Source organism: Leucopleurus acutus (genome assembly GCF_964270905.1).
Source record: "Leucopleurus acutus genome assembly, chromosome: 6".
NCBI lineage: Eukaryota > Metazoa > Chordata > Mammalia > Artiodactyla > Delphinidae > Leucopleurus > Leucopleurus acutus.
Genome location: NC_139149.1, coordinates 90,374,017 through 90,518,195, shown reverse-complemented (window position 1 = coordinate 90,518,195; position 144,179 = coordinate 90,374,017). Strand labels below are relative to the sequence as shown.

General features: G+C 42.1%; 2 protein-coding genes and 3 pseudogenes across 7 annotated transcripts; 3 read left to right on the top strand and 2 right to left on the bottom strand.

The window, feature by feature from the left end:
• Positions 1 to 38,458: 38,458 nt before the first annotated feature.
• On the top strand, positions 38,459 to 51,924 carry FZD5 (frizzled class receptor 5). Of its 2 annotated transcripts, XM_082841914.1 has the most exons (3): positions 38,459 to 38,537; positions 38,780 to 39,107; positions 39,393 to 51,924. In XM_082841914.1, the coding sequence occupies exon 3, from the start codon at positions 39,646 to 39,648 to the stop codon at positions 41,410 to 41,412; it is 1,767 nt and encodes a 588-aa protein (XP_082698040.1). In that variant the 5' UTR covers positions 38,459 to 38,537; positions 38,780 to 39,107; positions 39,393 to 39,645; the 3' UTR covers positions 41,413 to 51,924. The 2 variants fall into 2 exon arrangements, with proteins under 2 accessions (XP_082698040.1, XP_082698039.1); XM_082841913.1 differs by having other exon boundaries at positions 38,466 to 39,107.
• A 577-nt stretch (positions 51,925 to 52,501) lies between these two features.
• Positions 52,502 to 87,640, bottom strand: CCNYL1 (cyclin Y like 1). Of its 2 annotated transcripts, XM_082841915.1 has the most exons (10): positions 87,394 to 87,640; positions 77,774 to 77,848; positions 75,868 to 75,902; positions 70,357 to 70,457; positions 66,577 to 66,612; positions 64,338 to 64,389; positions 63,259 to 63,378; positions 58,864 to 59,030; positions 55,437 to 55,599; positions 52,502 to 53,870 (listed from the first exon to the last, which is right to left on the bottom strand). In XM_082841915.1, the coding sequence occupies exons 1-10, from the start codon at positions 87,617 to 87,619 to the stop codon at positions 53,754 to 53,756; spliced, it is 1,092 nt and encodes a 363-aa protein (XP_082698041.1). In that variant the 5' UTR covers positions 87,620 to 87,640; the 3' UTR covers positions 52,502 to 53,753. The 2 variants fall into 2 exon arrangements, with proteins under 2 accessions (XP_082698041.1, XP_082698042.1); XM_082841916.1 differs by lacking the exons at positions 64,338 to 64,389; positions 70,357 to 70,457.
• A 2,802-nt stretch (positions 87,641 to 90,442) lies between these two features.
• LOC309963301 (thioredoxin, mitochondrial-like) lies at positions 90,443 to 91,169 on the top strand (annotated as a pseudogene). The gene is made up of 2 exons: positions 90,443 to 90,857; positions 91,089 to 91,169. The product of its transcript is annotated as a thioredoxin, mitochondrial-like (transcript).
• Positions 91,170 to 111,208: 20,039 nt separating this feature from the next.
• LOC309962724 (centromere protein N-like) lies at positions 111,209 to 112,221 on the bottom strand (annotated as a pseudogene). Its single transcript has one exon. The product of its transcript is annotated as a centromere protein N-like (transcript).
• A 30,748-nt stretch (positions 112,222 to 142,969) lies between these two features.
• LOC309962748 (ATP synthase F(0) complex subunit B1, mitochondrial-like) lies at positions 142,970 to 143,761 on the top strand (annotated as a pseudogene). The gene has a single exon. The product of its transcript is annotated as an ATP synthase F(0) complex subunit B1, mitochondrial-like (transcript).
• Positions 143,762 to 144,179: the final 418 nt, after the last annotated feature.

Sequence of the window (144,179 nt, the reverse complement as noted above, 5' to 3'; positions counted from 1 at the left end):
GCTCCCCAGGTTTTCACTCTTCTCCTCCACACTGATCCCCCCCAAATCGATGTGTTTCCGGCTTGTTAGAACTCCAGGTACAAGGGATGCTCTCTGAGCCCAGAAGCCACCCTGAAGTTAGGCTGGTCTCTCTCTCCTCCCCCCTGCCTCTCCACACCCTCCAATTTCTAGAAAGTGCCAAGACTCACCATGTCAGACTTGCCACTGAACAAGGATATTCCTGTGTTGTTGTTTCTAAAATTTTTCTTGGAAACACCCAGCCAAATGCAGCCAGTTCATAACTTGTGCCAACTTCATGCTGCTACTTGGGGTTTATATTTCCCTTCAAATGCATTAAATATGCCTCCCTCTTCCCTCTCTCTGAGTCAGACCAGACTCCCAGTTTTTGGTTGTTTGCTTTTTTACAAATAAGCTAATTAACGGAGACATCCATTCCATGCAAGGTTTACATAAAATCACCCTCACCTTAGAAACAATTTACCCAGGCTCTACCCAGGACCGGCTCAGTGTTGTGCCTCCTCTGTTTTGTTTTTCCACCTGTCAACTAGAAGCAAAGAAAACTGGGGGCTGTTCCCAGGTGTTCGCTGAGACGGGAGGGATGGGGGTGGGCATCCGGCAGTGTGAAGACCGCAGTTCTAATCCACATCCTGCCAATGACCACTGGGTGTTCGTGTGCAAAAGCGGGGCCCCTGTGCTCACCTTCAGGCATTGTCATGAGGATGAGAAGAGACAGCCTATGAAAAGGGAGGAGCCCTGGCACACACCGCCTGGCACTGAATACACACCGGCTTCCTTCCATGTTGTCTGCGGTCAGGAGGCCGCTGAAGGGGTTCATTTTTCATTCCCTCCGTGCTGTGCTGTGGGACTGTGCCCGCTCTTGGTGGATGCCTTGTTACACACTGGCTCTCTCCGCCCCACCTCCAACCCCCAGAAAAGAACGTGTCCTGATTCTATCAGGAAATAAAGAGTGAAACCCTCTGATAATGGCCCCTGGAATGTCACAAACACCCAAGTCAGGAAATGCAAATCCAAGGGAGGCGGTATTGAAACAATGCTGATTGAGTTTCTGCTAAAGGCTGGGTCTCTGGGACTGGAGTAGAGAGGCAGGATGGATTTGGTTCTCCCCAGATTTGGGTTAAGGCAACGTCTGCCTCATGTGGCAAACAGGGAAGTGTCCTGAAAGCGTTCTTGGTGAGGGACTTGGGGGGCAACATTGGTACCTCCCACTCTCCTCCACCCTCAGCCTTTTGCTCTGGGAGGGGTCATGGGAACCCAAAGACCTGCAGAACCTGCAAAGAAGGCGGCACCCGAGATCGTAGTGGAGGACAGCCCAGCCGTGGCCACAGCAAACGAGACTTCAAGCCTGACGTCCTGCCATCAAGTTCACCGCCCACACATCTTTCAGAGCCCTGTCTCCTCTCTGTCCCACTGTCGCTTCCTCTGTCCGCTGTCACTTCTCCCATCTCCTCCTCTCTCTCCAGGCCATTTCAATCGCTTCTTAACCAGCCTTCCCTCCAAGCCCTTCAGTGCTGCCCCCCACATGGTCTTTGTCAAACGCAAGCCTGATCTTGCCTCAGCCCCACTTAAAAATCTCCTAAGGCTCTCAGTTGCCTTCAGGACACAGTCCAAACACCAAACCAACCCAGAAGCCCTTGATGGTATGGTCCTGCCCTTCCCTTTAACCCCATCTCCTGCCATCAGATGGCCTTGTAGGCTCGTTAGCTGTGCTTTTGCATGGGCCTATTACGGATTTAATGCTCGGCTGTTGCTGTCTTGAAATTCTGAAGAATTTTTTAAGGAGGACCTTGCATTTTCATTTTGCAGCAGGCCCCAAAATTGTGGCAACTGGTCGTACTTCTCTCCTTCATCCCCCTTCACATTCCCCTGCCAGCAAACTTCTTACAGTTCTCCAGTTTTGTGCAGTTCCTTCTATTTGGAACGTTCTCCTTGTCTATTTGCCAAGCTTTTCGTCACCCATCAAACTGTGCTGCGTGTCCCCTTCTCTGAGAATTTTCCCGAATTCCGCTGTCCAAAGAAAATAATGCCTCTTTGCACTTGTCCACTTTTCAGTTTATCGCAGCTTATTCTTATTTATTTCCTGCTTCACCTTATAGGTTAGGAACACCAAGATGACAGAAATGGTGTCTTGCACAAGTACCAGGATTTCTAATGCTCCTTTGAGTGACATTGAATCAAGTGTTATATTTAAGAAATGTTTATTGAAAGAATCATTAAGCTTTCACTCCAATGACCGTACCTGTGCTCTGCGTGCACATTTACTGCGACTCTATATCCTCACTTAGCCTCACTTGGGTCCCTCAGGGCCACAGTGCAGGTCACCACTGTCTGGGACCAGTAAAGTGGCCTCTGTTAAGTGGTGAGCCTTAGAGTGTTGCTGTCCAATAGAACTTTCTACAGTGACGGAAATGTCCAGTACAGAAGCCACTGAGCATGTGTAACCTCATAGCTAATGCAACTGACAGCCTGAATGTTGAATTTTATTTCCCTTTAACTCATTTAAATGTTCATAGCCACAATGAAGCTCCCACATTGGACAGCGCAACCCTCCATGATGTTACTGGTCCTTGCCACAGACCGGGGAGCAAGTCTGCTCACAAACCTTGCTGTTTCAGAAACACATCTGTGCAAATCACAAGCCTTGGAGCACCTCCAGACGAGAAAGGTTTTCCAGGACACGGAAACCAGTCTTTTCTGCTTCCTTGATTGAAACCAGCAACCCCTGTCCACACACATTCTGCTGACGACCACAGTTTGGGGCTCCCTGGTGTAGACACACCTGGTTTTACCTGGGAAATGAGAACAAAGAGCCTTCCACACGTGGGAGGGAAGTACCTGTTGGAGTCAAGGGTTTCTACTTTGGATGCCAAGGGCAAGAAGACTAGTCTACATTCCTTTTCTCCGAAGCCGTCCAAGATTCCTATTCACACTAATTATGGCTCTTCACGGGGTCTTCAGGTTCTGGATGCTGGGTTGTAAAAGACTCTGAGTGAAGCAAAGAGAGAGGGAGAGGATTCCATTTTCGAGGTGCATTGCTTCTTTCAGCGAGAACTTCTGTAACCAATACAGGTAACGGTAGACCACCTGGGGCCAATTTCAAAGATGAGAGCAGCCGGGTGAGTAGTAGAACTCACAACAGATCCAGATGGCCGAGATTCAGGACGGCACAGGCAAATCACAGAAGAGTGAGCCCCTTGGCTTCTTTGTATTTAAAAATGATCCATAGAGGTTCCCTGGCGGCGCAGTGGCTAAAAACCTGCCTGCTAGTACAGGGGACACAGGTTCGAGCCCTGGTCCGGGAAGATCCCACATGCCGCAGAGCAACAAAGTCTGTGCACCACAACTACTGAGCCTGTGCTCTAGAGCCCGTGCTCGGCAACAAGAAGCAACCGCAATGAGAAGCCCTTGCACAGCAACAAAGACCCAACACAGCCAAAAATAAATAAATAAGTAAAAATTTATAAAAAAAAAAATTGATCCACAAACTTGCAGAAAAGAGGAAGCCCCTATAGGATTTGGGTCATAATTTCAAATGCTATTTTAGATTATTATCATCAAGGGGTCCAGTGGGATGGGCAAAATAGGTGAAGGGGATTAAGAGGTACAAACTACTAGTTACAAAATAAATGTCACAGGAATATGATGTACAGCATAGGAAGTACACTCAATAATATTATAATAACTTTGTAATGTATAAAGATATTGAATCACTATGTTGTATACCTGAAACGAATATAATACTATAAATCAACTATACTTCAATTAAAAAAAAAATATCATCAAAAGGACAGATTAACGTTCAGGCCCCCAAGTAAAATATGGATCCTTCCCCTCAACTTTACTGCCACCACCTCCACCACCACGGCCTCTGGGTTCCCTAGGGGCACTCCCTATTTTCACAGGCCCTAGAGTAGACGTTTCTAGAAAATTAGCTACACCTAAGAGTGGGAAGTTAGGATGAGAATGGGGAAAATGATAGCTGATACTGTGGGACCTTTCCTCTTAAAGTTCTGCTGATTGCACTTAAAAACAGATATAGCGTGTTCTTCCCAGAAATATAAAATTCAGTTTGAAGAGTTCGTCCACATCTTTCTTCTCCTGAGGACAGTTGTTCATACTAATTATTCTCAGCCGACTCTAAGGTTATAGAGGCTCTGAAATGATCCACTAAAAATATACTTTATCGTCCATATTTGGCTCTACAGCTCTATTTAAAGGGAGTTGTGTACAAAACAACGTAACCCAGGCCTCTGACCCCCACTATTTGTCTGGTATGACAAGGAACAAAGTTTAGAGAGCAATACAGGAATATAAGTCTGTATTAAGTTATGAGCTGCAAACTCCCAGTGTAGTGAGAAAAGGCAGAGATTTCTGTGGGCCACAGTCAAGAGGCAGCATCCCAGGAGGAGATAAGCAGAGTCATTCCCAAGAGATGACAAATTGGAGCCACCACCTGGCCTTAGGAACCTCCTCCAGCCCCAGGACCTGGCAGCACCTCAGGGAAGCAGTCCCAGGAGGAGGAGGGGCTCGGCCAGTGAAGCTGTAAACACCTGAGGTTCAAGGACAATCAGTCAATCCAACCTGCCTCCCCACACCCTGGGACACAGCCCTGGGACTCCGAACAAAACCATGATTCCTTCCTGCTCCCCTTCTACACACATGCACAGGCAAAGCCACCCACTCCTGGCCACGGTTCCTGTTAGTAACCCTGATCCGGTGTTGGGGAACCGTGAACACAGAGTAGGATAACAGTCAAAAAAGATTTCAGTGCCTGCCACAGAAGGGATAGGGATGAATTCCCAACTCTGCTCTTTACCATGAGCTGTGAGACCTCCAGCAAGTGACTTAGTCATCCTCAGCCCTCCCCATCTGTCAAATGGGATGATAAAGGTTCCCTTGCAGGATTATGATGAAGACTAAGTAAGATTAAATAACAGATATACAAATTATTGCATAACATTAAACCTATAATTACTAAAAAGAAAGAAAGAAAGAAAGGAAGAAGGAAAGAAAAAGAAATAAAAAAGAAAGAAAGAAAGAAAAAGGAAGGAAGGAAGGAAGGGAGAGAGAGAGAGAGAGAAAGAAAGAAAGAAAGAAAGAAGGAAAGAAAAAGAAAGAAAAAAGAAAGAAAGAAAGAAAAAGGAAGGAAGGAAGGAAGGGAGAGAGAGAGAGAGAAAGAAAGAAAGAAAGAGGAAGAAAGGAAGAAAAAAGAAAGAAAAAAGAAAGAAAGAAAGAAAGAAAGAAAAAGAAAGGAAGGAAGGAAGGGATAGAGACAGAGAGAGATAAAGAAAGAAAGAAAGAAAGAAAGAGAAAGAAAGAAAAAAGAAAGAAAGGAAGGAAGGAAGGGAGAGAGACAGAGAAAGAAAGAAAGAAAAAGAAAAAGAAAGGAAGGAAGGAAGGGAGAGAGACAGAAAGAAAGAGGAAGAAAGAAAAAGAAAGAAAGAAAGAAAAAGAAAGAAAAAGAAAGGAAGGAAGGAAGGGAGAGAGACAAAGAAAGAAAGAAAAGAAAGGAAGGAAGCAAGGAAGGAAGGAAGGAAGAAAGAAAAAGAAAGAAAGGAAGGAAGGAAGGAAGGAAGGAAGGGAGAGAGACCAAGAAAGAAAGAAAGAAAGAAAATAAGCCTATAATTACTATTGACATTATCTTTCCTGGAGAAGAGGTAGGAAGACTGAATTAAGAACCACTGTACCTTTTCTACTGTTTTTTCTAGTCTATGAGTTATTTGATCACTAACTATTCTCATTTTGACAAAACCCGTTGCAGTACAGTTTCCCTGGAGTGCTATTCAAATAGCAGAAACTTGAATTATCTACTATTTTCAGAGCAATTTGACTTAATTTTTTTTTTTTCTGAGACTGGTCAACCAGGTTAAACTTAGGGAAAACTGTGCTGTGAGGTATCAGGAAGAATTTAGTTCAGTTTCTGGACTTGCCTGATCATAGTCGGTTCTAAAAAGGAAACACTAATGAAACCATGGGCTGTCAAAGGTAATTCAGTCATTCAGTAAATATTTATGGAGTACCTACTACGAGGCAGGCCCTGTGCTGCACACAGATGGCTGCCTGTCTGTGCGCTGTTATTTTTATAATAATAAAAACTCACCAATAATTGTTCCTTAAATAATCAAAGAGATAAGGACAAGGTCTTGGATCTGGAATGATGTAGAAACTTATTTTTCAATGTGTATGACTTGCCATATATACAACAGATAAAAGAAAGATTATCCAGATTATATAAGTATTGTCTAAAGTCCCACTAAAATCATACCAGAGAACGGGCAATTTACAGAAAAGAGAACCTAAATTGCCGGTAAACACATGAAATATACAGTGGAAGATTATGTAGTATTTAAAATGAATGAGTTAACATAAAAATCATCATATGATCCAGCAATTCCACTTCCGGGTATTTACCCCAGAGAATTTAAAACAAGGACTCAAACAAATCCGCACACCCGTGTTCATGGCAGCATTGTTACCAACAGCCAAAAGGCACAAACACCCCAAGCATCTATCAGCAGATGAACAGGTAAACAAAATACACAAACATACGACGGGCTCTACATTCAGCCTTTAAAAAGAAGGAAATTCTATCACACGCTACAACTTGGATGAAGCTTGAAGACGCGATGCTAAGTGCAATAAGCCAGGCACGAGAGGGCATCTATTGTATGATTCCACTTATGTGAGGCACTAGAGTAGTCAGATTCACAGAGACAGAAAGTAGAATAGTGGTTGCCAGGGGCTGAAGAGGAAGGAGTGGGGAGATGGTGTTTCCTGGGTGCAGAGTTCAGTGGAAAATGAAAAAGTTCTGGAGATGGATGGTGGTAATGATTGTGCAATGATTGTTCAGGACTTAATGTCACTGAACTGTACACCAAAAAATGGTTAAAATGGTCAGTGTTATGTTATAGATATTTAAACACAGTTTTAAAAGCATTTCTAAACTTGGATTCCAAAATAACTATTTTTTTAAATTTTTAATTAGGCTTATAGGATATTCTTGCTTCCCCTCCCATCATTGAACTTCCTCAATGAGCCTTTACTATTAAAAATGCAAGAGGAAAAGAAATGAACAAGGTCGACCAAGAAAGAGGTCTAAGGTAAATCATTATGTGAAAAAGGATGATTGCAAGTTTGATATATACAATATTTTCCAGGTATACTAAGGAAAAGAAACACATCTTATGTGTAAAAGGATAGAGAAATGTCTCCAAGGAAATACCCCATACTGGTCACAAAAGTTACTTCTCAGGAAGAGAATGGGAGATAAATGAGAACTCCTGGTTTATCTTTATTGTTGAATAATTTAAAATAGATCCATAATTTCCCAGTAATGGGGAGGAAGGCTGGGGTCTCCTGCCCAGTGGGCTTGGCAAGTGAGGCCTCGGACTGCCACATCTGACTTTGATAACATCCTACAAAGTGAAAAACAGGCTACTGCATGCCAGGGGTATAAGGAGACCATTCTGATTGCAAATATCATGAACCATTGTCTATAAAAACAGAAGCATATCTGTGAAGTCCCCAGTTTCAGTTTTCAGTGTGGAAAATATTCTCACCACGGTCCTACTTGGGTGGTAACAGCTCAGCTTTGAGCCAGAAATATAGGAATCTAAATACACATTTTATTGGTGTGAAGTAGGCAAACTTAACCTCTCCAAGCATCGGTGTCCTCATCTGTAAAATGGGTATAACAAAAATACAGATTTGGGGAGGGGGTGAAGATTATAAAGCATCTAGCATACACCAAGCACCCAGTAAGTACAACTAATATAAAATAATGAAGTCTCATTTCTTTAAAAGGGTACTTCAAGTTAAGGCCTCTCAAAAACCAAAGCCAAAGCTATTTCTCTCCCTTGCGCAGTAGCTGGCATTTAGAAGGCAATCAATAAATAGAACCCAGGGCCTTACCCACTGGATCCTTGGTTCTCAGACCTCAGTGGGCATACAAATGATCTGAGGAGCTGGTCAAAGATATAGATTCCCAGGGGAATTCCCTGGCGGTCTAGTGGTTAGGACTCCATGTTTTCACTGCCAAGGCATGAGTTCAATCCCTGGTTCGGGGAACTAAGATCCCACAAGCCGTGTGACCAAAATAAATACAGATTTCCAGAGTCCATACTCAGAAACTGTGATCCAGTTGGGTTGGAGCATGACCCCAGAATCTGCATTTTACCTTCGGTGATGTATAAAGCGAAGTTAAGAAACCCTGCTCCAGGAGTAATATTTGAAAAAGGTGAGGCAGAGTTCCCCACCAAAATGTTCTTTTCTCTACTCTGTCTCCCCCTCCTTCCCTACAAGAAAATGATTACTCCTTTTCTTCTCCCTTCTCCAGAGTTTTGGGAAGTACAGTTTCCAGAAAGGATGGCCTTGCTATTTCTTGACAAAGTCTTAACAGGACAGTTTTTTGTTTGTTTTTTTTTTTTGCCGTACGCGGGCCTCTTACTGCTGTGGCCTCTCCCGTCGCGGAGCACAGGCTCCGGACGCGCAGGCCCAGCAGCCATGGCTCACGGGCCCAGCCGCTCCACGGCATGTGGGATCTTCCCGGACCGGGGCACGAACCCGTGTCGCCTGCATCGGCAGGCGGACTCTCAACCACTGCGCCACCAGGGAAGCCCATCAACAGGACAGTTTTTAAAAGAAAAGGGAGGGGAGGTAAGAGAAGTGGAGAAGGAAGGAAGGAAAAAGAGACAGCTTCTTGGAGATGGCGTGGAGGAGGTAGCAGAGAACTTCCAAGCTTTTGATAATTAAACCGAAAAGACTAAAAATCCTTCAATGTCCCATCTGATGGGCAGACAGACCTTTTCCGTCCTCCTGGACAAAATCCAGAGTTCTCCAGTTGGGAGAAATAGCGGAAGTGAGAGAGAAAAAACAAAAACAGGCTGGAGGAAGGAGGTGCTGATGGGGAGGGAGGGAAACTGACGTCCTGCGGTCGGTGGTAGCAACATAACTATGAGTTCAGGCCAAGGCAAAGGGTCTCCTTTTCAGTACCTTTTAAACAAAAATAAATAAATAAAAATAAAAACTCACCTAATGCTTTTTTTTTCTGGTCTCCCGCCGCTCTGCAAACACCAAGTAATGAATTCATCTGCCCAGGACAGCCCCTCCAGAGGGAGGTAAACAGTTACAGGCCCTTAGGCCCCATCGGCTAAGTAAACCAGAACTACAATGGGCTAGAAGTTAAGCAGCTTGTGTGAAGAGAGGCTGCGTAAAGTTAATTAATCGTGTCACGGCTGTCGCTGATAAGGCAGGTCTAGTGGGTGGTTATATTTCACAGTCACGCAGCTTTAGGTGAAAGTTGAAAATTAAAACAGCTGCTTCTCCAGTAGATTGGAGGTTCCAGAGTCAAACCCTATTAACACTGGGGCTTCAAATGAAGGGGCGGGTTGATTAGAGAAGCACGAGGACTAGAGGTGGGGGCTTGGCGAGAAGAGGGCTTGTTAAAGTCAGTCACTAAGGCAGCCATTAACCTGGAGTTTTAATTCAGAAGACAAGAAAGACACGTGAAGCAGTGCAAGGCCTGTGAACAACATCCAGAAGAATCCATTTGTCTCATTCTACGTCCAGAAGCCGTGCAGCTCTGACCCCTCCCCCGCCATACCTACCCTCCCTCCATCCGATATGCTTAACCTTTTTTTTTTTTTTTTCTGTACGCGGGCCTCTCACTGTTGTGGCCTCTCCCGTTGCAGAGCACAGGCTCCGGACCGCAGGCCCAGCGGCCATGGCTCACGGGCCCAGCCGCTCCGCGGCACGTGGGATCTTCCCGGACCGGGGCACGAACCCGTGTCCCCTGCATTGGCAGGCGGACTCCCAACCACTGCACCACCAGGGAAGATCCTGCTTCATCATTTTTAAAACCTTTTTATTACAGGAGACTTCAAGCGTACGTATGACCCCCAGGCTCCACTTCAACCTCAACAATTACGAACTCGGGGTGAATCTTGTTTCATGGAAACCAGTGGTTCTCAGACTTGAGCGGGCATCAGAATCACCTGGGGGGCTTGTTAAACCACAGATTGCTGGGCCCTCCCAGTAATCTAATTCAGTAGGTCTTGGGTGGGACCTGAGAATTTGCATTATCAAGTTCCCAGGTGTTGCCAATGCTGCTTGTCAGGAAGCACACCTGGAGAACCACTGATCTCTGTACCCAATCACTTTCTCCTTCAGTATTATTATGAAGGCCAGTCCTAGGACAGCATATCATTTCATCTGAAATATTCAGTGCTCTAAAAGATAATGCCATTCTCTCACACCTAAAAAATGATGGTAACTCATTAATATCATTAAATATCTAGTAAGAGCTCAAATCTCCAAATACCCCATAAATATCCTAGTTTTTTTTTTTACAATTTGTTTACTTTAATCAGAGTCCAAATAAGGTGTACATATTGTGACTGTATGATAGGTCTTTAAGTCTCTTTTAATCTTTAACCATTAACATTCCTTGAACTCTTTTATTCCGTGCAATTAACTTGTTGAGGGACCTCTATTATTTTTTAAGAGGTAGGACGTGGTGGTAACCTCTCTGGAGTCTTGGCTGCATCACAAGCCTTGTGACCTTGGCCAAGTTAGTCAACCTCCGTCAGCACAGAGGTACTGGTAAATGTTTAACAACCAGTCTGGGGTGGGGCGGGGGAAGGGTACAAGCCCTCATTTGTACATTTGCCAATTTCTGTGGTGTAAATGCCCCCACCATGGCCTGTTCAAGCCACCGATGTGATGTCACAAAATGGAGAGCTGGGAAGAGAAGTGTGCAGTAGCACATTGTTACACAAGATTTCCACCATGCAGGTAAAACATCTCCAGAGCACAGATGCTATTGAAAAGTAACAAAATAGTTAGGAAGTGATGAATGTTGAGTATTTATTACCTTTGTTTTTAATGTAATTTATTTAATTATATGCTTATGTATCTAATTTTCAATAACAGTTGTGTTTAACCACTAGCTTGCCGAATTCCTGAAAGTTTACCAATCAGCAATGGCTCCTGCACACAGCTGCCTCTAAGTCTCGTCTTTCTTACCTGGGAAATGGGTGATGTAATAGCAATAACGCTTAGCGGTGAGGATGGAAGGAGACGGTGCCCTTGAGCACACAGTAGAGATTCAGTGCCTGTACCTGGTCGGGTGGATATCAGATAGAGAGTTACTTGCTCCCCCTGGCTGGGCAGGGAAAGCAGCGATGTGGGGCTTGTATCAGATCACTAGATACAGGGGAACCGTTTTCAGAATTCCAGGGGAAGCAGCAGCCAGAAAGGTGGGAGCTCGGTCACCTAGGCCCAGGAAGTGGCCCTTGGCCCTGCCTTGATCACCACACAAATTCCAACTGCCCAGAAGAAATGCACTTGCAGTGAGGTGATTCAGGCCCGCTCCACCCCTCCACTTTACACAGAGGCCACTTAAACTGTTTGCTAAAATCAAGACCCTTCTTTTGAGGTAGATCAGGTTACCCAGCAAGGTGATTATTGCTTCTAATGGTCTGCAAACAGGTTCTCAACGGTTAACCCCTCCATCCTCTGGGGACACTGGGCCAAGCCGGCCTGGGCAGAAGCAAACACAAGCGCCAGGGGCTCAGGGGTTGCAAGATGCTAAAAGAATAAGGCTGGATATAGGAGGGCCCATTGCTAGCTCAACTCCAAGATGAGTGCTTAGTGCCTCCAGAGTTCCCCAGACAGCCTGTGGCCCACTCCTGGAGGTCTCAGAGCCCTAGGAGGCCCTAAGTTTAAGCCAGGGGCTGGAGAATTCATAGGCAGACCAATCACTGTCCACAGAATAAGTAAATAAAAGAGGCAGGAGGGAGTGGCACTAACTCTTTCACGCCTGTCAGACTTGGAGTTTTCAGGCCACTACTTCCCTTCAGTGTGAGCTTGGACAAGTTATTGAACCTCTCTGAGCCTCCATTTCCTCATCTGTACAATGGGGATAACAACGGTTTCCACTCTGTAGAGTTGTGGGGTGAATGAAAGATAACATGCGTAGAGCACTTAGCCAAATACCCAGCACATAATAAGTACACAAGAAATAGTAGCTGCTAGGGACTTCCCTGGTGGTCCAGCGGTTAAGACTCCATGCTTCCACTGCAGGGGGCACGAGTTCAATCCCTGGTTGGGATCTCACATGCCGCAAGGTGTGGCCAAAATAAAAATAGTAGCTGCTATTATTATTCTAACGCTTGTAGATTCTGTCATAGTTAATAAGATGCAAATCAATTTAAAGACATTACATTTAATTTGGAACTTCCCTGGTGGTGCAGTGGTTAAGAATCTGCCTGCCAATGCAGGGGACACAGGTTCGATCCCTGGTCCGGGAAGATCCCACATGCCGCGGAGCAACTAAGCCCGTGCACCCCAACTATTGAGCTTGCGCTCCAGAACCCGTAAGCCACAACTACTGAAGCCCATGCACCTAGATCCCGTGCTCCGCAACGAGAAGCCACCGCAATGAGAAGCCTGCGCACCTCAACGAAGAGTAGCCCCCGCTCGCCGCAACTAGAGAAAAAGCCTGCGTGCGGCAATGAAGACCCAACACAGCCATAAATAAATAAATAAATAAAAGACATTACATTTAATTAAAAGTAGCTTTCCCTTTCCATGTACTTTCTCATTCAATAGATATTAAATGTGTCATAGGGAATGTCTTTGGGGTGTTTAGACTTGGTCCTCATTCCTGGGGAACCACTGATCTAGCCTCTGGGAGAGCAGCGCTTTCTCCATGCACCTCAAGAGGTCTCAAGCCCATAAAAGGTGACAGTGTTTTACACAGCTGAAATGGAAAAAAAAAATGCAATAGGGATCAAACAGCATGACCTTAGATGTGGAGAAGAGAGAGTCTGGGATGAGGTGGAATGGGAAGATCTACCTCCCTTAAGAGAAAAACTAACTACAGTGTGTATTTAGAAAAATATGATGTCATCAGAGCATCCTTTTACCCCTTAGTGGTGTCCACGAACTCTTTCTAAGCACTCTAACATGGAAAAACAATTAATACTTAACATGAAAACAGGAAATTGTTGACTCAGAAATGGCCATCTCTATCTGGGTGTTTAAGGCACAAAAAGCCTTCCTTTGGCTCTGCATTGTCGTGAAGCAGGGTGCAACCCCGTGGATAGGGTGAACCCGTTTATGTGGAAGTGTATGCCTAGAAAGAGTATCTGGCAAGTTACTGCATGAAATAGCTCACAGCAGTTGGCTCAGAGGTGCAAAATTTGAATGTAAGAAAATAATAATTTTTGCTTACTTCATTACTTCAGTATAAAGTTTTGCAACAATCATGGACAACATTTTTTTTCTATTTTTTTAAATTTAGATATAATATTAACATGCACAGATATACAGACTGATCAGTTTTTAAAAATGCATATATCCACATAATCTACACCCCCATCAAGATAGAGAACATTTTCATCACCCCAGAAAGTTCCGTCATGTCCCATCCCAGTTAATCCTCTTCTCCTCTATACCCCTTATATCCCCCCATTCTTCCAGCCCCTCCAAGCAAACACTGTTTGCACTTCACATAAGCAGAACCATACAGTATGTACTCTTGTGTCTGGCTTCTTTCTTTTTATTTTAGAAGAAAAGTATTTTTTTAAATTAATTTATTTTTTGGCTGTGTTGGGTCTTCGTTGCTGCGCACGGGCTTTCTCTAGTTGTGGAGAGTGGGAGCCACTCTTCGTTGTGGTGTGTTGGCTTCTCATTGTGGTGGCTTCGCCTGTTGTGCAGCACGGGCTCTAGACATGCGGGCTTCAGTAGCTGTGGCATGGGGGCTCAGGAGTTGTGGCTCGCGGGCTCTAGAGCACAGGCTCAGTAGTTGTGGCACACAGGGTTAGTCGCTCCGCAGGATGTGGGATCTTCCCGGACCAGGGCTTGAACCCGTGTCGCCTGCATTGGCAGGCGGATTCTTAACCGCTGCACCACCAGGGAAGTCCACGTGTTTGGCTTCTTTCACTCATCATAATGTCTGAGAGATTCATCTGTGTGGTCACATTTATCAGTAATTTATTCCTTTTTAATTGGTGAGTAATATTCCATGGCATAAACCACACTTTATGTAGCCATCTGTCAATGGACACCTGGGTCGTTGTTTTCAGTTTTTGATTATTATGAATAAAGGCACAAAAAAAATTCACATCCAAGCCTTTTTGAGGGCATGTTTTCTGTCTCTTAGGCAAATACCTAGGAGTGGAATTGCTGGATTAAAGTTGACTGCTTTATGCATTCCTCCTCAGGCACTCATAGGCCACTGCCAGGATGAAATGGAGGCAAAGAGAGCTGGGGGGAAAATGTAAATCTGAAACGAGGAGGATGTGGCATTTTAAGGCAGAAGATACCATAGATGGTGATTTGGGAGACCTCAGCCTCAAACTGGCTCTTTGTCTTTGGGCAAATCAATTACTCAGGGAGAATGCCCTGGCGGTCCAGTGGTTAGGACTCCACACTTCCACTGCAGGGGTCACAGGTTTGACCCCTGGTTGGGGAACTAAGATCCTGCCTGCCGCACAGCACGGCCAAAAATAAAGAAATAATTAATTCCTCAGGGTTCCAACTTTCTCATCTGGAAAAGAGGAGCAGTAATGTTAGAGATGGAAGGTAGGAGCAGACGTTTTCAGGTAGACATACCAAGAATGTGGGGAGGGGTCATTATCAGACCTCTTAACCCTCTGAGGTGGGAAAACATGGTCAGCGTCTCCAACACTGAGCATAAGTGAGGAACAGATGCTGTTCATCATGGCTTTCTGGATGTGGCCAGGGAAGAAATGAATGAGTGATGAATCCAGCTCTGTGGGGTCTCCAGCGCACAGCTTGCCAGAGCCAGTTTCCTATCTTCTGCACCTCTTTTTCCTTCCTCGGCAACCCAGCAGAGCAGGGGATCCAAGCCCAGATTTCACATGCAAATATCTAAATTCTCCAGGGGATGAACTTGGTGCTGGAGTGGGGCATGCTGTGTGGATGGTCGAGGAAGGCTCAGGGATGCCCTTTAGTGCTTGTCGAGGAGAGCACTGCCAGTGAGACTTCAGCCCTGGACCCCAGGCAGACAGCACAGCAGAAGCTGTGGGAAGATCCCTGGAGGGTCATCGATCACTATCTCCCAGGTCCTGTAGTTACTCTTGCACATGTTTGGTCTTCCCTGCTGCACTATGATCTCCTAGAGGTCCAGAGAGCTGTGTTTGCCTTTCATATCTCGTCAAGTTCCCTGGAAATAGTGAGGGTCCACGGACTATTGAATAAGTGAGTGAACCATCCTTTGGCCGAGGCAACATTTTTCAAGCCATGCATGATGGCTGCCCTGCCCAGGTGAGCTAATGCTGGGAACGTTACTTCCCGAGTGTTAGATTTTCCTACCGCCCATTCCAACATAAGTCTCAAAGTTCTAAGTCCCTCCCATGAAAATTTCCCCTTTGTTTATAGGCAGGAATATTTTCCCTCTGTGTTCCTGCCTCTGGCAAGATCTTAAACATCATCAGGGCAGAAAAGTACACACTCAAATCAGAACTTTGGGCAGGAGGGTGGGGAAAAGGGAAGAGGATGTGAGCGTTAGGATTTTACAGATTTACCCACCTGGCCAGTGGTATGTCTGTGGCTCTGATTGTGGTCATTTCTCCTGGATCTATTAGCTCTTATTTTGTCAAAATGACTCGCTCTTGCTTTTCTTTCCTTGCTCCTGAAGGCATGGCCTTGGGAGGGAGCCGGTTTGGCAGCTGTGAGAAGCGCAGGAGCGGGAGGGAAGGCAGAGGCCTGATGGTAACGCCCGCCGCAGCTCCTGCGTGAATACTGAGGCCCTCTGATTACAGTCCCCAAGGAGCAATGGCACCATGGACTTAGATTTTGTTTCAAAAAAAGAAAAAATCAACCTAGCCTGAAAAGTAATCTCAGGCTCTTTGGATTGCAGTCCTGGCCAGCGCTAACCGGGGTAGCCTGGACAAGCCACTTCACGTCCAGGCGCCGCAGGGAGCTTTCCTTCAGAAACCCGAGGAGAGCAGCACGATGACACAGATGGAGAAGTTTGTCCTCAGAGGTCACAATGAGAGGCACTGAGGACTGAGGTTTAGGGCCGCAGAGAAAAGCAACTCGTGAAACCCTGCACTCAGTTACTTCCTGTCTCTTCCCATCTTCTCTCTCACCAGCCTTCTTGTTCCCCAGCCAACTAGAACAGCCGCCTGGCCACACACACACACACACACACACACACACACACACACACACACACACACACACACACACGCAGTGATTTCCCACTGGGCTCCAGGTGCACTTGGTCTGGAATGCTCTTCCCTCACCCCTGCAGGGTTGAAGGCTTCCCAGCCAGGCCCTGGAGCTCCAGGATGAACAGGGTGTAGACAGGCCTGGGGTGGAAGGCCAGCCCCACTCACTACTAGGCCTATGTGATCTGAGCGAGTTACTTAATCTGCCTTTCCCTGTGTGTGAATGGAGCCAGTATTACCTTCCTTTAAGGGGTATTGTGAGGGCTAAATTAGAGGGTATGTATTTAGCATACTGCCAGCACCTAATAGGCGCTCAAATAAATATTTAAGTGAATAACCGAACAGAACGACCCATGGGTGTCTGGGGAGCCGTGAAGGCTTGGATATGAAGAGGATCTGAGATCATGAGCTCTGTGAACTTAGGAACCACGTCTGTCTTATTTACCTGACACGGTGCCTGGCATACAGTTGGCACTTGATTGGGGCTCGTCCAATGAGCTATTACATAGGGAAAGCCGTGGAGGGCAAACTAAAAAATCCGGAGATTACTTTGTGTTTTTACTGAACTAACATTTATTAAGTGCCGACTATATGCCAGGCAGCTTCTGGGGGGGAAAGAAGCCAGGCTCTGCCCAGAAAAGCCAGGGCTTAGGATCCAGTTGGTGGCAGGAGCAGGGATGAGCGTTGGATGAGCTGGAGAAGAAGGATGAAGGAGGCTGGGGGGTGGGAGGCTGGCCTGCCAGGGCCCAGCAGGGCTGTGAGTGTGCCAGAGGCGCTGGTGTGGGCGATAAAAAGGGGAGAACACTTAGCAGGTGAGGGGACAGGCAAGACCTAGGGTGAAGTCAAATTTTTTTTTTTTTGCAGTACGCGGGCCTCTCACTGTTGTGGCCTCTCCCTTTGCGGAGCACAGGCTCCGGACGCGCAGGCTCAGCGGCCATGGCTCACGGGCCCAGCCGCTCCGTGGCATGTGGGATCCTCCTGGACCGGGGCACGAACCCGCGTCTCCTGCATCGGCAGGCGGACTCTCAACCACTGAGCCACCAGGGAAGCCTGAAGTCAAATTTTTGTAGTCATATTTTCTCTCCCTGTACTTGGCCATGGGAAAGTGAGACCTCATTTGCCCCATAGTGACAGATTGCTTGACCTGGGGGGAGGACGCCTCCTCTCCTCCCAGAAAGGCAGCAGGTTTGGTGTCAGAGACTCCCACGGACTCAGAATTCCAGAAGCTTATCTGAACCTGGAAAGCAGGGGACTTCCCATTGCCCCCGGGAGAAGGCAGCAACCAACCCCACCTTAACTAGAAACTCTGTCCTGCCCACAGCAAATGTAGAGAACAATTTCCCAGCATAACACAAAATGCCATAGTCTGAGACCCAAGGCCTGGAGACTTTCTGAGAGGGATAGGAGTTTGGGCTGAGTTCAGGAGGCGCTTAACTGATTATTAAGCAAACACCTTTCACTATACTAACTCAGGGTGTTTCCATCTGTGCCTCCTTAATGTGCAATTAACTGTTCTCACTTTATTCCATATAATTTCTCCCCCTCTGTCTCTCTGTCTCTGTCTCTTTCTCTCTTTTCCTCTCTCTCTCTCTATCAATCGTGTGAGATTTGTATTTATCCATTCATTTAATAGTTAATTATCCATTGAGTGCCAACACGCTGGAGATGAAAACAAGTTAGAATTCCGGCTCTCTAGCTTGGCAATAGTTATTAAAAAGTTAAATGTCATCACAGTCTTTGATTCAGCAGCTCAACTCCCAAGAATATATTTTAAAGACAGATACCCACAGGTGTCAACACTTATATGTAAAAAGATAATCCCTGAACCGTTTGAAATAACAACTCAACATGAGGAACGATGCAAACACCCACTAGTAGGGAACTGATAAAATAGATGGTGAGAAATCTAAACAATGAAATACAGTAACTGTCAAAAAAAAAAAAAAGGATACGTTTTATGGAATGAGAAGGAAAGATAGCCAAGAAAGATTATTCAGTGAAGAAGCATGTATATTATATACCACTTTCGCTTTTTAAAATTTGTGTACTTATACGTATACAAAGTCTCTCTAGATTCTACAGCTCAGCTGTTCAACCTGTAGCCAGTAGCCACATGTGGCTATTAAACACTTGAAATGTGGCTAATCTGAATTAACCTAGCAGTGCAAAATTCACAGCCAATTTCAAACACTTAGTATGAAAACAAGAATGGAAACTATTTCAATAATTATTTATTTTGATTACATGTTGAAATGATAACATTGGGATATATGGAATTAAATAAAACATAATATTGAAACTGATTTTAGTTTTTAAAAACACTGGATTGTTTTTAGTGTATTTACAAGAAAACGTAACATTACATGTGCGGTTCACATTATACTTCTATTAGACATCAAGCACTATTTCTAGGTCAGGAGCCGGCAAACAATGGTCTCAGGGCCAAATTGGGCTGAAGCCTGTTTTTGCCAATCAAGCATTATTGGAACACAGCCATGCCCATTTGTTTAGGTGTTGTCTATGGCTACTTCCCTGCTATAAAGACAAAGGTGAGTAGTTGTAACAGAGACCATATGTCTGTAAAGCCAAAAATATTTACTATCTGGCCCATAACAGAAAAGGGGCCTCAAAGTTGCCCCAACATTTATTTTACAGGAATCTATAGAAACCACAACCTACAGTGATTATCTTTAGGGGCTGAGATGAAGCAGATTTTTAGATTTTTTTTCCGGTATGAATGTACTATTTTTATCAGCGGAGGAGAAAAACAATTAAAATAACTTCAGAAACCTTCTTTCGAGGGGTGCACATTCTAGTAGGGGGTCAAGCAAGTAAATAACTAAAGAGTCAAGGGAAACTACAAGGTCACTGTTAGATGTTGGAATGTCAAGTGGACAATAACAATAATAATCACCAGTGATTACTCAACACCTAGTAGGTGTTGGCCACCATGTGCAAAGTAAGGCTTTCTATATCTTATTTCATTTTATCATAACATCCTCGTTTTACAGTTGAGGAAACTGAAGGCTGGAGACATAAATAACTTGCTCATGAAACAAGTGCAAGCTGTTAACCACACTGGACTCTTCCAGGGAGCCAGCCTGGAGAAACGATCTGGGTGACCTCTATTATCGCTCTCCTTGACTCTATTTATTTCTCTAACTAACATTTTCATCTGTTTTCCTATTAATAGGCTTGAGCCTGAGGAAGGCAGTGTGGGTGTTCTTCTTCTCTGGGATGTGCTAAATGCCTTTAAGAATCTCTTCATTATAAGCATTAACCTGCTGGTAAAATTCTGCAACTATTCAAAAGCAAAAAGTATCTTTCCCATTCCAAGCACCCTCCTTCCCCACATCCCCTGTGCCCTAGCTGGAGGGTGGCCTCTCAGACTTCATACTGAAAGCATATATAATGCTTTTAGCAGAAGCAGTGCATAATGATACTGTCAGGAGAACTGCTTTTATCACTTAACACCAGAGCATGGACCCCTTTACATGATAGCGCTCATAATCTACTTAGGTTTTTGTTTTTTAATAGTGGCGTGTTATTTTCATAACCCCTTTTGAAATGAAAGCATCCATGAAAGTTCTGGCCGAATACTAGAAAAATAACTTTTAAGAATCACTTTTACCCTGTAACCTCTGTTTTCAGGGAATGGATTTATGTGTATGATTTCTCCATGGACACAGCAGCAGGCTGGGTACAGCTCTGGATGTGTTGGAAGACAGCCTCCACATCAGTTTTCAGTCTGCAGCAGCAGCCTGCCGACGAAGAGACGCGATGGAACACAATTGTCTTTGGCTGTTGATGTACTTACACAATCAACAGTGTCATCATACACCTGTAAAACCCAACATAATAACTGTCACAGTAATTATGACTTGGCAGGGGAATGTCAAAGTCATGTCCAGGCAGGGTAGGCTGAAGAATAATGCCTTAGTGTCTGCCTCTCTTTTTCTACTTTTCCAGCCACTGAGCTAGCTTAGGCCCCTTCACCTTGTCCCTGGACTCCTATCCAAGTCTCCAGGAGTCTCCTAACCTCAGACCTCCTCTGCTACAATCCACTTGTCACACGGTGGCCAGATTACACTCCCCCAAACACTGCCCCTGGCCCAAATACCTGAACTAAATTCCAGATCTTTATCTTGGCATCCTAGTTCCTCCTCAGGGTTGCCCCAAGCTATTATTCTGATTTTAGCACTGAGTTGCTCTCTAAACCCATCTCCTCGCCTCTAGCCAAAGTGGTCCTCTTTGCCCCCAACTCACCGTGCTCATTCCAGACCCTTCCTCTGCTGAGTTTCCTGCCTGGCTCCCACAGTCCTCTCGTTCTATCTAAATCCTTCCCAAACTCAAATGAACTTCTCCTGAAGATTCCTGATTCCCTCAAGCCCAAATGTTTCCCTTGTCCCAACATAAGGATGATTCCATGTTCATTCTCTGATCATGGGATGGTTTCAATTGTTATCTTTTATACATAAAGATCATGTACCCCCCCAACTAGACTGTACTAGATCAAAGTACATATCATTTGATATCTTTCTCATATCATTTATATCTTCTATAGAACATATCGCAGCACATTTCATATGATGCATAGTCAGTAAAAGTCAGTACAGCTCGATTAAGAGGAAACTCACTACCTCTGATCCAGTAAGTCAAGCTATGTGATCTTCTCTTCCTGGAATTGCAGAGACTCCGTCCGTCCTCTCCATGGGCACTATGATACCACCGTCACTTAGCAGGAGAACTTGGAAATGTTCCACGTGAATACTTAAAGAGCCTTTTCCTTCCCCTCCTTCTTCTCCGCTTCTACCTTCCTCATCGTTGCATGCTAGTCTGTTCTAAGGGTGTACCGTAATTTATTTAACCGTTTCCTATTGATAGTCATTTACATTATTTCTAACATTTTACTGTGAATAAATGCTGCTCTGAATAATTTTGTAATCTGTGACTATTTCTGTAGAACAATTTCCTTAAGTTAAAATTGTTAAAACAAAGGTATGTTCATTTGTAGTTTTGAAATATATTTTCAAATTGCTCTCCTTGAGGGGATATAACAATCTACACTCCCACCTATAAAGTTTGAGAGATAGTCGTTGTATTTAATGTTTGCAAAATATTCTGTTGAACAGAAGACCCATACTTGATTAAGCCATGCCCTTATTTCTGTATCTTTAAGCTCTGTCCCTATTCAATAGAGAGACCTACTTCCATAGCCCTAGGAATCAAGAACTTGATCCTTTGACTTATAAATCACACAGCTTCTCCACAAAACCACCACAACAACAGCAACAAAAAACCCCAAGCACCCAACTCTACTTCATATGCAGGGATGTCCTCCTAAAACAATACGTAAAAATAACATTTTTGTAAATAAAATCAAACAACTAACAAGAAAAGTCAGCATAATTCGGTAGAAACAATACAGATTTTAAGGTCAAAGGAGCAATTTTTTATCTTTCTAAGTTGCATGATCTTGGACAAGCCACTTAATCTCTATGAGCTATGATTTCCCCTCTGAAAAAGGACCTAGTATTACGTGTTTTGACATGAATGACAATGTGCGGAAAGTGCATCTAAGCTGCGCTGATATGCAGCTGAGGAACCATGTCTTACTCACTGTTTCACCCCCTGTATCCAGAGCGGCTCCTGGGATGGAGCGTCTGCTCAATATGCAGCGGATGAATGAAGCATATTTCCACTAGTCCGCAGGATAAGCGACCTGTCCAAGGTCAGGTAACAAACGACCAAGAAAATTTAAAGGTAGCCAAGGCAGGAGTCACACAGGTATATCTGACTGTTATCTCTCTAGCTGACCAAAGACTTCATAACTGTCCTCAGCTTTGCTTTATTCCAAGTGAAGAGCTGTCAGGAAGACATCTTCTATAAGGTTTTTCAGAGTCACTCGCCTCCCTTACTTATTCATGTATCCCATACTTTCAAGACAGTGTTTTTTTCTCTAGAGAAGTGAGACTTGATTTTATATCTGGGCTCCAACTCTACCTCTTAGCCTTAGATCAAACCTGTTCTTTAAAATCATCCAATTCCCAACCCCGTGTATCTGGCCCTTTCCTTTGGGTATAATATTATATTTATACCCAAATAAAATATTCTCTGACCTCTGTCCCACCTTCCCTATCCCTTTCGTAACACGCCACCAATGAAGTTCTGGGACCCATATTAATTTTCCGATATTATCTCAAGCTTTCATGGTTTTGAGTCTGCAAGCCAGCTCTGTAATTTGATGGTAAGACCCAGAAAATTTAAATTATCTGCCCAAGTTTACGGAGTGAATTGGGGGCGTGGATGGACCTACACTCAGGCCCTCGGGTTCCAGGTCCGGAGCTTGGTCAACAGCCTCTCCCTCGCGCTCACTCCCCACAATTTTACATTTGCGATGTGCTTTTGTTTCCAGTTGCTCAGGTAATCATCGTAGTAGTCTCAGAGGGCATGGCCTCATCGCAATTGCTGGGGGGCAAAGCACCTCAAAATTCAGAGGCTTAAACCAGAAAGCACTTCCTACTCTAGCTCCTGCACCTACAGTTCATGTGAAGGTTGGGTAGGCAGACCTGCCCGTCTTGACTGGGTGTGTTCCTGCATCTCTGGGTCAGCTAGGCGACTCTGTTCTAGGCTGGGCTGGGCTGGGGCAGCTTCCTTGGGGCAACTCTGCCCCACGTATCTCTCACCCCGCTCCTGGGGCCGGTGGGCCAGCCCAGGCACGCTCTTCTCATGGAAATAGTAAAGATGCAAGAGACCACGTCCAATGACACAAGCACGCTTTCAAGCCTCTGCTAATATCCTATTGACCAAAGCAGGTGTTACAGTCAGAATCAGTGGTTTGGAGACGACACTTATCTCTTCATGGGAAGAACTACAAAGTCACATGGCAGAGGGTAGAGATATAGGGAGGGATGAAGATTGGGGGCATTAATACAATCTACCAGCTCTCAAATATCAAGCCATCCTAGGTTAAGCTAATTTTTCTTCACACCTCCAAGCACAGGCCAATGCTCTAAAGCATGGTCTCTCCTTCTCATAGGTATCAGAGCACATGCGTGTAGCAAGAACGGGTTATGACGGCATTTCCTTTCCTGGTAACTTCAGCACAAGGCCACACTTTGGCCTGCTGCAGCAGGGTAAACAGAGTATGAAGGTGACAAGCCGGCACTGGCTCCAACCTCCTGGCTCTGTATCTAGCTGCGCCCACCCTAATGGCTTCTTAGAATGTGATTCACTGCTCTAGGAAGAGAAAAGTAATTGACAGTGTAATTTAGATTGGGAAAATTGCTCTGAAAAAAAAATTAGAGAGCAACAGACCAAACACTCTGGCTTGAAGGGAGTTTTATACCAAAAATCCAGGGAAAGTGAACAAAGCAGGAAAAGTGATGTGGCGAAATGGAAGGGTAGGTGGGCACCCTACGGAGGCAGAAGCGAGAGGCGGGGGAGAGATCTAAAACCAGGAAGAACAATGAACAGTACAAAGAAAGTCCGAAATAATTACAGAGGAGAAATATGGAAAAGCAACAAGCCTCACGGTTTCTGTGATTTGTTTTGATTTCTGGAAGGGCTCAAGAAGGAAGACTTCCACATGTAATACCAAGTTTTTAAGGAAAACGTCTCCAAGAGGTTTCTTGCACACCCTACCCTTTCCGTTGCCAGAATAAATACACTAGGAAGCTGATCACCTACGACATGAAATCCAAACAAACTGAACAAACTCAGGGAAACCTGAGAAGATCCAGTTTCCCACTCAGATAACTTTGTGATCATCAGTTCTCTGTCTGGTTTAGATTAGAAGCTCACTATACAGAGACCTTCATAATTATACAAATAACAATATTCACATGTGAATATGCTGCAAATGTTAAATTAAATAATAATAGTAATGTCACTAGCCACAAAGTCGTACTGACTAAGGCCACACACGTGTGCATCTGTGGGTTAGGAGAATAGCTCAGTGCCCTTAGCTGCCCGATGAAAGCCTTACCTAGCCTCTCCCCCAGGAGTGTTTGGACTTTCTCTAATTTTCTCTCATTCAGCTTGTTAAACCATCCTAAATCTTTTTTTCTTGGCCCATTTCCTCACCTGGGAAAGAAGGAAATAAAAATACACGACTATCGGGCTTCCCTGGTGGCGCAGTGGTTGAGAGTCCGCCTGCCGATGCAGGGGACACGGGTTCGTGCCCTAGTCCGGGAAGATCCCACATGCAGCGGAGGGGCTGCGCCCATAAGCCATGGCCGCTGAGCCTGCGCATCCGGAGCCTGTGCTCCGCAACGGGAGAGGCCGCAACAGTGAGAGGCCCGCGTACCGCAAAAACAACAAAAACAACAACAACAACAACAACAAAAATACATGACCGTCAAGGTCCACTTACATAGGTAATGCTGTGATTTTTCTCCACCGCCATCCCAGCTCATTCCACTGTACATTGAAAGAATGAAATCAGTGTGGCATTAATCTTTGTCCAGGTATTTAGTAGCAGAAGTCAGTTGACACACATATCTAAAATAAAAACCATGATTGACATAAAAAAATAATAATAAAATAAAATTAAAACCTCCATGGTGGTACAGCATGAAAAATCTCTTCAGCTTAAGCTGTCCCAGGTACAAACTTTGTACCCTTGGGCAAGTTACCACATCTCTTTACGCCTAGCTTTCCTCATCTGCAACATGGAGGAAAGAAGAAAACCTACTAGTATTGGGTGTTATGAGGTGTGAAGACTGAATGAGGTCACGCACAAGGCATTAATGAGGGACTTGATCCGCAGACAGCATTCCATACATTTTTTTATTATTATCAGCAAATGTGATTTTGGCACCCCTTGGGATGGCTGGTGTTCGTTCACTAAGGTGTGAATGCTGAGAAAAGTTGTTTATAAATGAAAGATCTTGTTTAAAAAAACAAAACTTTTTCATCCTTATTGACTTGCTAATGTGAAATAAGACTTATGCATGCAACACAGGAAGTAGCAGCCTGGGTTGAGGCATAAATGTATCCTGGGTTTCTTCTTATTTTCTTTCATTTTGGTTTATCTGTTTCTATGCATTTAGTTTGGTTCATCCTACTTCTCTACTTTCTACCAGTGAGACAGTGGTTCTCAATGGTGACTGCACACTAGAATCATTCGGGAGCTTTGAAAATCTCTATACCCGAACTATCTACGCTGTTAGAAGTTAGAGTAGTGGCTGGGGGGGTGGGAGGAAAGGGGAGTGGCTAAAAGGAAGCATGATGCCAACTTCTAGGGTGCTCGTGAAGCTCTCATTCTTGAGCTGGGTTGTGGTTACACAGGTACCTTCAGTTTTTAAAAATTAATTGTGATGTATACTTAGGTATGTTCATGTTTCTATGTGTATAATATACTTCAATAAAAAGTTAAACACAAATCCCTATGCTGAAGTTGCACTGAAGAACAATTAAATCAAAATCTTTATGGGTGGGACCCTGGTGTCAACACTTCTGTAAAGCTTCCCTGGTGATTGCAACGTGTAGCCAAGCTTGAGAGCTGCTACAGAGGTTCTGACCACAGTGGGCCCAGATCTCAGAAGTGGCATTCAAGCCAATTGCAGCAAGCCCTTTGGAGCAGCCAGGAGTCAGTGGGACTGACCTGCTATTTGTTTAGGCAGGTCCCAAATCCAGGTGGTATTACTGGGGCAAGAGCTTTGGACCTGGATAGAAATCTAGGTTTAATATCCGGCTGTCATTCTGGACATTGAGAGACTTTGGGCTAGTCACATAGATAACGTCACAGAATTGCTGCTTCCTCATCTGTTAACTGGAGCTCACGCTAGGACTCCTCCTTACCTTGGGTGGCTGTTCCTTCCCATACATCAAGGGCTCCATAAGTGAGCTATTATTATAAGATGTTGCGAATTTGCTAGTGACCCACAAGAAGCCACTTTGTCTTTGCCTCAGAGATCCTGCAGAGCTGCTCGGCAGTATTTTTACATTGTCACTGTTTATTGCTCCTACCACTCAAGAGGGTGAGTGCACCCTCTTGTACTGGACCAATAAGGAAGGAAGAGGTACTGGTTTAGGTTTTTGTTGTAATCAATGACTTGCTAATTGCACATTGATTTGCAACCGCAGACTCGAGAGCACGTAGATGGGATAGCGGCACTTGCGTGGCTGCCTCTGCCCCTGCGTGGCTGCCTCTGGGTATTCCCTTTGGTGGGGCTTAACTAAGTCAACCCAGTGTTCCATCCCTTGAGAGAAGACCCTAATTTCTCTTGTCTGCACCTTCTGCTTACCTCACCAGAGAAAACATACAGATGGCAAATAAGCATATAAAAAGATGCTTCATTTCATATGTCACTAGGGAATTGCAAATTAAAACAACAATGAGCAATTGCAAATTAAAACAACAATTAAGATAAAATTAAAACTACATGCCTATTAGAATGGCCAAAATCCAAAACACTGACAACACCAAATGTTGGCTAGGATGTAGATCAACAGAAACTCTCATTCATTGCTGGTGGGAATAGAAAATGGTACAGCTACTTTGGAAGACAGTCTGGAAGTTCCTTACAAAAGTAAACATACTCTTACCATACATTCCAGCACTCCTTGGCATTTACCCAAAGGAGTTGAAAACTTATGTCACATAAAACCCAAACACAGACATTTTTAGCAGCTTTATTCATAATTACCAAAACTTGGAAACCACCAAAATGTCCTTCAGTAGGTGAAGGGATAAATAAACTCTGGTATATCTAGACAATGGAATATTATTCAGTGCTAAAAAGAAAAGAGCTATCAAATCATGAACAGACATGGAGCAACCATAAAATGCATACTACTAAGGGAAAGAAGCCGATCTTAAAAGGCTACTTACTCTATGATTCCAACTAAATGACAGTCTGGAAAAAGGCAAAACTGGGGATTAATGGTTGTTGGGGTTGGGAGAAGGAAGGGATTAATAGGTGGAGCATAGAGGATTTTTAGGGCAGTGAAAATATTTCTTATGATACTATAATGGTGGTTGCATGTTATTATACACTTGTCAAAACTCATAGAATATAGTACCAACAGTGGACCCTAATACAATCCATGGTCATTGGTGATAATGACGTGTCAATGTAGGTCCATTTATTGTAACAAATGTACCACTCTGGTGTGGGATGTTGATGATGGGGAAGGCTGTGCATGTGTGAGGGCAGGGGGAGTATATAAGAAGTCTCTGTACTTTCTACTCATTTTGCTAATGTTTTGTTATTTGTAATTTCTTCTAAAAAAAAAAGAGGATATTAAAAAAAAAAAGAAATGAGTTATCAAGCCATGAAAAGACACGAAGGGACCTTAAGTGCATATTGCTAAATAAAAGAAGCCAATCTGAAAAGGCTACATACTGAATGACTCCAACTATATGACATTCTGGGCAAGAAAGTAAAAAGATGTGATAGTCAGGGGTCAAGGGTCAAGGCGGGGTGAGGAAGTGATGATTAGGTGAAACACAGGAGATTTTTAAGGCAGTGAAACTACTCTGTAGGATACCGTATCGACGGATACATGACATTATTTGTCAAAACCTATGGAACTGTGTAACACAAAGAGCGAATCCTAATGCAAACTATGGACTTTAGTTAATAATGGTATATGAATATTGGTTCATCAATTGTAACCGCACTAAGGCAAGATGTTAATAATAGGAGAAACTGTCAGTGGGAAAAGGAGAGGATATATGGAAACTCTCTGTACTATCTGTTCAATTTTCTTTTTCTAATTTTATTTTACTTTATTTCTTTATTTTTGGCTGTGTTGGGTCTTCGTTGCAGCACGCAGGCTTTCTCTAGCTGTGGTGAGCGGGCCCACTCTTCGTTGTGGTGCGCGGGCTTCTCACTGTGGTGGCTTCTCTTGTTCCGGAGCATGGGCTCTAGGCACGCAGGCTTCAGTAGTTGTGGCACGTGGGCTCAGTAGTTGTGGCTCACGGGCTCTAGAGTGCAGGCTCAGTAGTTGTGGTGCATGGGCTTAGTTGCTCCACAGCATGTGGGATCTTCCCGGACCAGGGACTGAACCCGTGTCCCCTGCATTGGCAGGCGGATTCTTAACCACTGTGCCACCAGGGAAGCCCTATCTGCTCAATTTTCTGTAAACCTAAAACTGCTTTAAAAAATTGTTTATTAATTTTTAAAAAAGTGCAACCGATGGCTTGACCAGTTCTGTATATACCACTTTCTTAGGCAGTAAATTATCTTTGCAGAGCGCCTTTGGGCAACAAGCAATGATGCAGCACAGCCCACATAGACAGAAGGGTTTTGAAGCCAACAAGCCTTCAAACTCATCTCCCCACTAGAGTGTGAGCAGGAATGACAGAAGGGGGAACAGAATGTGGTGTGTGGAACCCTGGGTCCCCCTTTTAGCTACAACCAAGAAGTCACTGAGCACAGGAAGGCAACCTTGCAGGGGTAGCACTGCTCTAAGAAACAAGCGACACTTCTGACTTGTTTTACCCAAATAACTTAAATAAGCAAATAATAACCAAGTGATTCATCCTACATGATCTTCGGTTTTCCCATTGATACAGCTGACGGTGTTATGCATTACAGATGCTGCTGTGTTGTTTTCAAGCCTTCCCTGAAAGCCTTAACAAAAACGTCAAAACATACTCGCATATGATACTGATGATAAGGAAGTGGATATGTGTGATCACATATGAGATATCTTATTAAGGAAAGTGTGGAGGGCTCTTCTTTAGAATATTTTCAAAAAGCTCTTCTAAACACTAGATACATTTTTTATTACTTTTACTGCTGTTAGTCTCCTACTTGTTAACCTGAAGTTTTGTCTAAGGACCGCAGGGGTTTTCTTAACCTTACAAGTAAGTTTCTGTTAAATAGAACCTTGTCACGCCACTTGTTGCTATTGATAGAATTTGTTAACCCAGCAGTGAAAGCAATCTGCCCTCTCAATGCATGGTAGCACCTCAATAGTGGAGATTCTGTAATGAATTTTAAAATCAGAGATGAGAAGCATTTCCCCCACCCACCTGGGATTGGAAAGAGAAAATTCAGTAAGACAAAACAGGATGCAGAGATTAAGAAGTGGGTTAGAGCCCACGAAGTTCTAAGAATCACAACTGTTGAAGAAATATTAAGCAGACCAGACAATAAGTGAAATGAGTCCAGGTTGAGTGAGATTGAATGCTTTCCCCAAGTCCCACATGGTAACTGCTTTTTTTCTTCTGTATGGAGAAAAAGAATTGGGAAGAGATTTCAGATTTCTAGAGATTCACTTGAATAATTCCTACTGCACTGCTCACTGGGACAATATTCTTTCTCCTCCCCAAGGTGGCCGTATGCAGCAGCAGTTCACCCCATCCATTCACTCTCATCACTTAGAATGGAGCTGTCCCCATTCAAACATCGAGCAATGGCACCGTGAGAATTGATAGGCCCATGAAAGCAAGGCTGATGGGAGCCCTGGGGTGCACCCCCAAACTAAAAGGACTCAGGTTGCAAGATCTGTCACTTAACAGTCACAGCAGGATATATTTTTGGTAATTGAAACCTAATTTGGATTGTGTTTTTGGAAAATGATAACATTTGTTTCCTAAAAACTAGAAAATTTTTTAGCAGGGAGTGGTGGTTCTCTCCAACTCCACTTCGAAGCGAACAAGGCAAACTGTTTAGAGTACAAACTTTTTCTTCCCATGGATTTATGTAGTAGATGTTTCAAAATGACTGGCAAATACATAGAATTCATACAAAGTTAGAGGCAAAAGGGTGCTCCAGAACCCTCTGGTTGAATCTCCTCACTCTATAGTTGAGGAAAATGAGGTCCAGAGAGGCTAAGTGTTATGCCCAAGGGCACATAGCTGGCTCACAAGATGAGACTTGAAGCCGGATTGCCCATGTACTGGCCAATGCTCTTTCCTCTCTACTGTGCTCTACTTCCCAGCACCACAAGAGGACACCTATTGCGTCTTGCAGAATCTAGACTATTTTTTGAAAGCTTGGAACTAAACTTGTGACTAATTAGAATACAGTGTTCCACCACCTTTAAGTCACCAGCTAAAATCCACTGTTCCCCGTCGCAGCACGCCCGAGGCCTTCTGGGTAACCAAAGAAAGATTATTGTCTCAACTCAGTTCTCTGTGTCTAGGTACCCACAAAATGGAAATCACTTTACTTGGAGAAGAGCAAGAGGACAAGATGAGATGAAAAGGAAGCATGTTTAAAATGGATAAAAGGAGGCACTTTTTTCCCACTACATACAATTGAACTGGGGAACTCACTGCAGCAGGATATTAAGATCAATGGTGAAGATTTGTGTTTTAAAAGATTAGACATTTCACATGCATATCATCAACAGCGACACTCAATAGGATGAAAGTAAGATGGATGAAAGTTCTCAAGCTTCAGTGCATAAGTTGATCACCAACTGGGTCAGGTGAAAAGAAAAAAAGTTGTCTACTGGGTTAAAATTTCACAGAAAGGCAGATCTGGGGGGTTCCAGTCATTGCTGCTGTGCGACAAACCACTCCAAAGTAGTGGTGTGAACCAACAGGCATTTTATTATTCACACGGGTGCTGTGCATCAGGAATCTGGAGAGCGCACAGCAGGGGTGGCTTGCCTATGATTCATGACATCTGGGGTAGACTTGAACAACTAGGGGTGACTTGAGGTTGGGGGTTGGAATCATCTGGAAGTTTCTTTACCTAACCTGGGATGACCTGAAGGCTCACCCAGCTGGGACTGTCAAGTGGAGCATCTATATGTAGGTGTCCCAAGAAAAAGCACTTCCAAAAAACAAGTGTCCCAAGAGACCCAGGTAGAAACTACACGGCCTTTTATGACCTATCCATGGAAGTTTTAGAGCATCACTTCCAACACAGTCTATGGGTCAAAACCGTCACAAGCCCACTGAGATTCAAGAGGAGGAGACTTAGGACCTCCTACATCCCTCCCCTATGGGGAATGGCAAGATCACGTTGCAGAAAAACCTGTGGGATGGGAGAGGTTTTTGCAGCCACCTTTGGAAAATGCAATCCCCCAGGGAAGGGGTGGGTGATGTGAGGTTACAAGAACACACAATCTAGTGGAAAAAACGGACATATGAACAGAGAATCACAGTACAATAAAATAAATTTCAAGGTAGTTATTTCCCCCTCTTTTACAAGAATTCTTTTTTTTTCCCTTTGATAAGAGTCATCACATTAAAATTTTTTCATTCATTTTCTGTCTTCCACTAGATTGGAATCTATAGGCATTCAGTTTCCTACTGTAACCCCTGTGCCTAAAACACTACCAAGCCCAAAATAGGTACTCAATAAATATTTGCTGAAAGAGTATATGAGTAAAGTGCTGTAATAGAGAACTGGTGGGAGGGCTGTGGGAGTACAGGCAATAACAAAGCACTCAGCTTGATGGAAATGACATTTGAGTGGGTCTTGAATGCTCTTGAAGGATAAATAACAATTTTTCTGGTGGAAAAAAGAGGGAATAAATTTTTCTCCTTAAATCTCCTCCAGAGACTTCATTAGCCAAGTTTAAGTGGGCAGATCCTCATCCTAAGTGTACAGACTGCATGTAGTAGTTACAATGCTCTTGGTTGCAAGTGCAAGAAAACAGGGACTCAAATGTATTTAAAAATAAGCAGTGTATTGTATCATATAACAGGAAGTCTGGAGGCCAACAGTGCAGGCCGCCTCAATGCCATCCTTCTTCACTGGGTCAGCTTAGCTCTTTTGTGGTTGCAAGATGGTGCCCACAGTGGTAGGCATCACAGGCAGACGAAATAATACCCAGCAGGGGAGAGGACTATTTCTCCTTTGGAGTAAGATCTTTCCCATAAGCCCCTGACAGACTTACCTCACATTGGCCCCCACACCACGCCTTATTGGCCAGAACTGTGTCCCATGCATGTATGTAACCTAAACGCTGATAAGAAGAAGGGGAGAAACACGAGCAGTTGGACTAATCACGTGTTACTCCTTGGGGCTTGATCTGAAGCTCCTGCCTCTCCTGAAGCACAGGGCTATGCAGAAAAGGGTGGATTCCCCAAGAAAACAGAACAAAACAAAACAAATAACGGGGGTTTTGTTAGGAAGGAAAAAGGGGAGATGACTCTTCGGCACGTAATCAACAGTGTTTGCAACATTAGGCTTGGAGAAGGTTAATGTTCTGTTTTCTTTGTGGATGAATATTACCTAACACTTTTATTTATTCTTTTTCATGCTTTTTGCTCCTTTCCTTTCTCCTCTGCACTAGTAGTCAGCTGAATAAATCCAGAGCTGTATCAGTAGGAAAGAGTGTCATGTGTGCAGTGTACATACGAATCTAATTAATCAAAAATATGTTGATTAGATGTGAGTGCACTTTCAGGTAAGAACCTTGATTCATATGCTTCTGATAACATAGCCATGCCCAGCTGTTCACCACTTGACTCATGCTCTTTCATGGCCTTGTACCTGTTACTTGTGCTGATTCCTCTGTCTAGGAAGTCCTTCTCAATTTCCTTACCTATATTGGATACTAGGGATTGCCTCTCCAGCCTCCATTCTATCCTCCTAGTAATTTGCTTGAAGAGATTGAGAACTGCAAAACTACTTTTTTCAGACTCCCTTGCAGCTAGGGTCTTGATCTGAAGTAAGTTCAGTCAATCAGGTGCACTTGTGTAAGATTTGGAGGCAGATGCAAGGAGAAGGCATCATTCTGTTGCTGTTGCTGTTGGCCAGCACGGTTTGAGCAATAATGTTAAGAGACATTTAATGCTGTTGGACTCAGTGTCCTGTTTCAGTGGCTAGTCACCAGTTTCATGGGTGTGAAGAGCCCTTGCTGCAGCACCATCCCCACTTCTGGAACATAGCTACTGTGGTAGGCCCTTGAACTCAATAGCCCAGGGGTACCCCCCCCCCGACTTCTGCCCCTCCAGCTCATCAATTTTGTAAGCCTCTGTTTGATTCTCAGTATTAAATATTTCTCTGTTTGAAACACCTAGAGTGGTTTCTATTTCCTGTACTAAACCCTGACTCATAGATCACTTAATTCATATTCAGCCTTCCAGGCACAGCCTGGGCCTTCCCTGAGCCACCAGGTTGGGCCAGGTGCTTCCTCGGTTCTCCCACCATGTCCTGCCTGGTAAGCCCATGCCTCTTCATCTTTGCACCCCTGGCACCAGTGTTTGGCTCACAGCATGTGCAGCATCAACATTTACCGCACTGAAGCTCCCTCTGCCAAGATACAAGAAAGGTCCTGAAATCTAGTCTAAAGGGTGCCCCACCTCATGCCTGGTCTGCAAAGCCCAAAGAACAAGTGGCCCTAGACTTATACTGGATTCTAGATGAATCCAGAGCCCTCAGCTTTTCCGTACTTTAGTCCTCCACACAAGAGGCCACACCAGAATTGAAAATTTGACCTGGTCCCCAGGAAAGGGATGATAAGGAACAAGGGAAGTTGCTTATCTCAAGAGTTACTATCTGGTGGTTTTCAGGACCCTCTACTGCTGGGCCTACAATGAGGCCTGCAATCAATGGCAGCATAGCCTTTGGAGCGAGGAAAACCCAAGTTGGAAGGTGTGTGCTGTTGTGTAGCAAGCTACTTTCTGAACCTCAGATTCTTCATCTATAAAATGGGGTTGATAATATCAACCTCACGGGATTCTTGGGGGTAAAAGAGATTATATATGTAAAATGCTCAGCACAGTGCATACACATTGGAAATGCCTAATACCCATCAGTTACTGTTATGGCCACCATTGTTGTTGACTGTGCCATTACTGTACCACAAGTCTGTTACATATTTTTTACTTCGTATACATATACTTTCCTTCAGCCCAAACAGACTCACATGCAATTAGACTAGAATGTACTTCTCTATACTTTCTCCCGAGGTGTTCCACTTTACATCATGATGTGATTAACCCTTTTCTGCAGAAGATGCAGCTAGGCCCAAGTTTGGGGCTGTGCTGAGGAAATAACAAAACCATCTATGTCAGTGGCTCTCGACCCTAGCTGAAAATCAGGATCACCTGGAGAGTTAAAACCAAAACGGCAACAAAAATAAACAAATAAAACGAAACCAAGAAGCAATGTCTGGGTCCAATGTCTGGGTCCGTCAACCAGAGATTCTGATTCAGTAGGGCCCAAGCATCAGTGTATCTTAAGCCTCCCAGGTGATTGTAATGTGCAGCTGAGAGCCATTGTTGAGAGTGGGAAAGATTAGTACTTCCATCGCCTCTGGGAAAGAAGAAAGCAGCTCTTACTTTTCTATAATCTCCACCACAGTGCAGGAGGGGAGAGGACTAAAGATTATAGTTGAATGATTCCACTTATAATGTGAACAAGGCATTCTTATTATGAACCTGGATAAATGACTCATCATGGTAATCCTCTGATTAGTGTCTGGGTTTCTCATCTAGAGGTGTCTGATCTGACGAGGAGTTATCAGGAATGCTCTAGGACATGGAAAAAGCTAGTCTGGAAATACCTGTGAGGGATTTCAAGTTGGCTTGTGGGTGTCTGTCCTGTGCCAGCCCTGTGCACACTCGCGCACTTGCGGGCTGGGGCTGATGTCAGGTGTATGCACTTTGATCCAGGGCAAGTGAAATGATCCCTGCTTTGGCATAAAATCTAGCTAATATCTAAATGCTAGAGAGAGCTGGTGACAGCTGGGAGTGTGCTCAGACATAAGGACAGGGATACCTCATTTGACTGCACTTTGCAGAATTTGCTTTTTCACAAATTGAAGGTTTGTGACAACCCTGAGTTGTCAGATGATGGTTAGCATTTTTTAGAAATAAAGTATTTTAAAATTAAATATGTACTTTTTTAGACAGAATGTTATTGCACACTTAATAGACTGAAGAATAGTGTAAACATAAGTTTTATAGACATTACTGGAAAACCAAAAAATCCATGTGACTCACTTTATTGTGATATTTCCTTTATTGCAGTGGTCTGGAAGCCAACCCACAATATCTCTGAGGTATGCCTGTACATCTAAAAAATGTAACTTTTTTCCCATTATTAAAGTGATACACAAAAGAAAATAGAGTGGGAAAACAGAAAAATAGCATGAACCCAGTAGAAACTAATAACAGACTTAGAGTTACGAGGTGCTAGACATGGTTTTAAGCTCTTTACCATTTAAATTCATTTACCCCTCACTACAACTCTATGAGGGGTAACTCCACTTTACAGATGAGGAAAGAGGACCTGGAGCTGTTGTGTGACTTGTCCAAAGTGGCAGCTAGTAAAGGAAGAGCCAAGGTTTGGACTCACGCTGCGTTTAACAGGGTATGGTCAACCTCAGAGATATATATAGCTCATAAGGTAAGCTTTATCCAAGGATTCAATGCCTCTTGCTAAAGTTTAAAGAGTTAATCTCAGTTGCCATTTAGTCATCCATTTATTTCACAAATATTTACCAAAGGCATCTATGGGCAGCATACTGTTCCAGGCTTGATTATCAAGATATTGAAGAGTATACAGAGGCTACCTGTCCAGTCATTCCTATAGCATTGAACTCTCAAGTGTCTCAACAGACTATACATGTATAATAAATACACGTCTACTAAGATTAGAAATGCAAGAACTATTCTCTGATTACAAAATCCAAAACCAATACTTCAAAACTTTCGAAATGTCACAGTCTTACTAGGTGGAATGTTTAGCATGATCCTCTGTATTTTCATCAATTAATAAGTACACCTTGGACAACAATTTAAGTTGAACCTCATGAATTCCACCTTGTAGCAATAGTGTTTAATATAGCAGTAGTGTCTTCAAGACAGAAATTTGGTGTTTTTGGATGGATGGATGGATGGATGGATGGATGGATGGCTAGATGGAAGGATAGATGAGTGAATCAATAGCTAAGAATGCCTGGCAATGTTCTAGTTGCTTAAAAATTGCATCTTTAAAAATAATTCAGTGTTTTCCAGTTTGTTAAACAATAACTATGACTCAGAAGAAACTTGTGATTTCTGTCCTTTCCATGGACTAAATATGTAACTTCAAGGAAGCCATTATGATGCCAGTTCCATCTGATGTGAGGATCAAATGAGCTAACTGAAATGAATTATGTAGCACCCTGCCTAATACATGTTAAACAGCATATTTTAAACTGCCTTTAAAGTGAAATACTATATGTAGAAAAGCAAAAATTCAAATGATACAAAAAGCTATACAATGCAAAATACGTTTCTTCTGGCCAAGTTTTCCTGCTATCATTACTACTATTATTAGAGATCTCCAAGCAAAAATAACATCTCCCTGTTGATTAAGAAGGGAGAGGTTTACAGACTAGGAGATAACATCCTTTGAGTCAGAACCAAGTGAAATAACACGTGTATTCTGGCTAAATTCCAGCATGAGTGATTAACATTCTCCAACTTCAAATAATTTTTATTATTAGCCAACACTTGTCCATCCCCAATAATACACATGTTGCATACAGGCCACAGAATGAGGCAGCCTCTCTTGGCATGTTCACAATCTGTGCATACTTTCCACTGAGGGTTTCCCTTTCTTTTTGATTGCTATTCCATAGCTTTTCAACTCCCACTACTTTCAACCCTGGGATGTTTGCCGACACTGAGTGCCAAGTAGTTCCAAAGAAACAAAAAAAATATGAGCACCTGTAGAATCCCAGGGAATGAAAGAGGTAAAGTACATTTTAAACATATTTATTAACAGTTTTGATGTTTGTGAAGCGATTTATATTTATTTCTTTGAATTTTGCGGCTGGGATTAATACACATATTCCTCATTATTTTTCACAAAGTCTTGCTGATAAGCAGGAGGAAGAGGGCTATTCTGCAGTTTTGTCTCCCCGTCTGTATAAGTGGGATCCAGGACACAAGAACGACTCAGCCCTAAAGTGCAGTCCTGAGTCCCTCAAGAACTCAGGCCCTCCTGCCTTTTTTCTGCCTTCTTCCCAGTAGAAGGAAGGGGTGGGGGGAGCGGGAAACAATTCAAACCCTCTTTGTAAGCGTGTGAATGAATCTCAAGAATGCTAAACACCTCAGTCTTCCAACCTAATTAGAACACGTAGAAAAGAGGCATTTTCAGGACATTTAAAACTTGCAGCATAATAAGCCATCTGGAGAGCGCCACAGTGCGTCCCAGTGGTCGAGGCGCCCAGCAGGTCTTCGCGCGGGCTACCCGCTGCTCCGTGCGCCCCGGATCCCCGGCGGCGCGCGGGTGCGCGGCTCAGCAGCGGGTAGCCCCAGGGTGGGGGTGCAGCCCCTGCCCATCACAGAGCCCGGAGCTAAAGTTACTTTTCTCTGCGGGCGACTTCGAACTGCCTGGATTTTTAACCCGATAAACTGATAAAGGACTAACACGTCTGGAGTCTTCCAAAGACGGAAAGAAAATCACTTTCTTGTCGCAACAGTAAGATTTTGTTACGAAATGCAAAAGTAAAGGTTAAAGCCTGGGAGATAACCGGTCGTATATGGGGGGACGGGGGAGGAGGTGGTAAAAATTGTGGATGTCGCGTCCCAACTATCTCGGTTCGAATCCCAGGTTTGCCATTTGAGAGCCTACTCTGTGTTAGGCGCTCGGAATACCGCGCTGAACAAGATTATCTAGGTTGTGGCTTTCTTGGGGGAACTATCATTAGCTCGGTTGCCTTGGTATGCTTCTAAACTCTTGTTTCTTCACCTATAAGGAGTGCCTGCCTCATAGAATTGTCGTAAGGTTCTGAGACATCCTGTATTAAGATGAGAACGATTAACGCGCTGTCTGACACACAGTAGGGGCTCAGTAAGCATTTGTACTTCTCTCAATTTGAGCTCACCTGGTGAGGGCAGCGCAGAGAGGAGACAGGTCCCACGGTTAAGAATGATTCTTTAAGCAGTTCTTTTAAACAAGCGCTGGACTCTAAGGATGCTTACCTTCAGATGGGAGACCTGGTAGGTGTCCTGGAAGCTAGGGTTCATAAGCGAGAACATTACGGGAAACTGAGCCCCGCACCAGTGGGAGCCAGCAGAGAACTCAGGAGGGACTTCTAGCTAGGGTTTCCCGCTCCGGGTCTCAAGAAGGCGTGATTAGCATTAGCCCCGCCCCCCATAGCTTCCCGGCCGGCGATTGGCCCACGCTCCTCGGCTGCCAGCTCCAGGCGGGGCCGGAGGGCGCCTGGAGAGAGGCCGAGCCCGCGGGGCAGTGGGCGGGGACGCGCGGAGAGCGTGGCGGGGCGGCCCACCAACCGAGCCCCAGCGCGAAGGGGCGGGGCCGGGGCGGAGCCTCCCGGCGGGCATTAGAAGCAGGTGACCCGGGCTGGGCGGGAGAGGCTAGTCAGCTCAAGGCAGTGACTCCGCTGCGGCCAGCGCCGCCGCCGCCGCCGCCGCCGCGCGCAGTTCAATACCCGCCGGAGGTGGGCCAAAGGGTGCTAGAGCGCGGGGGAGGAGCGGAGCCCGGCGCGTCCCGGGAGAACCGCCACCGCCCCCAGGAGTCCGCTGGAGCGCGGATCCCCCTGCAGGGGAGGAGGAGAGCGGCGGGCGGGACGCGGCGGCGGGCGCGCACCATGCAGTCCCGGCGGGGCCAGCGCTGGCTGCTCGCCGTGCTGTGAGGCGGCGGGATCCCCCGGTCGCCGCACACCGCCTTCCTCTTGCCCAGGTGCTGCCAGGCGCGCTCGCCCTTCGTCCGGCTCCCGGACCCTGGTGGAACGCACGGCCTGCCCCGCGTCCTGCCCCGCCCGGATCATGCGGGGGGGCCCGCAGGAGGTGAGGGCGAATGACCGGTCTGCGGCGACCTCGTTCAGGGGGCGACCCCCTCTCTGAGACGCCCCCACCTGCTGCCATGTGCTGCCTCCTCGGGTACCCAGCCTATCGCCAAACTTTCCCGATGCCAGCCTGTCTCTGAGTCGCGTTTCTGAGCGAAGTGTCCCAGAGACGGAGGGCCCAGGCTGGCTACGGACTATCTGCTTCTCTCGGGATCCTCAGAGGTGAGAGCCCGCGCCTTCCCCTTCTCCCCGTTCTTTTCCCGGCCCTCTGCCCTTTTCCCGGGGGCTGAGCGCTCTGACCTTGGGGTGCAGGCTGGCAGGCCCTGCGAGAAGGGAGGCGGGGTGAGGGGCGGGGAGTCTGTAGTTTGGTTCCAGGAGGTGGGAGGGGAGGGTAGGGAGAGAGGTTAACTTAGAGTTTTGGAGACCGCTTGCGGGGATTGCGCCGTTGACGCCTCTCTATTTGGGAGTGGTTGCAATTTTTCTTCTCCTCCACCTTCTTTTTTAAAGAGTACTTTCCTTGGAATCGGAGCCCTAACCGTCCCTCCCCAGCCCTCTCCAGCGAAGAGCTGAGCGCTCCCTGCGGAGGCAGCGCCCTCCCGAAACAGTTTATCTTTGGACGGATTTCTTTAAAAGAAAAGAAACCAACAGGTTGCCAGTCCCGGCGCCACACAAGTCGGCGGAGAGGGAAGCCCGGATCCCGGTTTCCCCTGCCTGAGCTGGCCCCGCGCTGGCTGCGGGAGACGAGGGGAGGGAGGGGGCTATGGCTCGGCCAGACCCGTCCGCGCCGCCTTCGCTGCTGCTGCTGCTCCTAGCGCAGCTGGCGGGCCGGGCGGCGGCCGCCTCCAAGGCCCCAGTGTGCCAGGAAATCACAGTGCCCATGTGCCGCGGCATCGGCTACAACCTGACGCACATGCCCAACCAGTTCAACCACGACACGCAGGACGAGGCGGGTCTGGAGGTGCACCAGTTCTGGCCGCTGGTGGAGATCCACTGCTCGCCGGACCTGCGTTTCTTCCTGTGCTCCATGTACACGCCCATCTGCCTGCCCGACTACCACAAGCCGCTGCCGCCCTGCCGCTCGGTGTGCGAGCGCGCCAAGGCCGGCTGCTCGCCGCTCATGCGCCAGTATGGCTTTGCCTGGCCGGAACGCATGAGCTGCGACCGCCTCCCGGTGCTGGGCCGCGACGCCGAGGTCCTGTGCATGGATTACAACCGCAGCGAGGCCACCACGGCGCCCCCCAGGCCCTTCCCGGCCAAGCCCACCCACTCAGGCCTGCCGGGGTCGCCGGCCTCGGGGAGCGACTGCGCCACCGGGGGCCCGTCGGTGTGCAAGTGCCGCGAGCCCTTCGTGCCCATTCTCAAGGAGTCGCACCCGCTTTACAACAAGGTGAGGACGGGCCAGGTACCCAACTGCGCGGTGCCCTGCTACCAGCCGTCCTTCAGCCCCGACGAGCGCACGTTCGCCACCTTCTGGATCGGCCTGTGGTCTGTACTGTGCTTCATCTCCACCTCCACCACGGTGGCCACCTTCTTAATAGACATGGAACGCTTCCGCTACCCTGAGCGCCCCATCATCTTCCTGTCAGCCTGCTACCTGTGCGTGTCTCTGGGCTTCCTGGTGCGCCTGGTCGTGGGCCATGCCAGCGTCGCCTGCAGCCGCGAGCACAGCCACATCCACTACGAGACAACGGGCCCTGCGCTGTGCACTGTCGTCTTCCTGCTGGTCTACTTCTTTGGCATGGCCAGTTCCATCTGGTGGGTCATCCTGTCGCTCACCTGGTTCTTGGCGGCTGGCATGAAGTGGGGCAACGAGGCCATTGCGGGCTATGCGCAGTACTTCCACCTGGCCGCGTGGCTCATCCCCAGTGTCAAGTCCATCACTGCGCTGGCACTGAGCTCCGTGGACGGGGACCCGGTGGCCGGCATCTGCTACGTGGGGAACCAGAACCTGAACTCGCTGCGCGGCTTCGTGCTGGGCCCGCTGGTGCTCTACCTGCTGGTGGGCACGCTCTTCCTCCTGGCGGGCTTCGTGTCGCTCTTCCGCATCCGCAGCGTCATCAAGCAGGGCGGCACCAAGACGGACAAGCTGGAGAAGCTCATGATCCGCATCGGCATCTTCACGCTGCTCTACACTGTGCCAGCCAGCATCGTGGTAGCATGCTACCTGTACGAACAGCACTATCGCGAGAGCTGGGAGGCTGCGCTCACCTGCGCGTGCCCCGGCCCGGACTCTGGCCAGCCGCGCGCCAAGCCCGAGTATTGGGTGCTCATGCTCAAGTACTTCATGTGCCTTGTGGTGGGCATCACGTCGGGCGTTTGGATTTGGTCCGGCAAGACTGTGGAGTCGTGGCGGCGCTTCACCAGCCGCTGCTGCTGCCGCCCGCGGCGGGGCCACAAGAGCGGCGGCGCCACGGCCGCGGGGAACTACGCCGAGGCGAGCGCAGCGCTCACGGGCAGGACCGCGCCGCCGGGCCCCGCCGCCGCCGCCGCCGCCTATCACAAGCAGGTGTCCCTGTCGCACGTGTAGGAGGAGGCCGAGGCCGAGGGACCGGGACCAGGGCCGGGAGTTGAGGGAGGGAGGTTGTTTTGTTTGGTAGCTTTGCCAAGGTCACTTCCGTTTACCTTCTTGGTGCTGATGCCCCCTCCCGGGGCAACTTGGAGAGAGGGGAGAGGGACCGTTTCAAGGGGAGTACCTGTCCCAGGACTTCTCAAAGGGGCTCAGCTCACGTCTGTTCTATCTTACTGCCTTTTCAAGAGGAACCCTGTTTTTAATTTATATGTAGTTTTCTTAATTTTTAACTTTGTTGCATTTTGGCAACAAAATTTACCTTTGCTTTGGGGGCTTTACAATCCTAAAGTTGGCATTATAATGAAGTTCCACTTGGTTCAGGTTTCTTTGAACTGGGTGGTCTAAATTGGGAAAATATATTTCCTATACTTCTGTCTTTAAAAATAATGTGAACAGTGAAAGTTGCTGTGACTGGGAAGTTGTTCCGTGTGCTTTTCCAGGTTGTTTCGCCTTCCACTGCTTAAAGTGTCCAAGATGCTTTAAGGTGAGCTGCTTGTCCCTGTTTATAGTTCCTAAGTTAGGGGACACCCTAAGTCATACCAAGGAGGGGGGTAGCATAATGTGGTTGGGGCCTCCGGAAAGTGACAAGGTTAGGCAATGTTTAGAGATTCTAATGTGTCCGTCCTAGCTTCGTTTAGCAAGCTTTGGTTTCCTTTCTATAGTACTTGTAATCATTCTCGTTCTTAACAGTGCCAGCTTTGCCTGAATAAGTTAGAGGTAGCATTGCAGTGTCCGGAATAAATATTTGGAAGAATGCGAACCTAAGGGATGGTGATTGGTTGAACTTGAATTCTAGACTGTTAAGATGGCAGCTTTGTGCCCGAGGAGGGGGTGGTTCTTTTTTTTTTTTTAACATCTATAGTGAGTGGTTCTTAATAGGCTTTGGTGATGCCACTTTTTAAAACTTGTGTTAAAACTTTGGTAAAAATAAACCCACTTCCTTCTTCTGGAAGGACTTAGCGATAGTGCTGAAGGGGGTTCCTTTTTACATTTAAGGACTAAAATGGATATAACTCCTGTAATTAAGTAAATTTCCAACACCTGTCTTATCTGCTCCACCCCCCCCCCACCCCCCCATCCCACCTCCTTTATCATGTTAAACAGTCTTTTTGCTTTTCTTATTCCTCCTCTCCTGGAGGGCTGTGATTAGAAACCACACCCACCCTTGAATGAGGTGCTTGAACGGGGGGAGGGAGGCTGGCTACCTGTGAACAAACACTGGCAGCGATGAGGGAAAATAAGTGTCCCTGGACTTTGGACTAGATTACAGCCAGATATTCCAAAAGCATCGAGACACTGCTCTCTGCGGCCTCTGGAAACAAATGAAACCCATAACACCCTTGCATAAGCTTTTAAAACATGGATCAGTGTAGCAAAAGGAAAGCTGTTCCCCCCGCCCCCCTCGCCTCAATATATTTTTCTCTTCCTCCTCTTCTGAGAAAGCCTATATAGTGATGAGCACACACTTTACTGTTAGAGAATTCTGTTTGCTTTTCTAATCTGTTGAACCATTCCCTCACTTATATATGAAAGCCTATGTATTGATGAATACACACGTACACACACCACGCACACATACTTTACTGTTAAAAATCCTGTTTGCTTTCCTAATCTATTTAACCATTCATTCAAGAAGAGTGTGAGGCCATTACTGGGGAAGGGGGTGACAGTGCATTGGCCAGCAGAATACCAGTGACCAGGACTGAGTGGGAACTAAATTTAAGAAGCTAAAATGGCAAAAGCAATTAAAATTTGGGAATGTCTCCCTAGAGAAACAAGTGTAGGGGTTTGCGCTTCATTTATACCAAAGTTGGAAAAGTCAGATTTAAGCCCAGGCCAGTTTTTAGATTATGGATATTAAGTAAACAAGTGTATACTTTCCATATAGGATTTAAGCACTTTGCTGGTGGAAAGAAGCCTGGTGTTATAGTTTTCATGGACTTTCAAAAGCTATTCACGTTTATAAAAATGCACTGCTTTTACACACTCATCCTCTGAATCAAAATGTCAGTATATTTGACAAAACCTTGTACACAGAGCTACAGAACTTTTTGCACATCTAATTCCTCTACTTGTTCAGAAGAAGCTTCTTAGAACCTTGAAATAGATCCCCTGCCTGAGGGCCAGTTCCTCTCTTGTTTTTCAAATGAGGAACTTTTCTGATCACCTTGACCTCTTCCCTCAGTTAACATGTCTTCCCAGAAAGTACATAGATTATTCTGCTGCCTTAGGTCATTGTGACTAATTTGGGTTTTTCCTCTTCCTTTTTTTTTTTTTTGTGGAGGAGTGTAAAGATGACGCAGAATGTATCTAAAAGTTGTGGGATGATGTGGTTGAAGTGATTTAATTCTTCCTTTTAAAACAACTATTTTTCATTTTGGCAACATACCAAACCTAAAAAGAACAACCAATTTACTTAAAAAAAAAAAAGACAGTTAAGACACAGGATACTAAGTCAAGGAGAGGCAATACAGGTAATGCATTTGGAGATCTAGGTCCAGGCCAACTCTCAGAGCTGCCTCTGTTTTCAGCCTCTGTTTTCACCGCCGCTCTCCCCCTCCCTTACCTCAAAGATGAAGCCCACCTGCTTCCCTCCAGTTTTACCTCAGCCACCCCTCCTGCTACCCAGGGCAGAGAAGCCCATCTATTTATGGTCGCCCCCTATTTCCATCTCATATGCTGTTTTCTTCTGATTTTTATTTTTATTAGGCAAACAATCCGTACTCATGAAAACAGTTACAAAATGAAAGGTTGTGGGTTGGTTTAGCAACTTCTTCACAGCCAGCTCTGTGATTTTAGGAAGGATTTAAGGCCCAGTTTAGTTTCACAGGTGCAGCTTTTGGGCTGTCCCTTTCATGGTTCAATTGTAAGCAGCGTCTCCCGTCATAGATTTTAGGGGGTAAAGATTTAGAAGGAGCTAATATGTGACTTCTCAGTAAATCAGTTGACAAGACTTAGGAAGTCGTTCTAATTCATATTCTTAACCTCACACTTTGAAGTTGTCTAAATTGGCTGAAAATAAGTGTTCTCGGTGCCTTATTGGTTTACCCTTGCAAACCTTTGTCATGCTTTCTCGTAGTCATTTCCAGTGATAAGTCTGTGTGTGTGTTGTGTGTAATTGTGAGCAATGTACAAGCTTAAATAATGTGCTGACAGCACTGTTTCCAAGTTGGTATTCATTAGGCCGTTTCCTCCTGGGCTAGGGCTGCACTAATCCTGACACCGGCTGCCAGGAGAAAACCTCATGGATCCCACACCGCACCTTAATAACAGCATCCGTGACCTGCAGTCTCAAGTACAGAATGGGAACCCCAGAGCTAGGAAATGTAGTTGTATATTTTAATGAACTGCTACCCCTGCTAAAGAGGCTTCTTTCACTTTTGTGCTCTACAGAAAGACCAAGGGGGGTAGGAGGGACAAAGCTTTGAATAACTGCTTTCTAACACCGAATGTGGCCAACAGGATAGAGAACATCACAAATCTAGGCAGGTGTGAGGTACAGTGGCTGAGGATTTCCTGCTCCCCCTGCATGCCCTTTCTTGCCTCCAAAGTCCAATCAAGTGATCCTGGGAAAGAAATACACCTAGGTTGAGGAGGGTGGTTTTGAAAGCAAAAGCTACCAAGACATTAAAGCAGGGTGAATGAAGGGTAGGCAGGATGAAAGTAAGTAACCTGGCTCAGAACTCTCAAAAGCTTCTAGCAGCTTGATGACAATTACAGGATTTATTTCAGTCTGTGGTACATCATTTGAAGACGATATTACTTCATGTTGTTACAAACTGTATGTATAGTATGTATGTGTTGTGGGTGTGTATATAAATAATATATATTATATATATGAGAGATTTAGTGACTTTTGATACGGGTTTGGTGCAGGTGAATTTATTACTGAGCCAAATGAGGCACATACTGAGTCAGTAGTTCAAGTCCAGGGCATTCAATACTTCTTCTGATTTCCGTGTATGTGTAGTGCCTGTCCCATGCGGTATTGTCAGTGTCATGTCAAATCCAGAACTCAAAGCAGAGCCAGCGATATTTTATTTGTAGACAATCAACTAGAATCTATAAAATTATTACTGGCAGGTGATTATAATTCCAGGGTCCCTAACACTAGCGAAAGGAAACCCAGAGCATCTTGATAAGAAGTTTTCTGTTTTTGTTTTGTTCCTGGAAGTCAGTAGAAAAGCAGTTGTATGTGGTTATATTAGTGTCAAGATACTTAATTTGCTGACCTTATTATTTCAGAAAAAAAAATTGTATGTATTATATTTGTGGGAAGTTAAACTAATGCTTTGAGATTTTTATCAAATATGGAGAGTAGTTATTTATGAAAAACAAAGAAATGTCTATTTTTGTTTCTTTGTTCCCAATTCATGTAGATAAATTTTAAAGTGCATTAAAGCAATGGTAAAGCAAATAAGATGCTGTACAAGTATTTTTCTCATGCTTTTATGGAGAGACACTGTTTTCTAAGAGTATCTGAAGGAGGTATGTGCATTCTAATTTCATGATCAGATTTCTCAGATGTACTTTGAATATAAGTGGCAATGTTTTTATTGATAATAAAATCAAGGAAATTCCAATCACCAGAAGGAGAACTAATGAAAACATGTTTTACCTGAATATACTTCATAGGTTTCTCCTGCTGATCCTGTGATTGTTTCATGATGCACTTGAAGAAATGAAGGAAAATACACGTAAGAACAGAGACATTGCCTGAGATTGTGTTCTATTTTATCAACCCTCCATCTATACTCTGTACTGAAGCAATCTGGATAGAAGTGCTGCTCTTGTGTGTGTCTGGTTTGCAGTCAGAAACCCCCAAAACTTTATCATTCAGCAGTTAGATCCACAACTTTGTATTAAGGTCTAAATACAAGTCAGGGAACCCAGATAAGATAAGAGGATATATGGTTCTCCCTCTGTATTTGTGGGTAATTGGTTCCAGTAGTCTCCCTCCCCCCGTGCCGTCCCATACCGAAATCCATGGATGCTCAAGTCCCTTATATAAAACGGTGCAGTATTTGCATATAACCTACGCACAACCCTCCCATCTTCCCCCGCACCCTCCTTTATCCTTTAAGTCATGTCTAGATTACTTATCATACCAAATACAAATCCTAAGTAGTTGTAAATATAATGCAAATGGTTGGTGGTGTGCAGCCAATTCAAGTTTTGCTTTCTGTAACTTTCTGAAATTTTTTTCCCTAAATATTTTCAATCCATGGTTGGTTGAATCCACTGATGCATAACCTGTGGATACGGAGGGCCAACTGTAAATTGATTTAGAGTCGGCACTTCCCTGACAATCTGGACAGATGCTTAGTAAACCTGAGATAATTAATTTAGCATCCAAGTGAGTACTATGAGATTGGTACATGTTAGGGCATTTGGGAGAACAGAAAATACAGCAGTTGAGCTGGATCCTGGTGCAAGAGCCACTGTGCCTTACCCGTACAGGTCTCTAGTTGGCACATCTTCCCAATGCTTTCTCATTGTTCATTCCCCCCAGTGGGAAAGTGGGGCACTGTTGGACTTAGGAAGTTGGAGAAATAGGTAATAATGCTTCTTTTAGTGATTTAGTTACAGAGCTCTTACGTGCAACAGAATGAGCGGAAGTAGAATGGTTCTGTGCATAGACTTGGGAGCTAGACTGATTAGGGATTCAACTCCCAGCTCCATCATTCATGGGCTGTTGATCCTGAACAAATTACTTAAGCTCTTAGTACTTCATTTGTGTACTTCATCTTAGTACTTTCTCATCTGTGAAAGGGGGATAATGATAGTACTTATATTTTAGGGTTGAGAGGATCTAAAAGATTAAATCAGGTTAAGGTAAGTAAAACGAGGAGGAAGCAGCCATTCAGGCGTGGAATGGAAAGGGAATTGAAAGACTAGGTTTCAAATTTGTGTCTGCATAAGAATCATTTGGGGTTCCTATTAGAAATGTAGATTCCCAGGCTTCAGCTCCAGGAATTGAGACTAATTTGGGATCCAAGAATTAGGTCTTTTTGTTCTGTTTTAGTGAACTTTTAGAATTACTTTAGGCTTACAGAAAAGTTGCAAAGATATATCCATTTTGCCCTAATATTAACATATTATCATAGCACATTTGTTAAACTAAGAAGTCAACATTAACGCACTACTGTTAACTCCAGACTTCATTTGGATTTCACCAGATTTTCCACTGATGTTCTTTATCTGTTCTAGGATTCCACATTGCATTTAGAGAAGCTTCATTTCTTACAGGGACTTTCAGCCCATGAGAGGCAGGTGTGGTCTGGAGACCACATCTTGAGAAACACTAGGACATGTCAAGGGTGGAGGAAGGTCAAATTGCCCCAACCTCACCACCATCCTGGTGGTGGTGAGGTTGGATATAGAAATTTGACTTGAAGAGTCGGGATGGAATCCTCTCCCTTAGATGAGAGGGGTTACCTTAAGAAGTGAGGCATCTATTCCTAATGCCAGATGAAATGAGTTTTGGAGTTCGGAAGGTGGGGTTGCTGCCTAGCCTGAGGAGATACATCTAGGGTTGTGGGCAGATCAGGGGAGTGAGGGCAGCAAATTGGGAACAACTACTTTGTGGGAACACAGGAGGGCTCAAGTAGTTGATTAGAGGGGATTACCAGGGGCCAGTTAGCCTGGGAGACATATAAATCCTGTATTTCCTGGAACCTGGTGATAATGTTTTAGAAATGGGTCACAGTAGTAACCAACATCAAGCACTGCCACATTGGACACGAGCAGAAAGTCAAAGGGTGAAGCTGAGATGACCTTGTTGAGAGAGTGCAGCGGGAGGTGGACGAAACACTGACGCCCTGTGTTTGGAAGAGTCAGTTCCCCCAGTGAGAAGATAAAGGGCCACCATCTGGGGAGCTAGATGTAAAGGTCAGTAGAATTGAGAATGGTAAGATGAAGGAATAGATGTTGTAAGAAAAAGCTAGCAGAGTAATTTGAGGTCTTGAAGTAGAGGTCGACATATTCTTGAGGACCTTAGGTTCTGAGGCTGTCTCTAATCACATTCAAATTACTTAGCTGCCCTCACAGCAGTTAGTCATCACCTAACCTGTTCCTTTTTTTTTTTTTTTAAAGAACATTAACCTCTTTCCATTTGACTCTGGATTTCTAATTTCTGTACTACTTCACTTTCCTGGTTTTTTCTGCATGTTAGAGACCCTAAACCATAAACTGGTATTCATAACATTTGTTTCACATGAAGTGCATGTTATCTCATCTGCCAAACCCATTTAAAATGTTCTAGTGGAAATTGCCTCAGAAGCCAAACAGGTTGCACCTGTGTACAAGGGACCAGGTGTCTCTGAAGGGCTCCTAGATCTTTTGTATTCTTGCTGGCAAGGTGTCAGGCTGGCCAGGTTGGTAAGTGGCTAACAGTTAAGATTTTAGGTGATCTAATCCTTAACTTGATTGATAGATGCTGGGTGTAATCTACAGATTCTGCATAGAAATTAGCACTTACCTCTGGGAGAGCCCCTACCAGCTGTCCAGTGCTTTACCAAATAGCTCTATACTCAAGAATGCGGCTTCTGGGTGAGGGACCAGTCGTAGTCATTTTACATGTGGTTAGAGAGAAGGCTTGGGTGATGAAAGATTTTAGCTAACCTACACGCTATAGGTAAACATTTTCGAAAACATTGCATAACCTGAATACAGAGTGAATTGTTTTCCAGTAAATACTGGCTTCAGCATTTTTCAAAAATCAAGGAATGGTATATTTTATAGAATGGGAAAACTAAGAAATGAAACTTGACCTGTTGTAAAACTAGGATTTAGTGCTGTTGAATTTCAATAATGGGCATACAGGGTACATTAGGAGCAAATGTGAAAGAATAGGGTCATGATGGGATCTGATACAGGGTGGAAAAAATTTCTCTTAACCAGAAACACTGGGCCCTAAGAAGTTGTCTTAGGGTCAACCATATGAATTTAACATACAAAAACGGCAATTTAATTTGGTTCAAACATACATTTCAAACCTCTGTCTTTTCCTTGTAAAGAATAAGGTTCAGTTCATGATATACCACAGTTAAAATTGCACAGGTGTCAGTATTCCACTAGAGAAAAAAAATTTTTTTTAAAAAGAGGAAAAATAAAATTTGAGTTCAGGTAGTCAGATATTCTTTTATAGTCTTACTACTTTAGGGAACAAACCCTTCCTAGGTATAAAATCCTGGAAAAAAATGCCATAGTTGCCACCCTATTAGTAACTAGTTTCCATGCCCCATATTTGTTGGAGAACCTACTTTCAGTGATGTTTAAATTTTTACCTTGATTTGCCTCAATTTCCCATTTATTAAAATGGCTGTATTGCCTCTAGAATTAAAGCTGAAGGGAAAAAGCAATTTTTAGTGATTCTCCTTATTCTACCAACTTGTTCTTGAAGCTACAGTCATGTCCAATGTTCCTACCCCCAATTTTTTTTGTTTTAAACCTTCGACCACTCGAGATATGTCAGCATTTCTGCTTAGTAACTGGCATATTATTACGCGGTGCAAACTACTGATATAAACAGTGACTTGGGATAGATTTTTTTCCCTTCTGTACTAAATAAGATCATTTCTCCTAGTCAGCAACTTAACAAGAACAAAGTTAAAGGTCTGACCTTAGGAAGGTAATTAAGGTGGATGAAAACATGGCAATACTATCAGGACTGATGGAATATTGCTCAAGTGCAGTGGCTAGGGTCTAAAAGAAACTTTAGAGATCTGGTATGTTTCCAACTGAATGTAAGTGAAATAGCATGTTAAAGTCAAATTACGTAGCTTGTTTAAAAGTCACCCTCTTAGGGGCTTCCCTGGTGGTGCAGTGGTTGAGAGTCCGCCTGCCGATGCAGGAGACACGGGTTCGTGCCCCAGTCCGGGAGGATCCCTACATGCCGCAGAGCGGCTGGGCCCGTGAGCCATGGCCGCTGGGCCTGCGCATCCGCAGCCTGTGCTCCACAACTAGAGAGGCCACAACAGTGAGAGGCCCACGTACCGCTAAAAAAAAAAAAGTCACCCTCTTAACAGCAACCACAATTCTACTGCTTCCCGTTCTTCCATTTTCTTTCCTGTTCAATTGCTTGAAGCCCTCAAACAACTCAAGTTCTGATTCTACAGTATCCCTGTAATTCCTTTCTCTGTGTATTTACCCACTTTTATCTTTCAATGTGCATTTCCATCTTGGCACCATAACAAACAATTAAAAAATGCCATCTAATGCATTATGCCACCGAGCACTGTAGCCAGTGATTTTAAGTTAGATTATCTTCAGGTTGAAAAGAGCGTAAGCTGAAGAAATAAATGACTACATCTTAACTAAAGGCAGGGGTCAAAACAACTTATGGTTAGTTTGAAAATGCTTTAAGGCCCGACTATCAGAGCTGATTGAAAACATTTGAGTTAGACAGAGTTGTTATGTGAATAGTGAGAAGTGTTACAAACACAGTAGCCATATGTTTTAATTAAAATAGAGTTTATTAGCTTTTCTTTTAATATAAACATGAGGAAGAAAAACCACATAAGTTGTAGCATTCTTTTCAAAATAAAACTGCAATCAGTATTTGAAGCTCCAAACTCCATAAACAATATTTTTTGAGGTGGTAGATTGTAATATTTTATATACCGTAATTTATCATTTATGTCTCTGTCCTTTAAAAATGATGGAACCTGCAGCACTCAATATAATGTGAAGCCTTGCTACAAAGAGAGAAAGTATTTCTGGCCCAGAAATGCTTTGTTTACAGGCAAAATTCCTAGGATTACATTTGAGAAGGTAGGAGGAGAAAGATTTCACATACTTGAGAACACTAACTTTTTTTTTTTTAACATTTCAAGTTTAGGTGACATCGTTACCAATCTCCTAAAAGACTGATTACTGGACCTCCCTGCCTTTTAAAGCCTGAGGTAAGGGTTCCTAAGGTTTTACATGATTCCTCTTAAATAGCAGAACTTGAAGTGAGACACCTACAGCCAGGTTAACACATAGGATAGAAAAGCTGTTTCGTATCACTTACTCTATCACTACTATTAGGGTCCAGTTCCTTTCAATTTATTACATGTGAATTAACACTGTTGTTCATAATTCCTTTACCAAATCTAGAAAAAAGAAACTTAGGTGATCAAGCAGGTAAGCGGCCCAGCCTTGCAAAGGACTACTTTAGAAAGAGATGGGCAGGTCTATGAAGATACAAGGTATCCCCTTAAGTCTTAGTGCAATTTTAAGCTTTGAAACTTGTAGAAGTGTAAATGCCACAAACTTACAAAACATCATTTGAAAGTTTAATTGAATTTCTTCTAAACTCATTTTTTTTAACATCTTTATTGGAGTATAATATTGCTTTACAGTGGTGTGTTAGTTTCTGCTTTGTAACGAAGTGAATCAGCTGTACGTATACATATATCCCCATATTTCCTCCCTCTTGCATCTCCCTCCCACCCTCCCTATCCCACCCCTCTAGGTGGTCACAAAGCATCCAGCTGATCTCCCTGTGCTATGCGGCTGCTTCCCACTAGCTATCTATTTTACATTTGGTAGTGTATATATGTCAATGCCACTCTCTCACTCCGTCCCAGCTTACCCTTCCCCCTCCCCGTGTTCTCAAGTCCATTCTCTATGTCTGCATCTTTATTCCTGTCCTGCCCCTAGGTTCTTCACAACCCTTTTTTCTTTTTTAGATTCCATATGTATGTGTTAGCATATGGTATTTGTTTTTCTCTGACTTACTTCACTCTGTATGACCTCACTACAAATAACTCAATTTCGTTTCTTTTATGGCAGAGTAATATTCCATTCTATATATGTGCCACATCTTCTTTATCCATTCATCTGTCAATGGACACTTAGGTTGCTTCCATGTCCTGGCTATTGTAAATAGAGCTGCAATGAACATTGTGGTACGTGACTCTTTTCAAATTATGGTTTTCTCAGGGTATATGCCCAGTAGTGGGATTGCTGGGCTGTAGGGTAGTTCTATTTTTAGTTTTTTAAGGAACCTCCATACTGTTCTCCATAGTGGCTGTATCAATTTACATTCCCACCATTCCCTTTTCTCCACACCCTCTCCATTTATAGTTTGTAGATTTTTATTTTTTTAATATGGAACGCTTCACGAATTTGCATGTCATCCTTGCGCATGGGCTGTGCTAATCTTCTCTGTATCGTTCCAATTTTAGTATATGTGCTGCCGAAGCAAGCACGTTTGTAGACTTTTTGATGATGGCCATTCTGACCTTAAGCTCTTAATTTTTTATTTCAGCCCATTGTTTGCTATCCTCAAGAGGGGCTGAAACAGAACATTAATATTAAAAGCTTAATGTTTAAAATTTACAAACCTAAATGAGTTTAGAAGAAATTCGATTAAACTTGCAAGTGACGTTTTGCCAGTCTGTAGCATTTATAATTCTGCAACAGTGTTCTGGAGTATCCAAGCACACTATATTCAGGCTTGCAATTTCACTGAGACTTCTGGGACACCTTCTAGTTCACTGCCGGCTTGTTAATTACTGGACCACCATGTTGGCTGGAATTATGAAAATATCCTTTAATACAAGTATGTAACAAAGAGGAAAATCATCACAAAATCAGAAGCACCATCATAGTTAACAAGAAATGCAGCACGGACCCAATAGAAGTAAATAACCTACTTTCTCTGTTTATGATCCCAAACATGCTAATATGCTAATAAGTACTGCCTGCAAAGAATGTGGATGACAAGTGTTATTCAGCAGCTTTTTGGTTTAAACTGATTGCCAATAATGACTAGCAGCTTCAGTGGTATAGTAGGGAGGAAGAACCCTTCAAAACCTAACGATGCTACAACAGTCTGTTCCTAAGTTTGGCTTTATGAGTTGTTAGGAGTCACATTTTTTAATGGTAATACTGCACTGATTCTAAAGGAATATGCAGCAGTATGGGACAGTGAGGCAAGAAAAACAGGAAAAATTATATAGTTAGTGTCTTTAAAGTCTAAAAATTTAAACTATTAATTAAAAAACCTCACACAGTTCACAGCTATCGGCCTACACAGTAAGCAGATATTTGTGCGTGGATTGGGAGCTTTTCGCTTTGGAGTGGTTTTTGTAACTCTGTTTACATTAAAAAGGACAGAAGAGTGTGTTACATTGACGAGGCCCCGTTCTTTCCTACAGCATAATCTTCGCTTGTCCATGAGTCTCTTGAATTCAATGTCTTTCTTTAAGGTGAAAATACTAACTTTGCTGGTTTCTGAGCAGGAGAGGTGATATTTCTCCAGTCCTTGTTACGAGGGGTTTATGATGTTACAACCCCTCACTTCTCCCTTAAGAGAGGATGGCATTGGAGCGCTGAATACCAATGAAATTATCAGCGCTGAAAGACCTTCTCATAGCAGCTCTACACAAGTCTTTGTATTTGTCTTCACACAATCTGGAAATGGCCTAGGAAAGTCAATCAGGTAGAACATAGGTACAATTAGGGGAAAAAAAAATGTTCGGACCTTAAAAAACCAAAAAAGCATCATTGATAAGGCACACATCTACATTCGTTTAGATAGTTCATAGTTACTGCTACTTTGGATAGCTGATATCTACACTAACTGACAATTCCCTAAGGTAATAACCTTTAAGGGCTATGATTAGATTGCTGGGGCAAGGGATAACTTGCCCTAATAACTTGGAGTTACTTAAAAATTGGGTTCCTAATGATAGGCTCCTAATAGCAATATCATCTGTTACCTACACACTTGATCCTTAAACGTAATGGACATACACTTGGGCAAAATCAGTGTTTACTCAGCTATTCAACTTCTATTCAATTTTCATTAGTTATTACATACTCTAAGAAAATTTTAATGAGGTAGGTATGTGCTGAAGGTAGGAGAGGTCTAATGACTGAAGCGCTGAAAGGTGCTATTTCACTTGCACATAAATTATGGTAGAAAAACATCTTATTCTAAAGTACCACCAAGGTACCACAGAAAGTATCAATTTTAAATGTGTTCATTTCAGTTGCGAATTTTGCTGTATACCCACCAAAAATCATAAGCCATAAATATTACTTTGTTCCATGTACGTTACCATTTACATTAAAAACTCATGTACTTTCTACATCCAGTATCTGAACCCACATTTTACCTTCCAAGTATAGGTCTCTCAGGTTAGCCACCGATGCTTTGTCTAATAAACTCATGGGACTGAACTGTGATACACACACACACACACACACACACACACACACACACACACACACACACACACGAACTGCAAGCTGAGTAAAAAACAGTTAAGAGGGACTTCCCTGGTGGCGCAGTGGTTAAGAATCTGCCTGCCAATGTGGGGGACACGGGTTTGTGCCCTGGTCCGGGAAGATCCCACATGCCGAGGAGCAACTAAGCCCGTGCGCCACAACTACTGAGCCTGGGCTCTAGAGCCCGTGCTCTGCAACAAGGGCAGCCACTGCAATGAGAAGCCCGCGCACCGCAATGAAGAGTAGACCCCGCTCGCCGCAGCTAGAGAAAGCCCGCGTGCAGCAGCGAAGACCCAATGCAGCCATAAATAAATAAATTTATTTATTTAAAAAATCAAGACAGTAGAAATAGTAGAAATAGTCCAAAACATCAATTATATATATATATAAAAAAAAAGACAGTTAAGAGTGGTAAGTAGATTATGTAGGTACATATGATTAGGGATATAATTTTAAGAAATTATTCATGTATGGTTATATGTTAAGTGTAGAGGTTCAAATGGAAAACCATTAAGAACAGATTAAATATGATTTAAAGTATTCTGAATTATGGTTACAGAAGAGACAATTTTTTTTTTATAATGTGAGATCCCTGTATAAACCATAAAAGACACAGGAAATATGATGCCAACGGGTTAATAAGCTCTTCAAACTGTTAACAGCTTTCCATTTTCCTAATCACTGCTTAATATAATTTAGCTACAGATGTGGCTTCGGTGGCTGACAGAAAACCCCAGTTAGTGATTTCACAGCCTTACCTCTAAGTTCTGTGCTCTTTCTTTGCTAAGAGGAGTGAATAGAAAATTCAGGTTGTTGTCATCTGCTAAGGAGCGAAGGTCAAAGTAGTATTTGGCATACACACTGGCGGGAACATTAATATTAAACTGCAGTAGCTCCAGGAAGTGCCTTTCCATCTCATTCCTGGGGGAGGAGAAGACAAAACCAACACAGGACAATTTTAGTCAACTGGGCTATCTTCAAAAATACCATTCTGAGCTACTAGGATGGCTCTAAATACTGTTTTGAAACAAATAATGGCTACCCAGCTGGATTAATACCCTAATGTTCAAACAAGGTACAGCTATTTGTGGTCCTTTCTGCGTCCCAGCACTTTGAGTTTGGGACAAGGGGGAAGAGGTTATGGCCCTCTTATGCACTCATGCTGCTGACTCAGGGGCTCATTCTTCAGAGTTCCATTAGTGCAGCTGTACGATTCATGCTCCACACTCACTCACAAGGCCCCGCTATAGTGATCAGATGAAAGGAATGATGTATGCTGTTTATTAGCTCTGAAGAACTTGCAGACATTTTCACCGGGCTGATGACAGGAAGGGGCTTATTGAAGTAGAGGCGAGCCAACAAAAGGAGTGGGCACATCACCACGGCAACAAATGGATCCATCGGGAGCCACTGCTATTATCTCTGAGGGGGGAAAACTCTTGAGGCAACAAGGATTCATCTCAAGTAAATAAATAAATAAGCTACATTCGATGGGAAAGGGAATCCCCCTCCCCCCGCCACAATGCATGGGGCTGTGTCAAAGGACATAATGCAAGTTTCTGTTCACCTTAACCTTACTAGGGTGAGTTGTTGTCACCAGGACAGGACAGGATGCACTTTTTAAGCTTAGGAAGGCAGTGAGATTATGTCTCAGCTAGACTAAACCCACTTTACGATATGACCTCTGATAGAGCAGTTGTTTTCCCCCGGTGTTAGGAGAGCAGCCCAGGATGTTCAGACCTACCGCCCCCTGCCAGGTGCCAGGACAGACTGCACACGCCCACAGGGAGCGAATTCAATGAAGTGGGAAAGCAGAGTGTTGGGAGCAGGCTTCTGCTATATGACCGTATCCAGCCATTTGCTTGCCAAATGTTTAAGTAAATAACTATAAAATTAGAGTAAATCTTACCACTTTTCACAGCAATCACTTTAGAGAGTTGATTATATAAAAATGATAAATACCCAAACAAACATGCGAGTGGCTTATTTTACAATACATTTGGTTTCTTGGTTTTAAAGTGTTAATATTTTATCCATTGGATAAATCAACAAATGCTCCATGTTCTCCTGTATGGAGAGCAGAGTATGAGCAGAAATGAGGTTTCTCATTTGTTGAACTTTAAACCTAACTGAACCTACTTCCAAAATTAATTTCCTGTTCATACGGCCAGAAGTCTATAGAAATGTAAATCAGATAATGTTTTGATAATCAGCTAATCAGGACTTAATTTACTACAGGAATAAATGCACTTCACTATCCCTTTTATATTTTCTCCACTAATACATTTTAATTGTGTGGAAATACAGTACTTCATAGGATTAACATGTCTATTAATAGAGCTTTAATCACTGAAGAAAAGCATTATGCCTATAGAATATGCATCTTCTGTGTTTTTCGTTGTTTTTTAAATGGCTAGATGGCTGAAGGGCATATCATTTACAGGCGCAGCAAATTTTCTGAACAGCAGCTGCTCAGTTTAACTTACTCTTTTGAAGGGAAATATATATTTAACAGGACACATAGATGTTAGAAAGTTTTAAAGAAAAGCAGATAGGCAGCAATTTTTCAATTCAGACTCAAAATGAGACCATTACAAATAGTGGTCAACAGCAGAGGGATGAAACAAATGTGTATTAAACACTTTGCTGTAATGCTTTCCGACTTCCAAAGATCATAAACAAAAGCAGCCTATTATAAACATAACTCCTGGTGATTCTCTGTTCTACACAGAAAAGCGTTGTTTAGAAGTAGTTTGTTCATAGCTGGACACTGCCGCCAATGCTCCTGGGCTCACATCTATGAACACCCACACAGTTCCCTGCATGTTCTCTGATGTTGTACCTGGAACCAGAGCCCCAGTCAGCTCAGTTGCAGACTCTGAGAAAATTTCAGCTGCCATCATGGCAGGGATGGTGTTCACGATTACAAATTTTCCTTCCTTCAAGGGACCAGTTTAAAGACTGATGATAGTGTTGGTCAACGTCACTTTAGCTTCTGCAACTTCCAAAAGTACTTCTATTCATTTCAAATTCATTATCTGCTGTTACACTGTTTGCTAAGATTGCAACCAGCAATATCACCATGACCACCCAGTTTACATTATCACCGAAGAGGACATTTTCACCAAAAGCCACTTTGACAGCTACTGACAGTCACTGGTCCCATCTCTTAGTCACAACTTTCCTCGCTTCAGCTGTAAATAGGCACTTTGGTAATTCTGAATTATCTAGAGTAAGGGGCAAAGGTAACAAAAACAAACTCTTGCCCCTGCCTGCCATCTTGATCGGCCTCTGCTGTCCAATATAATCAACAGGTGTCCTTTCACATTTTCCTGAATGCCACCCACAAAGACATTTTCACTGTCAAGCGGGCACTTCGAGAGTCTGCTGGAATTACCTCTCTGGCTCATCCTGCTTCCCACCCTTGGGGCCCTTCACCAGAGCCAGACTGGAAGCCTGGTGTTTCATGCCAATGTGAGCGTGCCATCTGTGAGGAGAAGCTGCCTAGTTAACTCAAGGCCCCACAAAGTGCTGCTGCTGTGTTTGCTGAGTGCCCTGGGTGAGGCTCCAGTGATGCTTCCCGGCCTACCTGAGAGGCAGGTGTTTCCTAACTCAGCAGACTTTAGGGGAGGAGAAAGGAACACAGGGATCTGAAACCTTTATATGTGGCTACCTGTACATCATAGTTTCTGTAACAACAGAACCTCAGATAAAAAGGAGGAAAAGACCAGCAAAAACAAATACACAATGTGCGACTCAGGTTGAAATTATAACCTGTCAGTAGTCTAGAGGCCCTAAGACCTTAACAGTGGCCACTTGCTTCAAAGACCAGGCATGTGCCCCTTAAAAATGGACTGGACCTGATAGACAGCTTTAAGAAAGCTGTGAAGTTACTTGCTGTACCATATTGTTCTGGTAGTGAGCTTGTAAAATGTTTGGCAAAAACCACCAGAAAAATAATTTCAATTTATCAAGCAGAATATTACAACAATAACACATCAAGACCTACCAATTAATGAGGGGAAATACAAATTGTTATACTACAGCTAGATAGAAGGAAGTCTGTAATTTTATGTCTATTTCAGCTCTCTGCACAATGTAACATTTCTTAAAATGTAAACTTTATGGGAGCAAATGAGGCATTGGAAAATGGTTACAAAGTTCACCGTAACCTTACAAACTCACATGTCCTCAACTGTAATGTCCTTGAGGATCTGGCAGTAGTCCACATTCCATACAGCCTGATCGTCCCAAACCTTGGAGGCAAGAAGAATGGCTCCCAAAACAATTCTTTTCCAGTTAGTGGGGCAAATGTCGATCTCAGCATAAGTTAAAAGCCTTTCTAAGTAAACCTGCAAAAGTAGAGCACTGATCTTTGATTTTAGTTCAGTTTAAGTGCTGTGATAAGAATTGTTAGGAATGACAGATTTCATCTCTTTTTGACATGCCTTTTATTCCTAGGTTCTGCAAAGACTTTGCTCAGACAAGCCAAGGCCAGAGGCCAGGTCACGGTTGTAAGTCAGATGTTTCTGTTAGTCTGATATTTCTACTCTGCCCGTGTGAATTTCCAACCGAATTTTGGTCACAGGAATAAAAGGACATCTCGGCAAAGGGCATTCTAAAGACACGCATTGTATTATTACCTACCCACTTGTAAAGGGCAGCACATACAGCCCAGGGTCGATTTCAACTGTTCAGTAAATGCTTGAGTGCCTACTACGTGCAATGTACCTACCAGACTGGTGGTGGTTGCATGGCGATTTTACATAATGCTTGAGTGTGTAAAATTCTGGTAAGACTGAGCACATCTTTATCTTCTCTTCAGAGTAACCAGTCCTTTTGTGGCATGAACTTGAAGATAAAAACTGGTGGTCAAGAGAGCCTCCCAGTGGCTGCTGTGTGGCACAGCAGGACAGGCAGTACAAAGGGGCTTTACAGCTGTGGAGTAATTCCCATATTTTAGTGCCTTTTTAAGGAACACACATGCATACAAAGGGTAGTCCTTTTCATATCCCCTATTTTTCACATCTCCATTATCATTTCATTATTCATTTCTGTCTTCCATAATCTGCAGCTTAGTCAATTCTTTTGGTTTTAAGGTGGGAAGAGCTGCCTGTGTCTGTATCCCTGGGGCTCCTCTAAACCTGCTGGTTTGTGAGATGATTTCATGGTTTCTTTTACATGTATCAAATGTCTATCCTACAAAGAACTGGATGGAGTTAACAGCTGAGTAAAGATTATAGAGGTAAGCTGTGATTTGTTGTTACCTCTGCAGAAGAGTATATATGCCATTTGACAAAAAGAAAAATGTCCAGTTTTAAAGAGTATGTTTACTCTCTGAAGGGTTATCAGATTGACAGCTCAGATTCGCCAACGCTCCCCAAACTCTACTGTGTTTTCAAACACGGGTATTGAGATTATATGTTCTTAGTGAAATTCTGCTCCCATTCCCCAGAGAACTCAGCACTCTCTAGTACCCTAAGAACGACTCTCCCTGCAAGGTTCAACTCTCTACTTTATGGGACTAATCAGAGGCACTGAAACGACACTGGCAATCTCTCAACGTCCTCTCACCTTTATACTGGCAAACTTGGTACACGTGCCGATATTCATTTATCCCACTTGCCCTCCTGTCTCGGAGGAAGCGAGATTTCTTTCTTTTCACTGAAGCTAACTCTTCTCTGAATGAAGTTGATCCCATCTCACTTCCGCAGAACACTGTTCGCACAGTTAGTCTCTTTCTGAACAACTTCTCCCTCTCTGTCAGAGGCTTCCTCCAGGGTGAATGCTTACATGTCCCCAGCCTGTCCCCCGCCTGTCCCCCAGACGGCGTCCTCATCTCCCATCCTCTCCTTAACCCACTTCAGTCAGCCTCCTGCCGCTACCACTCTACAGAGGCTACTCTTGCCATGGTCACCGGGGCCTTCACACAAACAACCCAGAGCTCCTCATCCCAGAGCTCCATTCCCCAGGCCTTCCCTCATACTGAAAGAGCACTGCCACACGCCCAGTCGCTGGGACCAAAAACCTGCACTTGAGTTATCCTGCTCCAATCTGTTAGAACTTCTTGTTATCTCTGCCTTCACTGGTACCCTGACCGCTTTTCTGTCTGTCACTTCTGACTTGTATCGCTGCCACTGCCTAACTTCTCTGCCTCCACTCTGCCTCCCAACAGAGTACAGTCTGTTCTCCCCAAAGCAGCCAGGAGAGCCTCTTAAATTAAGAGTACTTTATGCGGCTGCTCCAGATCTGCCAGAGGTTTCCCATCAAACAAATACCTTCTTCCCGTGGCCTGCAAGTTACGAGGCCCTGTGCGGTACAGCATTGTCCTTCTGGGACCTCATCACCTATGTTCTTTCCCTCGTTCCTCACTCTGATCACAATGGCCACCTTGCTTTTCCTTGAACACACAGCATGTTCCTGTCTCAGAGCCTTGCCCTCGTCCCCTCTGCCCGTCATGCCAGCGTTCCTGCTCTTCCTCAGTTCAGCCAGGTGCTGGGTTCAAACATCACCTCTTCAGAGAGGCTCTTCCTGATCTTTCTAGGAAGCCCCTCTAATCACTTTCTCTCTTTACCTTGCTTTCTCTTCATGGTTTTTACCACTACTTGAAATAGTCATCTTTTAAAAAATACTCATTGGGGCTTCCCTGGTGGCGCAGTGGTTGAGAGTCCGCCTGCCGATGCAGGGGACATGGGTTCGTGCCCCGGTCCAGGAGGATCCCACATGCCGCAGAGCGGCTGGGCCCGTGAGCCATGGCCGCTGAGCCTGCGCATCCAGAGCCTGTGCTCTGCAACAGGAGAGGCCACAACAGTGAGAGGCCTGTGTACCGCCAAAAAAAAAATAAATAAAAATAAATAAAAATTAAAAATACTCATTAAAAAAAAACATAGTTTGCTATACACCTGAAACTAACACAACACTGTAAATCAATTGTACTCCAATTAAAAAAAAAAACATTTACGTCTTCCACAGTTGCTCCATAAAGGCAAGAACTTTATTTATCCAACCTATTCTCTCCTCCACCCCCCACATGTAGAAAAGTGACACAGAGTAGGTATTCGGTGGGTATTTATGACATGAGCAACTTCTTGGTAGCATTTAGCGTTTGGACCACATTCTCCTTCTTGAACCTCTCCTGGTGTCTCTTATGATTTTCTGCTGGGCTTCCTACCACTGTAGCGGCTCCTCTGGGGATTTGTCCCTTAAGTGCTGATAGTCCCTACAGATCTATCTTCTACCCACTTTTTTTTTTTTTGCGGTACGCGGGTGTCTCGCTGCCGTGGCCTCTCCCGTTGCGGAGCACAGGCTCCGGACTCGCAGGCTCAGCGGCCATGGCTCACGGGCCCAGCCGCTCCGCGGCATGTGGGATCTTCCTGGACCGGGGCACAAACCCGTGTCCCCCGCATCGGCAGGTGGACTCCCAACCACTGCGCCACCAGGGAAGCCCACCCACTTTTTATTTTACATACTTTCTCTGCATTTGAACAGCTACACTTAATTCCCTCCCTCTAACTCAGATTCATGCTCCAATGCTATATATTCAAATGATTACTAGACACTGCCATTCTGCTGTCTCACAGGTACATCAAGCTTAACTTGGCTACAAAGAAATGCCCCTCTTCCAACCCAAATGGTCTCCTTCCTGCATTTCCTAGCTCTCCACATGCAAGCACCATTCCTGCCTCTCTCAAGCATGTGCTAAGCACTCCAAGTGGCCTGCAGCTCCAAGAAAAGGCCTGTGTCTGATCCAGTACCCACTGAGGGGTCTCTTTTCAAAAGGACAAGCCTCCTCTCCTAAATTCTGCCTTGATAGGAGCAGGCAGTGAATGGCCTAAGTATTCCTTCCCCGCAGGCCATGCAGCTGACTTTCCCCCCTACAGGTTTGCTATAGGGAGGAGTAAAACAATCCCAACTACCTCTCACTTGAATATGATTTATTATTCAAATGATAAAATCTTACCATAGGAATTCAGAATGGATGACAAAAAGGTCCTTACAGCTGTAGCTTAGCAGGCTAACTAGAGTAAAGCCTTTTGAAGCACTACTGGCACCCTAATCCTGGGCAACTTCACATGCAGGCAATAAGAGGACAGCAGGGATGGTTAACACCATTATCCGAGGAACAGAGAATTGAGGGCAGTACTTCTCAATCAGGACACACATCAGAACTGCCTAGGCAGTACAGTCTGGGACTCAGCTTCAAACTACACGGAACCTGTTTCTGCCTGTGGACCAGATAGTTCAGTTATCGCCCCACCCTACCACCACAGCATGCGTCGTCTGTGTGCGTGTGTGCACTGCACGTGCATGTGTGTCCTCAGGTGTGGAAGGAGAAGCCAGAAATCTCTCCTGCTGCCTTTAATAGCAATTGTTTTGTGATGAGAAAAGCAATGGCAACATTTAAAATCATAATGATTATTAAAGCTCAAATGTGTATACTTTACTTTCTTTTGATAGGTTTCTCTTAATAAAGTTCTAATGATCATTTCAGGAACCTACTTTCATTTGGGAAAAACAGGATCATACCATGTGTACAAGACAGAAATTTCTACAGATGCTTTATGAAAGAAAAAATCTTACCAAAGTTACTATTGCACATTCAGCAGTTAGTTGTGCGGCACTAAAAAGAGTACGAACAAATCTGTAAATGAATTTGTGTTCAGGATCATGCTTAAAGTATTCCTCTGGAACCTTTTCTCGCTGAAAAGGAGAAAACATGCAATATAAGTGTCCATTGAAGAAAAATACTTAAAAGTACCCTTAAGATAGCAGTCTTCACACTTGGGCCCACGTGCCCCTTAAAAGAATTTTGATTGGGTGACATGTCTTGTAGCCTTTTAAATATAAACAGTGGGATCCTAAAATACCACAGAGATCCAATACTCACCACCATTCATTAAAGAAAAATACAGGCACAACCTCAGAAAATTTATGTATTTCCACCTTCCTCCCCACAGAATTCTAACCAAATGTAAACTACTGGGTTGGCCAAAAAGTGCAATTGGTTTTAAGTAAAAATAAAAGACACAGTTTTCATTTTCACCAAGAATTTTATTGGACAATATATTCACTAACCGAACAAATTTTTTGGCCAACCCAATATTTTTAGGCTCAAAAGTCTTGCTGATCACCATATGTCACATTTTCTGTCACACATTTCCAGTGTCCTGTAACCATAAGGCTCTAAGAATGTGCTGTCCTATACAGCCGTCACCAGCCACATATGGCCACAGAGCACCCGAAGAAGTGAATTTTAAAACTTTGTCATTTTAATTGGTTTAAAATTTAAACAGTTTTCTAATTTTCTTCTTAAAGGTCTTACCATATTAGGTTTATTTACAAATATTTATATTGTTTGATGCTATGGAAAATCATCCTTTCAAAAGATACATTTTCTGTTACTTGGGTATGTTTACTTACCTGCTCACTATTCATACAAAGTGCAACTCGGTTCTTATCCATCAACCCCTTATACAACACGCCTTCGGTAAAATGACTAGACACAACATGGTGGGGGGAAGAAGACTTAAAGGAAGATGAATTTGACTTCGAGCTGGAGGAAGTAATTTTCTTCTAGTAATTAATTTCAAAGCAAATCAGCATGAAATAAACACAACTGTATAAGAGAAAAGTACAACTTCAATAAAACTGACACTTACTGTGAGTGGATGTGATCTCTCATCAAAAATATCCAAGGATCTATCTGCATCTCTATAAAATAAGAATGTGCATTTAAAAAATTAATTCAGGAGTTACTATCTTAGTAAAATATCTGCTAGGAGTAGAGAGAGGGGTAGAGGAAGCTTAACCTTCAACAAAGCAAACAGTTGTATAAACTCTTCTCCTGGATTCCGCCCTTAGAAAGGTTTCCTGACCTATTTTTACTCAGCACATCAAGTTCCGTGAAATCTTTTCTACAACCAGCCAGAGTTGCCTTAATAAGCACTGACCCTCCCTAACAGGCAATGCTAGTAAGCCAATATATTTTCACTCCTCTAACCTCACACTGGAATATGCAAGAACATCTTATAAAGCAGTGGTGGTGGGCAATAAATTCTTCTAACTTCAATGAATGTGAATATGACATTCATGGTTTTTTCCCGTTTTTTTTTCTCTTTAGTTCTTTATATTCTTATTGTGTATTTCTTCCTGTCTCTTTTAAATAGTTTAAGTTAAAAATGTAATTGTCTTTTTATTTTAAAAGAAACCAGGCTTTTTATTTAAAATTTCACCACACTAATACACTGTGCTCATTTAAACAGCGGTTCTCTAAATGTGGTCTGCAGGCCTCTGGGATTCTCCCCTATCCCCTCTTCGGGAGGCCCAAGAGGTCAAAACTGCTTTTATAAGAATACTAAGACACTACCTGCCCTTCACACTGTGTGACATTTGCTATGGATGTATAAAAGCAAAAGTGGGTAAAACTGCTGGTTTCTGAGCATGAATCAAGGCAGTGGTACCAAACTGAATTAGAAGTCATCCAATTATTCACTGCCACTTGCAGTTATAACTCTGCTTTAAGAACATCCTTGATAAAAGAGTAAAAATTAATAGTGTTCTTAAACCTTGGTCCTTCTTTTTAATATTCTGAATAAGTGGAAAGTATGCATTAAGCACTTTTACATACTGAAATATGGCTGTGTTAAGGAAAAGCACTTGTGACTTAGTGGTAAGTCATTTTTTTCATAGAACACCATCTTTATTTGAAACACTTTTTTCATCGAACACCATCGTTATTTGAATGTACAACTGACAGTCATTCTTTCAAATATGAACAAAGTGAGCCTGTCACTTCAAGGAAAATAACTCTAAAGTTACTTGTTGCCAATGATAAAATTCAAGCCATCAAGCTAAGAATATCAGGATTTCTGGAAAACTTGTACCTTCTATTGTGAACTTGACAACTTCTGAATACTTAAAAGACTTTTCTGGTAAGATTGGTGGTGATACTAACAAAAGTGAGTTTTTGACACTGTCTAAAGAAATGTGAACCAATACTTTCCAAATGACCAACGTATAATATTATAAAGTCACGTACAGGTAAAAAGATCTACTCAGTATGCATGACAGATCAATGGGTATTAATTTAACATAGTATTTACTACAAGTTCATTGATATGATTTAGAATTCCATTTTAACTAACTTAAGAAACTAGCACATGCAGACTTTTGGCACAGTATCAAAGAATATACCAAATTATCTGAAGGCTTTAAAAATACACCTTTTTCCAACTATATATCTGCACGTGGCTGGATCTTCATATTGTTTCTTCAAAACAAATGACTGAAGACAGAATAGATATGAGAATCAGCTGTCTTCTATTAAGGAGATACTTTTCTCTCAACATTTTTTGTCGTGGAAAATAGTTATTTTTCATTAAAAAAAAAGACTTATGTTAAACACTGGGGTTCCCAATCAGGGGTGATTTCGTCCCCCAGGGGACTTCTGGCCATGGCTGGAGACAGTTTTGGTTTTCGTAATGTGGAGGGAAGAACGTGCTACTGGCAACTAGTGAGCAGAGGCCAAGGGTGCTGCTATATATCCTGTAACACACAGGACAACACCCCACAACAAAGCATTATCTAGCTCAAATTTCCATAGTGCTAAGGAAAACCCTGTTTTAACATACAATGGATTTAATTTTTTAAATTCTCAATTTCAATTTCTAATACAGTAAATTATCAATATAACCCATATAAACAAACACTCTTTGGGATGCTCGGTAACTTAAGAATTAAGAGTCCTAAGATAAAAATGATTCACTTCAATATTGTAATAAAAGCACTCTAATAATAAAAGCTTATGCCAGTAACGCCTACAGTTATTACCTAACACTAAACTTCATACCTTGTAAATTAATTAGCTGGAATAACAAGATAGGTTTTAAAAGAGCTCACCTGTTCTTTATGTGGTAATATATTGCTAAGGTCACACTGTGGAGGGAAAAAAATACATTGTCATAACTGATTTTTATCATATCAGGCCTGAAGACATTTTTAGAAAGGGGTTAGCAAGGAGGGAAGACCTTCCAGAGGCCCTGAAATCCTCTAATTCAGAACAGTACCACATGGGTGCTTTCCCCCTTGTTTTAGGTTCTTCGGCTTTTGGCAAAATTAGGAGACCCAAAATGCTAGATGTGCTGTTAGAAGGCATGTTTTGGTTGATTATTATAATATATAAATTATTACGTATTTCCCCTGTCATTTGTCCTTCTACCCACAAAACCTTCTGTCATGTACAAGTTATATCTATCTAGACACATGCTTAAATTTAAGCCATACAGTAGTTTGTATGTGTGTGTGTGTGTGTGTGTGGTTTTTTTTGTTAGCTCCTGCATTTCAGTTGATTTAGTTCGCTATCCACCTACCCATCCATTTTCCATTATTTCCCTAAAAGTAAATAATAAATATACCAAAATGACTTAAAATCACTTTTACATAATTATTAGAAAATTTAATAGCAAAATTTTATAGCCACAAAACTGATGATAGGTCTAGCTATGCTGAAATAAGCAGTGCTAATAACACAGCATAATACTACACAGTATACTATTAATGACAGGTATTTCCAAATTATTTTAAATAAAGTATTAACGAACAGATAGATACAAGTCCTTAGGTACTCTTTTTTTTTTTTTTGCAGTACGCGGGCCTCTCACTGTTGTGGCCTCTCCTGTTGCGGACCACAGGCTCCGGACGCACAGGCTCAGTGGCCACGGCTCACGGGCCCAGCCGCTCCGCGGCATGTGGGATCTTCCCAGACCGGGGCACGAACCCGTGTCCCCTGCATCGGCAGGTGGACTCTCAACCACTGCGCCACCAGGGAAGCCCCTTAAGTACTCTTTTTTAAGTTACTATATTCCTAAGTTATTCACAGATGTTGTATATTAGGCAACAAAGGGGTTCTCTGGTTAAGTTTTATGCTCCCCTTTGTTCTCAGTGTCTAAAATGAAACTCAAAATAACTGAGGGAAGGCAAATCTGAATTTTATAATTGGTCTATAGAATCTTAGCACTTGTATCAAGGCCTGTAACACTGTTAGCATCAAAGATGGATACTTCTATAGTGCTTCAAAGTTTCATTTTCAAATTGATTTTAAAATCACAGAATTAGAAGTTTTATGATGGAAAGGACCACTGAACCGTAGATGACATTTAATTAAACAACCCATTTTACAGATAAGGGAACCAAGGCTTAAAACTGACTTACCCAAGGTCCCACCAATTATCAGAAGCAGTTCTCTTTCTCCTGCCCTCTAACCAAATAGTGGCTCCCAAGCTCAGCTGCACACTGGGATCATCTGAGCAGCTTTAAAAACTGCCTGGCTTCTGCTTCAAGATGTTCTGATTTAACCAGCACTGGGTATGACCTGGGCATCAGGATTGTTTTTAAAGATCCCCAGATGACTGCAGTGTGCAGCAAAGTTTAGGAATGAATGAGTTAGGGTTAAGATCAGAGAACCACTCGGGATGCTTTTGTCCATATGATCATGCTTCACATCATTCCCCATCCTGTCAAAAGGTGTGTGTGCATGGGTGAGAGAGAGAGAGACAGACAGACAGACAGGCAGACACTGTGTCTTGGAGGCAGGGGCAGGCGGGTGGACTTTGTGCATCCTGAAACATATATCTTGAAAAGTTGCATAAGTGATTCTAATAAGGCTCACCTACCCCACTGAGAACAACTACCCCACTGAAAACTAACCCCATGATAAACATTTTCAAAATCATTCCTAAAAGCCAACTGGCCCTATTTATTTTCTCAGTAAACCTTTATTTCACCAATAACATATGTGATGAATGATCATTTTTAAAACTTAATGAGAGCAAATTAAAATTTACTATACTTCCAAAAATTAGACTAGGTTGGGAAAAAAAAGGATGAAACCTACTTGTCTGAGCAAGGTTAATCTTTTTTTTTTTTAATTTTATTTAATTTTATTTATTTTTGGCTGCGTGGGGTCTTTGTTGCTGCGCGCAGGCTTTCTCTAGTTGCTGCGAGTGGGGGCTGCTCTTCATTGCGCTGCATGGGCTTCTCATTGTGGTGGCTTCTCTTGTTGCGGAGCATGGGCTCTAGGCGCATGGGCTTCAGTAGTTGTGGTTCGCGGGCTCAGTAGTTGTGGCTCGCGGGCTCTATGGCGCAGGCTCAGTAGTTGTGGCGCACGGGTTTAATTGCTCTGCGGCATGTGGGATCTTCCCAGACCAGGGCTCGAACCCGTGTACCCCGCGTTGGCAGGTGGATTCTTAGCCACTACACCACCCGGGAAGTCCCTGAGCAAGGTTAACCTTCAAAGTACTTTTGAATTATATACTGGACATCAGACTCTTTCGAATTCAAAAGAAGCTGTGACTCTAGCCAAAGTAGAGTGGTTTTTGTACCCACAGATTCAGTGTCTTGGCTGAATAAAAACATTCAGTGATTATGTGATAAGTGCCCAAACTCAGGACTTCAGAGAGAGATGGGGCTCAGTTTTTGCTGAAACATCATTTGACTGCAACTATTATTGTAAGCAAGAGAGGAAAGTTACATTATGACTGTGAACTTGCTGTCTTTAATTAAAGTAGAAGTTACTGATAATTTAAATAGCTAAAAAAAAAGCTGGCACATTAAAAACCAATTAAAAATATAATTAGCATATAAACTTAAGACGAAAAATAAAATTAAGGATAAGGATATTAATATTTTCAAATAGCATTTCCCAAACTGTGTCCTGGAAAATCAACGTTCATATCCTAAGGAGATGTTAATGTTTCGTGGACAACCGCGAGGGAGGAGGCAAGAAGCGCTGCATCCCGTTTGGCTTTTTTCTCTTAAATAAACCTGAAAGGTTCATCATTAGGGTGTTTTGAAAGTGCATCTCCAATTGTGGACTATGAGGTGCTCCCAGAAATTAAGGAATAGTTTTCGTCATCATGACACTGTTCGTGTCTTCTTAAGTATAAGCCTGACCACAGCCATGTTTCTGAAACCTCATCTCTTTTATTCTCTGCTGTGATTGATACAGTTGTGTGTTGGAGATATATTTATATATATAAACAAAAATTAAATCTATCAAGTTAAAACCTCAGTTGAACAAACTTCATCTACAAAGAAATTAAGCTTGAGTGTGTATTTCTTAAGACTGGTTTGATATATTTCCCCCCTCTTTGGGGGACAGGAAGGAGAAGTAAAATTTCATACAGAAATAGTGCAGGAAAAAAAATGCACAGTGGGATAAATCTGACAAAATCCAATTAAATTTAAATGCAGATTCACTTTGGTGCCAGTAGGGGACAATCTGTTCCTTCTTCTAAGAGTAGCTTCCAAAGTAGTATACGTTGTTTTAGGACTACAGCTCATAAAGAAGTAATTTTTTCTAGAAAGAGCCAATAAAAAGTACCTCTCTTTCTCATTATGTTCAACAATGTCTTAACAACAGAAATGCGTCAAATAAAGATTTATACTTTTTCTGGGATTTCTTATTTGCTAACTGGCTTTCCCTTCTATCATGCACTCTAAGATTACAATGGAAACTGAAAATTCATATTTAGGTCCTTGAAATCAATATATAGTTGACACCAGTTTTTTAACCTGATCACTGAAAAGGACAATTCAAATGAATGAAATTATGTATGGCTAGGATGCTTTTAGCGATAAGGGGGTCTGTCACTCAGCCCTTGGCAACCTAGTTGTACTCACCATTTTATTGTGGTTCTAAGATTAGGCTGGCTGACTGTGCTGTCATCTAGAAATATTGTTGAGCATGAGCTATACTTTTTAGTAAGCTGCCCTGGAGATACCTGAAGGGGAAGGGAAATAGAAGAAAATGTCACAGTAAGTTAAACCTATAAAAGTGTGTTTTTTTCCTTGGTTAAAATGTCAAACGATAAAGCATTAAGATTTTTCTTACACTCCATGAACTCCCTGAGTGTGATATCATGTGCAGCTCTATGGGAAACCTCTACACTCTGACTTCCACAGACGAGCTTTGAGAAATGAGTTATAAGATGCTGCCTTGATATAGTACCTATAATCAAACCTGGCAAGCACCTATTATAAATTACCTTTTATAATAATGTAAAAAGTTTAGAGTAAGATTTCAGGGTTTTTTCCTTAAGCAATGAAATGCAGCTGAGATTTCCTATTTCTATTCATTTACTACAATAAAACGTAATGCTTTATATAATACCGACATAGGAGTATTTCACTGCAGTAAATGAACACCAGTAATAAATGTATTACTTCAGGAGACAGTGTGACGAAACAAACGTTTTCGAATCAGAGGCTGGGCATGCCAGAGCTGCTCTATCACTAAAAAGCTGGGGGCCGTAAGTCTCTCTGGGCCTCAGTTCCCTTATCGGGAGGACAAAAAGGTATTGCTTAAAGATTCTCTCGCATCCAAAAAAACGGATAAAACAACTCGGAGAATTTAACTTCTCACTTCAGGTTTAAGTAAGACTGCCATTACATTACTCAAGTGAGAACCTCAGAGAATACTTTCCATTCATTTCAAAATTGTACTAATTCTGTTCTATGTGTTATCTGACACTCCTGCCTCACCCATGCTGCTCTCTGCCTGCAATGCCTTTTTCTTCCTCCTGTCCCAGCAAGCTTGACCCCATCTTCCTCTAGGATCCCTTTGCCAGCAGGCATACCACAAAACTTCTCACTTTCTGCACACTCACACATCTAATTTACCAACTGTTCCATGGTCTCAGCTGCTTGCATAGTACTACTCTCTTAAGTAAACAAGCTTCTCCAGGTTAGGAAGATTCTTCTCCTACCTCCAGCTACTGAGCACAGAATCTGGAACAAATTAGGATTCAACAAGGGTTTGAGAAATTATTTAAGATCAGTTACAACTAGAAGGTAAATCTTACTAAAGATACAAATTCGTGAGAGTTTATCTACAGTGGTATTGGATAGGTGACAAAGAATTTTTTGAGACCCTCTAGAGAATGAACTATCTTTAAAACACTTTAGAAGTATCCATTTATTTGTGAAGAGCCCATGAACACGGCAATAGTCAAATACTAAAACGGCCTAAACTATGTTAGGACAATTCTCTTCCTTAAAGTAAGGCCAATAACCAAATCCCAATCACTGAAAGCAACTGGAAGGAATAGTAGCATCCTTTAATACCACAGAATACAAACGATTTTAAAGCTGGGTTTTGTTTTCGGTTTTCGTTTGTTTACTAATTCAGATGAGCCTTCCTTCCTCCTACTAATATAAAACAGTCTTCACCATGCTGTCACACTCTCCCATCGGCGTCCTCCACAAATACATGAAAGGTGAGGCAGGGAGAAAATCTAGTTGATGCTTTTTAAAATACAGAGCATTTAAATAAAAATTGCCAGTATCCAATAATCAGAAATATCCAAATGGTATATAAAACACCATTTTGCTTGCTTCAGCTGCTTTATGCAAGGCCACTTATTCCTTATTAACAAAAAGTTCTAGATGTAACATATTTGAAAAGTACCACTATTTGGAAGACTAATTTCTCCTTCAAGCTAGAAATGTTTTAAACTAAAACTCTGATATGGCCCTTAAGTTATTTGGTTGATGTGTAATTTTAGAATCTCAAAAAACAGATACAGCATGAAAAATGAAAATTCACTCATTCAAATACTTTGATTCTAAACGAAGCAGGTTATCTTTTAAGGTCACTACTATTAGGGTATAATATGACACACACTACACGTAATAAAAGTCAATTCTGACCAAAAATCTATATATATGAGGGGAGTAAAAATAGTAAGGAAATGTACCAAAATATAGACTAGTTGGTAGAGCTCCGGGTGCTATTTATCCTGTTTTCCTCTATTAAAATTTTTTTTTCTATTATGAAAGTATATCGATTTGTCTTTGGAAATATTAGTGCTAAAACATTTAAAGTTTTTAATTAGATGTGGTCTATAGTCCTATGGGGACTCATTTAATGTATCAGCAACTTACAGTCTACCGGCTCGATCCTACAAAAGAAACACTTCCACAGGCCTACTCCTGAAACTATTCAAACTTTCCAGCATCTAGTATTCACTAAAGGATGGCAGAATTGAAGCCTCTGAACAAAGCCTAGATATATTAGCTGCCAGCAGATTACTTTCCTCTCATCTTGCTTGAAAATTTAAGATAACTGTCCTTTATGATTAAAGCCTTACCATTACTGGCTCAATAAACTACACTGGCACACGTAAGGGTATAAAATGCAAATACAAAAAAAGTCAAGTAGCAAAAAACACTACTGACAGTTTAATGTTCATAGGTATTATTTCAATTGGTCACTGAAGAAGAGTATTTATCTTCATTCAGCACTAAGGACAGAATAGATGGACTTTTACAATCTTTACAAGGGGAAAGGTTGCTTAGTAGACTTCAGGTTTAGTGGTGAAGACTAGAAAATAATCATACCTAGGGGGCTAGTAACAACCCCCAAAACTTATCATTGTTGAAATCCTGCCCCCACCCAATGAATCTTCCCATTGTGCCTACTGCCTCTGATTTTAACCCATTAAAAGAATAAAGCTGAAGTTCACTTTTTTCCTCCCCCTTTTCACAAGTTTTGGATGTTTATTAAGAATCAATGACTTTAACTGAAAAATTTGTAATACTCCATCTATGTTGCACATTAATGGACAATATGGTAGGGTGAGTGGTTTGAACAGAATTCATACTCAAGGCCTTAGTAGAAAAGTATAATATTCTAATTATAGGTATAATCAAAAATATTGTCTGAATTAATATCGTTAATTATATTGAATTAAAACTTCAAACTTAGAACCTATATTCAAAGAATAAATCTAAGTTTGAGTAGACTGACCACAAATCTATTTCCTCTCCCCCTTCTTTCAGAGGTATCATCTCATTAGAATTAAAGGCATTTTTTAAAAAGGCTATACATAAGACAGGATAAACAGCAGATGATTTTTAATGTTTGAAAGGTGAAAAGACTAGATAAAGGAGTGGTAACTGACATGGCAGAACAGAGGAAGCACAATCTTGGTACCTACAGAGAGTGACTAAGACAGGAACAAGAAAACCAGTTTGTCTTACAGAACCCAAGGCAGGCTCAGAGTTCAGAGGCGTGGTCCCCAAATCCTTGCAGTGAGGCCCATCAGTTAACGAGTTGTCCAAGTGATGCTTCCAATTAGATCTTAACAGCCAGCCAGGGACCATCACACGTTTGAGGGAAGCCCCCAACAAGTAAGAGATCAAAACAGGAAGAAGGAATGGGACTTCCCTGGTGGTGCAGTAGTTAAGAATCCACCTGCCAATGCAGGGGACACGGGTTCGAGCCCTGGCCCAGGAAGATCCCACATACCACAGAGCAACTAAGCCCGTGTGCCACAACTACTGAGCCTGCGCTCTAGAGCCCATGAGCCACAGCTACTGAAGCCCGCACACCCTAGAGCCTGTGCTCCACAACAAGAGAAGCCACCGCAATGAGAAGCCCACGTACGGCAACAAAGAGTAGCCCCAGCTCACCGCAACTAAAGAAAGCCCGCACGCAGAAACCAAGACCCAATGCAGCCAAAAAATAAATAAAATAAAATATAAGGATGCTTTAAAAAAAAACAAAAAAAAACAAAACAGTAAGAAGGAATTGATGGGAGTGATAAAACTCAGGAGCAAATGAAAACTTGAAATTGAATCAGTGAAAAAAAGAATGACAGGATATAAGAGAACTCTATAAATTGAAAATAAGGTAGACAAAACAATATATCCAATAGAAGGATTAGAGCATAGTCAAGGAAATCTCCAGGGAGCAGGACAAAAAGAAAATGCAAAGCAGGAGGGGAAAAAAGTTAGCGATCTGGTAAGTCTAAGACTTCCAACATCTGAATAATAGGAACCTGGAAGAAAAAAACAGAATATCAAAGAAACACACAAAAAAGGTCTATACCAAACCAAATTATGAAATTTCAAAATCCCAGGGAGACAGAAGGTACTAAAAGGTTCCAGAGAAGGAAGGGATGGGGGAAAATGACTAAAATCGGTAATGTACAATGTATCATACAATGTCAACAGGTGTAAGAGCAACATTGTAAATGAGAAGATGAGAGGGAAATGTCTTTAGAACTGCAAAAATTAGCTTCAACCTAGGATTCTATACTTTATCAAATAGAATGAGTTTCAGAGAGGCTAGATCTCTATAAACTTTCTGCCCATGTGCCCTTTTCTCAGGAAAATGTGCTCCAGTAAAACAAGGAAGTATAACAAGAGGGAAGCAGAATCTAGGACATAGGGGATCCAACACAAGAGAGCAGAGTTATGTGAGATCCCAGATGACTTCACACAGATATCCCAGGAAAAGAGGCACAGAGCAGGCCTAGGGGAACACCAGTCTATATGGGAGTAGGAAGACAAAAGATTGGGGAAAAGTGTCTCCAAGAAAAAAATGGAACAGATGTGGCTTAGTAGATGGAAAATATTTTTGATAGGCATGTGACAAATGGTAAAACATTTGGGGAAAAAAATAGCTGTTAGAAAACAGGCAAGTGAATATAGTCAGGAAATTAATTCCACAGAAAAAATGAAGAATGTGAAAGCAGGGAGACTGGGCAGGGAGCTACTTACTGCATCTGGCTGTGTGAGATCACGTTGGCTAGGAAAAGGGGGATTGGATTATCCTAGAGAAGTGCAGAAGTGCTCCAATGTCATTAATATTTAAGAAAAAGAATGAAGGGTGTACAAGGATGAGGCACAGTCAGAGAACTATATGGCTCAGCAATGCACACACAAATTTGCAGAGTCGTAGTAATGTAAACATTGATTCTGATTTAATAAAAACTGATACATGTTGAGGGAACAGAGGGAGGGAGATAACGTCATGGTGGAGTGAAGAAGCTAAGCTTTCACCTGCTATGACAAGAAGTCAATGGACAGTGCTAAAAATTAACTTACCTATTATACTTTTATTACTTTGGTTAAAAAATAAGATCAAAAAAATAAGGCAAAAGAATTTAAGGCAGATCTTTATACAACCACATTATTGAAATTTAACTTAAATGTCAGAACCCTTAAAAATGGGCACTACTAAGTCAAAGACTTTCCTGAATACATTTGATAATTAGGAAAATAGAGATTTAGAAAATCTACAAAAAAGATTCTACAGTATTGGATCCATCATATTTTTTAGGAATCATGGCAGACATATTTTTAATTCAAACTATTAATTTCTTAACTTTTCAACTGTTTACTTACATGGTTTAAATGGTTGCTCTTCCTCTTTTCTCGCACTAAGAATAAAAAAAATTAACTGATGAATTCTGATACAAATGCCATAGAAAAATAAAAGTAGTCGCTAAAATTATTTGATGGGTTACCAATAACACAATGAGATAAAATTCCATTCTATTTTTTAAAATAATTTCCAACAAAATATATAATTTAAATCACCCAGCAAGATGAGTCCGATAAATAAAATCTAAAAACTTAGTTTTACTTTTTTGACCTAATAGATATTCTGTATTAGGTACAAATGAAGGACTCCCCATTTACAAAAGAAAAGGACAAAGCACATTAGGCCAGGTGAGAAACTTAGCTAATAAAAAAATGTACCTGCTGCCTAGCTGAACTACTAGCCAGTAGTATTTTCTAATTCTTCATTTACACACAGCTTACTTTAATTACCACAATCTACAGATGACGACCCTAAGAACTAGTTTCTGGCCAGGCACTCGTCTCTGGAAGCAACCTGAACCATTTAATGGTAACCTACTCAAATACCTTACTGAAAAAATACACAACTGGAAAGTAATCTATATTAAAGGTAAATTTTAAAATGAGTGTGCCAACCTAAATGAACACATCTACAGCACACAAAACTGTTTTGCTCCAACAAAGGCCAGAAAAATAAAAGCTTGAAGAGGGTCTCAGGCCACACTCTTGCTCACGTTGCCTCCTTTAACTCCAGACGGGCATCACAGGCACAGATTCCTTAAGGCTGGAGAGAGACAGGCATGGGGCAGCTTTTCTTTTACTGTCTCCAGAGCCCCTCTACATGTGAGCAGCTCATGGCTCTGGAAGAAACTGAGAAACAGAGCAATCCTAACCAGAAATGAGTGGCTCAAGTACACACACTAGAAAAATGCAAGTTAGAAACCCCAGGAGCTTCCAGGTTGGTGAACATGTAGTACCCTTGCAGAGGGCATCAAAGCTCTATGTCCTGTCCCCATGCCTGGCCCTTTGCATCTCTTCCATCTGGCTGTTCCTGAGTTATATCCTTTTATAAAAACCAGTGACCTAATGGAAAAAAACAAAAACCAAAACAACAACAACAAAAAAACAAACCTCCGTTTTTTATTGTGCTGCATCACTTTAAATATTGTGGAATGTTCACTTCTTGTATTCCTGCTCTCGTTATCAACTGAAAAACTTGGTCATGTATGGCTTTTTAGCAAATAAACTAGGATTTAACATAACATTAAGGAAGACAAGCAGGCAAGCAGGAGTGCAAAAAATTCTACAGTTCTGATTCCCATCTTAAAACAAGGAGGACACGGGAAATTTATATGAGTTTCACATGCTGAGGATAATCTTCTGGGAAACCCCATAAGGCATGTTGCTCTCATTACCCTGGCACAGCACTACATTAGGATGAGAAAGTTTTGAATAGCTTAAAAGTTCTGAGTAGCATAAATCTGGATGTGAGATAGGCTCGTCTGGTTGAACACTGGGTAAAACAGGGCCAAAATCACAAGGCTCAATTCCCATATATAACAACTGATTTTTCTGATTTGATCAAATGAAAACCTAACTGTGACCTAAACCCTATCATTCATCTTTAACATATGTGCTCTTTGGAGCAAGCGGAAAAGGACAAAGTAGCACAGAGAAATAGACCACGTCTAAATCATGTGGCCAGTTGACTATGTTGATAAAGAGGTGGCGAAATGTATAAACAGACAGTCTAAGTGTTCTCCTCACTAAAACACTGACAACTAAAGGAAAGTGTATCATCAACATATTAAAATAAGACAAGTGAATACATGAAAAAGTGAAACATTTAAACCACTGTAAGAGTTTTTCTAAATACTTCCCATAATACACAAAACAAAAACAGTTTTCACTCTTTTTCTCAGGGGAAAAAAAAAAAACATTGTCTTACCATCCGTTTGAGATTTGCTCAGGAAAATTGTGCTTGCCCTTGGGTGGTCAGAAGGGTTTGATTCCAAAGCTAAGTCTGTATAGGAAGAAAAGAAAAAGGTGTGGTGATTTCGTTGAGTAGAAAAATACGTGATTTTAAAGATAGCAACACATTGATATAAATCAGTTTTAATAGCCTTGAGAAGAGCTTTTAGTAATGACAAAAAGGCAATTTTAGTAAAGGCACAATATAAAAATTCTATTGGGAAACAGCAAAATTGTAGAAACTCTCCACACATGTGGAATAAAACCATGGCTATGTCTTAGACTTCTTTAACTTGCACCTACATAATCGATGCCATTTTTAGATGAATCATATATGTGACTCCCCTCCTACTTATCAATTAAAAATTCAGTCACCCTCCTTTAAAGCTGATATTACTAGCACATTCCAGGAACAGTCTCAAGAAGCAAGTTATGCTGTGGCCAACTACTGTCAGATACCAGCTCAACGTATCAAATATGCCAAAACCAAGTGAGTTGCTTTTGGCAAATGTTCTTCAGACAATCAAATGGCTAATTCTAACTCCATTCAACAAATGAACTCATTTAACTGGCTGTGGTTTATCTGGGGGCTATTCATCATGGCAGATTTAAGAGGACTACATAAAAGTTCAATGTTCTAATCTATAGGAACACTTCCGTGATAGTGATTTTTAACTTTGCCCTCTATTTCCAAAGCTGAACTCTCACTTCTTCATTCCACGCTGCATGATTAATTTTGGGCTTCAATAAGAGTACTTCCTGGAGCAGATCATAGGGCTACTTGAAAAACACTTCTGGCCACACCTACATAAAAAGGTGGGTCTGCCTGTAGTCCACCTCGCACCAAGGTGGGATAGTGTCTTCTATTTAGGCAGAAATACAAAACAAGCACAAGCTACCACATAGGATAATAAGGTTGTTGTTTAAAACAAACAAACATAGAAGCCCTATGACACTTCCTTAGCAAAGTCCATCTCAAACCAATTAACCAATCTTTTAAGAAACTGGACCACGATTCAGATAAACCGTAATGGTTAAGGCAATTATTTCCCAAACCACATAAAAATTGATCTATTTTTGAAAGAGGGGTTTGATGGTCAAAGTGAAATACAAATATATCCCTGCCTCTTAGAGAATCAAAAGAATACACACATTGATATATTAAAAACTAATTAGTCTAGTAGTGAATTCTGTCTAACCCAGCATTTCACAAATTTATCTACCTGGAATCCCCTTTTCCCGCCCACAAAGAATTTTGCACGAACAGTAATTTTGGACTTCCCATTTTAACAGGAATCTGAGCCATCCATTTTAATGTTACTGCCAGCACTAGTAATTTACATAGCTAAACCAACTGCTTTGTTCTTCATGAAAATTCCTTCACTGAATTTGAAGTTTATCAAGCTGCTTTTGGAGAAAATATTCTATTCAACATTTTTATGTAAAAGACCCATACAATTATTTTAAAGTTTTTTTCTCCTACATATTTGAAAAATTAAACAATGGGAAAATAAATTATTTCAGCTGTACACAAAATGACAGGCAGAGGCTTTCACAGCTGCCTCTAACCCATGGCTTCCAAAAGGATTCATGACTACTTACCTATACCAAGAAAGAAAGTAAATAGACTACATCTGAATCTAAAACATAAGCAGAAATGTTTGGAAAGTAGCTGTATTATTTACCACTGTCTATGGCATGGTAAAACTTAACAATTTTCAATGGAAGTCCAGGAAAAGTAAGTGCCAGAATCAAAGAGAAGCAAGCTTTCACACACACACACACACACACACACACACACACACACACACACACACACACACACACACACACGCCAAACCAAGATGTGCCACTACAGATCTAAATACAAAAATCAAGAAGGCTGGGAGAAAAGAAATGACAACATGCAAAAAAAAGTAAACTCAGCCCAACTGACCAGAAAAAAGCTGGCACTCTCCCTACTCTGTCCTAGGGGATTCAAAGGTGGGCACAGGACCTAGGACTGGCCAATCAATCACAGCTGTCCTGGGACTTCCCAAGAAAAGAGAAAGGCAGAACTGTACTCTAGGATCCTTAGCTTGTCTTGAGCTGCTGGACACTCCTCTTGCTATCATGAGGGGAAAGGCTTTTCAGGAGACATCAACAGAGGAGAGCAGAACTGAGGAGATCATTTAACTCCTGGGTCAAGTAGTGCTTAACTCTGTGAATTTCTTTTAACTTGCAACTGAAGGAGACCTGGTTAATCAGCAGTACTGATGATCACACTAAAGGTGGGGAAAGGTAAAAGTCACTTGCTCATTCCTTTAACAAATATCATGAATAAAAATCTGCATGAGCCAAAACAATGCTCTGTTTAAAAATTATTCACAATCATTAACACAGTGATTCACAACCATTACTTTTAGTTGCTTTTCTTAGACGTTAAAAAAAGCTCTAATTAGTGTACAATTTATGTCTTCTTGTTACTAACAAGCGCTCTCCACCCCACTGTTGCATATTTATTGTTTAATGAATACACACTGGCCCATCAAGTGTTATTCCTATACTGGACTTAGCCAATCCCCTATTGCTTACAAAGTTCTATTCTTAAAATATTATGAGGAAAATCTTCATGTATATAGTTTTTTAAAATAATGGTTTTATCTCCTTAGCAAAGATCTTCGGAAGTGGGATGACCAAGCCAAAAGGTTAGATCGCTTTCACGGCTCCATGTACAATGCTAAATTGCTTCCTAAGAAGGTGGGGGGCACATTAGGGTATAATGCTACCAATCATGACATTTTGAGTTCCCACCCTTGCTTTGGATACTTGAAAAAAAAAAAATTCCTACTGATATGAATGAGGAAACTCACCGTAGATCTAATTTATATTTCTTTGGTTACACAGTTTGACCATGTTCCCACAGTTATCAGTGTTATTTCCACTTTGGTGAATTGGCCTATCATTTGAATGTACTGTAAACACCAGGGCCCTACTGCTGTCAGTTTGCATGAGGTTTTCAGAAAATATTAATCTTCTGTTTATAGCCTATATAACTAACAATTTTCTATATAACTTGCACTTTTTGCTAATGAAAAATACCACATCACTATTTTATAGAATGGACTTGTGAGCCATTAGACAGTAAACTCATACATACACACAATATTTCTGCACTTTCCATTAACTATCTTCCCAAGAGCCTAAGGAGACTACGTTAAAACCTACCACACTCTTCACCATCACAAAGGTAACACTGCCAACTATTAAGCAAAGCTTTACCGCCCACCACCCCTCTCACTCTCTCCCCACCACATGCACACACAGTAACTTAGAGACTTCAGGAAATTACTGTGCATTCAGGAAATTACATGGATTCTTCCTAAAGTTATTTCTTTAGAAACCTCTGAGAATGTTTTACCCAGGAGAAATATTCTTGAGCTCATGATTAGGGGTTATGATTAAAATTGTATTTTAAGACCCATCACTTTAGTATTATAAATTTAAATTGCAACTTATTTGACAACATGATAGGTCGATGTAGAAAAAGTATGATTAAAAAGAAATTAAACTCGGGTCTTAATGTAAACATTCCTCAGAGGAAACCTGTAAAACACCACCGACACTGAATACTGTTTTTCCTCCAATCTAAGATTCTACCAGTTGTTAAGATCCATCTCAATTGCAGTTGTTAAAAATGTGAAAATATAGGCAACTTAGAACAAATGAAATGCATTACTGAAGGCTAAAAGTGTTAAAGCTATGCTATCAAACTGTCAATAAATGATTTTTCCTTGTTAAAATATTAGAGGGAGGGCTTCCCTGGTGGCGCAGTGGTTGAGAGTCCACCTGCTGATGCAGGGGACACGGGTTCATGTCCCGGTCCGGGAAGATCCCACATGCTGTGGAGTGGCTGGGCCCGTGAGCCATGGCCGCTCAGCCTGCGCGTCCAGAGCCTGTGCTCCGCGACAGGAGAGGCCACCAAAAAACAAACAAAAAAAAAAGTTTAAAATATTAGAGGGAGAGGGAAGTGACCAAGAAAACATCTAACAGAAGCAGCATATTTCAGAAAGATTAATATCAACATATTGATTTCGATATATTCCAAATAAACAGGAGATGTCAGCAGTTTCTGGGCTAACTGCTGAGCACCAGTTTACTTAAAGGTAACCACTGCATTTACTGAACTGCCCTAGCATCCCTATACTGTACAGTGTATTAGTTTTATGGCTCATAACACAAATATTACAATTCTTACAATTACCATGTAAACTGATGATTTCATCTCCTTGAGTCCACACTTTCCACCCCAGTCAGGGAGTCCCTGCCAGCCAGCCCTGAGCTGGGCTGCCTCACCAGAGGGTACACAGCAGGCTCTGCACCTGCCAGTCTACTGCTCACCCAAGCCTTGATCCTGCTTTCCTAGCTTCTGACAATCCTGGCTTCCAAACTTCCCAACTCTGGTTTCCAACTGTTTCTGTACCTGCCTCTACCTTGGTTCTCAGTTTTGCCTTATTTTAACCCTCAATCAGTTTTACAGTGATCATGACTGAGAGGTGACATATAGGTAGGTACACCTGGCTTTATATATTGCTAAAGAGTACTTTACTCAGTTTCTTGGACTTTTAAGAAACTTTCTGGGTTGCAAGTTACCTTCATTTCATTTCACATTATGCAGTGTTACTGTTTTAACTCTAAAGTTTTATTACTTTAATACGCTAAAACAACAACAACAACAAAAGGGTGAGAAAAAAGGCAGTATTGGGCTTCCCTGGTGGCGCAGCGGTTGAGAGTCCGCCTGCTGATGCAGGGGACATGGGTTCGTGCCCCGGTCCGGGAAGATCGCACATGCTGCGGAGCGGCTGGGCCCGTGAACCATGGCCGCTGAGCCTGCGCGACCGGAGCCTGTGCTCCACAACGGGAGAAGCCACAACAGTGAGAGGCCCGCGTACAGCAAAAAAAAAAAAAAAAAAAAAGGTAGTATTCTAAAGAAGCTCGCATAATGTCATCAATAAATTCTGTTCCTATATGCCATGCATTTGGAATTTACAGTCTTACTAACAATATTCATTTTTAAAACCTTGGACAACTCAATTTATACCTAAGAGAAAAATTACTACACTACCTAACTCAGAACATGGTGAGAATCAAATGAAATGCAAGAGCAATCTATATACTACAGCCTATTTTAGGCCCTTATTAATATCGCTTTTTTGTTCAAGCCACTGTTGGCTCTCACCTGAGCTACTGCACCAGCCTCCTAACTGGTCTCCCTCCCTGCTTCCTTCCGCCCTTACAGTCTATTCTCACACAGTAGCTGGTCTCATCTCCCTCCACCCTCTCTACCCCCTTCCCTTTTTCTAAGAATTAACATCATTCCCTTGCATATAACCCTTCAATGGTTTCCCATTACAATTAGACTAAAATTCATATTTTTTTGTCAAGGCCCACTAGGCATACAAGGTCTTAATCCCCTATATTCCTCCTGGCATTCATTCACTCAGCTGCAGCCACCCACCTTTCTGTCCTTTGCACGCATCAAGCATATTCCCTTCTTAGGAACTGCACAGAAGCCTCTTCTCCCACATCCTCACATGGCTCTCTCAGGACTGCTCATGGGTTGCTTAAGGAGAGAAGCTGTCTTTAACCACCCCTTGTAAAACTGTCCTCCTCCCCAGCCCATTACCTTCATTTTCTTTCTTCTCAGTGTCTCACTACCTGACATTATTCTTGTGTTGTCAGCCCCCAGGCATCTCTAGAAAGTAAGGACCTGAGTTAGGGTACAGGCTTTGTCCTGTCTAACCACTGTCTGTCCTGCCTCTGGAATGGTGCCTAATAATCATGTTTCAGTGTACCCAAAACCAATTAAGTTTCTCCCAATTTTCCCACATCATCTAAGATTTCTTCTAATGCTGTCTTTTGATGTGTCTGTCACCTAAGACCAGAGTTATTTTCAGATCTCTTAGAGTAGTAGTTTAGTTACTCAGAATCAAAGACACAAGACAGGTTACCAAGAACCACGAAAACCTAAAAGAGGAAATCTAATGTTCAGTGAAAAACCAATGGTAACTTTAATTTGGGAAAAGAACATTTAATGTTAAAATACTTTAACTACAAAATGACTCACCCTATGAATTTAATTAAGTCGTAGACAAAGTGTACAATCAGAATGCTATAGGGAAGTATCAATACAATGCGTCAGTTTTTATCTGTGTCCCCTGAATAAAGCATTATAATGGGATTATAAAAGATGCTCAACCATAAAGGCTGGGTAAATGAATTATGCTCCAACCATTCGATGGCCCAGTAAACAGTTGGTAAAAGGCAGGCTGTAGAGCTATGTGCAGCTGCATGGAAATACATCATCCTGGAGCACTCTCTAGGTGTCAGCACAGTTCCAGGAGCTTCATGTCATTACTTTTCATTACAAAGTGGCACATAAAGAACAATCTCATCTTTGTAAAATAAACACAGTGTTATGTTTATATGCATACAAAAGGTTCAGGAAGAATCAACACCAAAATATTCATAAAAATTCTGGATATTCTGAGTGTGAGTGAAGGACTTTTCTGTGTTTTCTAAATCTTTTACATCAAATGTTTATTAATAGTGTCACCAAAAAAAGTAAAAAAAAAAAAAAGTGTTTAAAATAGCTACTGGAGAGAGGAAAGATCTGTTGCTCAGAGGTTTTTCCACATGATATTGCCAATTCCTTCCCTACCCACTCTTCAGGGGAATGGGAGGGAGGGGTCACTTGAGAGAGCACCTTTCACCAGAAAATTAGCAAAGCTCCTAAGGTCACAACATAAAGGCTGTATGAAAAGTTGATGAATAAAAATAAAATCAGATAACACGACCTTAGCATCTTATTTTCTATTATGACACTACCATCAGTTATATTAGATATACTGTTAAAGACAAAGAAGTAAAAAAAATTCTTTTGAGTCTATCTGAAATCTATACTACGTTCTTAGGAGTTACTTTTTTGAAATGGCTTGAAGAAATGTTGTTCTTCTCCAATGTTTCTGAAGAACAAGACAGAGCATCATTTATGTACGATTTTCTCTAAGTAACCAAATAATTCTCCACTATAGAAAAGCCAAAATGTTTCATATCTGAGTAGGTATTTCTCAGTTTCCAGGGAAACTGATATAAAATTGTCTGAAATAAAGACATTAAGAGCAAACTTCCAATGTGCCTGTACTTTATATTTGGCGTTCTGACCTTGTTTCTATGGAAACTTAATTAATAGGCAAATGCTGAAATTGAGGTTTCTCTTATCACTTTATTGAATGCCCCCCCAAAAAAGACAAATTGAAATGAAATTTTAACAATCATGTTAAACATAAAAAGGTAAATTCTGTACTCTGAACTCTATTTTTCCAGTTCCTGATTTAGCACTCCTTCCTTATCATACATAGTCGTATGCTAAATGCTTAGTACCTTACCTGCCCGCTTACCAGCTTCCCCTTATGTCCCTCTGTCCAGGGCATTCTCGGCTTCAATTGGATTTCACCAGAACAAACTCTTTAAAATATATCAACGTGTTTACCTGACTGGTAAATTTAGGCTACTTCATGACTTCTACTTTTATTCATATCCATTGCAATGAATGTACAGACATAGAATGGAGAGGTAAATGTTGCTTCTGCGTTGTGTACAATAAACTGGAATGGCAATTATCAAAACTGGAGTATGCTGAGATAGACCTAACTTATGGATAAATTATAAAATATAAGGTGCGCTCTAAACAGTTTCTTAAGCATCCCAAGAACTGAATTTGGCATATCTACCACCTCCCAAGTCTGTCTCTTTTGTTCAGTAGCTGTGTTACACAGTCATTTCAGATCTCTAAGTCTTGGCTTCTTCATCGGCAATAGAGGGAGAATATACACGGGCCTTATTTGTAGATGGAAGGGCCAAGTGAAATACACATGAAAATGCGTTGTAAATCTTAAAAGAATTCTATAAAGGTCCAATTTTCGTCTCTCATCCTACACTAGCCAACTACTCACTGTTTTTTAAAATCTTTTAGAGGCTTACCTTACAGCAACAAGCAGAGCAGTTTTCACAAGTACTTACATGCTTTGTGTTTAAAGCTACAATTAATTCACATAATTTGTTCATTTTTCCACAATATCTAACTATTCTGAAAAGGGAGTAGTTTCCACTTACAAAGCCACGTCCATCATAAGGGTGAATCCAAAGGCTTAATTATTCTAACTTCTAAGGAAATTAAGTAAACCCAACTAAAATTTAAACAGAAGAGCTGTAAGACATTTCGTCTATGAAATAATGAAATAATCTCTGGCATTTAAATGAAACAAATGGGCCAGTGGGGCTTTAACATCTTTATGATACAATGTTTTATACTTCAAAGAACACACAGTCTTTATTAAAGTGCCACTATGCTACCCAGAAAATTTTTTTTTAACCTAGAGCCATCCCTTTCCGAAATTCTAGAGGCAAAAATCAAACATTTCCTCTCTTCTTTCTCTCCTCTCCTCCCCGACAACACCCACCCCCCCAGCCATTTAGTCTTCAGAATTTTACCTGAATATTCTTAAACTTGAATAGGATTCTACTGGTGGGTGGGTGGGGGGCGGGGGAGGGAGCCATGGAGACACTTTTCTGCTTAATGGATGTGGCATGTTAACTCCCAAACCTGTACATTACAAATTACAATCTGAATGTTTTTTCTCCTTTGAAACTTTTGTCCAGCAGTCTCAGGAACCACGTCGCCCCCCCCCCCTTAGAACGGGTAAATGAAGTCGGTTAAGGTTATGCAGCTGAAGACATACTTGTGTCAAAGTGGGAATTTTAAAGTAATCAGAACTCCATGGGGTCTCCTTTGGTAAAGGAAAAAAAAACAAAACTATTCTCTGCAGCCGTGGCATTAACGTTTCACACCGTTCACAGTTATTTTAAGCCCCCTCCCACCATTTTCTTTCCTATCGTGTTCAAATTATAGTTAGAAGGGATAAAGTAGCTTCTATCAGGGCGACTGAAAACATTAAAATCCAAAGAATTTTACTTAAGAACACCACATTGACTCTGTCCAGATCTATTTTGAATTTAAATGACAAATCCTATAATGTTTGTCTTAATTGTCTCGAGTATCAACTACCTTAACGAATGAAGTCTATCATCAGGCCCTTACCTAGTTCCTTCGGTTAGGTGCCATCTGGATAGGGAGACGGGATGGATACGCCGAAGTTAGAGTATTTAAGTTTTCATTAAGAAAAGAGAGAATACACCAGAAAGTCTTTGCTAAGTCCCACGAGATGTTAAATAGAACCACGAACAGGAAGGGCCGCGGACTGGAGGGTCTCAGGCCGGGCTGGGAAATGGGAACGGGGGAAAGAACTGGGCATTCGGGTAGGGAAGAGGAAAGGAGACTGGCCGGACGCGACGGGTAAAGAATAAGGGGTGGGGACGCCAGGCAGAGTCAGCCTTCGTCCCCGGTGCCCAGCCCTGGGAGAGCCAACTCCGGGCAAGAAGGAGCCCTAGGCGGCGGCTCCCTCCCGGGGGACCCTGGGGGCGGCGGAAGCCAGAGGTAAGCCCGAGAGCAGACGGCGCCGACCCCGCGAGGAGCGAGGGGCGCCCGCTGCTTCTTACCTTCGGGCATCTCCCGGTCGCTGATGTGCTGCAGGTGGTGGCCTTCGCCACCTCCGAAATCCAACTCGGCGGGTTCCACGGCAGCCGGCGCCGGAGCTACTGCCACCGCGTCCCCGGCCGCCGCCTCGTAGACCTCAGACTCGTAGTCCGGCTCCGCTGACCCCGTGCGCCGGCCCAACTTGGGGCTGGCATTGGGGGACACGCAACAAGACAGCGAGTTCCCCATGGGGCGCCTCCACTCCTCGCCGCCTCCGCCTCCGCTCGCCCCCCGACTCCGCCGCGCTCAGCAGCCGCCCCCTCCCCCAACAATGGCGCGGCGGGCACTGGCAGCCCCGGGCTATGCCGGGGCTGCGCCACGCATGCAGGCGCGACCTCGCCCGCCGCTCGCCAGTCCGCCCAGCCGCCGGGCCCCGGGCAGGGCTCCGGCCCCGGCCGCACCCCCGCCGCCCCCGCCTCCCCGCAGCCAACTAGTCTGTGAGGGCGGCGACCAGACCGGCTTATTTAAAAGGGGTGGGGACCAGACAAGCGCTGAGACGCACAGCCACTGCCGGGAGAGAGCGCAGCCGGAGCTCCTCCTCCTTCCGCCGCCGCCTCCCGACTGAAAGTAGCTAGCCTGGCCGGCCCTTGCCTACCGGAACGTGTCCTTCGGTCACCTGGTTACGACGGACCAATCACGACCAGAGTTCCCTCCACGCGCCCTCCTCAGCGCGCAGGCATGTGACTCACAATGCCCCGCCCCCGCCCGCGGCTGCTCCGCCCCCCGAGCGGCGCGCCCCGGACTCCGGTTTCCATTCATCTCTCGCGCTCCGAGCTTTCCGATCCTGCGGGAAGCGCCGCGGGAGTTTGTTAATCGAAGCCGTCCTGATTCAGTGAGTGGGCTCTGTAGAAAGCCCCTGTTCGTAAAATGCCAGTTCAGTTAGCAACTCGGTTTCACCGGGTCGACAATTGACTCATTTGATGTATTGCTCAACGAACTTAGTTACACCCCAATTTTTGACCGTTTTTTGTAACTGAATGCTCCTCCTGTCTTGCCTTCCAAAGAGTGTTAGTTTCCGCCTGCAGTTTAACCATAGCAACCACCGGGGCCCTGGTCCTACTCTCAATAAAGAGCTGTGGCTGTGTCTTGAATGAGACTCGAGGACACGTCACCCCTCCACTTCCTCATCGGTAAATTAGGTACCGAACTCCTCCCTCCCACCTCTGAGACGCTGGGATTCAGCAATTCGCTTTTCTCGCCCGTTTCTCTCTTCCACGGCAGGAGTTTCCAGGTTTCCTACTTTAGCCAACAACAACGCATTAAAGCACGATTTTCTCATACAAACTTGAGAGTCACAAAGTGGAGTACCACGGTCTTGATTTGATGAAGATTATAACGATAGTTAACGTTTGGCAAACACTATGCGCCCGACCCCGTTCCAAGTGAGGTACTCATTTAACCCTCGGGAACAAAATCCTCAGAAACCTTCATTTTACAGATTTTACAGAAACTAAGTAACGTTCCCAAGGGCACACGATTGATCAGGGGTGTGGCCAGGATTTGATCCCTGATTCTGTGGATCCCCAAAGGCACCTTATTGTGATTATCAGAAAATAAAGGTAGAAGTCAAATTTGGTTGGAAGTGGCATAGTGTATCAGGATTTTCTTTTTTTAAGGAGGAACAATTTTTTGATGTGGATTTTAAAATACTTTCCCTCCATTCAATATTGATTAGTCCCTCCTACATGCCAGGCCTACATGCCTACCATCTGTGGGAAATAGTCCTGCCCTCAATGACCTCAGGCACGGTGAGAAGACAAAGGCTTAGAAAGCCCAATTGTCTGAGGTCACACTGCTGCAAAGTACTTAAACCTGAAATCCAAACCTAGGTCTATTAACCCCAGGTAGATGCTGGGGTAGAGCTTGGTTTTTTTCCCAGAAACATGAGAGCTATTGAATGTTGTGAAGTTAAGGAGTCACTATCAGGTGGTTTGTAGTGAGGTCACTCGACAATAAGTAGGACTGATGGAAGCAACAAGACCCAATAAGAGATTTTATATTCATCTAAGAGAGGAGTGAGGGTTCAAACTAAAGGCAGTGGCAGAGATTGGAGTGGAGGGAAAGGATCTGAGGTCATTTGGGAGGTAGAATAGAAGTGCTTAGGGGCTAGATACGGAGCGAGAAGGGGAAAAGAGAAGCAAAAATGGCTGCTACGATTCTGGCTTAGGGAACTACGGAGAGTGTGGTTACTTTTTCTTAGATAGTGCAGGAAAAGGAAGAGGTTTGGGAAGGAAGATCATTTTAGGTTCTGTTAAGTGGAGCATGGAAATGGAGCTCTCTGGTTGAAAGTAAAGCTCTGCAGGCTAAGTCCATTTTGTGATATCCCAGCTTATGTTTTCAAAAATAACACATTAAGTCAATTAAAAAATGTGATTGGGGAAATTCCCTAATGTTGACAGCTAAGAATATCACATTTTTCATGGAGCAACTTGGAATCTATGGTTTTAGTAAATGAGGCATCCTATGTAAAATAAAACATAAATGAAAACATTTAAAATTGTGTTGTCATTAAAGTATACACAAAGTAATTGAAGCTGTAGGTATAGAAGTGATTGCCTTGAGAAGACATGTATAATAAGGAAAGGAAGAAAGGAAGGAAAGCGAGAAGGAAGAGAAGGAAGGGAAGGAAGGAAAGGGTCTTCGAAAATAGGGAGATTTAAGTGGCATTTAAGTAAACCTGCCAAAGGGAGCAGTGGCAATCAAGGGACCTGAGTATTAATCAGGAATGACTGATCACGTGAGTCCCGTGAGGGTAGGGATCACATCTGCTTCTCATTTCTGGAGCAGAGCACCTGGCACAGTACCTGGCCAGTAGATGCTCCATTCGTAATTGTCCAGTGTTGTCCGTGGGGCAGGAAAGCTACAAATACCATTGGCTGTCGCAACTGGATGACTGGGGATGTGTGCAAGCTGGATGGCAGGCAGTGAGTAAAGAAATGAATAGGGAACAGAAGTGCCCTTGACCGGTGGGGAGGGCCATGCCGTGCATCCCTCTGCTCTCGCTGCAGGGAGATGGCTCAGCAACTTCTCCTGAGGAGGTTCCTGGCCTCCATAATCTGCAGGAAGCCCTCTCAGAGTCAGTGGGCGCCCCTTGCCTCCAGGGCCCTGCAGACCCCACAGTCCTAACAACCTGACAGTAACACCCAGCCAAGCCCAGTCAATATACACCACCAGAGTCTGTACAACGACCTTTAACATCCAGGATGGACCAGACTTTCAAGACTGAGTTGTCAACAGTGAGACACCGGTGGTTGTGGATCTCCATGCACAGTGGTGTGGTCCCTGCAAGATTCTGGGGCCAAGGTTAGAGAAGGTGGTGGCCAAGCAGCATGGAAAGGTGGTGATGGCCAAGCCGGATACTGATGACCACACAGACCTCGCCATAGAGTATGAGGTGTCAGCTGTGCCCACCGTGCCGGCCGTCAAGAATGGGGATGTGGGGCTTCCCTGGTGGCGCAGTGGTTGAGAGTCCGCCTGCCGATGTAGGGGACACGGGTTCGTGCCCCCGTCCGGGAAGATCCCACATGCCGCGGAGCGGCTGGGCCCGTGAGCCATGGCCGCTGAGCCTGCACGTCCGGAGCCTGTGCTCCGCAACGGGAGAGGCCACAACAGTGAGAGGTCTGCGTACCGCAAAAAAAAAAAAAAAAAAAAAAAAAAGAATGGGGATGTGGTGGACAAGTTTGTGGGCATCAAGGATGAGGACCAGCTGGTGGCCTTCCTGAAGAAGCTGATTGTCTGACAAGCAGGGAAGCGTCCTGACTGCCCCCGCCCACCTGGGCCCCGTGGTCCCGGGGGACCCAGATAGAACCCACAGCCCTTCTGTCCTGGCCCTTTCCACCTCCTCCCTCTGCCTGGCCCCTGTGGGTCTGTGCTTTGGAGACCAGGCCTCCAAACACAGGAGCCTCAAGTGCTCCCAACCTGACTGACCGCCAGGGTGGCTGCCCAAGGAGCGGTGCCACCTCCGAGCCGGGACAGCCGTCGCCCCACCCACTCTCTGCTCCCTCTAGGGCTTGTCGCTGTGCTCCCAGGAGGCTGGGACAGAGTCCTGGGGCCAGCCTGCAGTAACAGCTTGGTCTCCCTGCTCCCTTGTGATCTGAACCCCAGTGCCTGGCTCATCTGCCTCCTGCATTTTTCTTTCCTGCTGCTGTTTTGTAAAAAAAAAAAAAAAAAAAAAGGAAAAACGAAACCCAAACAAGTGAGAGTAATATACATAATTCCCTCATTTTTTGTAGGTCTGTAATAAAGTACTTTATGTGATCCCCTCTAAAAAAAAAAAAAGGAGAAATGAATAGGAGGTGAGAAAATGGAGACAAGGATTCTCTTCCCAAACATTTGGTTGAGAAGAGAGATGTGGTAGTCATTAGAAGGAGATATACAGTTAAGAATGCTTTTTTTTTTTAAGATGGAAAAAAAATGTGAGTATATTTGTATGTTAAAGGGTGAGAGCTGATAGAGAAAAAAGGAGTTTGAGGTTAGAGGTTAGAGGAGACGGCAGAATTGACAGAGCGAGGTCCCCAAGAAGGCAGAACTGGATGCATTCCAGGGCAGGCATAGATTAGCTTTGGACGGAGAGAAAAGCAAGGAGAGAGGACCTGGGTGACAGACCTCCATTCTGGGTCTGTCAGAATTGAGACATTTCTGATAGAGGACAGGTTTAGGAAGAGCTCATCTGACGACCTCTACTTTTCTCTATTATAATAGGCTTCTGTTTGGAAAGCTACTTTGGGAAAGAGAGGATAATGTGTAGAGAAGTTTACACGTCAGAAAAGCTCAATATACCTAACAAAAAAAGAAACAGTATCTTCCCTCAAAGTTGGATAAATTGAAAAGAAATTTGAGCAAAACCAAGGAGCTCAGGTATAAACAGGTATGTCACAAAAGTGGAAGATGTGAACTATTTGTTCCTCCAAACAGTTAAAAGACATAGCAACAACTTTGGGGGGAAGAGTTTAAAAAATTAAGAAGAAAATGACATGTAATTGCAAAAAGTGGGAACTTTACAAATGCTTTAATCACATAAGAGACCAAAAAAAGACCACAGGGAATACTCTTCTTTATTAAAAGGATACCAGGAGGAAAAGGTCACCTCGAATATCAGGGAAGCAAGGATGATTAATATTTAATTTAGTTGTTTAAAAGATGTAAGTAAGGTTTGGGGACAAAAACAGGCAACAGATTGAAATGTGGGAAACCACGGTGGAATGGGCAAGGATTCAATGAAGTTCAGTTTCAGTAAACAACATCTTGTTAAATCCTTAGGACCTAGTGACTACATTCCATGACAATAATAATATTGTCTGAAGTCCTAGGAATGTCATTAGATACCATTTTGGATGATTCTTGTAGACTTGAGACAACGCCTAAGATCGTTTCAAAATAGTGTCTGCATTTAACAGCAGACGCATACAAAAATAGGTAGGTGTGACCTTGAAAATTAAAGAATTTTTAACTTGCTAAGCAGAAAAAAATACTAGGAAGCATCGTTATGAAAATAGATTTGAAAATATTTTGTTTTAAGAGAACATTGGAGGGCAGTAAGAAAAAACTGTATCCTTTTATGACAGTGGCAAGTCTGGGAGAGCAAAAGGAAGCAAAGAGAAGTAATGTGGTTTGAATTAAGCAAGAGTTTGATTCTGTGATAGAATCTGACACCTTGCATATGCCTACTGATGGCTGAACATTCCCTGGGAGAACTTTATGATTAGTGTTTTACATGGTTCTGGAGTAAACTCCTTCATTCATTCATCTTATTCATTCAGTAGCTGTTCAATACCCGAGCCCTTACCACAGGCCACACTTTTTAGGTTCAGAGAATGTTGCTTTGACCAGGAAAAACAAGGTCCCTGTTCTCATGAAATTTATCTTCTAATAGGGGAGTCAACAGACAGTCTTCTCCATCACATCTCAAACTCATGGCCCAGGATGCTTATTGGTCTCCAGCTATTGTGACTTCATTCCAGACAGTAGGGTGAAGGAGGAGAAGGGAGATTTTTCAGAAGATCCACATAGTACAGTGCTTACATATCATTGGTTTAAAGCTTAGTCACATGGCCACACAGAGCTGCAAGGGAGGCTCAGAAAATGTAATCATATAGCTGAGTGACTAATGCAGAAGGAAGAACTAGATATTGAAACTGGATATTGAAAGCACTCTCTGTAACGAACAATCTGTAAGAAAAGATTAGAGAAGTTTCAACTTCAAGAATGATCATGATAAAATTTCATAGCCCTTTGCAAGCACGTATGAAAATTTTATACAAGGAGTTCTGTAATGATCTTGTCTTAAGCTAAGAGGACAGGAAAAGTGGAGAGAGGCTTAAACTCTAGAATGAAACTAGGTTAGATGCAAGAAAGTCTATGATGGTCAAGTGAACAGGATTATATATTTGTGTGTTGTAACTAATTGGATTCTATCTTGAGTATTACGACTAGTTCTTATAGAAGAGGATTCTGTGTGTAAGTAATATGTACATTTTTTCTGGACATAGAGTCTACCCTTATCATCATATTCTCAATGACGTATGTAAACAAAAAAAGTTAAGAATAACTATTATACCTGATTTGATGTGGAACAACTTGACTTCTCTCATTCCCAACTTCAGAACATTATAATCCGGATTTTTTAGTAAGTAGAGCATTCAATGGTACTGGTATAGTCAGTACCATTGTAGTAAACTACTCAGTGTCTCTTCTATGTGTCTTTTTCTACTCCTTCTGAACTCTTCTCCCACCTTCTCTCTTCTCACAACATCTAGGTTTCTTTCTGCCAAGTAAGTCCATTGAGATGAGAATGCGAATTTAGTTGAAATAATGCTCTAAAAAAACCCTGAAAAGGTGTTAGTTTACCATACCATCAGGGCAATTAATGCTCACTGGACAGGTCAGTTCTGGCCCCAAACATCCCCTGTGGCTACAATTCCAAAGTAAACATCAGAGACAAACTTTCTGAGACAAGTTCTAGGAAAAAGGCTGCAGTTTTAAGAGAGACTGGGGGTTCCCTTTTGCCTTCTTGGGACGGTTATTTTTCTCTGCCATTTAATGGTTTATTTACTTCCATTTGTCCAAGTGTTACAGGAAATCTAAAATCTTTCTCAGCCCACTGTTAGTGCTTCCTTCAATCACCTCCAAGTGGGGGTGGAAGTGCCTTTCTCTCCTGGTTTTCTAAAGCAGATGCCAGCTCTACTCCCAGCTCCAAAGACTGTAAAAGCATGTGGTCTGCACTTAACTAGTTTCATAAGAGAGCTCCCCTCTACACTTGCCCAGGAAATAACTCACTGCCAAATCCACTTAGAACAAGGCAGAGTGTTTAAAAAAAACCACATTAGATGCTTTCAATTGTATTTTTCTTAATCATGCCAATGTGCCTTTCCTCCCAGCATTTCCATATTTCCATTTGTTTCCCTTGTGTGACATCTTGGTACATTTAAGATATTTCAGTTTTATTCTCTTAAAGTTGCCTTACTGAAGTTAGAACCATTTTCTTGCAATGATTTAACGTGTTCCCCTCAGTATCTCCTAGGGGCCTTTTTGACAGCAGCTTCCTCAAATGAAGTTGATATTAGAAGGAGTTTCATTAACCTTGACAGCACGGAAAAGTTTGAAGATGTCTTTTTAACCAGGTTTGCCTCCTAGAAACAAAGATCATAGACTTTAGGACATGAATTTTTTCTCATGATGGCCCTATTGTCCTGTTCTGGAGACAAATCGATTTTTATACTCATAGCATGGCATCCACCCTGAAGTACCTCTAGAACTTTTCTATCAGAAGGGATTAGGACAGCAAACTGGATGGAGGTAGGGGCCAGGGAACTTGCCTTAAGAGTTATATTTGAATAGAAAGAACACTTGGAGAAAAACCCAACGACTTAGGTTACATTTGGGGGGCGGGTAAGGCCTTGTCCCTTCTAGCGACTAGACCTGGCCTCTGTAGGGTGCTCATTTGATGAGCCTAGGTTGAGTAATGCCATACACCCCATGAGTTGTTTCATTCCAGTTGTACTTACTACGTAGATAAAATCAAATACTCCTCTGAAAATAATACTTTGTTTATACAATCAATGCTTTGCCCAGGAGAGGCAAAGAAAAGCTGAGACCACAGAAGCAGCTGAAGCCAATGTCCAAAATGAGTCTACCCTGTTCTTTGCAACTGGTTTGCTCTGTCCCACCTTGGCCATCTGGTAAACCTCTACTCATTCTTTGAGGCTTAATTCAAGCATGTCCTCCTGGGCACTGATTCTCTGACTCCCTCAAGGCTGTGAGATTCTACATCTTCCGTGCATGAGTTCCTTCTGTAAAGCAGCCTTGTATCACATTGTGTGGCGATTGTTTGACACCCTCATTAAGCTAGCCACTCCCCTGAGGACAGAGCTGTTTTATTCAGCTTTTTGGTATCCCTGGCACTAAGTATAATACCTAGCTTGCGGCGGTCTCGATACATTTTTCTTGAATGAACAGATAAATGAATGAAAAAGTTGAATTGAGAGCACCAACAATCACAATTTGAAAACTGTTATAATTATTTTTTATTTTTCAGTCTTCTCCATTCTCTTTTATGCCTCTGCTTCTAGTTTCTGTTCCCCTGCAGCATTTTAAAACAACAACAGTCATTTTCTAACACTCACAATTTTATGGGTGAAGCAGGGCACAGTGGGGACTGCTCATCCCTTTTCCAGGACAGCTGGAGCCTCAGCGGGAGTGGATCTAGCAACTGGACATGGCCAAGATGGCTCACACAGGGCCACACAGCTGGAGTGTCTGTCCTGGCTGTTGGCTGGGCTCCTCTCCATGTCACGTCTCCTGAGGCTGGAATGTCCACAGTGGCTTCTTCACTCCTATGTCAGGTGCCTGGTCTGCGAAGGCTGGAACATCTGGGTCTGGCTAGACATCCCTCACCACATGGTGGTCTTGGAGTAGTCAGACTTCTTACTAGACAAGGATGTGTAATCCCAGTGTGTTTTACTTCTCTGGTAAAGACATTAATCTAAAAATATGGGGAAGGGACTTCCCTGGTAGTCCAGTGGTTAAGACTCTGTGCTTCCAATGCAGGGGGCGCAGGTTCGATTCCTGGATGGGGAACTAAGATCCCACATGCCGCATGGTGAGGCCAAAAAATTAAAAATTAAAATAAATAAATAAATAACAATATGGGGGAGGTGTAGTGAGCAGCATTCCTTCAATTAGAGAAAAAAAACCTCAAAGCTAACTTCTTCACTGTTATGAAGTGCGTCCAGACCATCATCTTACAATGGATTATGCTAAATTACTGCAACCATATCTAAGTCTTATGCATTATCCACCATTCAAATAATTCCTTTCCCCCCTTGGTCTCTTAAGTTTTTTGGTAACTAGAAAGAACACAGATTTCTGCAGAAACAAATTTGCCATAGGTTCAGTTTATTTTGTGATGTCCCAACTTATATGTTCAAAGTAACATATAGTCCATTAAATCAAATGGAGAAGAGTAATAGAGGAAATTTCCTATAGTTTACATGCTAAGAATATCTTATTTTTCTAGTGATAACTTTGACAGAGCAAATTAGACTCTATGGTTTCAGCAAAGGAGGTGTCCTATGTAAAATGAAACCGTTGATGAAAACAGCACTCTAAATGTTACTATCACTGCTACTTTTAATTAGTAATTTCCATGTGAATGTGTACTGTGAAGTGCTTGACATGCAGAAACGAATACCCACGAAACCCCCATGATACAGTAATATAAAAGTTCCTCAGGGAGACTCTCCACATGGGACCAAAGGCCCATCTGACCCATTACATAAGGATCTTCCCTTCTGGGAAGTAGGTGGAATGAACACGCTGTTTGCTATTGCCTGTTTTTGAAGAAAGGTATGCCAAGGTCTGTGTGCCCTTCTCCCCTGAAGTATCAGGGGAGAGGCCTGAAACATCTGCAAGCTCCGTTTAGTGCTCTTTTGGGTAGAAATCATGCTTTGCTGGCATTTTATGTTTCTATAAAAGAATAGGGAGAAACTTGCCTCTCAGAGTCCTCAATGAGATAAGAAGGTCGTGGTTAGGTAGCAATTGTGATTAGGTGTCTGCTGAGGAGAAAGACATAAACCGGATCAGAAAAATATACATTCCCTACAGGTATCCTTACAGGGCCTTGACTGAGGGCCAAATCATCACAGAGAGAGCAATGCCACTTCTGAGGCTCAGGATAATTTGGATAATTAATTATAATTAAGTAGCTATTAATAATGATTTGAATAATTGAAAGTTCCCCACCTTCAGTCTGTGGGCTGGGAGCAGTGCCACGCTGAGCCATAATGGAGCCTGAAACAAAGGCGAAATTAGTAATACTTATCTGGCTCTATTAAAATTGTTGATATTTTGTTCATTATAGATTTTTAAACATATTTTCATTAAAAATATTCCATTAAAATATTGTTTATCTTGATCAGTGTTTTGCTGTCCCCTTAAAAACTCGGCACTGGCAGCAAGTGCCTCATTATTCCCCCCATCCCAGGCCCTGTACCCAGAAGCAATGTGAGGGGTACTTTTTTTTTTTTTTTGCGGTACGTGGGCCTCTCACTGCTGCGGCCTCTCCCGTTGCGGAGCACAGGCTCCGGACGCGCAGGCTCAGCGGCCATGGCTCACGGGCGCAGCCGCTCCGCGGCATGTGGGATCTTCCCGGACGGGGGCACGAACCCGTGTCTCCTGCATCAGCAGGCGGACTCTCAACCCCTGCGCCACCAGGGAAGCCCCAGGGGTACTTTTGATATTGCTTGGTCTGCCCTTGACAGAGAATAAAGGGAGAGTCAAACCCTTGGATTGGTCCCTGACTTTCTGTGTCCTAAAATTTCTAAATCATTGAGCTCAAAAGAATCAAATTCCAGTCTGGGCCAGAGACGGAAGGCAGCCCCAAGTCTTGAGTGTACCACTATTACCCCATTTTATAGATGAGAAACTAAGACTCAGTACAATTGACAGGTATACCTAGATGACAAATCTAGAAGGTGGAACATGAAGACTTGAATCCAGGCTACGTGGATTCCGTGGGCTGTGCTCTCAGCCACTGGGCTCCAAGGGACTGCCCATGTACTGTTTCCTGCCGTTCCCCAGTGAAAAAGACAAATGATGTATTTTTCCTCTCTTAACGTAACAGCCAGTTACGAGTTATGAGTAAATATCTTCTATTAACTTTTAATAAATTTATTGTCCTTTTACTCTTACAGAAGTAATATATATTCACTAAAGAGAAATTAGAAAATACACGTAAATGAGAAATCAAAATCCCACCCCCAGAGCCACCCACTATTACCATTTTTTTGCATATCTCTCCAAGCTTTATTTTTTTGTTTTGTTCTCTAAGTCTTATTTTAATAAAGATAAATTATATGTATATGACTTTAAAATGAAACTATGCTACACATGCAGTTTTTTTAAATGTGCTTTCTTCACCTAACAGTATGCCTTGAACATCTTTCTCTGTCATTGCTTTTTGCAGAGTAATTTGTAATGCTTTCATAATACGCATTCACCCTTTCATGAATATTTATTGAGCACCTGCTACTTTCCAGGCATCAGCTAGGCACTAGAGATACACTGGTTAACAAAACAAAGAATTTGGCCCTCTAGGGTTGACACTGAAGTAGGAGACCTTCAAAAATGAATAAATAGGGCTTCCCTGGTGGCGCAGTGGTTGAGAGTCCGCCTGCCGATGCAGGGGACGTGGGTTTGTGCCCTGGTCTGGGAAGATCCCACATGCCGCGGAGCGGCTGGGCCCGTGAGCCATGGCCGCTGAGCCTGTGCGTCCGGAGCCTGTGGTCCGCAACGGGAGAGGCCACAACAGTGAGAGGCCCGTGTACCACACACACACACACACACACACACACACACACACACAAAAGAATAAATGTGTGTCAGTTAACAGGGACACTACTTTGGATGTGTCAGGGAGTCTTCTTTGATAAGAGGCTAACACGGGCTTAACTGTCCCATAAAACTGTCCCCCTTAAAATTTATATGTTGAAGTCCTAACCCCCAGTACCTCAAAATGTGACCATATTTGGAGATAGGGTCTTTAAAGTGGTAATAAGCTACAGTGAGATCATTAGGGTAACCCCTAATCTATTATGACTGGGATCCTTTTAAGAAGAGGAAATTTGGACACAGACACATAGAAGGAAGACCATGTGAAGACACAGGGAGAAGTCAGCCACCTGTAACCCAAGGAGAGAAACCTGGAACTGATCCTTCCCTCACACCTCTCAGAGGAAACCAACCTTACTAGCACCTTGATCTTAGGCTTTCAGCCTCCAGAGCAGTGAGAAAATTAATTTCCATTGTTTAAGCCTACCCAGTCTATAGTACTTTGTTATGGCTGCCCCAGGAAACTAATAAATTCAGAGAAAGAGGTCTTAATGAAGTGAGAAGGTACCAGCCCTATGGAGTCTGGGGGCCAGGGAGGGCCAAGGCTTGGTCGTTTGCATTAGAGGAAAGCAAAGGGGTCTGGGGCCTGGAAGGGTGGCTGAGGGGAGAAAGGAAGCAGAGAAGTCAGAAGAGGCAGCAGGGCACCGCTGGGTCCTCAAGCACCCTGCAGGCCTTGGAAAGAACTTCAGATTATACTCTGGGGAGACAGGAAACCACTGGAGAACAGTTGGACCTGACATACTTTAACAAAGGCCCTCAGCTTCTGCATGGAAGCCAGATAAGATGTATCAAAAAGTTTGTAAGCCTTTTATTCATCAATTAAATTATTTAGCAGTGCATCTTAGTGAAAGGAATGAGAAGCAGGGAGAGGGGTTTCTGGGACACTGGCCCCAAGCCTTAAGCCTTCTTTGTATCCCCACCATCCCAACTGGCCATCCCACTCCCCGATCTCACAAACTGTATAAACTGTCATTTTAAACCAGCTTCAGACTTTTTCATGAGTCCTTCTCCACGGGGTCATACAGTGGGACCTCTCCTCCCCCAGGCTGAGGCCAGCTGGTTGTTATCCCTCCCTTCGCTTATGTCTGTTCCCTCTCCCTGGGTCTCACACCAAGGTTCCCAATCCTCAGGTTCCCTCCACCCAGCTCAAGCCTTCTTAACTCACTGGCACCGACTGCCATCTGCCAAGATTCCATCTTACTCTTCTCTCTCCCTCTGTCCCTCCTCCTTTCCCTCATTCCTAGCTTTTCCTAGGAAATGGAGACATGGAAGTCTCCTCTGATATCTGAAAATGACATTTCACGGAAGTGGACAATCCCCATGTGAACTCACGGTTACTCAGCCCAGTTGGAAACCTCATGCCTTCCTAACAAGTCAGAGATAATGGCTGCAAGGGCAATAACAGCCCAGGGCTGGACCGAGCTTTGACCAGCGTGCTCCTGTTAGGAGGCTTTCATTAGTTTCCAGGCTCCTCTTAGGCTACTGAGAGGTCCTCTCTTGTAGAAAGAGCCCTCATCAGTAGCCTCCTTTAAGAATGTGTGCGCTTATTTTTGTCTCCTGCTCAAAATCTATGTCCTCCATTGCCTCCCACCCAAGGCCTATTGATTCTATCACTGTACACGTGTCATTCTATTCTAGGCTGCACTTTTATTTTTGTTTGTTTTTGTTTTTTGTTTCTTTTTGCGGTACGCGGGCCTCTCACTGTTGTGGCCTCTCCCGTTGCGGAGCACAGGCTCCGGATGCGCAGGCTCAGCGGCCATGGCTCACGGGCCCAGCCGCTCCGCAGCATGCGGGATCTTCCCGGACCGGGGCACGAACCCGTGTCCCCTGCATCGGCAGGCGGACTCTCAATCACTGCGCCACCAGGGAAGCTCCTAGGCTGCACTTTGACTGTTATTCACTGAAAACAAGGGATCAAACTGATCTTCTTTCTCAAAGAGCAATAAACACATAGAAGTGGAAAGAAACAAATGGATTCCATTAGTAAGGGTGCCAGTTCAGTCCAGACTACCAGGCTAATCCACTCTTTGACCGCAGGAGAGAGTTGACATTAAAAAACAGGCAGTGGCACCTATATAAACTGGATATTCCCAAGTGCAGATGCCCTGGGCCTACAAAGGGGAACACCACGAGGGCCACTGGCCCCGGTCCTCTGTCACAAAGGGCCTCAAGGCCATCAGGTTATACCTATAATTACAGAGAAGCATTGGCAGGTTTGAAGAAAGAAGATATCACCACCCAACTTAATTCTGGGTCTCATTACTGGGCCACATCTGTTGTGTATGATGTATCAATATTTTTAATAAATCCCCTAATGACTCCTTTAATCATTTTGGGAATGGCATAATTATATTGAACTGGATAAACACACGTGTACATGTGTAGGTTGAAACAGTTTACTCCTTAGATATTGACATTGAAAATATACCACAAATTTTGTAACTTTCATTTCTATTTTGCACTTCTTTTCCTTCTTTTTCTTTCTTTTTTATTTTGTTTTGGTTTAATATAGGACTGGCCTGGGCCTCTCTTGACCTCTGACAGGCCCCATGAAAACCTGAAACCGAGGCAAGGTGACAAAGTCTGGTCCTTCAGCGCTAAGGGCCTCCTCATGTTACTTCTTTACTTAGAAAAATAAAATATTGTTGCAGAAGACCCAGAGCCACAAATGTTCTTCCCAGGTGAATCAGTTTCCAGAATTCTTAGATTTTTAGTTTAATTTAGCCATCAGGGAATTGTGTAGACTGGAAATATCTAGGCAAGACCAAAACAAAATCTCAAGTGGGCATCTGTCTCTTCCAGGTGAGTTAGAATCAGATATGCCTCTGCGAGGAAGTGAGTGAGGGAACTGTTCTCACCCCACACAATCACCGCAAAATCAGATACAGGGTGAGTTAAATAGTTACACATCTTGCTGCATATCTTACCAGATTCCCATTTCTATTTTTTTTTTGAGCAAAATAGCAAAGCACCTAATCTAGGTCATTAAGCATGTTTGCAATACTATAATTTAATCTTTGTAACTGCCATTGCTAACCAGACACTAACATGCCCATATGCTCAGTATAGAAATGACGGCATGAAACTTTTTAGCAACTCCTTGTACTTCATAATAATACTGGGTCATCTTGAGTGTGAGGGATCATGACGCTGTCTGTATGTAGTTTTAAATTCCCTAGTGATGCCAAATGTATTTGTGTCAACAGATACTGTTCCAAAATACCGGAGTTCAATTTAGCTGAATACCAGGGGACTGACTCAAATGACTGCAGGAGAAATAAATATATCTTTAACTAACTCAGATGGCAAAATGTTGAAAACTCAGAAAATCTGTATTACAAAGAGCTGGAAAGTAGTAAAGTAAGACATTTCCAGAAAGGCTAATCAATTTAGTGTTTTCTTTAATTATATTATTGGAACCCTTTTTAATTCACATCTTTTCTCAGCCATATGTGAAAACCTGTTTTTTACCAACTTATGATAGCATCTAATTAATTATGAATAATAAATCATCGTTAGAAATGTAGAAATCTGTTTTATACCAGAGAACTATTCAATATAGTAAAATACCAATAATCATAGTATTAATAATCACCAAAGTAATATGTAACTCTGATTGAGTACTTAATATGAGCTAGAAGCTTCACTAAGTACCTTTATGGATTGTTTTATATTAACCTCCCAACAACCTTGTGAGATAGGTAAAATAATTTGCTATTTCCTATTCTAATGAATGGCTAAGACTTTTATTGAGAATTTTCTGTGTGTCAGGCACTGTACATGTATTAACTCATTCATTCCTCACAACTCTCCACAAAGCAGGTGCTCTCGTTATTCCCATTTTAGGCATGAGGAAACTGAGGTACAGAGTTGAAGTGACCCGCCCAGGGCTACTAAGCTGTAAGTGACATAGCCAACACCCAAACTCCATCTGTCTGGCTCCAAGCTCAATCTTTCCTTACTAAACAGCTGCTCAACACCTGCTATATTTTCTTTGAAACTTCTGTGTGCCAGGCACTGTAGCAAATGGTCTTCATATGTTAATTATCCCTCCTTGAGGAGCTCACTGTTTTCCCATTTTTCAGATGAGAAAAGGAAGGCACAGGCCACTTGCTCCGGGTTCTAAACCCAGTCTTGCCTGACTCCCGAGGAAAGTGCTGGCCACAGAGACAGAAAGTAAAGAACCTGCCGTCTTCAAAAGCCAGCTCTAGACAGCACCCGTCATCAGTCTTGTGGCAAGCCTGACTTTCTATGGGTTTGCTCAGGCTGGGAGAGTCAGAATCTATCCGCCTGGGTCCACCCGTTTCTTAGATTTTTGAGTCATTTGTTTAGGCCAGTGGTTTGAAAAAGTCACAGACGGGGAGTATAAGCACAAGAGAAACTATTCTTGCAGAGTGAAAACCAGCTTGTAGTTTTTCCTGTTATTCATTTTGAGCTTCCTCTTCCTTACCACTGAACATTGTTTAAGGAATTATTTCAGTACTAAATTACAGTAATTTCTGTTTCCTTAAATTTCTATTTTCTTAAATTTCTTTCTGACATACACTTGTAGCCTCAGCTTTTTATTTTAAATCTTGTATTTCTCTACCGTATGTATTCTTATATGCTTATATTCCAAATTAAGTCCAAGCTACATGAAGTCAAGGTCTATATCTTATTCATCTTTTTAATCCTTATAGGACCTCACATCTTATATTGCATAACGTGGGTGTTTGCGAAATATTTGGTAAATTAATCAACTTCATAGGCAGTATATTTGGCACTTAATGATAGCACCTAAAACTATCCTAAAGGGCAAGTAACTACAATCCCAGTACACAAAATCACACACATAAAGATACAAAATCCATATTTTGATACATAGCTTCAGCATTTGACAGCCACCTTTCAAAAATTTGGTGATGGTGCTATCCCAGCCTGGTGCCCTGTGCAAAAGACATTTCTGCTGCAAAATGGTGTTTCATTTTCCTGAACTGTGTACAGGATTGTCACTTTTCTTTGTTTCTTCAGAAATGAGTCCCTTCATACAATAAATCGTCATTTCTTCTTTCTGAAGTCATCTCAGTCTATCTTATTTTATATATAAATAAATAAATAAATACACACACACACACACACACACACACACACACACACACACACACACACATATTCACAAACTGACTTACAAAGCTTGAGTCCTCAACCAGGGCTCACTGCGAATGTCACCCTCTAGGACTAGTCAGTGTATAAACGCATAACCACACACAGTGCCCTTGAAGTTAAGAGCTCTGTGCTAGAAGAATCCAGCACTTAGAGCAGAGAATTCAACAGGAATTTGCTGTCCTTTGATTTTTTCCCCCCCTGCTGTATATTGTTTCCAGATTTTAGCATTATGACTTTTAAATTCTTTTCTCTGCAATGCAGAACCTAAATAGACAAGCAAAACAACATATCTAGTGTGTAAGACAGAAAATCAGTTGTTGGCCTACTTGAAATAGGTTCAACTTAATTTTTTTTAATTTGGATTTTTTAGGAAGTTGTTATTGTGGGGTAAATTTGATACAGTTGATCACATCGGGTTAGTGTTACTTCTCTTAGTTGAAACAAAATGAAGAGCTAGAGTTTATAAACGTGGCTCCAATGGGTACAAGCTCTAGTTGAATGGACATTTTGGTAACCTAACACCATTTTTTTTTTTTACATCTTTATTAGAGTATAATTGCTTTACAATGGTGTGTTATAACAAAGTGATGTGTTATCAACACAAAGTGGTGTGTTATAACAAAGCTTTATAACAAAGTGATGTGTTATCAACACAAAGTGGTGTGTTATAATAAAGCTTTATAACAAAGTGAATCAGTTATACATACACATATGTTCCCATATCTCTTCCTTCTTGCGTCTCCCTCCCTCCCACCCTCCCTATTAACACCATTTTTGAAAGTAGCTACAAAAGTTGTCATCAAATCCTAGAATTATAATGGAAGAAAGTCTGGGAAGGAAGTAATCTAATTCACCTGTTTTAGTGCAGATATATTCTAAAGATCAAATGAAATAAACTCGAGTTTTCTCTTTACTGACTTAGATCCTATACAAAGAAGGTAGGTGAATTCCCTCATGCTTCTTCCTTCCTACTTTTTCCTTTTTACACACACTCACACACACACACACACACACACACTTGCACATGTGTGTATGGTTGCCAGATTTTCTACAGTGCATGTGATTTTGACAATCAGAGGAAAAAAACGCACAATAATAAGTGTATATAGCACATAGTACATACTCAATAAATTTTGTTGAATGGGAAAAAATACATTTGAAAACATGAATTATAAAATCAAGTCTTGTCCCTTGATTTAAAAAAAATTGTATGGGCTTCCCTGGTGGCGCAGTGGTTGAGAATCTGCCTACCAATGCAGAGGACACGGGTTTGAGCCCTGGTTCAGGAAGATCCCACATGCGGTGGAGCAACTAGGCCTGTGCACCACGACTAAGGAAGCCTGTAAGCCACAACTACAGAAGGCTGCGAGCCACAACTACTGAAGCCCACGCACCTAGGGCCCGTGCTCTGCAACAAGAGAAGCCACCACAATGAGAAGCCTTCACACAGCAATGAAGAGTAGCCCCCGCTTACCGCAACTAAGAAAGCCCATGAGCAGCAGCAATGAAGGCCCAACACAGCCAAAAATAAATAAATAAATTTATTTATTTAAAAAATCATAGATACAGTCTCAGGGCATAATCAACCCTGTGAACAAAGATTTATGCACAAATATTTATTTCAGAGTTATAGAAATGAAAAAAATGGAAGCAATCTGAATAGGCAATAATAAAAGAATTATGAGATAAATGCTATATCCATGAGGAAATATTATGCAACCCTTTAAGCTATATTTATAACAACTTTAAAGGACATGGGTAAATACTCATGACATAATGTTAAATTTATAAAATCAAGGGCCTACTAAGTTGCATTTCAGTACAAGTTTAGCTCTGTAAGGACACAGTGCACAGAAAGAAGAACTGGAAGGGAATATACTAAAATGTTAATAGTGTTTCAGGGTAGTGGGACTATTGAGGTTTTTTTGCCTCTTTACCATATTTCGGAATTCGTCTCAAATAATAAAGATGCATTATTTTGATGATGATAAAAGAGTTAAAAACTAGAAAAATGTTTCTATGGAAGAGAATTTTTTCATGTAGCAGCTCAAAATCAATGAAAAGTTTATGCATTTATAATATAAACTAAACCCATCAGATGGTTTTAATTATAATGCTATGAGAGTCACATAATTGAGTTTCCATTATCCCTGCAGGTAATCTGTTCCAAAGTATAACAATCAAAAAATGTCAAGTTTACCTTCAATTCTTTTGTTTCTATTTGGATCCATTATGACTCAGTGACTTTGTGGGAATATGTGCGCTTATATCACATTCTAACATCTTTCTTTTACTAAATAATCTATTCGTTTCATCTTCTCTTCCTTGCATTTTCTTATTTTATTGTCTCTCTTTTTTTTGGGGGGGGCGGGTATGCGGACCTCTCACTGTTGTGGCCTCTCCCGTTGCGGAGCACAGGCTCCGGACGCGCAGGCTCAGTGGCCATGGCTCACAGGCCCAGCCGCTCTGCAGCATGTGGGATCTTCCCGGACCGGGGCACAAACCCGTGTCCCCTGCATCGGCAGGCGGACTCTCAACCACTGCGCCACCAGGGAAGCCCTTATTGTCTCTTAACTGTTTTATTTTATTCTGTATTATCTCAAGTTCCTGGGGTGCTAATTCTCTCATTTATTGTCTCCCGACTCTCCCTCATGGTGGATCATTTCCTCATGTAGTCCGTAAGTTTTAATTGTGAGCATATCTTTAGCAGGTACATTGTTTCTTTAGATATTCCAGGTGCTTTGCATTATAAAAGCGTCCTCAAAAAAAGATTTTGTGTTTGCTTCCAGCCCAGCTCTCGGGGATTTCACCCCGTTCAGGACCCATTTTCATACTAATTTCTGGCCTTGTGATTCTCATACCATGTGGATGGTATTAATTCAGATCTTATACCTCTGCATAGGTTTTTGTTTTTAGAAATTTATTTTATTTATTTAATTTTGGCTGCTGTGTTGGGTCTTCATTGCTGCGCGTGGGCTTTCTCTAGTTGTGGCAAGTGGGGGCTACTCTTCGTTGCAGTGCGTGGGCTTCTCATTGCGGTGGCTTCTCTTGTTGTGGAGCACGGGCTCTAGAGCACAGGCTCAGTAGTTGTAGCACACGGACTTAGGTGCTCCACGGCATGTGGGATCTTCCCGGACCAGGGATCGAACCCGTGTCCCCTGCATTGGCAGGTGGATTCTCAACCACTGCATCATCAGGGAAACCCCTGCATGGAGTTTTAAGTTCTCAGAGGAGACTCCTTCTTATGCACAAAGTGCCAAGGGCACAAGCTTCCTTTATGCAACCAGTGTGGTGTGTCTGATGCTCTCTTCACAGTAGGCCAGACCTCCAGGACTCTGCTCTTAAGCAGAGGTCTTGGTTCTAGTTCCCCACCTGGTGTGAGCCCTCAGTCATGGCCTTCATCCCTATATGGATACACAGCCATACACAGCCTGTGACTGGGCCCAGTGTCCCCAGGACTTTGATGTCATCTCATACACATATTGCTCTAGTTTTGAGTTCCATCTTCTGTTCTGGCGCCTAGGTATTTCCTTTCAAGCTATACATATATTTTAAAAGTTTTTGCATCTTATCCAGAAATCCTATGGTTTGGAGTGAGAGGAGTTCTGTGGAATTCTTGGAACTCTGGAGTGGGAAGAGTTGTCTCAGCTGGATCTCGAGTCCTCAAGAGGGTTTGTGGACAAGAGCATCTCAGACTATATTATTAGCACACCTCGGGTGTTGCCATCCATTTTGAGGGAGTCACAAGAGATTAGTCATTAACAACAGTTAGAGCATCTAACTCTTTCAATTTTTCACCTTTTAAAACAAATTCAAGACTCTTCCTGTATGATAACAATGACCTTCATTTCCTTAAATTCTTTAGTAGGTAGAAATGCTCTAAGAATGTCATCTTTTGTGTACGTTGAGGTAGGCAAAAAAGCTAAGAAGTTACTCTGGACTGTGTTCACCACCCTTTTAGGCATCATCTGAAGACATCCTCAACACCAAACCATGATCAAATTAATTCTTTAAAAATAAACGTAACGACAAGAAGAAAACTAGATTTACTTTCTGCATCTTCCCCAAGATTTTTCTTATGATAAATTCCAAAGTGAAGTTTCACCCAAATGAAACATAATTGATAAAGTATGTGCTGTAGTTGCTCAGTTACCGTAATAGGGGAATGATGTGGGCTTTTCCCCCCACAGCAAGTCCAGTCCTGAACTTAGGCAAAGAGCTCAATAGAGGAAAAATGAAAGCTACCTTAATGCGGCACCTCTCACCTTTTGCCTCTTGTCCGTGCCAGTGGCCACTCTTGCTCCTGAGATCTCTGCCATTTGCACCCACTTTCTCCCTACTGTTGATGAAAAATTTAAGGAGAGGTCTGGATACAGATAAGCAGAACCCAAAGGCAATTGATTGGTAGGTTCTGATTTTTAGCTACACCACTAAAATGAGTGTTCCTTAATTATATGATGCATCAAAAGAGAGTAATGGTAGGAATTATCTTTTTTAAAAAGACATAACATCGGGCTTCCCTGGTGGCGCAGTGGTTGGGAGTCCGCCTGCCGATGCAGGGGACGTGGGTTCGTGCCCCGGTCCGGGAGGATCCCACGTGCCGCGGAGCGACATTTGTTTCCAGTTATGTAGGACATCACCAAGATTTTTGTAAGCTTTTTTGTCACCCGTCATCTCATTGACTTTAAGAGAGTCCTCTAAGAAAAGGAGAGGGAATTATTACTCATCTCACAGCAGAAGCTGTCAGTGCTAAAGGCTCTCAGGTGTCCCCTGGGCAAACCTGGGGCATCTGGGTTAGCATTGACCTGAAACCTTCCTTGAGTCAAGTTTCCCTTTGCAGCCATGATCTTGATTCAGTGGTTCTTTCTAAACTTTGCTTCTCTTAGCTCAATAGTTGGGTCTCACCCTCTCATTCTGATCCCTCTGTATCTCAGCTCCACCACTTACTGAAATTCCCACGCATATCACTGCCCTCCCACCATAAATCTTCCCCCGGGGCTTTCACATGAGCCAACTGTACATTTATCACTTCAATTGTATTGACCATTAGCCACAATCTTCTAAGTTGTAACAGATGAGCCCGGATGATTCACGCAGGAATGGTAGGAATGACTGTGACAAATCTTTGGAAAGACAAACATGACTTGGTACGTCATTTGTGATGGGAAAATACTCTAGCATGTAAAAGGCATCTGAATTTATTAGCTTGGTGTAGCTATAATGTAACGACTAATGTATGGGATTTTTTTTTTTCTCACAGTCTGATAACAGCTTTATTGCATGCAAGCCTTTGTCGTTTATTGCTTCCTATGACTGTAAAAACAGAAAAGAGCATGTTATGCCTTGACCGGCTGACTTAGATTTGTGATTTATTTGATCAGAAATGTGCTCTCTAACCACAGCACTTCAATTTATGGTTGCAGTTGGTTGGACAGTAGATGAAAAAACATAAGTAGAGAGCACTTAGGAAATCGAGCTGCTTCCCTAAATTACAGTTTCTAATTTGGTCATCATTTTAGGCCCCAACGCTGCTTGAGTTCTGATTTTTGCCCCGTAAATTTATAAAAGTGATATGGATAAGTCAGAAGGGCTAACTAGGTGATGACAAGGCCGTGAAGTCTCCTTACGTTGCTTCAGCCTGAAGAGGGAGATCTGTCTGTCCAGTGTCACACTTTTGTATGTGAGGAGCAGGAAACAGCAGGGAGATGAAAGGGAAGTGCTGGGAGCTACAAGTCTGTGGTGCAAAGATGAAAACACCTGTGGCAGGGACAGAACGTGGACAGAGAGGAGAGAGGCCTGGTGCTCGGCTCTGCCCCGTGCCTGGGCACAGAAACAGTGGTGCAGCATTAGTGTGCAGAGGACGTAAGAAAAACAGATCTCCCAGAAACAGACTCACAGACACAGAGAACAGACTTGTGGTTGCCAAAGGGGAGGGGGAGTGGGGAAGAAATGGATTGGGAGTTTGGGATTAGCAGATGCAAACTATTATATATAGAATGGATAAACAACAAGGTCCTACTGTAGAGCACAGGGAACTATAGTCAATATCCTGTGATAAACCATACTGGAAAAGAATATGGAAAGGAATATATACATGTATAACTGAATCACTTTGCTGTACAGCAGAAATTAGCACAGCATTATAAATCAACTATACTTCCATAAAATAAATTTTTTGTTTATTTTTTTTGTTACTCGTTTTCAAATATCTTTATTCACAAACCTGTTATTATCGGTCAGTTCAAATGCCATATGTATGATAAAATAGATGATAAGAAGTATCATATTTACAATGAAATCATTACTTTATATAGCTGAATCAACTGATAGGCTACCTCCTGCTATAATAACTTAATGGGTCCAATTCTACCTTTCGAATGGACCCATTTTACGATTCTCCTAGAAAGGTTTGAGTTGGGTATAGTTTCTTGGTGCTTCTTTCTGTGATCCAAGGCTTAAGAGAAAATCCCTGGAAACCAGCAACTGGAACCAGGCCTCCCCAGGACTGAGGAGAGACAGGAGTGAGAAAAAAAGACATCCTGTCACATCTTAAAGTCCCACAACTGCTATGCTTTGCAAGAGGAGGAAAGAATCAGTCCCAAGAATTATACTGAACATTTCTCAAACATCAATATCAAGGATGAATCTCTAAAACAAGTTTGCAGATAGAAGCTCTCCAGCCAGTCATGAACTAAAATGCATATGCAATACAGTCAAGGATGCTGTGCTTACAGAACCACATACATCTTATTTATCTCTAATTTTAAAATAATTCATTGCCTTATTGGGTATGCAAGTGAGCATTGGAGAAAGTTGTGCATCTGCGATACTGGCTGGCGCTAAGGATTTCAGTGCTTCCAGAAGATGGGGGCTAGAGAACTTAACCAGGCACTGGAGGGGTTCTTCTCTCTCAGCCAGGATGCCCCCATTTAGTCACTTTTGAATTTCGTTTCAAGCTTGTATTGTGCAAATTCTAGTCTTGGTTGTGGATGGTCTCCAAAAATTTCTTGAGTCACTCTCTGGACTCTCTCTTTTTCTATTTTGCTTTCATGAATGATCCTTGAATCCATATTTATATCTAGCTCAAGGCTTCTTTCTTGTAGAGGTGTAGTAGAGTTGAGTTTCAAAGGTCTGATTATACTGTTTAAAAACATTAGCCTTAAAAGCGTCCAGATACTGGCTTCTGAGGTCCATTTTCACAGTCTGATGGTGTTTGCTAGCAATTGTCAGTGCCTGACCCAGAAGGGGTAGATTGCTTTTCACTTGGGAGGAAGAAGTGAAGGCATATGGAGTTTGGGAATAATACACCACGTAAGCAGGTTTGTACTGGTTTGGCTTTCTATACTGTGTTCCTCAGGCAATTCGAATCCATACTGCATTCTCCTCGGCACCTCTGAAGCTGACTGTCACATTTTTTAATGCTCTCTTAAGATTTTTCTTAAGAATTTTGAATTGTTCCATATCAAAAAGGTCAATGTCTTCACCTGGTCCTTTACTCATCTGAAAAACATCCCAAACTTTCTGATGCCGATGAAATTGAGTATAAATGATGTCTAAAAGGGCTGCATCATTGAGACTTGCACGATTCTCCTCACAAGGCAGAGCCAAGTCCTGAACAAGAGATTCCTTTCTCTGCTGGAAGTTTTCAGTCTGCAGTTGATTTTCAGACAAAAAATTCCAGGTTTTAGTATTGTCATCATTTCAGTCATTGGGATTTTCAAGATGGTCCTCCTGAAAAACTCAGAAACAGTTTCATCCATCTCTTTGGCATTGGGACTTGCAGCAGTCGCGAAAGAGTCGCTTCAAAGGCGTGGAACCAGGCTTCTTCAAGGCTCCCGCCACACTTGGGGGCCCGATGCCATGCCCCCAGGGGTTCTCTTACCGTCCCACATCGCCGGCCGGCTCTCTCTTCATCAGCTGCTCCCCAATAAATTAAATTTTAAAAAAAGAATAGAAAAGCAGATCTCCAAGGTCATGACTCTGATGAGTGGCTGGCATATAATGTTGATAAGGATGGTCTGGGGTAGACGAAAGAAGAGAACACCTGAACTTGGCAGAAAGAATAACTGTGGGTGGGATTATTGATTTATTTTCAGTATTTAGCAGATATACTGGATATCTTTTATCTTTTAATTTTTATTTTATTTTTAACGTCTTTATTGGAGTATAATTGCTTTACAATGGTGTGTTAGTTTCTGCTTTATAACAAAGTGAATCAGCTATATATATACATATACATATATCCCCATATCTCCTCCCTCTTGCGTCTCCCTCCCACCCTCCCTATCCCACCCCTCTAGGTGGTCACAAAGCACCGAGCTGATCTCCCTGTGCTATGTGGCTGCTTCCCACTAGCTATTTATTTTACGTTTGGTAGTGTATATATGTCCATGCCACTCTCTCACTTCGTCCCAGCTTACCCTTCCCCCCTCCGTGTCCTCAAGTCCATTCTCTACGTCTGCGTCTTTATACCTGTCCTGACCCTAGGTTCTTCAGAACCTTTTTTTTTTTTTTTTTAGATTCCATATATATGTGTTAGCATACGGTATTTGTTTTCTCTTTCTGACTTACTTCACTCTGTATGACAGACTCTAGGTTCATCCACCTCACTACAAATAATTCAATTTCATTTCTTTTTATGGCTGAGTAATATTCCATTGTATATATGTTCCACATCTTCTTTATCCATTCATCTGTCGATGGACACTTAGGTTGCTTCCATGTCCTGGCTATTGTAAATAGAGCTGCAATGAACATTGTGGTACATGACTCTTTTTAAATTATGGTTTTCTCAGGGTATATGCCCAGTAGTGAGATTGCTGGGTCATTCGGTAGTTCTATTTTTAGTTTTTTAAGGAACCTCCATACTGTTCTCCATAGTGGCTGTATCAATTTATATTCCCACCAACAGTGCAAGAGGGTTCCCTTTTCTCCACACCCTCTCCAACATTTATTGTTTGTAGACTTTCTGATGATGGCCATTCTGACTGGTGTGAGGTGATACCTCATTGTAGTTTTGATCTGCATTTCTCTAATGATTAGTGATGTTGAGCATCCTTTCACGGGTTTGTTGGCAATCTGTATTTCTTCTTGTGAGAAATGTCTATTTAGGTCTTCTGCCCACTTTGGGATTGGGTTGTCTGCTTTTTCGATATTGACCTACATGAGCTGCTTGTAAATTTTGGAGATTAATCCTTTGTCAGTTGCTTCATTTGCAAATATTTTCTCCCATTCTGAGGGTTGTCTTTTCGTCTTGTTTATAGTTTCCTTTGCTGTGCAAAAGCTTTGAAGTTTCACTAGGTCCCATTTATTTATTTTTGTTTTTATTTCCCTTTCTCTAGGAAGTGGGTCAAAAGGATCTTGCTGTGATGTATGTCATAGAGTGTTCTGCCTATGTTTTCCTCTAAGAGTTTTTAATGTCTGGCCTTACATTTAGGTCTTTAATCCGTTTTGAGTTTATTTTTGTGTATGGTGTTAGGGAGTGTTCTAATGTCATTCTTTTACATGTAGCTGTCCAGTTTTCCCAGCACCACTTATTGAAGAGGCTGTCTTTTCTCCACTGTATATTCTTGCCTCCTTTATCAAAAATAAGGTGACCATATGTGCGTGGGTTTATCTCTAGGCTTTCTACCCTGTTCCATTGATCTATATTTCTGTTTATGTGCCCGTACCATACTGTCTCGATTACTGTAGCTTTTGTAGTATAGTCTGAAGTCTGGGAGCCTGATTCCTCCAGCTCTGTTTCTCTTTCTCAAGATTGCTTTGGCTATTCAGGGTCTTTTGTGTTTCCATACAAAGTGTGAAATTTTTTGTTCTAGTTCTGTGAAAAATGCCATTGGTAGTTTGATAGGGATTGCATTGAATGTGTAGATTGCTTTGGCTAGTATAGTCATTTTCACAATGTTGATTCTTCCAATCCAAGAACATGGTATATCTCTCCATCCGTTTGCATCATCTTTAATTTCTTTCATCAGTGTCTTATATTTCTATATACAGGTCTTTTGTCTCCTTAGGTAGGTTTATTCCTAGATATTTTATTCTTTTTGTTGCAGTGGTAAATGGGAGTGTTTCCTTAATTTCTCTTTCAGATTTTTCATCATTAGTGTATAGGAATGCAAGAGATTTCTGTACATTAATTTTGTATCCTACTACTTTACCAAATTCATTGATTAGCTCTAGTAGTTTTCTGGTAGCATCTTTAGGATTCCCTATGTATAGTATCATGTCATCGGCAAACAGTGACAGCTTTACTTCTTTTCCGATTTGTATTCCTATTTTTCTTTCTCTTCTCTGACTGCTGTGGCTAAAACTTCCAAAACAATGTTGATTAATAGTGATGAGAGTGGACAACCTTTTTTTTTTCCTGATCTTAGACAAAATGGTTTCAGTTTTTCACCATTGAGAACAATGTTGGCTGTGGGTTTGTCATCTATGGCCTTTATTATGTTGAGGTAAGTTCCCTCTATGCCTACTTTCTGGAGAGATTTTTCATAAATGGGTGTTGAATTTTGTAGAAAGCTTTTTCTGCATCTATTGAGATGATCATATGGTTTTTATTCTTCAATTTGTTAATATGGTGTATCACATTGATTGATTTGCGTATATTGAAGAATCCTTGCATTCCTGGGATAAACCCCACTTGATCATGGTGTATGATCCTTTTAATGTGTTGTTGGATTTTGTTTGCTAGTGTTTTGTTGAGGATTTTTGCATCTGTGTTCATCAGTGATATTGGCCTGTAATTTTCTTTCTTTGTGACATCTTTGTCTGCTTTTGGTATCAGGGTGATGGTGGCCTCGTAGAATGAGTTTGGGAGTTTTCCTCCCTCTGTTATATTTTGGAAGAGTTTGAGGAGGATAGGTGTTAGCTCTTCCCTAAATGTTTGATAGAATTCGCCTGTGAAGCCATCTGGTCCTGGGCTTTTGTCTGTTGCAAGATTTTTAATCACAGTTTCAATTTCATATTGGTCTATTTATATTTTCTATTTCTTCCTGGTTCAGTCTCAGAAGGCTGTGCTTTTCTAAGAATTTGTCCATTTCTTCCAGCTTGTCCATTTGATTGGCATATAGTTGCTTGTAGTAATCTCTCATGATCCTTTGTATTTCTGCAGTGTCAGTTGTTACTTCTCCTTTTTCATTTCTAATTCTATTGATGTGAGTCTTCTCCCCTTTTTTCTTGATGACTCTGGCTAATTAATGGTTTATCAATTTTGTTTATCTTCTCAAAGAACCACCTTTAGTTTTATTGATCTTTGCTATTTTTTTTCCTTCATTTCTTTTTCATTTATTTCTGATCTGATCTTTATGATTTCTTTTCTTCTGCTAACTTTGGGGGATTTTTGTTCTTCTTTCTCTAATTGCTTTAGGTGTAAGGTTAGGTTGTTTATTTGAGATGTCTCTTGTTTCTTGAGGTAGGATTGTATTGCTATATACTTCCCTCTTAGAACTGCTTTTGCTGCATCCCATAGGTTTTGGGTTGTCTTGTTTTCATTGTAATTTGTTTCTAGGTATTTTTTGATTTCCTTTTTGATTTCTTCAGTGATCTCTTGGTTATTTAGTAGTGTATTGTTTAGCCTCCATGTGTTTGTATTTTTAAAATTTATTTATTTATTTTTTCGGTACGCAGGCCTCTCACTGTTGTGGCCTCTCCTGTTGCGGAGCACAGGCTCCGGACACGCAGCCTCAGTGGCCATGGCTCACGGGCCCAGCAGCTCCATGGCATGTGGGTTCTTCCCAGACTGGAGCACGAACCCGTGTCCCCTGCATCGGCAGGCGGACTCTCAACCACTGCGCCACCAGGGAAGCCCGTGTTTGTATTTTTTACAGATTTTAATTGACATCTAGTCTCATAGTGTTGTGGTCAGAAAAGATACTTGGTACGATTGCAATTTTCTTAAATTTAGCAAGGCTTGATTTGTGACCCAAGATATGATCTATCCTGAAGAATGTTCCATGAGCACTTGAGGAGAAAGTGTATTCTGTTGTTTTTGGATGGAATGTCCTATAAGTATCAATTAAGTCCATCTTGTTTAATGTATCATTTAAAGCTTGTGTTTCCTTATTTATTTTTATTTTGCTTGCTAGAACTCTTTTAAATCTTCCCCACTTTTTGTTTAAAATCAAAGGATTGGTTGAGGCTGAGGCAATGACAGTTGTGAGAAAAAGTGGGAACTTTAGAGTTTGGTGCTTATGGGTTCTTATTCAGAAATCTCATAAAAATCCAGAGTAGACACAATATAAAGAGATGAGAGGCATCAACAAAGACCGCATCTGAAAAATGATGAGGAGATCAAAAGATAAGACACTGGACACCCTTCAAATGCTATTTCTCCTAGCATTTGAGTCTTTTAAAATCTCACTATCCTCAAGTAATCCTTAAGAAACACAATTTATTTTCCATTTAGTGACTGACAAAGGGCTATCAAATCTTCACGTAGGCAATGTGATGATTAATTTTATGTTAGATCATGAAATGTTAGACTGGGCTAATGGATGCCCAGGTAGCTGGTAAAACACTATTTCTGGGTGTGTCTGTGAGAATGTCTCCGAAAGAGATTAGCATTTGGTTGAGTAGATTGAGTAAAGATCTGCCCTCACCATTGTGGGTGGGCATCGTCCAATCCACTGAGGGTCCGAACAGGATAAAAAAGGCAAAGGAAGGGCAAAATCTCAGCTTTCTCTTTTTGAGCTTGAATGCCCGTCTTCTCCTGACCCCAGACATTAAAGCTCCTGCTTCTTGGGCCTTCACATTCCAGGACTTACAGCAGTGCCCACTCCTACCCTTCCATCCCACCCACACCCCCTTCCACTTTGCAGGCCTTTGGACTCAAACTGAATTATTCCACCAGCTTTCCTGGTTCTCCAGCGTGCAGAGGACAGATTGTGGGACTTCTCAGCCACCAAAACTGTGTGAGCCAATTCATATAATAAATATCTTCAGTATATCTATCATCTATCTATCTATCTAACCATCCATCTATCAATCCATCCATCCATCCTATTGGTTCTCTCTCTTTGGAGAACCCTAATACAGCCCATTTCTTCACATAAAAAGTATTCTGTTATAGGGAGAATATGAAGCAGACTGAAAAGTATAATCAGACTTCTCGTCCTCTTCTATTCCATTCCCTTCCCTTCCTTTCCCTTCTCTTCCTAAACAATTCAGTCCTAAAGCTATTAGGTGGGAAAAAGCAAGGCATGTGCCTGTGGTAGTAGGGGTGGAGTGTGGGGAGCCATGATGGCCCAGCATGGGGCACCAGAGTCGGAGCAGAGAGGAAAGGGTGCCCATCAGAGGGGCAGCCCTGTGCAAATGCAGAGTCCCAGTGGAGTATAGAGGCCATTCCATGGAGGTGGAGGTCTTAGGGTAAGGAGGTAGGGTTGCCAGATTTAGCCAAGGGAAAAAAAAGCCAATAAAACAAAACTTGACACCCTATTAAATTTGAATTTCAGATAAACAATGAATAATTTTTTAGTATAAATATGTCTCAAATCTTGCATGAATTGTTTGTAGTTTATCTGAAATTCAAATTTAACTGGACATCCTGTATTTTATCTGGCAACATTACGAGGAGGGCTTCCACACAGAGGGTGGCCTGCTGTTGGGTGTGGAGTTCCAGTGGGTGAGAAGGGCATCCATGAAGAAGGTGGGAAGTGGCTTGAGCTGGGGAGTCAGAGCTGGAGCAGAGAAAGAGGGCACTAGCACGGGAGATGGGGCAGCAGAGGAGGCGTGAGGTTCTTAGAAAATCAAGGTGTCTGCAGGGCGGTGCTAGCTCCAAAGGCTCTAGGGGAGAATCCTTCCAGCGTCAGATGGCTTGTGGCTGCAGAAGTCCAATCTCTGCCTCTGTCCTTGTATGGCCTTCCCCTCTTCTCCCTGTGTGTCTCTCTTCTCTGTGTGTGTTTTTCATAAAGACACCTGCCATTGGATTTAAGTTCCACCCAGATAATCCAAGATAATCCCACCTTAAGATCTTAATTACATCTGCAAAGACCCCTTTTTCAAGTAAGGTCACATTCATAGGTTCCAGGGGCTAGGATGTGGACATATAATTTTGGGGACCACCATTCAATCCACTTATAGTTATATATAGAAAATTGATCAAATAAGCAAATGTTTTAAAGATAATAGAAGCCTGGTTTTTCCTAGTGGAGAACAATATAAAAAGATATTGGATTGGAATTAGGTGTGTCAGTGTGAACTTATACTTTTTAATATATAACTAGAGAAATAATTCTAGATGGAAATGTCTGCCTGTGTGTATACCTGTATGCTGTCTACTGGCCAGCAACATCCCAATAGCAATGAATACATGTAGCACCCAGGTCTTGGCTTCTAAATACCATTTTCCACTAAAGGGAATCAATTTTCCTTCGAGAAGTGGCTGATTCCAGGGCCGGTGCAAGAAAAGTACAAGGCAATCCTAGAATATTTTGTTGTACCAGAAAACAAAGAGGTTTTCAAAAAATAAAGAAGACATGTCAAAAGGACACAAGCCAACTTGAACAGGCTCCCAGTTGCCAAATCGGGGACAAACTGAACGTGGACATAAATAATGATAACAATGGATTATAATCCATGAATAAAACATGAATCTATGAGTCCATACTGATCTAAATGAATGAGTGAGTAAATTAAAAGTTTGATGAGAAACAGAATATGTTCATAGTTCCAAAGTACCTCCCCACAAAGTATTTATTAATTACAAAGGGGAAAAGAATAATTTTACAGTGAAGAAGCCTGGCAGACACCACCTTGATCAAATGGTCAAAGTGAACATCATCAGTAATGGGACAAATGTAAATCACATACGACCTGGTAGACGGCAAAGAGTAAAACTCAGCATTAGTTCTGTTTTTCTTGCCAAATATTCATAATAAATTTCGGCTTAAACATGAGGAAATATAAATTAAACCCAAATTGATAAAATAAAAAAATAACAGGCCTGTACTCTTCCAGAGTGTCAAGACCATGAGATCAAGAAAAGACTGAACCAATGTTCCAATATATAGGAAAACTATACAGAGACATGACAACTGCATGTAATACCTGACTCTGAATTGGATGCTTTTGCTATAAAGGAATTATTGGAACAATTGGCCAAACTTGAATGGAGACTATAAATTATTAGACAGTAGTAGTGTATCGATGTTAAGTTCTGGATTCGGGTTGTTATTCTATGGTTAAGTGGGAGAGTGTTATTTGTAGGAAAGCACACAGAGAAATATTCAGGGGTGATGCGGCATTGATAACTTATTCTCAAATGACTAAAGAAAATAAAATTCTTTGAATTGTACTTTCAACCTTCCTGTAATTGTTTCAAAATTTAAACCTGTTATTTCAAAAGTTTAAAAAATGAACAAGTACAGTCAGAAAGGCCAAGAAGTGTGTTCATATATGTCCACTGTAGCATTAGCTATAATATCAGAAAACTAAAAACATTGAAAATGTGTAACAATTTGTACATGATGATCTCAAGTGTGTTTTAAAATATGGAAAAATGATTATAAAGAAATATATGAAAATGTCAAGGTTATGTATATCTATGTGGAAGAACGATGATTTTGTGTTTTTGCAGGGGCATGTATTATGTACAGAAGGAATGTTATGGTTCACTAGGACTAGATAGTAGAATTTAATTATAAAGTAAATAGAAGTGAGGAAAGGGATTAGATGAAATTGTATGAAGTAGATAGTAGAATTGAATCATACAGAGAAACTGCACATATATGTCTTTAATTTCTGCCAAGTCAACTGTGCACACTCAAATTGTATTTTTCCTACAACCTAGAGCTGAAATGCAAGCCCAACAACCTCATCTGTTGCCTAACAATAGAAACGGTGATGGACTCCAATGCTGTAGGAAGAACTGGCTGCACTGAATTCACTAAGAAATGGTAAAGACTAGACTAATCTTGATTATTGCTGTACTCTGGGCAATTCAACACCTTTTCCAGGATAATTTTCACTTGACATGCTGTGTAGGAGGTAACCTTTGGTTAAAAAGTGACTCTAGCTTTGACCTTAGGTTAAATTTTAACATTTACTTTAATTCCTTCTAGGGATCTTAACTACATAGTCTAAATTTTTTTAAAATTGAGATATAATTCACATAGCATAAAATTTTTGTTTTAATGATCCATTTTTAACATGGTGCAGGATATCCACAGTGAAAAAAGAATTTTCGTTTTAAATTATTCTACAGATTTGTTTAAAAGAAATGGAAATTCAAATTTTAACATTTGGAAAGAAAAGTGATTAGATCAAATCAATGGGAAAAACGTTTGACTGGCCCCTTCATTAAAAACAACCAAGGTGGGGACTCAACTGAGCCTGGACATCGTAGCCGAAGTATTGATAGAAGTAAACAAAGTTTATCTTTATTGACACTCTCGCAACACACACACACACACACACACACACACACACACACTTTCCTTTGTCCTTCTCTCTCTCTTTGGCACTTTTCCCCCCTCACTTCTTTTTGCCCTACCTCTGGACAAACTCCCTTTCCCCACTCAGGATCCACTACAGGGAGAAGTTGCAGTTTACTATGTGTGAGGCCATGGGCAATTTCACAACCTCTCCAAGCCTCACTTTCTTCCTGGTAAAATGGCTGTAAGAGTAGTTCCAGCTTTGTTACGATATTGTGAATTTTTTTTCTTTTTTTTTTTTTTTTTTTGCGGTACGCGGGCCTCTCACTGTTGTGGCCTCTCCCGTTGCGGAGCACAGGTTCCGGAAGCGCAGGCTCAGCGGCCATGGCTCACGGGCCCAGCCGCTCCGCGGCATGTGGGACACCGGGACCCCCCCTACCCCGACCCCGACCCCGACCCCGAGCCCGACCCCGACCCCCGCCCCGGAGCGGGGCGCGAACCCTTGTCCCCTGCATCGGCAGGCAGACTCCCAACCACTGCGCCACCAGGGAAGCCCCTGTGAATATTTTTTAAAGGATTAATATGAAGTGCTTTACATTAATTCTTTAACGTTACTTTTCTTTTGTATGACTTTCCTGTCATTGCTGTAACAAATTACCACACACAGTGGTCTGAAACAACACACTGTGATAGCTTACAGTTGTGAAGGTTAGGAGTCTAACATGGGTCTCACTGGGCTAAGATCAAGGTGTTGGCAGGACTGTATTCCCTCTGGAGGCTCCAGGGGAGAATCAATTTCCTTGCCTTTTCAGCTTCTGGAGGCTACCTGCCGTCCACGGCTCGTGGCCCCCTTCTTTCCATCCCTCCAAGCTCTGCTTCCGTGGTCACATCTTCTTTGACCCTCTTGCCTTCCTCTTATATCTAAGGACCCTTGTGATTCCATTGTGCCCACCCACATAATCCAGGATAAACTCCCCATCTCAAGTTCCATAACTCACATCTGCAAAGTCCCTTTTGCTGTGTAAGTTGACATATTTGGTCATGGATATCTCTGGGGTCAGCATGCATTATTCTGCCTACCACACTTTCCCTTTCCTCCCATATTTCTTAACTCCCAGGTATTCCCAACCTGGCCTAAACCTCACTTCCTTGCTTGAGTTCTCTCAGGTCTCCTACTCAGGCCTCCACACTTCCAGCTATAACTTTCTCCTTCTCTTCCAGTTCAAACCCTACCCATTCCACAAGTCCCAGTCAAATCATGAGTCCTTTGGTAAAGCCTTCCCAGGCCATCGGCTTATAAAGATAGCTTCCTAAATCCCATTGCATATAGTAGCTGCGCCTCTCATTTGGCAAACACTCTGCCTTCTGGTCGTACATTCATGGCACACAGGTGCTGCATATACATTGAATGAATACATGAATCTCCACAAGACCATAAGAAATTGACAGCCATGTCATTTTTTTAGCTTTATTGAGACATAATTAACATATAACATTGTGTTAGTTTGTGTACAATATGATTATATGATATACATATATATATATATTGCAAAATGATTACCATAATAAGGTTAATTACCACATCCATCGTCTAACATGATTACCATTTATTTGGTGTGCAAACATTTAAGATCTACTCTCTTAGCAATTTTCAAGTACACAATACAGTATTGCTAACTGGGACATTAGCTCCCCAGAACTTATTCACCTATAACTGGAAGTTTGTATCCTTTGACCAACATCTCCCCATTTCCCCCACCCCCCAGCCCCTGGCAATCACCAATCTAACTTTAAGAACTGTGTCTTAAGCTACTTTCCAATCCAACACTGAACAATGGTTGAGGCGAAATATATGGCAATGATGAAAAGATAAAGCATGTCCAGGAGCTCCAGGGAGGAAATGTTCCAGAGCCCCATCGGTTTCTTTAGTTTAGAGCAATACCAACTTACTTCCTACAAACACATCTAGGGCAAGGGGTCTTTACGTATTCTCTTTGGGCTGGTGTCAATGATAACTTTAGCAACATTTTTTCCTGGACTCTTTCTGCCCAGCTTCTCATGCTCTTGTGATTTGGTACCTGTGTGTATGGACAATAGAAGCTCTTCCAGAAACACAAACGGCACCTCTGAGGAGTGCTCCAGAGGCCACAATGGTCTACAGAGGGTAGGGTAGAAGTGAGAAGTGGGAAAACCCTCTCATTCTACCTCAGGATATTCTTCAGAATCTGTGGTCTGCCTTAGTTTGCACACCACTAGCGCATTATTTACTGCCTGACATTTTTCATTCTTTTAAGAGTTTTGGAGAGGGGGCTTCTGTTATTCTATCTTATGCCCAAAGATGGATATCACTATTCCATGTGTAATTCTGTCTTTTTAGTTTATGATGACCACTTTCTGTAAGTAAGTGTTTTTACTTTCTATTACTATTTTGAAAAAATATCTTTATCAGAACTTTCTTCATTGGCTAATAGCATTCACTGGGCAATTCTTCCCAGTCAAGGAAAAGGGATAAGAAAACTTCCTGGTTACTTTTGTACTTATGATTCTAACTACCAGCCTAAAGTTCACATCAAAATACACATCACACAATGCTATTTGTTGTCTCACATTTTTGACAGATGAGTTGAAATCTTTTTATACAATTCAGCACACTATTAATATATGAACACTTTGCTGGTTTTTGTGAAATAAATAGATGAACAATAAACAGTTCTGGCCATCCAAGGAAGATCAGACATGAACGTAAAAAGCTGCACATGAACTATTTCAGGCATTCCTTCTGACTCACCACTAGTGACAGAGAGGGCCTTAGACCAAGAAAAATTAAACCCCAGATTAAAAAAAAAAAGTCCTTTCAATTTACTGGGCAAACAGCCAAAACTGCAGACCTCTCAGGTTTCAGATAACATTACAAAGAATCTTTACTGATTAGAAATTTGCTCTCCCAGCAATATACTACTTTTTCTGACTTCATAGTTATTGTGCCATTTCTGTGACTGTGTTTTACAGCTGGGCACAGAGGTGGAGTTTTGCTTGTGTTCAATCGTAGAGGATGAATTTGTAACTTTCCCCCTTCCCTTTGGGGAAAAAAAATCAGGAAGGAACTTAAATACAAGGCTTTTCCTCCCATTTTACATTCAAACATGTCTTGCAGGAAATGAACAAATAGTGATTCTCAAATATAACATTGTACTTCTATGTGCTGTAGTACAAAAAGAGCTTTACAGGAATTTTGTGTTCCGGAAGTTGAGATTTTTTAAGGACAAAGGTGGGACTTGGATTTTTTTCACTTCCTGCAGAATATAAATGCCAAACTCCTTAGCCTAACATTCAAGATCTCCAAAATCTCATCCCAGCTCACCTCCAGTCTTATCTATGTCCATCCTTACTCCATGAACCCAGCAATGTCCTGTGAGCCATGCTGAAGGTTTTTATCTCCAAACCTTTTTTGCCCTCTAGACTGCCCTTCTATCTTTCCTTTTCTCCCAGTCCCACTGTCAAATTATCTATTTTTCAAGGTACATCTTCAAAGAAAAGGCATCTATAAAGCAACCTGTACATAATCTCCAAGTTGAAATTTCCCCCTCTCTTGGGTTTTCATAATTTCCTGTAATTAAGGGTTACAGCTTTTGTAATGAGGAATAAAAACTTAAAAACTACTTAACTAAAAACTATTAACAGCTTATCAAATAAAACTTGAACACAGTTTTTTGAAAAGGGCAAGGAACTCTTTCAGAATCAGTTACATTCATGCCTGTAAATGCGTTCACTAGTAAGAAAAAAGAGATAGAAATGCCAGCCAACATAGGAAGCAGCAACAAGATAGAGTTGTCCTATGGACCACGAATTACTATTTTTAAAAATAATGGAAAAGGGAGAGAAAGCAATTAAAAAACTAGAATTACCTTAAAAAAGGAATATGACATGAAAAGAAAAAACATTTTAATGGGAGATTTTAAAAATGATAAATTAATGCATGCATACTTCTGCAAAATTTCTTCAAATTAATATGTGGGTTTAATGCAAATACTAATAAAAATTCCAATGTGATTTTTTTTTTTTTTGCGGTACCCGGGCCTCTCACCGCTGCGGCCCCCCAGTCGCGGAGCACAGGCTCCGGACGCGCAGGCCCAGCGGCCACGGCTCACGGGCCCAGCCGCTCCGCGGCATATGGGATCCTCCTGGACCGCGGCACGAACCCGTGTGCCCTGCATCGGCAGGTGGACTCTCAACCACTGCGCCACCAGGGAAGCCCCTCCAATGTGATTTTTTTAATTAAAAAAAGGAAGTAGGGCTTCCCTGGTGGTGCAGTGGTTGGGAGTCTGCCTGCCGATGCCGGGGACGTGGGCTCCTGCCCCGGTCCGGGAGGATCCCGTGTGCCGCGGAGCAGCTGGGACCATGGGCCGTGGCCGCTGGGCCTGCGCGTCCGGAGCCTGTGCTCCGCGACTGGGGGGCCGCAGTGGTGAGGGGGCCGCAGTGGTGAGAGGCCCGCGTACTGCAAAAAAAAAAAAAAAAAAAAAAGGAAGTAAAGTTTATTGAGACATGAATTAAAACATATTTTGTAAAAAGAAAGAATAATGCAGTGGGATTAGGTCTGTCTGATATACTAAAACATATAAAAGCTGCAATAATTAAATCAGAATGCTATTGGAAGATGACTAGAGAGGTAAATTAATGGAACAGAAAAGATAGTTTAGAAATAAATCTTATATATAATACTTTAGGAAATGATAATGAGAAAAGAAGGGACTTTCCAATAAATGGTTTTGAGAAGATTTTAGCTCTTTAAGAAGTTCCTCGTTCCATACTTTATAATAAAATGTGTTCTAAGTAGAATTTTAAAACAAATGATTAAAATAAAAGAGTAAAATCTTCAGACAAAGTAGAATATTTATTCAATGTCTGGAGGAGAGAGTTCTTTGAGGTTTGAAGTATGAAGAGGAATCAAAAGAGGAATGAAGTAATATTTGATCACATAAGTCCCAAAGAAGTAAGCGACTCATGTCTGGTCAAGTGGTGAAGCAGCTTCAGGCTCTGATAAAACCCTCCCACCTTTAGTGCCCACACCCGTCCCAAACACAGTAATAATAAATAGGATATGAAAAGGGAAAATCAAAATGATATAATTGAGTTCAAAAAAGGAAACAAAAGCAAAAAATAAACAAATGGGACCTAATTAAACTCAAAATCTTTTTTGCACAGCAAAGAAAACTGTTGAAAAAATTAAAAAAGGCAATCTACTGAATGGGAGAAAGTATTTGCAAATGATATGACTGATAAGGAGTTAACAGCCAAAATATATAAACAGCTCATACAACTCAATATAAAAAAAACCAAATAACCCCATTTTAAAAAGGGCAGAAGACCTGACTAGACATTTTTCCAAAGAAGACATACAGATGGTCAACAGGCACATGAAAAGATGCTCAACATTGCTAATCATCAGAGAAATGTGAGTCAAAACCACAGTGAGATATCACCTCACACCTGTCAGAAAGTCTATCATCAAAAAGACCACAAATAAATTTTGGCGAGGATCTGAAGAAAAGGGAACTCCTGTACACTGTTGGTGGGAATGTAAATTAGTACAGCCACTGTGGAAAAGAGTATGGAGGTTCCTCAAAAAACTAAAAATAGAACTACCATTTGACCCAGCAATTCCACTCCTGGGTATACATCTGAAAAAAACAAAAGCACTAATTTGAAAAGATACAGGCACCCCAGTGTTCATAGCAACATTATTTATAATAGCTAAGACATGGAAGCAACCTAAGGTCCACCAACAGGTGAATGAATAATGAAGGTGTGGTATATATAAACAATGGAATACTACTCAGCCATAAAGAAGAATGAAATTTTGCCTCTTGCAATAACATGGATGGGCCTGGAGGGTATTAAGCTTAGTGAAATAAGTCACACAAAGAAAGACAAATATTTTATGTTATCACTGATATGTGGAATCTAAAAATAAAACAAACATATAGAGCAAAACAGAAAAAGACTCCCAGTTATAAAGAACAAACTAGTGGTTACTAGTGGGGAGAGGGGAAGGGTTTGTAGCAAGACAGACATAGGGGATTAAGGAGTACAATTATTATGTATAAAATAAATGAGGTACAAAGATATAGAGTACAGCACAAGGAATATAGCCAGTATTATATAAAAACTTTAAATGGAGTATAATCTATAAAAGTTTCGAATCACTATGTTGTACACCTGAAACTAATATAATGTAACTATACCTCAATAAACAAATTTAAAAAACATAAATATAAATACCACCATGGAACTGAAACAAACAAAAAATGCCACAGTGAAGAGAGCAGAATTGCAGCTGTATACCTACCGGTCTTCCATTCCTATGTCCAAGGCTTCAGCTCCCTTAGGTACAGCTTCATACAGGGAACACTGAGGACAAGCATTAGGCCTGGGGCTCTCTCTAGTTATAGGAAACTGATAGAAAAAGTTGGCTCACCCATTGCTGAGAGGTATGGGTTCACAGAAAAGTGCAGATGTTGGGAAGCAGGAATTCAAAGACACAACATGAGGCAGTGAAGAAATCTGTGATGTCTACAATGCCTCCCATCCAAGTGCTAACCAGACCCGACCCTGCTTAGCGTCCGAGATCAGACGAGATCAGGCGTGTTCAGGGTGGTATGGCCATAGACTGATACCCGCAATATCAAAGTAAGTCAGGAATACCAAAATACTACTACGTACCCAGTTCTAAACTGGGGACTCCAGTGGGTGCTATGTGCCAAAAACATACGTTGTTGGGAAGGGGTGAACATGGAGGGAAAGGCAAAGAGAAGAAATAATCAAAAGACTAAAAAACTTTCTACTAAAAATGAGCCTTCTGCAAAATAGAATTCCAAAACCACATTAAAATATCTAACAACAACAACAAAAAAGAGTTTGAACCCCACCTCTCCAGTTGGAACATGAATTCACTTCAGATAAGATTAATTTTCTGGAACTGTTTGATAAGGAACTGGAAAGTAAATGTTCTGATGACGCTCAAAGAAATCAATGAAGATAACCCTTCCATTAAAAAAGAACAAAACAAATGAAGCCAGAAAATCAACAGTGAAACAAAAAACAGGTGGATCTGAAAAAGAAACAAATATAAATAAAAAATAGACATTAAAATTTAAAAATCAATAGACAGAATGAACTTTAGGCTGGAAATATTTGAAGAGAGGCGTACTGAACTGGAGGGAGAAATTCCCCCAGTTCATGGTCAAAGGAAAGAAAAATATGGGTAAATAACTAAAGGCTACTAAGGTTAGATGGTGAGGATCCCAAAAGAAGAAAATGAAGAGAAAAAGTTGAATCCTCCTATCAAATGTGTTCTACATACCAAAAGGATACAAAGTCAAATCATTACAGGGTGAGTGCAAAACATCAAGAATCAAAAGAAAATCTTAAGAGCTATCATAGATAAAAGACAGATTATGTGCAGCTAAGCAAGTCTTCCCATCAGAAATATTAGATGCTACAAAGAAGCCAGTGAAGTAATGTCTTCAGAATGCTGAGGGAAAAATAGATATCTACACTGCGAAACTTTTGCAATGTAGACGCAAAATGAATCCATTTTCAAATAGCAAAGCATAAGACCAAGAGTTTAGCCACCTACAGACCGTGGCTGATACTCACCCACTGTGACACTGGTGGTGTAAGCACAGTGGAGCTCCATTACACAACAGTGTGAATACACTTAACACTGCTTCACTGTGTACTGTAAAACGATTAGAATGGTAACTTTTATGTTATATGTTTCTTACCACAATGGAAAAATAATATCACGCTCAGGCTCCCAGCAATGCCACATTAATTTCTCTGTAGGGGCAGCAAAATGCATGGAGCACAGGCAGAAGGTATTTTCTTAAACTTCCCAGTTGGTTTTTATTTTTATTTTACTTTAATTTTTTCCCCAGATGATTTCTAATGTGCAGCCAAGGTGAAAACCACTGACTTATGCCTAAAAGAAAACCATATGAAATTTGAAAGAAAAAAAAAAGAAAAGAGGATGGGAAAGAGTGTTTGGAAAGAGAGGTATAAGGCAAATACAAAAACAGAGGTAATACTGTCCCCAAAAACCAGTGTAGTTGTTATTCTATTAGACAAAATATAATGTAAAGCAAAAAACTTAGATAACAAGAGATGCTACATAATAATCAAGGGAAGAATCATATACGATCATGAATTCGTATGTACCCAACACCACAGTTACAAAATATATGAGGCAAAAACTGACAGAATGACAAGGAGATACTTACAAATTCAAAAACATGGTGAGAAATTTTTAACACCTTTATTAGAAACTATTAGATCAAGAAGACAAAAAAACTCTAAGAAAGATATAGAATATTTAGAAAGTAAAACTAAGTAGTTTGGAGGCTTCCCTGGTGGTCCAGTGGTTAAGAATCCGCCTTCCAATGCAGGAGACGCGGGTTTGATCCCTGGTCGGGGAACTAAGATCCCACGAGCCGCGGAGCAGCTAAGTCTGAGCGCTCCAGAGCCTGCTCACCACAACTAGAGAGCCTGTGTGCCGCAAGTAGAGAGAAGCCTGCGCACCGCAAGGAAAGATCCCGCATGCTGCAACTAAGACCGGATACAGCCAAATAAATACATAAATAAATATTAAAAAACAAACAAACAAAACCCCCAAAACTAACTAGTTTGATCTAATAGAGATATAGAGAATCCTGCAAGTTGTAACAATGTTTTTTCTTTTCACAAACACATAAAACAATTATAAAAACTGATACCATACGAGGTCACAAAGTAAGTCTCACCAAATTTCAAGCAATCAGTATCATTCAGATTATATATATTTTTGTAATTTGTAACTTTTTCTTCTTGAAAAATTTTTGAAATTATGGCAAAACATTATTTGATAAAGCTGGATGTAGGTTCATGAGTGTTTGCTATATTATTCTCTAAATGTTTCTTTATGTTTGCAATATACTAATAATATTTTTTGGAATTTGAACCACCTGAAAAAATATATTTCCAACAAAGATAACAGCCAATTAATGTCACTTTATATAAAAAGCCCAGAATGAAAGATAAGAAAAACACTAAAATGTTAATATGTAAGTACACAAAAGACATTGAATGACATCCAACATAAAGAAAAAACAAGTACTTTACAAATGGAAGAACATTCATTCCGAGTAGAGTCAAAATTGTGAAATACCATGCTTACCAATTTAAGATTTAAAAACCTGATTGTACCCATGGTTGGTAAGGAGGTAACAACACATTCCTTCCCCTACATTTGGGGTGGCAGTCTAAATTGTTTAAAACATTTTGGAAATCAATTTAATAATATCCATCAGGGCTTCCCTGGTGGCGCAGTGGTTGAGGGTCCGCCTGCCGATGCAGGAGACACGGGTTCGTGCCCCGGTCCGGGAAGGTCCCACATGCCGCGGAGCGGCTGGGCCCGTGAGCCATGGCCGCTGAGCCTGCGCGTCCGGAGCCTGTGCTCCGCAACGGGAGAGGCCACAACAGTGAGAGGCCCGCGTACCGCAAAAAATAATAATAATAATAATATCCATCAAAAATCACAAAATTTTCCATGTTTTTTGACTCAGTAATTCCATTTCTAAGGATCTAGCATATGGATATGATCCTGAGTATATGAAAAACTTTATGTACAATGATGTTCATAGCATGTTATTTATTTTATAAAAAAAGATTCAAAACAAATTAAATGTACAGTTATTAAGAAAATAATTCCCCAAATTATGATATATTCTCTTGAAAAATCTTGTAGCCATTACAAAGGATAGGTAACAGGGGAAAATGCTTGCCAGAGCATGTCAAGTGAAAAGACCAAAATTCAAAATTATTCACTATGATTGCTAGAATTTGTAAGAAAAAAGCTTTGCAGGAACTACATCAAAATGTTAAACCTGATTATTTTTTCGATGGTGAGACCATAGGTGATTTTTCTTTCTATTATTATTATTCTTATTCTCTAATTTTTCTTTGTGTTTCTATTACTTTAATAATAACCTTTACACAAACTGCTTTAATGTTCCTGCATCTTCCCTAGGTGATGACGGATTGGCAGATTGTTAAATATGTTATAAACTGGTCTCTCTCCCTTTTGGACCAGGGAGGCACCCAGTAGAACCCCAAAGAAAACACAGGTTCCTTCTTTTGTCCCACGGTGTTCTCATGTCAGTAGACTAGGTTGAGGTCTTGGCTTGGAGGGAAAGTCAGCTCCAAGGTGACAGCCAGGCTCACTTCTGAACTGGGAGGGGAGAGGGGAGAGGGGAGACAGAACACACTCACATGGAAGACAGAGCATCTTTGAAGTCATATTGTGCCATTGTAGATGAGGGTAACTACAGCCCCCCTCGGGATGAAATGTGAAAGTTGAATAGCTCCAATAATTTAGGACAAAGCAGCAAGTCAAAGGACCCTAGAAGGATTTTAGTTACGGGAAGAGTACAGAATCCCTTAAAACAGACTCCCTGTCTAAAAAGACGGCAATCCTAGTTCTGCAGGGGTAATAAACCCAACAACAAAAAAAAAAACTGATGGAGACCACACAGAAAAGTAAGATTGCAAAGGAGAGCTAAGTAATTTAAATCAGAACTTGCCGTAGAAAGAATTTTTTTTTAAGATAATATTTAAAAACATTTTGGCCTATCCTCATTTTACAAACACATTCATAGGGTCAGGATGGCTGGAAATGCTGGGTGTTGGTTGGGTATGTGTTTCTCCACAGGACCTTTCCACGTGGCTAGCTTTGGCTTCCTTACAGCATGGTGGCCTCAGGGTAGTTGACTTAAATTGTGTCTCAGGGCTCCAAGAGACAAGAAGTGGAAGAGGCCAGTCTATGAAGAGCTGTGCACTGAAACTGGCACAGTCACCCTCCTTTATTCTATTGATCAAGGCAGTTGCAGGACCTACCCAGACTGAAAGGAAGGGTCATAGACTCCACTTCTTTTTTAAATTAATTAATGAATTTAAAATTGAAGTATAGTTGATTTACAACATTGTGTTAGTTTCAGATGTACAGCAAGGTGATTCGGTACATTCTTTTTCAAGTTCACACATATATTCTTTTTCAGGTTCTTTTCCCATTTAGGTTATTACAAAATATTGAGTATAGTTCCCTGTGCTGTACAGTAGGTTCTTGTTGTTTATCTATTTTGTCTATAGTAGTGTGTATGTGTTACTCCCAAATTCCTAATTTGAAGGGAGGCGTGACCAAGAATGGGTAGCCATCTTTAATCTGCCAAAGGATGGCCAACCAAATGGATAATCTCCAGTATCCCAGTCGGGCTACCACTGGGATGAATCCACTGGGATGAATCACTGGCAATTTTTGTCCTTGTTCTGCCTGAGTTCTGTCTCCATGAGAGTGTGACTGTCTAGGCCAAGGGGACATGCAAGAGGGGAGTCGTAGTTCCCCAAAAGAAAATATGTAGTCCTTACTACAAAAAAAGATGACTGGGCGCTACACAGGTGAAAACAATGTCCGCTTCAGACATTTATTGTTTGTTTTAAACCTATTTTTGTCCAGCGTGAGAATCTTCACACAAACCCATGCCCCTCCCTCCCTTTCACACCCAAACTTATTGTCTGTGTCTCTCCTTTTATTCAGATAACAAATGTTTGCCTGCAGCAATGCTAGGCAGGCCTAGGCTAGGCTCTGCGCTGGGGATCAAAGAAGAATCAGCCCCGGAGCTTGCCCACCAGTTGTTCTCTCTGGAGTAGGGGGATAATTGAGGAACAACAGTAACATCAGAGACAAAAGAGGAGATGCCATAAGAGGCACAGATAAAGTGCTCTGGAAGTTTAGAGGAGAGGGAGATAACATCCAGCTGCGCCCTTAATCACATACTGCCTCACGTCTCTTGTACTGTTGTCTTGTCTGGTTATTAACTCCTACACTGTTGAACAACAGCAAACCAGTCACACTGAATAATTCACGGGGCTGCTCCTTCCTCTGCATCCAGATCATGAGCTCCTCCGAGGCAGGGCTGGAGAACTCTGACAGGCATGTTGCAGGGGCTAATATGGCGGCTCCAACAGAAGAGAACATCAATGAGATGCTATCTGAATAAAGTCTACATACATGCTCAGAAACTTAGGCCTTTATTAGCTTACTAATATTTCTTCAATGCACTGAACTGGAGACTAAAAGATTGCTTTTCTCCATGGCCACCTGTTTTTTTCCCCCCTGGTGGGAGGAAATATCTTTCTACTGGGACCTCCTGCTTCCAATGACTGACATCTCAGTTGGGTGTGTTCTTCCACCTCAGCTATGGAAAGATGTCAAATAAAGGTGACTGAATGTTATAGTGATGGCTCTGCAAAGACCTGTTACACATAGTAATCTCAGATTTCTTCGTGGAAAGTTCTTTTGTGTGTATCCCACTAGTGTATCGCCTTTTGGCATCAATTCCAAGTCTTTCTGAAAAACATACTATGTCTTCTTTTTTGTTTCTTATTTTTAAATGGCAGATGGTTAGGAAATATCTTCTCACTCTTATAATTATTTTCCTCAGTTTTTCTCCATTCAACAGCAATTACCCTCATGTATAATCTTTCTAAGTAGTTATTTTCTAGCTCCTGAAGAGAATAATCCCAGTGAAGTCATTCATCTTATGTACTTCATGGTTTTTCTCAGCAGGAAACTTCTATTGAATATAATTTGTACCACAGTAACTAACATAGACACTTAAACATGCTTGGTAGTTAATTTGTTTTTAAGTGGACCAAGTTTTCAGATGAAACATTCAGCTGTTACACAAAGGGTGTTTTTCCTGGATTCTCTCCAAAAGTACCTTCAAAGAAAATTAGATATGTGACTACTGCACTTCAAATATTTTCCAGGGGAGAGGTGGAGTGAAAAAAATTGTTTCCTCTGGCTTAGATTACCTCACATTTACACTGTGCTAAGCACTTTACAAAACATGCAAATCGTCTGCTTTATGGAAAAGTAAAACCCCTTCTGGATTTATTTCTTGATGCTAGCAATATTGAAAAATAATTTAACTTACATTATACAGAAAAGTCTTTAGATAGATTTAACAATTAAACATATAAATCAAGTCATACCAAAGTAGCAGAAAACAGAAACGAACAGTTATGATATCTTTAGAGGAATTATAACTTATCCAAGCTTGGAAATGGCAAATGAAATATCAAAGGACAAACACAAGAGATTTGATGATTTGTAACTTGTAATATTAAAGATGATTTTAACAAGCAGCATTATTTTACCAAAGGTCGTTCATGATTAATTTAGAAGAAATTATTCTTGGCCTTTGGCATTCAATGATGTCCACAAGTAATCCCAAAAGCCAGTGATATGGAGAACTATGTTACTTTGAGTCAAAATTTGAATTATGCCAAGAGCGTGGTATGCCTGACAGAGTCCCTTACTTGAAAGTACCCTATTTGACCCCCAGCACCTGAACTGCAAGGTGACCTTGTCCTTCTCACCCGCTTGTTGTGTGTGACACACTTCTCTCCAGAAGTCACATGTATTTGCACAAAGGACCCATTGCATTCACTGAAACGGGTTTTCTCAAATGTGGAGATTCAAAAAGGTTTCACCTAGGATACATTTCTGGAGAATGATATCATTGCTGGGAAATTCCATAGAATGGAGATAACAGAAAGATCAATGGAAAGTTGCTGAATTTCTAGAGATTACTGCCTGAATCAGGACTCTCTCTAATTGGCTTTAGGAAAATTGCAACTTTGAATACGAATGACAGTATTCAAGTGAATCAATTAATGTTACTGTTAAAAAAAAAGAAAGGAAAAAGAAGAAAAAAAAAAGACACACACACTAAGGACCCTTGTCCCAGTCATACAGAACAACAATCACAAGAAGTTAATGTGATTTCTGACAGGGAGCCCTCTTGAATCAAATGATCTCTCCAGGCAATATTAACAACACACCCAGCTGGACAATACCCAGAATTGCCCAGGTGAGCAGTGTTGAAGGTTACACACCTCAGGAACGACAATAGCGGTTCCCAGCCACACCTGCATTCCTGCGTGCTGTCACATCTCCTTCCTGTTTCTCTCTGAGCTGGTCACACTATCATTAACCCCTATCTGGAACATGGCAGGCCCTCAGCTGGTCTCTCCAGGCTCCAGCCCATTCCATGACCAATGCATCAAACACATTCCCAAGAGGTTGCTATGACAAATGCAAGAGTGGCTTGTCCCTCCCAGCTTTAAAATGCTTCAGGGAATGGCCCATTGCGTTCAAGAGACTTCCCAATTCTTTCTTTTCTTTTTTTTTTTTATTGTGGTTTAAAAGTGGCAAATCGTAGTTATTGTTTGCCTTGGATGTGTCAATAAGTCATTTGAAATTAGTCAGGAAGAGTTTTATGAATTTTCAAATGCAGCTTTTAATCACATGTCTGAACTCACATTTACCAGTCTTTTGGGAAAATTTCCAGGTTTTTTTTTTATTACACCACACTTCGTGTGATATTCCTTTATAATAAAGTTTTATTAATTAAATAAAAATAACACAAAATTTACAACTGGAGTGTTAATTAACTATAAGCACATTGTTGTGCAATGGATCTCTTGAAGTTTTTCATCTTGCAGAACTGAAACCCTATACCCATTGAACAACTCCCCATTTCCCCTGCCCCCAGTCCTTGATAATCACTCTTCTACTTTGTGTCTATGAGTTAGCAACTTTAGATACCTCATGTAAGTGGAATCACGCAGCATCTGTCCTCTTGTGACGGCTTATTTCACTTAGCATAATGTCCTCAAGGTTCATCCATGCTGTAGCAGGTGACAGGACTTCCTTTTTAAGACTGAATAATATTCCACTGCATGTATATATCACCACATTTTGTTCATCCATTCATCCATTGATGGGCATTTGGGTTGCTGCCATCTCTTGGCTATTGTGAATAATGCTGCTTTGAGCAAAAGTGTACAAATACCTCTTCGAGATCCTGCTTTCTATTCTTTTGGATAAATACCAAGAAGTGGGATTACTGGATCACATGATGATTCTATTTTTGAGAAACTTCCATACTGTCTTCCATAGTGGCTATACTATTTCACATTCCCAACAGTGCACAAGGGTTCTAATTTTTCCACATCTTCGCTGATACTTATTGCATTAGTCCCCCCACCCCTTATCTGTGGTTTCACTTTCTGTGGTTTCAGTTAGCTGTGGTCCAAAAATATTACATGGAAAAATTCTAGAAATAAACAATTCATAAGTTTTAGATTGCGGGCCATTCTGAGGAGCGTGATGAAATCTCGAGCCATCACACTCCAACCCACACAGGATGTGTATCCTCCCTTTGTCCAGCGAATCCACCCCTTCGTCATTTAGCAGCCGTCTTGGTTATCAGCTCATCTGTCATGATATCTCAGTGTCTGTGCTCAAGTAACCTTTATTTTACTTAATAATGGCCCCAAAGTGTAAGAGTAGTGATGCTGGCAGAGACTATTGTATTATTATTATTATTTTACAGTGGCCATCCCCTGGTGATTAGTGAAATTGAGCATCTTTTCATGTTTGTTGGCCATTTGTACATCTTTTTTGGAGAAATGTCAAGTCCTTTGTTTTTAATCTGTTTCTTTTGTTTGTTTTGTTTTTCTGTTGTCAAGTTGCTGTTCCTAATTCTTAAGCGTGGTCTACACCCTTCCTGACCTGGTCATAAGCCTCATTTCCGTCCTCTCCTTACCTCACACACTTCTCATTGGCAAGCTTGGTTCCTAGAAGTTCTTTACTGGAGGAGCCAGGCTATTGATATCTCCACGTTTAGTTCCTGATGGGGTGCCCCCCTCTCTACCCCAAACACATTTTGACCGCTGGAGCAAAATCTACTTCTGTCAGAAAGAAAAATTACCTAGGGGGAATTACCTTTGAGAAGTCTTCTCTCACCATGTCCTGTAGCCCACCTACTGGATCCCTTCCAAATTTTTATTGGTGGATCTAATAAAACATTTCCACTACTAAACAGACACTAAAAGCAGTGAATACTCTTCACAGCAAAGGCTTTTTGTTGATGTCTGTTGTATTTTCTCTTTGCACTTCCCATGGAGTGACTAAACCTATCATACTTGATAAGGTCAGCAGTAATTATACACAGGAATTTTATCTGAGGCATTCTGGAATATATCCAGAAATGGAAACCAATCTAGTTAACAGGTGAGCATACTTTTTTTTTTTTTTTTTTGCGGTACGCGGGCCTCTCACTGCTGTGGCCTCTCCCGTTGCGGAGCACAGGCTCTGGATGCGCAAGCTCAGCAGCCATGGCTCACGGGCCCAGCCGCTCCGCGGCATGTGGGATCTTCCCGGACCGGGGCACGAACCCGCGTCCCCTGCATCGGCAGGCGGACTCTCAACCACTGCGCCACCAGGGAAGCCCATGAGCATACTTTTTAAAATGTCATTGATACGGACCATTGTGACAGAATAATAGTCCACATAGCATTTCCAAAAAATGTCTCTGCAATGTAAATTCTGTCAACGAATTTTTGAAATTCTTTCCTGCCACAAAGATAGATTTTGTTATCATGGTCTATCACGGAATGTATAAGACCAATTAGAAGGCGGCTTGAATTTTGGTGCCATGTTGAAACCCTAGGTGCTGCTCAGGCTGAAGTGGAGCTCAGAGGCCTCAGGCAAAGCCTGCTAGAAACCAGCCCGCTTCTGGTGTCACCATCAGTCTACCCTGTGTTCAGGGCTGATCATGTGGGCTGGCGATTTTTTTATTATTTTCTGCTCCCAGATGAGATGATAAGCTCCTTTAAGGTCAGCACCAATCTTACTTAATATTCAAGCTCTGGTGCCAAGCATGGAGACTGCCACAGAATCTATAATGTTACCTTTTTTCTGAAGAAAGGGAGGGGAGGAGGAAGAAAGACTGGTGGGCAGGTGAGCAAGCAGGAGCAAAGGGAAACACAGGGCCAGGCTTTGCCTCTGTGCCCTGTGCTGCCCAGTTTTCCTCGCCCAGGACTAGAGAACCCCGAAGACCTGGTCACCCGGGCTGTGCACTCAGGTCCCACCCGCACCCCCGTCTCAACTTCCCCAAGCTGAAATGGCTTAGTCCTCACAAAGGTCACCCTCCACTTCCAGCTGCAGGGTTCAAAGTGGGAGTTTAGATCCAGGGACTGCACACGGCAGTCCCGTGCCATCTGGCAAATATACTGATCAGGTCTCGGATTATTGAGAAAACTATCATTTAGGAAGCACCTACTCCATGCTAGCCAACATGCGAAGGCCTTCAGATTTGTTACCACATTTCACACATTTCAACCCCTTTTCAACCCTTTGGGGACTTTGTTATTATCCCCACTTTTCAAGTGAGGAAAATGAGACCCAACCAGGATTGTAATCAAGTTTCTTTAATGCTAAGGCTGTGCTCTGATTATTATGACACCCAAGGTCGGAGTCCTTTCAGATTTACAATAGACGCGGTCCATTGCTTTCATATTAGGTATTGGGGCTGTATACTTCATAGACTGAGTCTTTTAGGCCCTGCAGATATCTTAGAAAACACTGAGTCTAATCTCCTTAATTTACAAATGAGGAAGCTGACAACTTGACGTGATTTATAAACCATACAGTGAATAGAGTGATATAATCACTCTCTGTAAAGGTTTTTTTCTATTTGATTTTTAAGTATTTTTTTCTGAATATGAAAGCAATACAAGCTCAGAAAATTAATAAAATTAATTAAAAATAATCCATGATTCATATTCCAACAATCCTAACAGATTAATAAACATGGTTTTAGACTTAGTTCATTTGTATCTCACTTTAGGCCTTAGAAAACAGATGTATTTATTTGGCGAATGGTTATATATTTGTACATATATGCACACATACATATAGCATTAGTTGATATTATATTCTTTATAAAATATGGTATTCTCACTGAATATTATGAATAGCTTCTGATTTTATTAAAATTCTTTATAAATATTCTTAAATGATGGAAAGGATTTTTTACCATAATCATAAAAATAATATTTCTGGGGCTTCCCTGGTGGCGCAGTGGTTGAGAGGCTGCCTGCCGATGCAGGGAACACGGGTTCGTGCCCCGGTCCGGGAGGATCCCACATGCTGCGGAGCGGCTGGGTCCATGGGCCATGGCCGCTGGGCCTGCGCGTCCGGAGCCTGTGCTCTGCAACGGGAGAGGCCACAACAGTGAGAGGCCCGCGTACCGCAAAATAAATGAATAAATAAATAATAATAATAATAATATTTTTTCACTGGGGAGACATTTAAAAAATATATATAATTCCAAAGTAAAACTACCTATTATCCTATCACCAAGAGATAACCACCATTAACACTTTGGGTTTTCTGGGTTTTGTTTTATTTGAGGGGAGAGTGTCTTTTTGCTGTTTATGAATGTGTATATAATAGAGACAAATGGAACAGACATTTTCAGCCCTTGATACATTTGTGCCAAATTACTTTCCAGAAAGTTTGTTCTTATTTAAATTAACAGCATCAGTGAATGAAAATGTTCATCTCACAGTATCCTCACCAACTTCTAATATTATCTTTTAAATTTTGTGGCTAATTTTATAGTGGGGGAAAATGGTTATGAATGTGAATTTTAAAAATATTGATGGTTGTGAAAACAATTGCTTATAACTGTCTCATTTTATGAAGCAAAAAAGATTAAGTACATAATATTAAGAGCTCTATACAACTAAACTCTAGTTTATATCTTACTTATTTAGACTATTTTAAACCAAGATAACGGTGGCTTAAAACCTGTTTGCAAAACTGCATTATATTAAATGGAATTGAAAGAACCAGAAAGTATCTGGTAAGGCAGGTCAAACAGCCTCAAATAAGACTTCCGTGGGAGAGACGAAGGCAGCATCTCTCTGTAACCTATTTGTTAATTCGTCTCTTTCCTTCCTACCCTATTTCAAAGAGGGAAGACAACAAATACACTGATGTATGCAGCACAATGCAGACAGTCAGATCCTACCTGCAATCAGAATTTTTAAAATGTTCAACTTGGGTATATTTTGAAGCCACTGTTGATTTGGAGGGCTGTACATCAGAGTCACAATTCACGCAACGCTAGAGTCAGAAACCTAAACACTTTCAGAAAAGGTTTAATTTCTAGTCCAGTTACTACTTTCCTAAGGCTCCCCAATGCTGTTGTATGTGCCCCTCGCGTCTCTTTGCACCTGAATTTTTAAAAACAAACATTTATGCCCATTAAATGTTCAGTATAAATTACACACCACTGTTGACCTTAATATTGTAACTGAGCCATTGGTGGGAGGGGAGGGGCAGTCACATTTTTGGAACGTGCAGTGTTTGGTGTCGGCATTCAGCGTTCACAGCCCTGGGAAGGTCCTCTGCCACACCTGAGGGGAGGCACGGCCAGTGTGTGCTATCAGTGTGTAAGGCTACCCCTGGCATCTCTAGATAACTATGTAAGATAAGCCTGGGAGAAGGAGTAAGAGTGAAGTGGAAATGTTTGGATTGTATTTCGTAAACACCAAGACACGTGGAAACAAATGCAAAATGTTGGAATCTATTACAGCCTGTGAATGCAATACAATGCTGTCATTAGTGTTACCATCTGAAAAAAACGAAATCCCTTCATACTGAATGTATTGTCTGTACTGTGACTGTTATTCATCAGGGATTAATGCTACCATTGTTCTGGAGCCCTTGTGTTAAAAATGCATGATAATCATGATAATGGAAGCACAGAATTCAAACTCTTTCTCCCAACATTCAAGGCCTGACGTAACGTTGACCTAACCAACATTTTAAGCTTATCTCTCTCCTTTGCTAAGCTTTGTTCCAGGAAAACTAGTTACTCAACATTCTCTCCCCACCTCCATGCTTTGTTAGTGTCAGTCGCTCCACCTAGAATGCCCCTCTTACCAACGCTATCTGGCAGTTCTGTCAATCAAGAATCATCTTCTCAAACGTCACCTCCACGATATTTCCCTTGTCGACCTTTTTCTCTACTCCGAGGAAGGTTCTTTGAAGGTAGAAGAAGCTACATCTTACACAATCTGAATGACGGAGACCTTTAACTTGTTCCCTTCCTTCTTGAGTGTAAACTTGTTGCAGGAAAGTGGCTACCCAACCAGGGACTACAGTGGTCAGTATTGTACAGCCAGGGGTGCCTGAATGACTTGTTCTTACTGCTTGAATGTAAGTGGAAGTGACAGGTGTCACTTCTGGGCTGGGAGTTTTAAGTGTGCCTGCGTGAAAAGATGCTTAACGTCGCTAACTATCAGAGAAATGCAAATCAAAGCTACAGTGAGGTACCACCTCACACTGGTCAGAATGGCCATCATCAAAAAAGTCTACAGATGACAAATGCTGGAGAGGGCGTGGGGAAAAGCGAATCTCCCTACACTGTTGGTGGGAATGTAAGTTGGGGCAGCCACTATGGAAAACAGTATGGAGGTTCCTCAGAAAACTAAAATTAGAGGTATAATTCAAAAAGATGCATGCACCCTTATGTTCACAGCAGCACTATTCACAACAGTCAAGACAAGGAAACAACCTAAACATCCATCGACAGATGAATGGATAAAGAAGATGTGGTACATATATATATACACACAATGGAATAGCCATAAAAAGAACAAAATAATGCCATTTGCAGCAACATGCATGCAACTAGAGATTATCATACTAAGTGAAGTAAGTCAGAAAGAGAAAGACAAATACTATATGATATCACTTATATGTGGAATCTAAAATATGACACAAATGAACCTATCTATGAAACAGAAACAGAATCACGGACACAGAGAACAGACTGCTGGTTGCCAAGGGGGAGGGGTTGGGGGAGGGATGGAGTGGGAGGTTGGGGTTAAGAGGTGTAAGCTTTTACATATATACAATGGATAACAACAAGGTCCTACTGTATAGCACAGAGAACTGTATTCAGTATCCTACGATAAACCATAATGGAAAAGAATTTTTAGAAAAGAATTAAAAAAAAAAGAAGTGTGCCTGCCTTCTTCACTCTTCCTCCTCTTAGGCAGCTTGAAGCCAAAGATTTTGGTACCCTAGAGCATAGCAGGAACTCAAGATAGGTGGAACCCAAATCCCTGGATCATCAGGTGGAAGAAAGTTGCCTGCTGACCTAAAGCAGCATCACTGAGTTATTAAGCGAGGGTAAAATTAACTTCCATGGGATTAAGCCACTGAAATCCAATGTTTTCTTTCTTACAGAGCTAGAGCCATTTCGCTGACTAATACAACTTGGTATATTCATTTAGTGCTTGGCTCATTCCATCTCATACAGCAGGTGCTCAAAAAGTGTTTGTTAAACCGAACTGAAAATTCAGAGACAAACACAAAGAAATATAAATTAGGTTATACTGCTAGAACATAGTTAGAGATATCTGTTGACACCAAAATGCTCTTCCAACCCTATTTTCTATTTTTTTTTTTTTTGCGGTACGCGGACCTCTCACTGTTGTGGCCTCTCCTGTTGCGGAGCACAGGCTCCAGATGCGCAGGCTCAGCGGCCATGGCTCAAGGGCCCAGCCGCTCCACGGCATGTGGGATCCTCCTGGACCGGGGCACGAACCCGCGTCCCCTGCATCGGCAGGCGGACTCTCAACCACTGCGCCACCAGGGAAGCCCCAACAACCCTATTTTCTTAAAAAAAATATCCCCTCACCCCAAGTCCCTTGTTTTACATAAGTACTTATACATTGAGATCAGTTGTCACTTATTCTCAGGAAGAGAAAATAAGGTGTTTTGAGAACTGACAGTCATTCTCATTGGATATAGGTGCCAAGTTTTCTTCTGGTTATATGAGCCAGATAGCATAACTGTGAAAAATAATGGCAAGATGAAAGATATCCTCTTTGATTGTCAGATACTTGGGTCAGATTTTCAAATAAGACATAATTAGTGCATAGGGGCCCTTGGCCAGTGGCACTTTTATTCACATTCCAATTCGACTTTCATTGTAAAATGATGATGCTATTATTGCTGGTATAATTTTTCAAGGCTGAGCTAAGTTATACAAAAGAGAGATCTCTACCGGCTTCAAGTCCAAAATATCATCAAAACGAGACTGGGACCACCTTGTTTCTGCCCCTGACAGCATCTCCTGTCGCGGTCACTGGGGCATGAAGACCCAGTGTGGACTGTTGTGCGGACGCTACCTGACAATGCTGTCCCTGGTGGTGCTTTCTGCCGCCACCGCAGCTGCCCCCTCTCTGAAGAACGCAGCCCTCCTCGGTCCAGGGGTATTGCAGGCAACAAGGATCTTTCACAAAGGGCAGCCAAGTCTTGCCCCTGTACCACCTCTTCCTGAATATGGAGGAAAAGTTTGTTTGGGGCTGATCCCTGAGGAATTTTTCCAGTTCCTTTATCCTAAAACTGGTGTTAACAGGACCCTACGTGCTCGGAACTGGGCTTATCTTATATTTACTCTCCAAAGAAATATATGTGATAACTGCAGAGACCTTCTCTGCCATATCAACAATAGGGGTTCTTGTCTATGTAATTAAAATATATGCTGCCTCTATTGGGGAATTTGCTGATAAACTCAATGAGCAAAAAACTGCCCAACTCGAAGGAGTGAAACAGGCTTCCATCAAACAAATCCAGGATGCAGTTGATCTGGAGAAGTCACAGCAGGCACTGGTTCAAAAGTGCCATTACCTTTTTGATGTCCAGAGGAATAACATTGCCATGGCCCTGGAGGTTACTTACTGGGAATGGCTGCAAAGTGCATACAAGGAGGTAAAGAATCGCCTGGACTACCACATCTCTGTGCAGAATATGATGCGTCTAAAGGAACAAGGGCACATGATAAACTGGGTGGAGAAGAATGTGGTACAGAGCATCTCTGTGTAGCAGGAGAAGGAGACAATTGCCAAGTGCATTGCAGACCTAAAGCTGCTTGCAAAGAAGGCTCAAGCACAGCCAGTTCTGTAAATGCATCTGTCCCAATTGAGACAGCTAGAAACAGTTGACTAACTAAATGGAAATTAGTCTATGTGACAAAGTCTTTCTGTATTGCTCTCTACTGAAGTTAGCTTCCCTTTCCTAAAAATGAAAAGTTTGAGTTTCATATAAAGAGAGAATTAAAACAATCTATGGGCCAGTAAGCTGTTTCTCTCATCCTTCCTGCTCTGCATTTTGAGTTGTTCCATGATCACTTTTGAATAAGCAGTTCGCTTTGAATAAAATTTGGTACCTGACTAAAAATTATCAAGTTATAGTTTAAATTTGAATTAATTCAACCATCTTGCAAATAAAGTGACAGTTGAAACAAAAACAAAACAAAATAAGACCAAAAAACCAAGATTGGGTTGTCAGCCCTCCAAATCAAACTTCAGGCTAATCCAGTGTG

Bases quoted from the DNA above. Each gene is read 5' to 3' on its own strand.
- FZD5 (XM_082841914.1), top strand. From the start codon at position 39,646: ATGGCTCGGCCAGACCCGTCCGCGCCGCCTTCGCTGCTGCTGCTGCTC.
- CCNYL1 (XM_082841915.1), bottom strand. From the start codon at position 87,619: ATGGGGAACTCGCTGTCTTGTTGCGTGTCCCCCAATGCCAGCCCCAAG. The intron at 70,458-75,867 runs GTAAGTAAACAG...CTTCCCCTTCAG, and splicing joins AGAGCAACCATTTAAACCAT to GTATCTCCAGGGCAGCTTAC. The intron at 66,613-70,356 runs GTGAGTACAACT...TTCCCTCCACAG, and splicing joins CTTAGAACCACAATAAAATG to TGTGACCTTAGCAATATATT.